We start from the raw sequence: 144,179 nt of genomic DNA, 5'->3' as shown, positions 1-144,179 counted from the left end.
GACATCTATATCATTCCATTTGACCTCATGGTTGATAAATGCAAATTTTAGTACATTCGCTTTGTTATCGGTACTGTTAAGTAAAAATATTATTTTAAAAGTAAGTGTCACAGGAACTCAGCAAGCATAGATAAACCATGGAGGTTATCACGGCCAATCAATAAAAAAATATATTTCTGATGATTAAACTTTCATATAAGGCAATTAATGTGCTTCGTTTCTATTACAACGTGAAACGGGACTGCGATAGTTTTTCGCGCGATAATAACGGCGTCGCACGTGCCATGCTCTGGGCTGCTAATTTCCCTTCCCGCGAGAATTTGAAATTTCTCTCAGTCAGGATATAAATGCAAGCTTCAACCATCATTATGTAGATATAGTTACAGGAATAGAAAAGGGTATGTTAAGATGGTTCGGTCATGTGGAGAGGATGAATGAAAGCAGGTTGACTAAGCAGATATACAAAGACAGTGTAGACGGAAAGGTCGGAGTGGGAAGACCTAGACGAACGTATCTTGATCAAATTAAGGACGTCCTGGTAAAGGGTCAGGTCAAAAGTACTCGAAACTGCCGAGCTTGCATTAAGAGAGTTATGAATGTGGATGAAGCGAAGGAAGTATGCATAGGTCGTGGCAAGTGGAAAGAGGTAGTCTCTGCCTACCCCTCCGGGAAAGAGGCGTGATTTTATGTATTATGTAGGATGAAAATTTTACCATGTTGCAAAATCATCACCACGTGGAGAACAACAATAGCATTACGTAACATCAAGCCAGCAGTATTAAATTTCGAGATATGTTCACATCTCCATTCCGTTTCCTTTGAGAAAATTGCCAAAATCAACGCGGTACATTGATAACATTTTTGTAATAGATTAAAATTAATTGTACACCATTTACAAATATGTTTTTTTAACATCTTTATCCCTTACAGACCTTACAGAGAGAGAGATTTCATGATATGTATTTGTAGAATAAATATAAATTTAGCGGACAAAATTAATACTATATGTATGTATTTTTTCGGGTGAAATTGATGTAGGTATCTATGTAGGTTCGGCGTATTGTTAATTTAATTTTCAATAAGCTTGTCAGTGGTTTTTCGTCGAAGTCGTTTTAAATTTTTTTTTTTTGTTTTTTTTTTTATTGAGAAGAGACTACGCATAGGAATCGCTGTTAAAAGCTAGTAAATGTGTAAATATATTTTGCTATCAAGTATTTACAGGAAATAAAAAATATGAAATCAAATCCTGTTGATAACTTTATGATTTGCCATCAGGTGATGTCATGACACAAAAAATGTGGAATTTACTCACCCAGGTGATCAAAGTGGTATGAACCATTTATTTTTTATCTATTAGTTATATAATCTGTGCAATACATATGTGCATTGTATGGTTGCAGTCTGTGCCTCTCAATTTGGCGGGCGGCCAGCGGCAGGTGTCGCGTATGGGCTTGATATGCCTTTGTCACGGGGTTTCATTAAAAAAAAAAGAAAAACGCAAATATGTATGTGCTTTGTGAAGCGAGAACTAAAAGCATCAAAAGGAATTCTAAATAGAAATAAATAATTGACAGTTTAAGTATATACCTAAAAGCACTATACATATATAATGTAACAACTAGTTAGAAAAATTCTGTACATACAACGTGCATATAATAAGTATGTATATTAAAAAAAAATGTAGGCGATTGTGCACTGAAATCTTTCTGAATTAAAACAAAAAACTGAGAAAAAAACAACCGTTTGTCATTAAAAACCTGGCTGTTTTTTAATTGATGACAGTTACATTATGATATATATATAATTCTCGTGTCACAATGTTTGGTCCCGTACTGCTCCGAAACGACAAGTCGTTCAAAATTTCATGAGAATCGGTCAAGCCGATTTTGGAGTGATAAGGGTGGTCCACCCTTAACATTTTTTTTCAACTCGAAATTACGTTAAAACTATTTATATGGCAAAACAACGTTTGCCGGGTCAGCTAGTTATGATATAAAACTATAAGCTAGCCAGCTTTTGCTCGAAGTTTCTCCTGCGCGAATTAAGCTACACCTGCACGCGCGAATTAAGCGCCACTTACAAAAGAATACAGGTTTTTCACAAATCTATACTATACTTACAATTTTCATCGGGATAAAATTACCTTTCCAGGTGAAAACATTGGTAACCTATTGCCTTTTCCAGAATTTTAATTATAAAGACGTGATATTTTAAGAAGATTAATGCAGTAGATAACCCGTGAAGAGGTAACAAACAAACAAACAAATAAACTTACTTTTGCATTTGTAATATTAGTTTGGAATTAATGTGATTAATTTACATTCCGAAATTAGTTCAGTCAAAACGACAATATGACGAGATAATCCGAATTAATTTCTACGAATATGAAAGTGATAGTGATGTAATACTGTCGATAACTATTGTTCAAAAGAATATGCCGGGATAAAATAAAATAACTACGTGTTGGTAAATCAAAATAAAACTATAATATAAAAAAATTAAAACATTAACATATCGTGAGTAATTCTGATTCATGACCGTCATTGTAAAAAATTAACAAAAATTAGATCACATATTTCTTCAATTAAATATTTACTTTTTTTTCTAAGTGGCCAGTGCGCTATACAATTATAAATAGCTATCAATAAAATTAATGTTAAATAAAATAACCTTAAATAATATAAACTACATGCCTCGGTCAATAATTGTATTCTGTGAAATAACTCAACATTGATGTTGTAATCAGGTTTTTGATTTTTTAAGAACCTTTCTTATGCCAAAAACGTAAAAATGTCGTTTAACACTTAAGAACTCATTTGGAAATTCATTTTTGTTTATACATACATGCATTTATAATAAAGTCACGTTAAAAGACTGAAAGGCCACGCCCAGCCGTTTTGCCCAACGATAGAATTGAGATTCAAACAGTGACAGGTTGCTAGCCCGTCGCCTAAAAAGAATCCCAAGTTTATAAGCCTATCCCTTAGTCGTCTTTTACGACATCCATGGGAAAGAGATGGAGTAGTACTATTGTTTTTTTTTTATAAATGCTGGAGTCGCCTTTAACGATATCCATGGGAAAAATATGGAGTAATACAATTGTTTTTTTATTGATACTGGAAACCATACAGCACAAAAAGCTATAAAACTAAATACCGGGCACCCAAACTTTTCAAGGACTTCCGCTATTAAATTATCGATAGAATTATCGACGGTTTGAACATCCCTAGTTTGCATGCAAAACGCGACATTAAACTTAGCATGAGTTACACTTGTGAAAGCCAGCGAGGCTAATTCTATTAGCGATTGGATGTTTGGACAATAGCTGCCTCTCATTGTATTAGTTACGTTCCAGTTATTTCTATTATTGTTATTTGACTTATTATTAGATACATACACACATATCGCCACGTCTATATCCCTTACGGGGTAGACAGAGCCAACAGTCTTGAAAAACTGAAAGGCCACGTTCAGTTGTTTGGCTTATTGATTTAAGAGATTCAAATAGTGACAGGTAGCTAGCCCATCGCCTAAATGAAGAATCCCAAGTTTTTAAGCCTATCCTCATAGAAGACGAAGCCCACGTGGAATGGCAAGAGAAAGAAAAACTGATGCTGTGCCGTGTGGTTCCCGGAACCAATAGAAAAAAGAATAGAACCACTCCATCTCTCTCCTACGGATGTCGTAAAAGCAACTAAGGGGTAAGGCTTATAAACTTGGGGTTCTTCTTTTAGGCGATATGGGCTAGCAACCTGTCACTATTTGAATCTCAATTCTATCTTAAAGCCAAATAGCTGAACGTGGCCTATCAGTCTTTACCAGACTGTTGGCTCTGTCTACCCCGCAAGAGATATAAACGTGATTATATGTATGTATGTCCCGTTTCGCTGTAATAATTTAACAACGATAGTTTATCGCGCGATAAAAACGGCGTCGCGCGTGTCACGCTACGGCGACAGAACACATTTGCCAAGCACAGATAATGAATTCGAACTACTCACTTCATGTTTAATACCCGTTAACCGCTACTTTGGTTTATGCGACATTTAGATCGTTATTTCAGATTATAGTAAAAAGGAAACATGTTTTATACGTCAATTAATAGCTTTTTATAAAGTTGTTTGTTATACCTAATGAATAAATAATAATGAAGATACATACATACATATGGTCACGACTTTATTTCTTACGGGGTAAACAGAGTTCACAGTCTTACTGATAGGCCACGTTCAGCTATTTGCTTTAAGATAGAATTAAGATTCAAATAGTGGCAGGTTGCTAGCCCATTGCCTAAAAGAAGAAACCCAAGTTTATAAGCCTATCCCTAAGTTGCCTTTTACGACATCCATGGGAAAGAGATGGCATGACGATGAACGGACGAAAGGCCATATAAAATTTGTTTGTAAAATATTTTACTATTGGCCATTATTAATTCACATACCGCTTTTTCATCTCCGTGTTTTTGCACTTTACTACAGTTACAATAGGCTATTACACTCTTTTTTGAAAACTGTTTTAAATCAATCCTGAGACTGTGTTATACCTATAGAATTTTTATTAAAATTTTTTGAAGCCGAAAAGTGCTCTAAAAACGATTTATTATTTATGATTTTGTATTTTCGCGCGAAAACGCCATCCGCCATGCTGTTTTGACTCGTGACGTCATACTTTTAGTAAACAATACGGCTCTACGTAAGACTAAAGTAAAAAGATTTTTGTAATAATGAATTACAATACATATTGTTGGTGTCTTGTTCCTGAATGCAAGAATACAAGTATAAAAACACCAGAAAAATTGTGGATTCCACTCCCAAGTGATATTAAAATGAGAAACACTTGGTTGAAATTAGCAAGAAGAGATCCAAAGGCATTGTCTACAAAATCAAGATTGTATTTCTGTGAAGACCACTTTGATGTAAGTTAGCATTCATTGTAAATAGTAAAGTAACCACAAGAGAGGGAATGTTTAATACAATAAATACTTACATCGCTGTTTTAACATTTCTTAACTCAGCAGAACAGAAATCGGGATTGGACGCAAAAAATTTCGCCACCATCAACGTATTAATCCTCGGTAGATTTATATTGTCTACTTTCACAAAACCGTCTTCCATGATTCTATTAAATTATTAAAGAGTAAAAACCCAAAAACGTGATAGAAATTTTAAAATTTCAAAATAAACAGAGCCTGACATCATCTATATGTTTTCGATTCGACATTTGTTTACTAAAAGTATGACGTCACGTCAGTACCCAACATGGCGGATAGCGTTTTCGACTTTTGAAGAACAGATTAAAAAAGAGGATTTTTTAAATTGAATTATAAAATCCATATTGCACTTTTATGAATAATAATCGATGTTTTTCTTTTATTTTTTACAAAATCTATAAGATACGTGCATTTTTATATTTTTTTTTACATGGTGTAAAATAGCCTATTTAGGATTCAGTCATTTCCTTCACATCACGTCACGTTTTCTATTTCTCGCCAGCCACATCTCCCTATTTCTTTGACCTCAAGTCTCAATAGCCTGGAGGCTTGCCAATTTGGCAGCGAGCTACGCATACGTACCACATGTGAGGTGTGGACACAGAGCACAGCACCGCGTCTGCTGTGCTCTGTGGAGTTACGTCACTATGTTGGGAAACATTACGTAACGACTTTGGTTCCGCACTCGGCGTTAGCTTTTGTCAAACACATTGTCAAATTAAGTCTTTTATTACGTCTGTTTGTTTTCAACTTTGACAATGTTTTCTAATGAGAAACCCAAAACTTCTACCTAAAATCATGTGCCGTGTAGCTCTTAGATTTGTAATAGAAATATTGAATAACAATAACAAATTTAATTGTTATGTTACAAGTACTTAGCATGTAGTCTATTTTATAAGGATGAAATAGATATACCTATGTTCCAATCAAAAAAATTTAAGCTATCGTGATTTTAAAGGCCCGAGTTTGACCCGGATATTAATTAAACAGAAGTAAAAAAAATTAAGAAAAATGTAGAAAAAAAAGTGAAAATCAAATATTGAAATGATAAAGAAAACTCTTTTAAAACCGGTTAATAGCCAACAAACCTAACCGACCGAAATATTTCTAAACACCAGTAAATTTAAGCGCTCATAGAATTTTTTGTTCGCAATTTTAGACCAGCTGGCGCGAGCATAGCTGAATGGAGAACAGGAACCGAAATATATTTGTTAGGATTCTGTACGGTATAAAAAGAAATCTTACCAAAGAGTTTTTAAGTTTTTTTTTATGGATTTAAACTTAAATAATAAGTAAAACTGGTTATATTAGACCCGCAACTAAAACCTTATTTTTTTTAATTCCATGAATTACGCTCGTAGGCACCGGGCTGTCTCTAATGAACTGATTTACCAACATAATAAATTAATCAACGCCAAACTTCGAATCTTATATTATAAATACGAAAATGCGAGGACGCCGAACTCCGCACCAAATGGAGAGAGAACAGTCGGATAGTGGACCCTGGGCCCCGAAACACGTCTGTGGAGGGTGCAAACGGGAACACGCAGAGATGAGAGAGAGATTATCAAAGCGGCAGTCTGCTACACTATACACGGCTTATGCACTGATGCAATAAAATAAATATATACGGGACACAAATTGAATTAGCCACGAAGTAAGTTCGAGACTTGTGTTACGAGATAATAACTCAACGATACTATATTTTATAATAAATACTTATATAGATAAACATAAAAAAGTAAAAAAGGCGATTAAGGGATAGGCTTACAAACTTGGGATTCTTTTTTAGGCGATGGGCTAGCAACCTGTTACTATTTGAATCTCAATTCTATCATTAGATAAGCCAAATAGCTGAACGTGGCCATTCAGTCTTTTCAAGGCTGTTTTCAAGAGTTTTCAAGGCTCTGTCTACCCCGTATGGGATATAGACGTGACTATATGGATGGATGAATGGATAAACATCCAAAACCCAGGCCAATCAGAAAAAGTTATTTTCTCATCATGCCTTGGCCAGGATACGAATCTAGGACCTCCGGTGTCACAGACAAGCGTACTACCGCTGCGCCACAGAGGCCGTACATACATAACTAAAAAATAATGTAAAAGTGTAAACGGAAAATGTCGAAAAAAAATATATACATATACGGAATCATAAAAATACTTAGAATTTCTATCACGTTTTTGGTATCGCAATCACACGACTGTTAGTTATTTCGATAGAATGGTACAAAGAACAAAGTGCTTCGAATATTTTTTGTCTATATTTTTTTTTAAGAAAAAAGAATTGCCAACTACAAAGCAAAGAACATTTAAACAATGGTGTTCTACAACTATTTTTATATTCCGATTCTACGTAGATAACTTATAAAATATGAAAAAAACATTAATTCCAATATACAATATTTCCAATATAAAATGAATAGGACCACTTCATCTCATTGCCATTGGATTGGCTTATAACCTTGGTATTCTTCCTTCAGGCGATGGGCTAGCAACCTGTCACTATTTGCTAGCCCATCGTCAAAAAGAAGAATCCCAAGTTTATAGGCCTAGCCCTTAGTCGCCTTTGACGACATCCATGGGAGAGAGATACTCCTATTCTTTTTTTCTATTGGTGCCGGGAACCACACGGCACAAAAGAAAAAAAGAATGAAATGAATAAAAGAAAATTGTCACAGGCAAGTTCATCATGACAATGTAACTCCCGTGGTATTACTCGTAAACCGCCAGAATATCATCGAACCCGGTACGTGAGTCGTTTCCTGCGTAAAATCCCTAAAGCAACATGTTAATACATAAAATGGCCGGTCAGAGGTTCCCAAAGGTTAACTTAAAATATAAATATTCACGTCTATATCGCTTGCGGGGTAGACAGGGCTAACAGTCTTAGAAACTATAAAAAATAAAACTCTGTCTGCCGTCTGTCGATGTCTGAAAATGTAGTTACAGGAATAGAAAAGGGTATGTTAAGATGGTTCGGTCACGTGGATAAAATAAAAGGATAAATGAAAGCAGGTTGACTAAGCAGATATACAAGGAGAGTGTGGAGGGAAAGGTCGGAGTGGGAAGACCTAGACGGACGTATCTTGATCAAATTAAGGACGTCCTGGCAAAGGGTCAGGTCAAGGGTACCCTAAACTTTGCATAAAGAGAGTTATGAATGTGGATGAAGCGAAGGAAGTATGCAGAGATCGCGGCAATTGGAAAGATGTAGTCTCTGCTTAGAGTTCGGAAAAGAGGCGTGATTTTGTGTATGTATGTATGTATCGTCTGTCGCGCGGTTCCCCAGACATAACACCTAGCCTAGCGGAAGATCTTGGCGATCGAGGCCGAACTATTGCTCTCACTACGAAAACTAGCGAAAAGTTTGAGAGCCGCTGTCTAGGAGTGAAGAATTCATGTTGAAACGTGCGCAGCGCGTGACCTGCATGATATCCTTCAGATGAGAGTTCTTATGTTCGCAGATGTAGGCTTTACTTACTATGCCAACACTGTAGTTATACCCTATTTTGACAAAAATAAATCACACAAATACTTATTTGGGTGTAAATTTTACAATATATTTGTGTTTTATTTTTACATACATATAATCACGGCTATATCCCTTGCGGGGAAGACAGAGCCAACAGTCTTGAAAAGACTGATAGGCCACGTTTGGCTGTGGAATTAAAATTTAAATAGTGACAGGTTGCTAGCCCATCGCCTAAAAGAAGAATACCAAGTTTATAAGCATATGTCTTAGTCACCTTTTAAGACATCCATGGAAACGAGATGGAGTGGTCTTTTTCTTTTTTTTTATTGATGCCGGGAACCACACGACGCGATATAACATAACAAATACCATTTTCTATATAAATTTAACACCACAAACTTCTTTCCCGCAATTATCTTTATCTTGACACATTAAAGTATCACGTCTCGTAATATATATATGTGTCATTTGTCTACAGAAATCTACGACGTTTAGATACACAATGAAACAGACGAACAAACATATTGCTTTTATTGCTCACGAAATGGGATCATAAAACCTTATCTCTTCCCGCGTATCATAATAGGGAAGGATGGTACAATTTTTTTAAGGGATTCGTACTTTAAAGGCAAAAACGGGACTCTATTACTAAGTCTGCTGTCTGTCTGTCCGTCTGACTGTGTCTAGGGTCTATCTCATAAACAGTGATAGATAGAAAACTGAAATTTACACAAATTACGCTTTTCCGTTACCGGTGTAACAATAAATACAAAATAACAATCAAACCATAAAACAAATGAGTTTTTATCGTATTTAATTGCACAATAATAAGTTTGTTTGTTTGAACGCGCTAATCTCAGGAACTACTGGTTCGAATTGAAAAATTCTTTTTGTGTCGAATAGACCATTTATCGGGGTAGGCTTAAGGCTATATAATATCACGCTGCAACTACAAGGCGCAAAGAAATAATGAAATATGTGAAAAAAACGGGGAAAATTATCATTGAGCTAGGCTTCAATGAAACAAACTTACAAATTTTATCAGCAAAATTTCATTTCACATCATGCCCTGGCCGGGATTCCAACCCGGGATCCTAATCTGTCCCAGACAAGTGCACTACTTACATTACCTAAACAGCCCATGAAAGCCCACGGCTGGACTAAGGCCTTCCCAGAAATAGGAGGATTTAACCCATAATCACCTAGGTAGCTTGATTGATGATCGCAATGTCTATTGATTCTGAAATGAAATGAAATATTCTTTATTTACTTGAAACATGGTACAAATGGGTGTTAGAAATATATGCGATGGAGTATGTTGTCATATCAGCGTGGAAGGCGCTGCTGCCCACCGCCCGTTTAATCCCTAAATCGCTTCTTACGATACCCACGGGAAGATATGTGTTACTGGACACTGCTTACTTACCGATACAATATCATCTAGATATACATACATACATACATATGGTCACGTCTATATCGCATGCGGGGTAGACACAGCCAACAGTCTTGAAGACTAAATGGCCACGTTCAGCTATTTGGCTTAATGATAGAATTGAGATTCAAATAGTGACAGGTTGCTAAAGAAGAATCCCAAGTTTATAAGCCTTATTCGCCTTTTACGACATCCATGGGAAAGAGATAGAGTGGGCCTATTATTTTTTGTACTGGTGCCGGGAACCACACGGCACAATCCATCATATCGTCTAGATATACTTTGCTTAAAACTGCGGTTGACTGTGACTTCGCTTAAGACTGTGCTTAAAACCACACTGGAATACCACCGTATTTTCATTGAACAAGTTCACAATCAAAGGAGTTGCTTTCAAATTATCTATTTTCGTAGATTTTCGTCTTAGATAATTACTCAAACCGTCAAAGTGCCAGAATTAATGCGCAGTAGATCATTAATCAATTGTAAAGCGGAAAAAATCAATTTACTCCTGCTACAAAAGATTTTCCGGTGAGTAGAAGAATTAAAGGGGCTTAATTGTTTAAAACTGTGTAGGTTTTACGCAAACCTATGTTAAACATACATACATAAAATCACGCCTCTTTCCCGGAGGGGTAGGCAGAGACTACCTCTTTCCACTTGCCACGACCTCTGCATACTTCCTTCGCTTCATTCACATTCATAACTCTCTTCATGCAAGCTCGGCGGTTTCGGGCACTTTTGACCTGACCCTTTACCAGGACGAACTTAATTTGATCAAGATACGTTCGTCTAGGTCTTCCCACTCCAACCTTTCCCTCCACACTCTCCTTGTATATCTGCTTAGTCAACCTGCTTTCATTCATCCTCTTCACATGACCGAACCATCTTAACATACCTATGTTCAAAGTTCTTGTGATTCCTCTTATATATAATTATATTATAAGTCTGGACTGGAGAAGGACATAGGGTTTTTTTTTATCCCGGTAAAAACTAAAGTTCTCGTGGGAATCGCAAAAAATCTTGATTTCTTTTGTATGTGGTGCTCATTTCGAAAATCTAAACAAATGACAATTACATTTTCAGACAATAAACAAACGACAAACAACAAACTTCACGTTGCTGCAAATGCCGATATTTCACCCCCTATATCCCTTGCGGGGTAGACAGAGCCAACTGAGACTGAGAGACTGATAGGCCACGTTGTTGAGCTGTTTGGCTTAATTATGGAATTGGGATTCATATAATGACAGGGTGCTAGCCCGTCACCTAAAAGATCTCAATTTTATAAGCCTATCCCTTAGTTGTCTTTTACGACATCCATGGGAAAGAGATAGAGTGGTCCTTTTTTTCTATTGGTGCCGGGAACCACACGGCACTGCTGTTTACATACTACCTATACGTTAATGGATTTCATCAGCGTCACAACAACGTCATCATTAAGATAATATCACAAACGGCGGGCAATGATCCGTACAATCGATGACGCCAAGCGAATCCTACATTAGAACTAATTAATCCCACAAATAATTTCAACTGGTAAATACCTAAATGATATTATTATTATCATAAATTCAAGTCAGATCGTTGGCTTTACCTTCCCCGTAAGAGATAAAAGACGTTGTGTACGCACACTAATAAAAAAAAGAAAATATTTGTATTTTGTAGGTTTGTTACGAATAAACTCAATAACTACCTAACTGATTTACATGAAATTTGTTTCACAGATAGAAAATACCTGTAGGAATAACTTAGGTTCCAGAAATTCCTACGGGAGCAAATACCGGGGCTTAAGTTAGTGTGTGTTATTATACTACTACTTGCATGCCAGATAAATGAGTATTTCATACATACATACATACATACACATACGTACATATGGTCACGTCTATATCCCTTGCGGGGTAGACAGAGCCACCAGTCTTGATAAGACTGAATGGCCACGTTCAGCTATTTGGCTTAATGATAGAATTGAGATTCAAATAGTAACAGGTTGCTAGCCCATCGCCTAAAAAGAATCCCAAGTTATACATACATATGTACATAAATCACGCCTCTTTCCCGGAGGGGTAGGCAGAGACCACATCTTTCGACTTGCAACGAACTGAGTATTTCAGCATTCTTTCAAATATACTTTTAATGCCGTAATATTTTATATCAACAATATGATTAAAGCAACATTAAATAGTCGGTTACCCTCACATTGGGGTTAACCGTAATAAACAGATATCGTTAATTATTTTAGTCCGGGAGCTAAGAATGCAATAGAATGTAAAAAAATATATAAATTTAATGTTCACGTTTCCTAGTCCTAGAACACCTACATTTTCAAAATAAACCCAAGATACACAGGCGAATTTTGATTGGTAAAAAAATTGTTTTCACCGCAAATGGACGATGAAACCGGTGGTACTGAGAAAAAATGAACGTGAAAGTATTTGAAGTCAATATTTTATTCTTTTATTCTTTTAAAAGTTATCAAGAATTAATTGCAGAAATTCATATTATATCAGCTGTGAAATAGTTATTTTAGGCATCATTGAAGCCCTCAAGGATGAATAAATTTCCCAGTTTTTTTTTCACATTTTTCATTATTTCTTTGCTCCTTATAGTTGCAGCGTGATGTTATATAGCCTAAAGCCTTCCTCGATAAATGGTGTATACAACGCAAAAAGAATTTGCAATTCGAACCAGTAGTTCCTGAGATTAGCGCGTTCAAACAAACAAACTCTTCAGCTTTATAATATTAGTATAGATTTGTTGCCAAACTTGTAATCTTCTATACATTCGATGTTTTATACCTATAACACTTGGTAGAGATGAAGCATGACGCCTCTCAATCAGCCAGCTGAGTGATTCCCTGTCATCGACACTCCGAGGATCTTTTGAGTTATATAGAAAAGATCATTTCCCGTGATGTGATTGATGCGAATGTGATTCTGAATGAATACTGTTTTGATTCACTGTTAATGACAGAAGATCAGGCCAGGTAAAATATACGCACGAATACGTTTGTAAACAAAATAGACTGATATAGGAATAGAAAAACTGCCATAGAATTTTTCTGCATTATTTTAATTATTTAAATTAAAATATTGCAGAAAAATTATATGGCGAACTTGGTTCTCTGCTCGCGGTCTAAGACAGAGTTCCAATTTTAAAATAAGCGCGAGCGTGCGCCGTCATAAACAAACAGTTTACTTATTTTTTTCAAACTATAAACAATTGTACGTGCCACGCTCCTAAAAAAATTAAAAATTAATAATTAATGAAGTCTTGAAAAGACTGAAAGGATGGAATTTAAATTCAAATAGTGACAAGTTGCTAGTCAATCGCCTATAAGAAGAATCTCAAGATAATTAAAACTTTACCAAATGTTATTCCATTACTTAAACTATTTATTAGCGAGACATGGCACAAAAAGAAACATTTATTTCATTAACAATTTATTAACATTATTTCATAAACAGACTCTAACACTTAAACTTTTTGATATGATTGGAGGGAGGTTACACAGAATAAATATATTATCCCGTATAAATTCCAAGCAGATAATTTGCTGAAGCTTAATATAATTACGGCGGGCTAGCCCGGCTGCCATCAATTTAATGTAATGTATGCACATTACTTCACCACGTGTAGGGTTACCATTATGTTTATTTGATAAAAGCTTTTTTGAACCTATATAGTCTACAACATACTTTATATTAAAATGATTCTTTAACAGTCGACCTTCAGAAAATCGTAAACAGATAAGGTAATAATATATTAGCCGAATTTTCGTAAGCAAGTTTAAGTCATATTACTTCGAAACAGATAGTAAAACATTTATAAGGTATGTCTATAGGTTTAAATTGAACTGCAGTCGTACAACTAAAAACTGAAGGTAAAGTTTTTTTAAGTTTTTTTAATTCACTTAATTTTATGACTATGACAAATTTTCAGTATTTATCTGCCAACAAACTTATTCACGGAAAAAGGGACAACTTTTTTGACTGACATCCCGATCAGCTGATCGACCTCCGCCATGTTTTTATCGTTTATAATTGAAACGAAACTAACGTTATCTGCAGGGTACAAGCAGGACAAAGATATACAATTCGGCTGTGATATTTCTACTTATTTTTAGTATTTTGCTAAAAAATATTAGACTGATATATAGGGCTGATGGCTAATGGGCGCAAAAAAGTCGTTGGAAAGCGCAGCGTAGGACGCAGATAGCCCATGATCTGGTGAAGTCCGCGGGGAAACGTTGGATGCAGGTCACTTACAACAGAGCGAGGTGGAGGTCTTTGGGGGAGGCCTAGGTTCAACAGTGGACATCCTACGTCTGAATAATGATGACGATAATAAAAGATTATTGTTAACGAAGTAACATACATACATACATAAAATCACGCCTCTTTCCCGGAGGGGTAGGGAGAGACTACATCTGTCCACTTGCCACGATCTCTGCACACTTCCTTCGCTTCATCCACATTCATAACTCTCTGCATGCAAGCTCGGCGGTTTCGGGTACGAAGTAACACATTGTACAAAATGTCTGAAGTCCCTGGTCACCCTATTTACCAGATATGTTGTTGCGACCGCGTCGCATTTGCTGCAACCGTATATTCAAATTAGCTTTAAATGTGATACTTACAAATTTTACTCGTGGTCAATGTGATAGTGTTGTATTTTGCGATAAACAAAACTAAAACTACTTATAAAAAGAAAATTACTTACTTAAATTAAATTTACAAATTGAACACTCCCTGCATAGCATCAACTTGCGGGAGTGTGCCCAGAAGGGTGGCAGCATTTCAGATTCTCTGAGCCGGATAATTTCCAACCCTCCGGTCACGGGATACCTCAATCAGCTTTTTCGACAATTGTCAATTGTTAACTTTGCGAATTTTTTTCTTGAGAGACTGATGCAAGTATTTTCAGAAGGGGAGATAAAGCGAAAAATTTAATAAAACTTGGTTGACTGGAAGAAATCCCGATTGGGATAAGTCCGCCATGGTACATATTCTTCTAAATCCAATAACTGTTTTCTAATTTTTGTTACATTTTTTTATGTGCAATAAAAAGTTTACAAACAAACAAATTAACAAAATCAGTCAAAAACTCCACCCCGAAGACTTCTTTCTCATAGACTCTGTCTTAACTCTCCGGGAAAAAGTCGTTACGAATGTACTCGTATGTACAAACACCAATAATTAATAATGAACAAAAATTGAGAATTCTGGAGAAACAAAACAACAAACCAATAAACGAACCTCCGAGACCGTGACCAGTGTCGGCCAATCAAAGTAGATTTTCAATTTTTCGCTTGCCTGCCTCTATTTCACCGCCAACAATAGGCTGAATCCACACAGAACTAGTATTTTTGTTATTTTCTTACATACATACATACATATGGTCACGTCTATATCCCTTGCGGGGTAGACAGAGCCAACAGTCTTGAAAAGACTAAATGGCCACGTTCAGCTATTTGGCTTAATGATAGAATTGAGATTCAAATAGTGACAGGTTGCTAGCCCATCGCCTAAAAAAGAATCCCAAGTTTGTAAGCCTATCCCTTAGTCGCCTTTTACGACATCCATGGGAGAGAGATGGAGTGGTCCTACTCTTTTTTGTATTGGTGCCGGGAACCACACGGCACATTATTTTCTTATTTAGAGCATTCAATGGCTCTGCCTACCCGGCAAGGGAAAAAGACGTCATTATATGTATAGGATTCAATTTACCGTGTGCGATTCCAGGCACTTTAGAATATGACCACTCCATATCTTACCAATGGATGTCGTTAAAGGCGACAAAGGGAGTAAACTTGGGATCCTTCTTGAAGGCGATGGGCTAACAGCCTGTCACTATTTAAATATCAGTTCTATCATTAAGCCATACATCTGAACGTGGCCTTTCATTATTTTCAAGACTGTCGGCTCCGTCTAGAATAACTCAATCGATTGTTTTTTTTGTCGATAATCAAGCTATGACTTTGACTTTGGTTATGTCATCGATTTGGTGATGAGATCCAATGGAAAGAAAATCGTTTGAATTGATTGAGATGGTTCATGATCATGAACTATGTATATCGAAATTATTATTATACGTAAGTAAAACGTTTTGGCGACTAACTACTAACGTTATACGTCATTTGTCAATCGTGGCGATGAAAATGACGCGCTCAGCCAATAGCAGCGAAGAGTCTAAATCGCGCAAACGAAGGTTTTAACTTGGGATTCTTTTTTTGGGCGATGAGCTAGCCTGTCACTATTTGAATCTCAATTCTATCAATTAACCAAACAGCTGAATGTGGCCTATCAGTCTTTTCAAGACTGTTGGCTCTATCTGACCCGCAGAGGATATAGACGTGACTATATGTTTGTATATATGTTAAGATTTTACTGATTGGAGTATAAATGAATACAACCTCCGACTCACCATCTTCGAGAAGCAGTTCCTTCAGGTACCTAGCCTGGCGGAAGATCTTCCCTTTTTGGCTGCCGAATCATAATTCCTGGACAAAGTCAACAGGCGTCGAAAGAATCTTTGACATTCAGATACTGGCAGATACTGGCACTATGGCCATCGTCTAAAAAAAATCATAAGTTTATAAGTCTGATAGCTTATAAGTTTTTTGGCTCGATTGCACAGTTTGGCGTGAGTTCGAATTCTTGTAAATATTCATTTTATTTTAATACATTTCAGTAACAATTGGACTTGAAGTAACAGACGAAGAGTACTGCGCATTAGCCAAAGGCAAGTTAATAATAAAACCTAAAAACTCAACACTTAAATATAACCAGAATCATTTGAAAACAAACATAACTATTTATAAAGAGAAAAATAAATTCAGAAATGTTACATCAAGATCAAATATATACAGAACAGTTAAACATTATGAAGATGTTGATAAAAAATTGAAATTTTTAATGTCTCCGATACATTACACAAGGGATGGGATGAGAATAACATTAAATTTAATAAATAGTGGGAAAACCCGAAAGAGATAAGTATTTTGAAAGAAAATATTTTTATCTTGGTAAACAAAAAAAAAATATAGGCACGTTTTTATACCTTTCGGGATAGACAAAGCCAACAGTCTTGCAAAGAGTGAAAGGCCACGTTCAGCTGTATGGCCGGAATTGAGATTCAAATGGTGACAGGTTGTTAGCCCATCGCCTACAAGAGAAATCCCGAGTTCCCGGCACCAATACAAAAAAGAATAGGACCACTCCATCTTTTTGCCATGGATGTCGTAAAAGGCGACTAAGGGATATTCTTACCAACTTGGGATTCTTTTTTAGGCGATGGGCTAGCAACCTGTCACTATTTGAATCTCAATTCTATCATTAGGCCAAATAGCTGAACGTGGCCATTCAGTCTTTTCAAGACTGTTGGCTCTGTCTACCCCGCAAGGGATATAGACGTGACCATAATATGTATGTATGTATGTATATGTAAAACTGAGTTTCAAATAGTGACAGGTTCCTAGCCCATCGCCTACACGAAAAATACCAAGTTTACGCCTATGACCACGATCTTAGAATAAGGATTTTATCATAATTTTGTCGTCCTTTATCACGTTAATACTAACTACTATCACTACTAAAGATTTAAAACGAAACCTTTTCTTTATGTACAATCAAAACGAAGTTGCGGGCTGGGTTGAAAAGGCGGAATTGGTTTAGACGACAGTTTGGTTCCCCGAACCCAAATGCGCGCGTTCCTGGCCAAGACGTTTCGAATAAATCACGAACAACGTATCGACGAACGATGGCTTTTACCTAGTATGTATTAAATTTAATCATTATAATATAACCTTAATGAAAATGACTGAAAGACCACGTTCAGCTTAATGATGGAATTGAGATTCAAATAGTGACAGGTTGTTAGCCCATCGTCTACAAGAAGAATACAAATTACCTTTTACCTTAGTCTATTACCTAAATAAATTAATATACCTCAGTCTAATAGTGCAGAAAAAGGCGAACAGACAGAATTTTTTATTCAAATTCTTTAATATAATGTATTGATTGATTCCAGCCCTGAATGGATACGGAAGGCCGAACGGTCTACACCTCCCCCAAAAGTGTCCTTGAAGCACCACTGCGATGTCCTTATTGATTACTGCATATTATCTTACAGGTAACATGGGATTCTTCTCGTAATCGATGGGCTAGCAACCTGTCACTATTTGAATCTCAATTCCATCAAATGAACTTGGGATTCCTCTTATAGGCGATGGGCTAGCAACCTGTCACTATTTGAATCTCAATTCCATCAAATGAACTTGGGATTCTTCTTACAGACGATGGGCTAGCAATCTGTCACTAGTTGATTCTTAATTCCATCAAATGAACTTGGGATTCCTCTTGTAGCCGTTGGGCTAGCAACCTGTCACTAGTTGAATCTCAATTCCATCAAATGAACTTGGGATTCCTCTTATAGGCGATGGGCTAGCAACCTGTCACTATTTGAATCTCAATTCCATCAAATGAACTTGGGATTCTTCTTACAGACGATGGGCTAGCAATCTGTCACTAGTTGATTCTTAATTCCATCAAATGAACTTGGGATTCCTCTTGTAGGCGATGGGCTAGCAACCTGTCACTATTTGAATCTCAATTCCATCAAATGAACTTGGGATTCCTCTTGTAGCCGTTGGGCTAGCAACCTGTCACTAGTTGAATCTCAATTCCATCAATTGAACTTGGGATTCCTCTTATAGGCGATGGGCTAGCAACCTGTCACTAGTTGAATCTCAATTCCATCAAATAAATCTTAATGATATTATTGCGCCATACAGCTGAACGTGGCCTTCAAGTTTTTTCAAAACTGTTGGCTCTGTTTACCCCGCAATGGTTTAAGACGTGATAATATATATGTATGTTATTTCAGGACGGGCGCCGTGTGCGGACGTACAGTGTACTATGCATATCACACTTTTGACAGTTGGTGTCTTTTGGACTACGTCAACTGTATGGAACGACATGACAGTAAGATATCCATCATACATATATAAATAACAGAATACCTTTTCCCGGAGGGATAGGCAGAGATTACATCTTTCGACTATCTATTATTATCCGTTTAATTTCAATTCTATCATTAAGCCATACAGCTGAACGTAGCCTTTCAGTCTTTTCAAGACTCTCGGCTCTGACTACCCAGTAAGTCACAAAGACGTGAATATAATTTATTACAATTACAATTACAATTAATACAGATTTTTCCAGAAATTTTTCCTATGTACAACGAAATATTCATATTGACATAATTAGTTCTACATTCATTCATGTTTTTTTAATGTAGACAATGTGCATTCGTAAACGATTTAGATTTAAGAGATCTATATTTGTAAATTGACTTCCGAAGAAAATGCTGCAGTGTAGTTTGTTCCGCCGCTTCTTCTACACATGCGCTTTGGAAGCGATAGTAGTTATAAGTGATGTGACGTCAATAAGTGATACCTTGTATCCAATTTTAAAAATAAATGTATTCTATTCTGTACATGTTTAATACTAACATTCCATAACTTTTTCAGTATGGCAAGGAATACATATGGGCCCTTGTATCAAAGTGGAACCTTACTCGGAATATGTCCGTCAGTATAAAATTGCTTATTTCGCTTATACCTTCTTTATTCATCAACTCCAATCATTACCGTCATCACTCCTGACTCTGCAAGCAAAAAAATATAATCGACTTCAACAAAATAGTATATAGATTGAAGCTATTACTCTTTTTTTTCAAAAGTTATGAAAAACCCCTACTTTATTTTTCAGATTATCCATACCAGGATGACTATTTCTTGGATCGTGCGAAAATACTTGATGATTTTTAGCCTTACGAAGATGTTAAAACTAGAAGCTATGTCATAATAAATTTAAAAAAAATTGAGAAATATATTTATTTATTGCACCAAATATAATTTTTAATCTAAGGCAAAAGCATTATCTTATAGATAATTGGGACTTAATTGGGCTTCGGTGAGTCGCTAAAATACACTGAGATTAGAAAATAATTTTCAAACTTTTTTTTACGTTTTTTTTTTTGTACAAAATTTATAAGTATTTTTGGAATTAGTACTACCTTTGTACGAGGGTTTTCTTTGGCTTAGGGTAGGTTTCTTTTATAATCTTGTTGAACATACGACGAAATCATACAAACAAATGCAGGTTTTTTGCAAATTCCACGGGAACTTTCGTTTTAGCGGGATGAAGAGTACCATATGTCCTTGTTCAGCCTCTTTATCTCAGGAACTATTGGTTCGAATTGAAAAATTATTTTTGTGTTGAATAGACCATTTATCGAGGAAGGCTTTAGGCTATATAGGTACTCGTAATATCACGCTGCAACTATAAGAAGCAAAGAAATAATGGAAAATGTTAAAAGAAAACGGGAAACATTATTCATCCTTGAGGGCTTCAATAAATGGTCTGTTCACCGCAAAAATTATTTTTCAATTCAAACCAGTAGTTCCTGAGATTAGCGTGTTCAAACAAACAAACTCTTCAGCTTTATAATATTAGTATAGATAGATTAGTGCTTCATTTTACCGTAAAGTAAAACTTCATCTGCCTTTTTTTACTTCAATGGTATATAGGTACGCAAAATTTCAAGAAGATTGGTTCTTTAGATATCGCGTGAAGACTTAACAAGTGTAACAAATTAACTAATTTCGCATATATAATATTAGTTGTGATTAATCATATAATGCACAAGAAAGAATTACAAAGAATCACTCATCTGAAAGGAGAAAAGTCAGCTGTTCTTACATTACCCATTATGTTACATTGTTACAATATTAACGACTACGGCTAGTGATTACAAAGAGTTTAGTCTCCTCTTGGTTCCGCACACAAACATGTCACGTTTTTATCCCTTACGGGGTAGACAAACCTAATAGTCAAGAGACTCGCCACACCAAACATGGTGAATTACTTAAAATTAATTAATAACTGAGAAAAATTGCTCACTAGTTCAACAGTTATAGTTAGTGAATAAAGTTGCTAACGAAATGAAATTAAATAAAAAAAAAGGATTTAAAATAATTTGTCCCGTGTATATTATTCACATATTTACTTCTATAAATTTTAAGGGATTTGAAATAAAAAGATGGTGATGCTGTTTGAGTAAAAAATTTATGTTATGACATATTTAAAAAACAGAAAAGCACGTTAATAAGTATAATTAAATACTCTTTACTTATGCCAAAGCGTTTCACAATCTTGACTATTTAGAAACTATATTATCAAGACGTTTAAGTGATATTATCATTTTACAATGTAGGTATTCTGATAGCCAACCGGCTAAAGGGTTGACGGAGAATTGTCATGTCATGTATAGCTGATTTGTCTTTTAGCGAAAATGTAATTCTGATAGACATTTAAAAATCAAAGACATTTAAAAAATACAATAAAAAAAAGACACTTTCTAAATGACTATGGGAATTTCCTAAAAAGAATTCAGCGGTAATGCATAGAATAAAAGCATCCGAGTAAACAGTACATATATACATATAATCACGTCTTTATCCCTTGCGGGGTAGACAGAGCCAACAGTCTCGAAAAGACTGATAGGCCACGTTCAGCTGTTTGGCTTCATAATAGAATTGAGATTCAAATAACGTCAGTTTGCTAGCCCATCGCCTAAAAAAAGAATCCTAAAATGAGCCTATCCCTTAGTCACATTTTAAGACATCCATGGGAAAGAGATGGAACGGTAGGACCATTCTTTTCCTATTAGTGCCGGGAACCACACGGTAAACAGTTATACAGATAAACCATAATGTATTTTTAGAAAGCAAAGGTTGTTCCAAAGGGATACGTCCTGTCAACTATATATCGAGAAGATATAACATCCCTGGTTTATCGAGGTTCTATCATTTCCCGACATATCCCTATAGCTACCCTCGTAAGGTAAGATTAAGGCCCTTCGTGCTGACTCAAGGTACTAAACGATAACATTAATAGCGTATGCAATGATCGCTCCATTATATTGTATTAGCTGTTGACCGCGGCATTGCCTGCAGTACCTACAAATTTTAATGAAAGTATCTTGTGTTGATTTTTATGGTTGTAGTAAATACGTATAATTACATCTTCTTTTTACGGGTATATCTACCTTGAACAAAATGGAATGGACGTCTCTTGAATACTCAGCTGGTTTACTTCCATACTGAAACCACAAACCGGGAACCACACGGGACTGGTGCCCAGTGGTTTCGGCACCATTACAAAATAGGATAGGACCACTCCATCTCTTTCCCATGGATGTCGTAAAAGGCGACTAAGGGATATGCTTATAAAATTGGGGTTCTTCTTTTAGGCGATGGGCTAGCAACCTGTCACTATTTGACCATATGTATGTACCTATGTAGTAAGTGGAAAAGCAAAGTTAGCCAAACTTGCATTACATAACACGAGTACCAATGATCCTAGGCTATAAATCAGGGAGACAAATAGCTTCAGGAATCCTCACCTGCCCCTTAATGACAACTGGACGATTAGTTCCAGCGTTACTTTCAACACTAGTTATTTCCTTAAACACACACAGTCACATCCATATCCCTTGCGGGGTAGACAGAGTCAAAAGTCTTGAGTAAACTAAAAGTTCACGTTCACCTTTTTGGATTGATAATAGAATTGAGATTCAAATAGTGAAACGTTGCTAGCCCATTGCCTAAAAGAGGAATCCCAAGCAGGCTTATAATTATTGTATACCTACCAGTTTTTAAGTTGGACCATTGAAATCGGAGCAATTGTTTTCGCATGATGCAAGTACAAACATACAGACAGAAATTGTAAAAATCGAATTTTTGGCAAAATCATTAATATGCAGGATTCATGGTCAGGACATGCCCCGGGCTTTTCTCCAGAGTGGTGAGGATGTAACCGGGACTATGGCTAAGAGGAAGAAAACCCTTGCATTGAAAATCTAGAAAAAAATCTAAACTCGGCAGTTTCTATCTTCTACGCTTGTCTTGGGGGCTGTTCATTCATTCATTCGTTCATTTACTTCGTCGATTGTAATGAGAGTTGGGCAACTTTTAAGATTAGCTACTAGTTGTTTCATGAGGTTTCCCGCTTCGGGGAAAGTGGGAAGAGTGATTGTTCTAACAACCTACTTATTTATTTATGGCTAGCTGATGTAACACTTAATCAGCTTAGTACTTAATAGTTATATAAGTACCTACGTATTAATATCAGAAAGAAATTTAAAGAAAAATTAATATTATTATCCAGAAAGTAACTGTGGACATGACGCATGAGGACATACACGAATAACGGTTTGTTTTTGCCATTTACCTATTAACAATTTTTTTTAATTTTTAGGGTTACCCTAAAAATTTAAAAAAATTGTTGATCATGTGTTTATTTTATATACTTACATACTTTATACTTTTTTAGCGTGGATGATCGATTCGATAAGGTGCCGGTTAAAATTCGTACATACATACATACATATGATCACGTCTATATCCCTAGCGGGGTAGACAGAGCCAACAGTCTTGAAAAGACTGATAGGCCACGTTCAGCTGTTTGGCTTTATGATCTAATTGAGATTCAAATAGTGACAGGTTGCTAGCCCATCGCCTAAAAGAAGAATTCCATGTTTATAAGCCTATCCCTTAGTCGCCTTTTACGACATCCATGGGAACGAGATGGAGTGGTCCTATTCTTTTTTTTATTGGTGCCGGGAACCACACGGCACCGTTAAAATTCGTGATGCGCATAAAGGCACAGGTTCGGATCCCACCTCGGCCATGTACCTACCAACTACCATTTTCGAAGTTATGTAGGTACATTAGTTTAAATACTAACTAATGCTCTTACGGTTGCTTAACGCTGCTAAAAATGTTGGTTTGGGCCAACAAGAAACCAAGAGGTTATTCATAAAATAACCGTATTTTCTGAGCCTACTGTTTAAATAATAGCAAAATATATTTACTACAATTTTTCAAAACAAAAACACAAGGCGTTATTTTGTTTAAAAAGTATTTACAAAACAGAATAAAAACTAAACGTGTATAAATACCTACCGACATAAGCCTATACATACGCTCAATTTAAATGTTCTAAGAAACACTGACTTCACAAGTAGGTATTAGAGTGGAAGGAACAGAAATTACCATAAGTAACGAGGAACGGCTATGTAGTCATTTGGAGTTGTATGGTTACTATGTAGACAAAACGCTGAATCCGAAGCGATATGCAAAATATCTCATGCCAGTGATTATAGTTGGCACCGTAGAATAGAGTACTTAGGTACTACTTACTTTAGACGAATCTATCTTTACAATAATGACTTATGCATTGATCATATAAAATATTAAAAAAAGCGAAAAGCTAAAAGGCATTTTTTCATTAAAACATATGTCAATATGACAAACATACCTAATATATACCTAACTAAAGATGATGTTTGCCGTTTGCCTAGTGGTTCCCGGCACCAATACACAAAAGAATAGGACCACTCCATTTCTTTCCCATGGATGTACTTAGTAAAAGGCTACTATAAAATATGCTTATTTGAATCTCAATTCTATCATTAAGCTAAACAGCTGAACGTGGCCTATCAGTCTTTTCAAGGCTGTTGGCTCTGACTACCCCACAGGTGATATAGACGTGACGATATGTATGTATGTAACTGAAGATGATTCCCGACACTAGAGTAGGTAAAAAACTTATTTTTAGAAGATTTTATACCTACTCATCACATCATGGACTAACCGATTATTATCGATTCGTAGCGTTGTGAAACGATACAACACTACGGACCACAGACAACATGTTTTGACTTTTGACAAACAAGACGAGTCAGTCAGTGCAACAAGTGGGATAAAATGACGATTATTATTTTTGTGATTTACAAGCAAAAATAAAAAGATATTTTCAGTGTTATAACAATGACGGTGTGGAAAAAGCTTGACGATGAGGAGTGTTACGCTGTCGGTAAGTTTTCTTTTATATTTCTCAATAATCCGTTATGAAAACGACGATTTCGTTCAAAGGATGCTTAGATAAGTTTTTGTCGAATTTGCCTCCCGCTGAGCGAAGATAAATATAAACATTCTATCATATCGACTTCTGCGCTCCTATCAGCGTTATCCTGTTGTGAATTGGTGACAATTTCATGTGATAAATAAACTTCTAACCTGTATATTTGACCACTCCCTATAGACCTTTATTAGTAGAACACTATGACTCCCGATATGTAATTGTTAAAGAATATTTGAATATAAATAATGAATACGGCTATGTTATGACCTCATAACGACTAACAGTTAATTGTATTGTTAAATGTTACTGTTGCGAAAATGTTAGTAATTTTGATTTATGATATACATATAATTAAAACTATTGTTTTATAATTCAAAATTACGCTGGTTTGCACTGTTTGTTTGAAAATCACAACACAATGAAAATAAAATTAATAGACAATATATAAAGCTTTATAATATTTATTCTGAAATTCTAGTTTCAATGGGAATTTATTTCTTATTTTTCAGTTCAAATTAGTAAGTACTTAATTAAATTTTGTAAATCCTAATTATGTAAATGTAAGTTGTTATGATGTTATCAGATAGATTTGATATTTAAAATTCAGTTGTTTTCAAATAAAATATTTTAGTGATTTAGCTTCTATTGTGAACAAGTCTTTAAATGACTAATATAAATTTTTAAATTCACTTAATGATTCTGATGGCAAATGACAGAAGAGGTGAAGCAAGCAAGGTCTACAAATTAATACAATACAAATTATCTTCATTACCAAAAAATGGAACAGCGGTAGTAAAAACATACATAATACATAATCTTTATCACATAAAAGTGAAAAACACTCACTCACTCATAACACAAGTCTCAAGTCTACTTTGAGGCTATCATAATCTGTGTTGTTTGTCCCATATATACATACATACATACATATGGTCACATCTATATCTTTTGCGGGGTAGACAGCCAACAGTCTTGAAAAGACTAAATGGCCATGTTTAGCTATTTGGCTTAATGATAGAATTGAAATTCAAATAGTGACAAGTCCCTTATATATTTATTTATTTATCACAATATCTCAAAAATACTAGATTGATCATGATGGAAGCAGCTGGCAGGAAGGTAGATCACAGTTAGGAGAAGTCCAATAAGAATATAAGGAATATTGTACATTCCTACCGGAGAAGGAGATTTTTCTTTTTACCCAGGAGGAGCTGCAGGTGCTCTCAAGTAAAACATATTGAGTAAAGGTGGAGAATCGCTAAGCAATCTCTTCCCCTCTTGGAGAAAACTAAATTATTTGTGTGTGTGTGTAAAAAAAATAGTATTACAATCATACATATATGATTGTAATACTATTTTTTTTGTACACATGTATGTTTCTTGGGAAGTGACTAGTAGCTCTAAGAAAGGACATCTTCGAATTTTCGTGAAAAATGAAATAAAGAAGTGTTTTAATTTTAGGTAACTTGAGCCGAGGATAAAATAACGGTGTATGATATTAGTTATATCACTCTGGTGAAGCTATGAAAAGTTCTGCCAATTTTTTTTACTGTAAATTTTTTGCATGTAGTCAATCTGCCTTAGTGATTACTTATGAAATAGTTAGTGACTTTTTCCTATTAGCCTAAAATTCTACATTCACTAGTTCTTTATCTCTGTCTTACTGCAAACTACAAATAACTGGCAATTTCTCACACAAGAATCTCAATATTTTATAAACATGAAGATCAGATGTCATAGTTTAATTTTCTATTGACTGTTTGATTAATTTGTATTTTAAAACAATGTAGGTATTATAATTTCTTAACAAAGAATAGAGTTTAAATAAATATATTGTAAAGCCCTTATTCAGATTATCATTAATCAATACAAGTATTTATTATAAAATATAGTATCCTTGAGATAGTATCTCGTAACACAAATATCGAACTTACTTTGAGGCTAACTCAATCTGTGTAATTTGTCCCGTATATATTTATTTTATTATTTATTATTATCATTACAATTCTTCAAACTTCATTCTTTAATTTGTGTTTTACGTATATTCTGATAATCTATTAACTTATATATAATACTTGTCTTCTGAAAATCTTGAGATTCTTCTTTAAGGCTATGGGGTAAATACTATTTGGATCTCAATTCTATCATTAAGAACAGCTAAATGTGGCCTTTCAGTCTTCTCCAAGACTATTGGCTCTGAATTAAGATTTAAATAGTTATATGTGTCCTGTGGATGTCGTAAAAGCCGACTAGAAAACGTTTCCTATTGTGTCTTCATAATCAGGTCTGTGTTTTATAAATTTTTATATCATTACAAAAAAATAATAATAATAAGCTCTTTTCTTTTAACGCAATTCCATGACTAACTTCGTAAATAACCAAGTTTCCTGGTTTGTTTGTAGGATATTAGAAGCAGAAAATATGTATTTCATGTTGTTAAAGTTGTACATTTACAGGAAACAATAGTTGTATTAAAATAGTATTATTTATCTCTTACGTTACTACTAACATGCTTAAATTATAAATCAAAGTTTCCTCTTTAACTGTAGAATTTTCTAACATAAAAGTTTCAATGACATCCGTACGTCTATATCCCTTGTGGGGTAGTGAGAGCTGATAGTCTTGAATAGTATGAAAGGCTACATTCAGCTGTATGGCTTTATGATAGAATTGAGATTGAGATTGTGTCGCCTACAGGAAGAATGCCATGTTTATCAGCCGTTAATTTAATCGCCTTTTAAGACATCCATGGGAAAGTGCCGGGAACCACACGGCACAAAATTGTTGTTATTTAAAAATATTCTCCTTATCTATATATCTAGTTGCATACTAAGTATTCACAAATTACCTTAATTGGCACCGCATTGCGATAAATCAATTTGTAGCCATCTTACCTCTTTAACTTAAAAAAAAACTTTCATTACTTATGTATCCATAATATAAAATAAAAATAACTGTTGTCCCATCCTAAAATTTCAAATTGTCTAAAAAAATTAAAGCTAAAAATATTGCCAGCAAGTGGCTTTAATAACGTTTTAACGACATGTTTTTCCTTCGAGCACTTTTGAGTTTGCGCGAATTAGTTGCGGTCTTAGAACGAGTGGAAAAGTTGAGACTGAGCGCCGTAAATCTTATTTATTCCACCACAAATTAATGTTTATGTCTTGGTGTTAGGGCCTCAAAATGCATTTGCCTTCAAAGTTTTTTTAGGTTTTCTCGGTGACATGACAAGCTCAAAATTTAAGGGTTTTATTCAGCATTATATAGTGCAAAGTCGGCTTTGTCGGCCTCAGTGGCGCAGCGGTAGTGGGCTTGGGCGTGGTCTGTGACACCGGAGGTCCCGGGTTCGACTCCCGGCCGGGGTATGATGAGAAACTAACTTTCTCTGATTAGCCTGGGTCTTGGATGTTTATCTATATAAGTATTTATAATAAAATATAGTATCGTTGAGTTAGTATCTCGTAACACAAGTTTTGAACTTATATTACGTATCATCCGTATACATTTATATTTATTATTTATGTACTCCACCTATTGAACATTTAACATGCATGTTAAATAGATTACTAAATTATCTTTCAAATTTTCTCATTTATAATATGAGTTAGAAGAGAGTGTAACTTGAGCGATAGTTTCGGGTTCGACTGCCACAAAGGAAAGATCTTCCGCAGGCTAGGTGTTATACCATGGGAAACACGGCTCCGACGGTGATAAGTCGGAGGTCAATTTCTTCGCTATGATTGAGAGATGGTGCGTGACGTTAGTGATGGTGCCACAGGAGCGGATAGATTGTATTGTTCGCTACGCGGCGTCTTTACTTTCGGTCAGAGGTTGCGGCCTACATCCGCGCCCTCGACTGCTGTGCTAATTAGTCGGTGTCTTGAGAGTAAACTCGCGCTCACAAACAAGTATTTTTATTTATTTAGGACGATTTGTTAACGACGACAAAAATGAGGGACTTTCTCTAATTGGAAATTTTTTGGTTTTTCGTGCGGTTTGAGATGTTTGTTTAGGCGGTTATTAATTTCTTTAAGCGTTTTTTATGATAGTCTCAAAGAAGAATCTTTAGTCATGATTTGATTTTGAATCTGCCGGGACTGAGAAGTAACCGGCGAAAAACTTGTATTCTTTTGTAGTTAGTGGTATTCTTAATTCGTCGATTTTTTGTAGATGGCGTTAAATTCGTCGCTTTGTGTGTTCGAAGCTGCGTGTTAAAGATAGTAATTATGTATTCGCCAATAACTAACCTAATAAAACCTTACTGTCAACCATTCAATGTCCCACTAGGGGCCGAAAGGGGGCGTCCCACAAGGAAGCCCCAATTATATTCAGTCGAAACGCGCCAATATTAATGTTTGCCAATCAGACGAGGGACCCTCAATTTGATTTGGCAGGTACAATTTGGTGCCGTGGGCTTGGGACTTGTGTTAGACTATTGACATTACTTATTATTATCAAGGTCAGATCAAATGGGCTATTGGTATTTCTTATATATTATTATCAAAAGTCAGGTGTAGGGTACCCTAAACCGACTTTGCATGAAGGAGTTATGAATGTGGATGAAAGCGGGAAGCAAGTGGATAGATCCTTGCCCATCCCTCCGGGAAAAAGAGTATTTATTTAATATATCCTAATCCTAACTAATATTTTAAATGCGAAAGTGAGTTTGTTTGTTTGTTGTCTCTTCGCGCGTTATCTACTGAACCAATCATTTTGGAATTTTGCGTAAGGTACTTTTCGACCAGTTAAAAACCATCCCGCGGGGTTTTCGAAAAACCATATTCCAAACCAAACCAATTATTCATCCTGCTTCAATGATGCCCAAAAAACTATTCCACGCGGACGAAGTCGCGGGCACAGCTAGTAATATTATAAATTTACTTTTCAGCGTCACATGTGTACCATTTGCGATAACTTTATCATATTTGGAACAGTCTAGCTTTCATATTATGTTTAATTAATTTCAATTTGTTACTACTGTAGATAGTTGGCAATTAATTACTTGTCGATAGTTTTAGTATAATAAAGATAATATTAAGGTAATTGTGTCACCTCATTTCTCATTATGTTCTACATACATACATATATATGATCACGTCTATATCGCTTGCAGGGTAGACAGAGCCAACAATCTGGAAAAGATTTAAAGGTCGCGTTCAGTTATACGTTTTACACATTCTATGCAGTAAAAAAATCATTAAAATTGATCCAGAGGTTTAGCCGTGAAAGCCACATAGACAAACTTTCGCATTTTTAATATTAAGTATCTTTCTTTCGTTCCCGGCACCAATACAAAAAAGAATAGGACCACTCCATCTCTTTCACATGGATGTCGTAAAAAGCGACTAAGGGATAGGCTTACAAACTTGGGATTCTTCTTTTAGGCGATGGGCTAGCAACCTGTCACTATTTGAATCTCGATTCTATCATTAAGCTAAATAGTTGAACGTAGCCATTCAGTCTTTTTCAAGACTGTTGGCTCTGTCTACCCCGCAAGGAATATAGACGTGACCATATGTATGTATGTATGTTCTTTATCCGGAGGCACGGTTGTGCTCCAGCCAAGACAATCCAAAATAACCCAAGGGCACTACCTATCTTTTCTCGAAACGTTTCGTCAATTTTAAACTCTCATAACTTTGTATTTTATTAGAATTTCAAAACCAAACAAATACACACATACATAATCGAAACGTCTTTATCCCTTGCGCCAACGGTCGTTGAAAGACTGGTAGGCCGCGTTCAGCTGTTCGAATAACAAAACCAAATATGGATTTATCAAAAACAATGATATATTATCATATCTACGACAGTGACATTGAGAAACATTAGATTAAATGATTCAAAGGTGATCAAACTGTTATCAGCAATAAAATGACCTGTATTTATTGTGTAACTAGAAGCCGCCCGCGACTTCGTCCGCATGGAAACCCTATCAATCCCGCGGGAACTCTGGGATAAAAAGTAGCCTATGTGTTATTCTGGGTCTTCAGCTACCTACATACCAAATTTCATGGTAATCGGTTCAGTAGTTTTTGCGTGAAAGAGTAACAAACATCCATACATCCATACAAACTTTCGCCTTTATAATAGTAGTAGGATTCATTAACTGATCACTAAATTGCCGTGTGGTGTCCGGCACTTTAGAATAGGACTATTTTATTTTTTATTTTATTTTATTAAAGAAACCAACAGCGTATACATTAAATATTAATACAATATTAATCTTATGCTATTATAAGGCCAATGACAGGTTTCTCTTACTATTACTGTAATAAAGTCAAAAGTTACTGATGAATAAAGTACTAATCGCTTAATCAAGACGCAAGTATGTTTTAAGTCTCTAAATTTAGATGTGAATAAAAAGGTTAAATTTAACCTAATTAGAATGGCAATCTGTGGAATGAGTGGTTTGAAGTGCTTAGATTAATAAATACTCATAAAAATTTAATGGAGTGGAATCGAGTAAATAATCCATATATACTAATATTATAAAGAGATATTAAAAAATAAAAATACAGTTATACATATATGTATGCTATATGTTATACATATATGTACACACACATAATTTTAACGTATTTATAATGATACTGTCACTTAATTGCCTCCAATATTTGTTTTTTAAATTTAGCTCTGGTGCCTGCAAATGGGTCGATATCATGAAATGTAGAATTATATGTTCTCACAATTCGCGCTGTAATCACATTTTTTGCGTATTTAGTTTTAAACGCCGGAGAATGGAAAAGGGTGGTCTGACGCGTCCGAGTCAATGGGGTTCGGTAAAAAATGTTGGCAATCAAATCAGGACAATCCAGTCGACCGTTTACTATGTCATATAAAATACACATATCGGCAATAGTACGTCGCTGGGCTAGGGTAAGCAAACCATGCGCGCGGCAACTGTCTTCGTATGATTCGTAGGGTCTGCGGGCACGATAATTAAGATGATTAACAAATGTTTTTTGGATACGTTCTAATTGATTAATGTAAATATTATAGAAGGGAGACCAAATAGGACATGCATATTCAAGTATGCTTCTGACATACGCAAAATAAATAACTTTTATGGAAGATAATTGAGAGAACGAATTACAAATGCGCAAAACAAAACCGAGATTTCTAAAAGCTTTGTTCTTAATATGATTTATATGATCGCAGAGAATCATTTTATTATCAAAAATTACTCCCAAATCTCGAGCAAGTTTAGTTTTGTCTATAACTACTCCGTTGAAGCTATAATTGAATATGAAAGGTTTACTTTTACGGGTAAAGCTGATGCATTGACATTTCTTTACATTGACAGTAAGTTTATTGTCTATATAATACTTTAGAAGATTGTCAAGATCTCTCTGCATCGATTGACAATCCAAAATATTGGTTACTTTACAATAAATTTTCGTATCGTCTGCGTACATCAGATATTTTGAATGTTTAAAGCATTCCCCAATGTCGTACAAATAGGCGTTGTACAGTAATGGACCTAAATGTGAGCCCTGAGGGACACCTGAAACTACTGTAATGAAATCTGAACGGTATCCTCCGATCACTACCGCCTGCGAGCGGTTTGCCAAATAAGATTCCACCCATCTTAGTAGACTACCATGGATACCCAGGCGTTGTAACTTTTCCAACAAGATGACATGATCCACACGGTCAAAGGCTTTTTCCATGTCCGTGTAGATAACGTCAACCTGCCCTCCGCCGTCCATGTTAGTCAACATAAAATTAGTAAAGCAAGCCAAGTTGGTGACCGTCGATCTTTTTTTTAAAAATCCATGCTGATTATTTGGCAACGATTGTGAAATAGTATTGTATAAAGAATTATAGACGATGAGCTCGACTATTCCATCTCTTTCTCATGGATGTCTTAATAGGTGACTGAACGAATAGGCACAATTTTATCTAGTGCTGCTTTTACCATGATCCAAAATGGGGTAGGGTTTCTCTGCAAAAGTTGCGGAGGTCAGACGGGAGTGGCTTCGTGTAAAAACCTGATCATCAATCCAGGATTATGGTGAAACGGAGTACCTACTGAACGAAGTATGGTGTAGTATTTTATTTATTGTACGTAGTCTGTGTAAGTCTATATTTATAGTTTACTAGCTGTGCCCGCGACTTCGTCCGCGTGGAATAGTTATTTTGGGCATCATTGAAGCCCTCAAGGATGAATAAATTTAACCCGTTTTTTTATCACATTTTCCGTTATTTCTTCGCTCCTAATAGTTGCAGGGTGATGTTATATTGCCTAAGGCCTTCCTCGATAAATGGTCTATTCAACACAAAAATAATTTTTCATTTCGAACCAGTAGTTCCTGAGATTAGCGCGTTCAAACAAACAAACAAAGTCTTCAGCTTTATAATATTAGTATAGATGTATGTATGTAGTTTATTTATTATACACTAACATCTGTTAAGTATGCCGCCCACCCGGTTCCAGGATTCTACCTTTCACTACCCAAAGGTTGGCTGGAAGAGATTGCTTAGCGATAAGTCCGCCTTCGCTCAACATATTCATAATGTATGTTTCTACTAAATATGTATTTTTTATGGGCAATAAATATTTATTGTATGGTGTTTTTCATTGACCTCTCACAGAAAATTACTCATTCTCTTGTTATCAACACACAGTTCATACCAGCCCGTGTGGTTTTTGGCAATTTGATTTTTTTTTAAATTGAATCTTGGTCTTCGAATCCCTTCCAGATGGTTGTCTAGCCCGTAAGGGGTGGAGACGTGAAATGTTTGACATTACTAATGCTACTTTTCTGAGAAATTACACTTATATTCTTAATTAAAATACCGGACAGATCCGATGTGTATCACTAGTATGTCGTTGTTATTATATTACTTGTATCAAATGGCAGGTGCAATATGGGGTCGGGTTTACTCAAGAGTTACGAGTCTCACAGACACGGCGATGCTTTTAAACGTGTAATATTAAAAGCGTCGTCAAAACAGTGACACAACAAAACTTTTGTGTTGTGGTTTATTATCAGTGTATTTTCGTGTTTAATGAAACAGGTGATAGAGTGATCGTCGCGTTTTATGTATTTCTTATTACGGTCATTATTGTGGAGCTGTAAATTTTCGTTTCAAAACATTTGTCGTTAGGTACCTTTGGTAGAGGTTTTCCTCGTAAAACAAGCCAGTCTTATCAAGCGTCACGTTTTTTTTTTTACTCTTAGAGTTTATCTGGTAAGCTGTTGTATGGTAATATCTTTAAACTTTCAAAAAACATGAATGAACTTGGGATTCTTTTTTAGGCGATGGGCTAGCAACCTGTCTCTATTTGAATCTCAATTCTATCATTAAGCCAAATAGCTAAATGTGGCCATTCAGTCTTTTCAAGACCGTTGGCTCTGCCTACCCCGCAAGGGATATAGACGTGACCATATGTATGTACGTATGTTTCAAAAAACATATTACAAAGTAGGTGTAGTAAGGTAGAAGTGTTCTTTTAAGAGCCAACTGTTATACCGTTGAATGTCGCTCATGTTCACCTTTTAATTATAATAATTTGATGACCTTTATGTATACATGTATGTAACTCAAGGTCAAATATTTAAAATGATGAGCTTTCATGAACAGAGTTAAAAATGTAGAAGCGAAAGACGTGTACCAATATCGTTACAAGAGTAACGATGTAGTGTTTTAAACTTTACCTACACCAACTTCTCTGGGAAAAAGAAGTGATTATTTGTACATATGCAATCAAGTGAATAAAATTGAAGACGTCAACAGCCTGAAAACATGAAGAAAGATAAGTTGAAAAGCGGACCCAAGGCCCCCGAAGCATTGCAGTGGAGAGTGCAATATTTAACACGCAATATAAGAGACATAATATTTTTTTACGTGGCACGTGTTTAATTACACATAATTATTGAATTAACAATTAACACTAAAAATAATAAAACAGTAAGGATACTTAATAAATAAAATAAAATGTCGTTTCTTAAACATTATTAGCTCTATCACCATCGTTCAGCATTCATCAAGCGCAGGTCATGATTTCGGTGCGCGTATGCGCAGTGACTCACGCGTGTGTTCACAATTGTTAGATGTGAGTACGTTACTATTTGAATTATTCGCGAAACGTTCTGATTGGCCGTTTAAACTGTCCAAACATTTGTGTTTTGTAAAGAGACGAGACTGGATATAACAATAGTAGGTATTTGTAGGTAAGGTAAGTGGTTGGCTGATGGCATATTATTGGTTGATTGAAAATTAATCTAAATTTAGATTAATTCAAATAGCATTTATGTAATAGCCGTGTGGTTCCCGGCATTTATGCTATTTGAATAGAATTCGTTTATTCTTGGGATATCAACCTGTTACAATCTAAATCTCAATTCCATCATTAAGGCATCCAGCTGAACTTGGCCTTCAAGACTTTTCGAAATTGTTCTCTTTGGTTCTGTCTACCTGTAGGCAGATGTGTTGTATATTCATGTATGTTTTGAAATAGTAATACTCTCTGATTTCCAACTTTTTGAATCTCATTTCCATCATAAAGCCATACTACAGGTGAACGTGGCATTTCAAGAATCTAGACTTTGTCTACCCCGCAAGGAATATGGGCGTGACTTTATACATACATACATATGGTCACGTCTATATCCCCTGCGGGGTAGACAGAGCCAACAGTCTTGAAAAGACTTATAGGCCACGTTCAGCTATTTGGCTTTAAGATAGAATTGAGACTCAAATAGTGATAGGTTGCTAGCCCATCGCCTAAAAGAAGAATCCTTTTACGACATTCATGGGAAAGAGAGGGAGTGGTCCTATTCTTTTTTATATTAGTGCCGGGAACCACACGGCACTATATGTAGGTATGTATAAGTTGTTCAGTCTCGCCAATGTGAACACCATCTTATTCACATGTCTTCGTTACAAATTTGGCGAGCCATTGTCCCAAAGAAAGGTACACTATTCGAAGCGCAGGATGTGCTAATCATTGTTGTCTAATACCACAATTAGCATCGTTAACGGTTCAGACGGATGTCAGTATGTTGGTGATTGATTGGTATGTATGTCTATGTACAGTACATAGGATTAGATATTATAATATGATAACCGGTACCAACAAAAAAAAAAAAAAAATAGGACTACTCGCTTCTCTTTCCCATGGAGATACAAGTTGTGACAGGTTGCTAGCCCATCGCCTAAAAGAAGAATCCCAAGTTTATACGCTCATCCCTTACTTATGAGAAAGAACCACACGACACGAAAAAAGGCCAATTATGGCAATTATTGATAGTTAGTTGCTAGCCCATCGCCGTTGATTGGTTGGTTCTCGGCACCAAAAGGAAAAAGAATAGGCAACTCTTTCCCATATACGTCGTAAAAGGCGACTAAGGGATAAGCTTATACACTTGGGATTCCTCTTGTAGACGTTAGGCTAGCAACCTATATCACTATTTGAATCTCATTTTCATCATTAAGCCATTACAGCTGGACGTGGCCTTTCAGTCTTTTTATGACTGTTGGCTCTGTCCACTCCGATAGGTATATAGACGTGACTATATGTATGTAAATTTTACAATAATTAGATACGTTTACCTCGTACCATCCCCAATCATGGTCGAAGACTTGCCAAATTATACCCATTGAAAATACAAGACGGACACACATTAGTTTGTTCATTCGCACGCGGCAAATTAACATACATTATGCCACACCTTATTTGATTTGCTTCCGGAGATATTTGTGCGAATTTGTATTGCGCAATTGACATTGCCGAGTGCTTTCTCTGTTTGCGTGAACGCAGTGGACCAGCGGTAAAAAAGGTGAGGTTTAGGTTCAAATCTCGCTACGGGCATAATTTTGATATATCGATCAGAATAATCAAAGAAGTGCGCTGCTAACGCATATGCAAAGCTGTGATCAACTAAATAAATTATGCCCTACGCGAGATTTGAACCTAAATCTCACCTTTTTCACCGCCGGTCCATTGTGTATGTTTTGGGTAAACACAGTTTTGTGATTCCAGTCTCAAAATCCGGAAAAAAAACTTCAGAACTTGATTGAGCAGATATATTTAAAATCATCAATTACTCGTATTGAAGTTATTTTTATTTCAAAAGCTGACTTTGGAGAAAATAGAGCATAAATCAATATTCACGGGGGTGAAATCCCTCAGCTACTAAATTCATATACATGAACATGTATAACGTTTTTATCTCTTGTGGGGTTGACAGAGCTAACAGCCTCGAAAAACTGAGAGGTCAAATTTTAACCCCACAATAAGTATAGTATGCAAAATTATGCCCTCGTGAATTTATTTCTTAAACTGCCCAGACATTATCCACATTGTTTCATTCCAGCTATATACAACTTCGTTGGGAGCAACCCGAACCAGTTGTCCCTGGACGTGGGCGAGCTGGTGCACCTCGAGGGGGAGACGGAGGAGTGGTACTGGGGCACCAGCGTCAGGAGGGAGGCGAGCGGCGCCTTCCCCAAGTCTTATGTGGAAGCGCGGGAGTGCACTGTTGAAAGGTTGGTTGGTGGGAGACTGGTTCAGTCTGAGGTTCTAGTGTCGGATGCATTGAAGACTGTTGGAGTGCTGGTTGACTAACCAGCATATTTAACCGGCTGGATGAGTAACCAAGTTTGGTTATGTTCTCTTGCAAGGTTGCGGAGTTCAGACAATAGTTGCTTTGTGTAGAAACTTGGTCATAAGCGCGCGAAAAACTATAGCATATACTACAGCAATGACTGTTTTGTATTTTGTTTTATTTCATTTTATGTGCAATAAAATGTTTACAAACATACAAACAAATTTTCGGTTGGTAGCGAAACATGCATTTAAAAGTTAACAAACAAACAAATTTTCGGTTGGTAGCAAAAAATTTAAGTATAATTTGTGTCTGTAATTTACTTCTATATTATTTGTAAATATAATTTTATCATCTCCCAGTAGCCACGAGCTGATAAAGTTTCAATTAAACGGTAGTGATTCATGCAGATTAAATGGTCGACGAACTCGTTCATACGCAATGATCACTTGACCATGATCTGATTTTAATCGAATGTTCCTATCGAGAGGATCGCTAGCCATGTGACCCTGCGCACCTTTGGGTTAACATTCTATGATGATATATGTATGATATTAACACAAGTACGTCTAAAGTGCAAAACGGAATTTTCTTTCTCTTGGTTTTTGGGTCAGGTCAAAAGTACCCGAAACCGCCGAGCTTGCATGAAGAGAGTTATGAATGTGGATGAAGCGAAGGAAGTATGCAGAGATCGTGGCAAGTGGAAAGAGGTAGTCTCTGCCTACCCCTCCGGGAAAGAGGCGTGATTTTATGTATGTATGTGGTTTTTAGTCCCGGTTGCATCCTCACAATTCTGGAGAGGAGCCCGGGGTATGCCTTTGATCATGGACCCTGAATTGGGTGAGATTCTTTTACACGAAACGACTCCCATCTGACCTCTGCAACCTTTGCAGGTAAACCTAACCCGTATTGGATCGATCATGGTTACACATCCAGTTTCCTGAATGTGCAGGTTTCCTCACGATGTTTTGTGTGATGATGTAAAACGAGTCAAGTGTAAAACTAAATATAATGAAAAAGTTCCCGCGGGAATTTCGGGAAGTCCTCACGTGTGCACTCCTAGATCAAATGACTACATAAAAAACAGCTACGTGCCTTGAACTTTGGGCTGTGTAAAATGAAATAATATAAAATGTTTATTTTTTTTAATAGATTTTGCTGGGGGCATTACCAGAACCTTTTCTTATTCTTCTTTTTAAATTTAAGAGCTATTTCTTGTCGGGCGGAGTTAAGTGGAGCGTCCTTCGTTCATACATACATACATATGATCACTCTATATCCCTTGCGGGGTAGACAGAGCCAACAGTCTTGAAAAGACTGAATGGCCACGTTCAGCTATTTGGCTTAACGATAGAATTGAGATTCAACTAGTGACAGGTTGCTAGCCCATCGCCTTAAAAGAATCCCAAGTTTGTAAGCCTATCCCTTAGTCGCCTTTTACGACATCCATGGGAAAGAGATGGAGTGGTCCTATTCTTTTTTGTATTGGTGCCGGGAACCACACGGCATCTCTGTCCTTCGTTCATCTCCGTAATTTTTTTTTATATTTGGTATGTATTAATGGTTCCTTTTTGCTTTATTCGATCAAAATATTTTTTTTTGCTTCTTAGAAATTAAGAGAAATAAACTAAATTAATCCAATTTTCAGATGCGGTGAAACAGTGGTGGCTTCGGCTGGCGGCAGCGGCGTCGCCCACGACATAGCGGTCACTTTGAGGGAGTGGCTTCAGTATCTGAAGAAACTGTATATTGTAAGGGTGAGTCATCGTGTAACTTGTACACAAATATCATTTTCATCTCCAATGGGATAGACCGAGCCATTAACTTTCTGGTGAAATGTCATTTCAAGGTTATCTACCTGAAACCGCCGTGCTTGAATTTGACATACATACATACATATAGTCACAGAAAAGCCGACAGACTTGAAAAGACTTATAGGCCACGTTTAGCATTGTGGTTTGATGATAGAATCGAGATTCAAATAGTGACAGGTTGCTAGCCCATCGCCTAAAAGACGAATCCCAAGTTCATTAGCCTATCCCTTAATCGCCTTTCACGACTTCCATGGGAAAGAGATGGAGTTGTCCTTTTTTTTTGTTTTAGGTGCCAGGAACCATACTGCAAAAAAAGTTCAAAAAATATATACATACATATAATCACGTCTATATCCCTTGCGGGGTAGACAGAGCCAACAGTCTTGTAAAGACTGATAGGCCACGTTCAGCATTTTGGCTTGATGATAGAATTGAGATTCAAATAGTGACAAGTTGCTAGCCCGTCGCCAAAAAGACGATCCTAAGTTCATAAGCCTATCCCTTAATCGCCTTTCACGACATCCATGGGAAAGAGAATGGAGTTGTCCTTTTCCATTTTTCTTTTAAGTGCCAGGAACCATACTGCAAAAAAAGTTCTAAAACTTATTTTTATAAACTTTTTAATGTTATTTTCTAGTCAAACGAAGAGAAGTTCAAGTTTATGGAAGTGAGTATGCTCGCGCTGCTCGAGCTGAGAGCGCAGGTGGTGAGCGGCGCTCTGCCCCAGGACCAGCTCAGGAGGGTCGCCAGGACGTCCGTCTTCACCATTGAAAGAGGGAACAGGTGACGTCACCACGACCATACATATATGGTTTTTTTCTTCTAGAAAGTCTTGACTTCTAAAGAAACACGAAAGTATTATTATTATGTTGGTACATGTAAATGTTGACGAGTCATTTGGGAGGCGTTCATGGGGCCGAAGCCAACATGAAGAAGCCCTTTGGTACCTTTTGTTTGGAGATTGCTGCAGCTGTGGAGATATGTCCCTTGGTGAACCATTGGGATACACCAACCGACAGCCCTCCACAGCTGCCAAACTATTGCCAGGCAAAAGTTTGTTTGTCGTGCGGATGGGATGATAGTGGATAGGATTGCTGGGCTATGGAGTGAGTAATGGACGACAGGACATTTCTATTAAAGTCAAGACTTTATTAGGTGCATTATTGTAATTATTATTTTTTTTATATAAGATTTGAGTGCGTTTGGCTATAATCAGCGTGGTGGTAAGCAAGGTGAGGCCTAAGGTGGTGCACGCAAGCTCAAATAATGCCTATTGACTCTTGCCTTGAAAATATCCTAGTTGTATGAATCGGGGAAGAGAGACGCGGAGACGAGGAAAAGGGGAGAGCAAGTGAGAAAGAGAGAGTAAACAGGAAATTTTATCATGAGCATGCAGAGTATAATTCATTAGTTAACAAATACATACATATGGTCACATCTATATCCCTTGCGGGGTAGACAGAGCCAACAGTCTTGAAAAGACTGAATGGCCACGTTCAGCTATTTGGCTTAACGATAGAATTGAGATTCAATTAGTGACAGGTTGCTAGCACATCGCCTAAAAAAGAATCCCAAGTTTTTAAGCCTATCCCTTAGTCGCCTTTTACGACATCCATGGGAAAAAGATGGAGTGGTCTTATTCTTTTTTGTATTGGTTCCGGGAACCACACGGCACAGTAGTAAACAAAACCATCTAATAGTGTCACCAAAAGTTCTCATGAAGGCGTGTCGTCATCGTCATCCGACGGTCAGAAAAATCGAATGCAGGTCTGCAATATATATACTTTAACGTTTCAGACAACTAGGCATGGAGCTAACAGTGAGGAACGCCGGCGGTAATCTTGTAGACCCGCTCTCGACGTCCACATACAAATTGAACGCGATGCATGACGAAGCTAATGCCCGGATTGAGAAGAATATGGTGAGTTTGTCAATTTATTCTGGTTATTCTCTCTCTCTCTCTCTTTCTCATCTCTGCGTGTTTCCAGTTGCAATCTCTGCTATTAAGCTCCAGGGCCTTGGGCCCGCTAGTTGTACAGTTGGGTTAAAATCATTAAATAGAATAGAATATATTTATTTTCAAAATTGGATTTAAGGTATCACTTATTGACGTCACATCACTTAAATCTAATTATAACTACTACCGCTTCCAAAGCGCATGTGTAGAAGAAGCGGCGGAACAAACTACACTGCAGCATTTTCATCGGACGTCAATAAAGTAAAAAAATAAATATATATGGGCCAAATTACACATATTGAGTCAGCCTCGAAGTAAGTTCGAGACTTGTGTTACGAGATACTAACCCAATATTATACTACATTGGAGTAAGCATTGAAAATAAGTAAGTTTTTGATTCGAAGTAAAAAAAGTTCTTATTTACACAAGGCGTTTTTTAGCTGTCCGATACCGAGTTGCCATCCGAAGTAAACTCTGCATTGACTACGCTTTTTCTTAACACTTACTCTTTTTAAAAAGGAAGGTTCTTAGTTTTTTTCTTATAAACAGATAGATATAAAAACGAAGCGAAAATTTTGATGAAATTTGCCCTGAAAATTTTTATATTTAAATGTTCATCACATTAAAATGTCTTCAATATCTCTTCCAGGAAACGACCCCGACGACTCCCCCACCTCCCACCATACCAGCTAACGCTCGAACATACACACTCGCTTTACGAGTGAACAACTTCGTGTGTCGGATGTCGGACTCGGCGGAACTATTGCTGTGTCTACACGACGCCCTCGGGAACAGGATCACAGAGAACCTGCTTATTAAATGGCCACAACAGAGTCTGGTGTCTCAACAATTAGTGTTTACAGTGAGCATCCAAAGTTGATATTATAAAGTTATACGAGTATATATGAGTTGCTATTATTAAGTAACACGGAAAAGTGAAGGCTCAAATTGTGACCCTTGAGGAACCCCGACAAAAAATTTACTGAAATATAGCCTATAGTTAACCGATGCAGTATGTAATGATGATATTGATTTTAAAATGGTGAATTAAAATGGCTAAACTACGCATAATTATTATAACAACAATGTGGAAAGTTGTCTCCGTTTATCGATATTTGATTAATCAGATCAAAAGCTTTCGTAAAAACTATTATAAATCTTATTTTGTTCCAGGATCTGCCTTCTGATATAAAGAAGGAAAAAGTGTTTCTAGTATGTCACGTGGTCCGAATAGGCTCCATGGAGCCACAAATAACTGATCACAGGTAAACATAATAATTTTTTTAAATTTGGTTCAGGTTACTCTGAATTTCTAATTGTTGCGCAAGGCCATTTAAAATTTGAATTGAAAATAGTTTGAACGTGGCAAGGCAAAAAAGTAAAGATTATTTATTTGTTTCTTGGCGTCTTTATTGAATATGGTTGAAATATTAAAAAAAAAAAAAAAAACAAAAGCGACATAAATTATTTAATTGCCTAAAGTTTGAAAACATTAATTCCATCGAGAATACACCTTCCACCTTCATTAACAAATTTCTCCTCTGTTTGGAATGGAATATTTAGAAATCAAGGTGTACAATTTTATCAATCATCTGTCTTGGCCCCATATTAAAAAATCATGCAGACTTCAAAAAACATTTATTCAATGTTATTCACAGAAGAAGTTCAGTAGCCCAGCCGCCTCAAGTCAGTACGTGCAGAATGAGACGACCATTCGGCGTGGCGTGTGCTGATATCACGAGAATCGTGGCTTCGGATGTAGCCAAGGAAATACAATTACCATTCCACGCGTGAGTATTGTCTTCATTTACTCATATCACGTTTTTATCCTTTGCATAGTACTCGGATTTCATATAAAAGAAGACTTTAAATGATAGGATTTTGTTGGAAGATAGATTATCGTCTAAAAGAAGATCCTTTAAGATGAGATTTATAAGCCTTTCTTTTTTATAAAATTTTACAGTGTACTTGGAAATAAAAGCAGCTGACACACACAATTTTTACTTCTTTGCAACAACACTAGCATAGAAATCCTTTATTTATTATACTTAGCAAGTGTTAAAGCAGATTAAGGTTAAATTTAATGTTAATTAAAAAAAAATACAGCTTGAATGTTTCCTCTGGTTCTGAGTTTCGATCAAACGATATTGCACTATTGTTAATGAGTGGAACATTTAAAGGCGTATTCAATCGGAATTTTTAATAAATGGGTTCCTATTTCAGCTGTGAGAAAGAAAACTTGGACTCTCTTCTGAAGAAGGTGATGGCGAATCGCGAACTGAAAGACACCAAAAATCATCAAGGACTCTGGGTGACGTTGCAATTGGTAGAAGGGGATCTTAAACAGGTAATTGTTTCCATTAATTTCTGGTTTTATTTTAAGGGCCTATGGACTAACTACCCAATTTTTTTTTTTTTCATTAAGCTGGAATATTAGGTGGCAGCGGTGGGATGTGTAAATGTTATCTCAGCTTATATTGTATATAAAAAAAAAATTGTCATAAGCTAAATGATTTGGCTATTAATGATCTTTGTGTATTAAATCAAATGACTTAATCATAAATACATCGTTAAAATATAATAGCTTTTATAATAATTTAAAAAAAATGTGAATTTTAACTAAAACAAATAAGACTTAGAGGAAAAAATAAGAAAAACCTTAGGATTCTTGTCAAATTTCTCTTATTGTATACCTATATGGACGATTTTAATTACCCAAAAACACTGTTTTTTTTTTCTCAGATCCGCGAAGAGAACGCCCACCTTGTTGTGGGCAACACGGTGATCGCTCGCAAGATGGGCTTCCCCGAGGTCATACTGCCCGGCCTGGCCCGCAACGAGCTGTACGTGACGCTGGTGGGCGGCTCCTTCTCCAAAGGCAGCAAGTCCTCGGACAGGAACATCGAGGTGGCCGCGCGCGTGGTGGATACGCACGGGGACACTCTGCAGGTCAGTGTCACGTGCAGTGTGAGAGACAGGAACATCGAGGTGGACACGCACGGGGACACTCTGCAGGTCAGTGTCACGTGCAGTGTGAGAGACAGGAACATCGAGGTGGACACGCACGGGGACACTCTGCAGGTCAGTGTCACGTGCAGTGTGAGAGACAGGAACATCGAGGTGGACACGCACGGGGACACTCTGCAGGTCAGTGTCACGTGCAGTGTGAGAGACAGGAACATCGAGGTGGACACGCACGGGGACACTCTGCAGGTCAGTGTCACGTGCAGTGTGAGAGACAGGAACATCGAGGTGGACACGCACGGGGACACTCTGCAGGTCAGTGTCACGTGCAGTATGAGATATTTAGACTCACGTGTAATTTTGCAGCAATTTGTATATAATGCTATTATACGAGTATTATAATGAAAAATTTTCTGTATATTCAAATTTAGTGTAACTCTTAGTTTTAAGTTTTAATGTTTAGTTTTTTTAGTATGGTACTCGCAGAAAACCACGCTGAGCGAGGGCCATTTTTGGTGCATGCATGTAATTTAAAATTCACTGATTCCAATTTATATTTTGTTAATGTACCAAATAAACGATTTTTCTTTCTTTCTTTCTTTCTTCTTTCTTTTCTTGTTTTGTATAATGAGAGATTTAGGAGATCAGCCGGGAGTCGCTTCGTGTAAAAACCTTGTGACGTTTGGGTAAAACGTCGCAGGCAAAGGTGACGAGAGACAATTCAAGAAATCCATAGAATAACTCCAACTTTCGTTAGGAATACATTTACAATGTTTAAGAGGTCGTGGGTTTAGCTATAGACACGAGATCCAGCAAGTAGCCGCTAGAAGCTATGCGAGCTACCTGGTGAGCGCTAAAGTAGACCAAAGGAGAAGGGCCGGGGCGCGGTATTGGGGGCCCCGGGCTCTAAAGAGGGCACAGAGGGAACCGCAGCGGCATGACGTCAATAAAGACTACTTTTATTAAGCTCTAAAAAATAACATTTGACGGCACGGCCTCTGTGGCGCAGCGGTAGTGCGCTTGTCTGTGACATCGGAGGTCCCTGGTTCGAATCCCGGCCAGGGCATGATGAGAAACGAACTTTCTCTGATTGGCCTGGGTCTTGGATGTTTATGTCTATAAGTATTTATTATAAAATATAGTATCGTTGAGTTAGTATCTCGTAACACAAGTTTCGAACTTACTTCGAGGCTAACTCAATCTGTGTTATTAGTCCCGTATATACTTATTCAATTATTGAACATGCTTTAGTCTACAAGATGTGAATAAGTAAAGTAAATGTACATATGTAAGTATATACACCTGTATCAGAAGAGTGTCTAATATATATGTATGTATGTTTGTCAACAGGGCGTGATATCAATAGGGGCAGGAGGTCCTCTAATGGACGAGTACACATCGCTTGTGTATTATCACGACGATAAGCCGAGATGGCAGGAAGTTTTAAAGGTAATTAATTACTTTTGTTTTTGCGATCAATGGAATCTAAGAAACAATTTAAGACTCACGTCGAGATTATGTATGTATTGGGGGGTTTTAAGTGTGTGGCGTTACTTTTTGTTTTTGCTATCAATGGAATCCGAGCTAAAATTTAAGACTCACGTCGAGTTAATTTATGTTTTGGGGGATTTTATGTGTGTGACGACATCACTAAATGTCACACAACTGTCAATCAATAGCAAAGAAAATGACGCGCTCAGCCAATAGTAGCGAAGAGTCTAAATCGCGATTACAAAGATTTCACGGATTGGAGCATAAATACAACCTCCGACTCTGACCATGGTAGGAAAAGCAGTTCCCCAGGCGTCACACCAGCCTGGCGGAAGATCTTCCCTTTAGTGGCGGTCGAGCCGAATCATCGCTCCTGCTACAATGAGCGAATGTCAATAGATTTTTTATTTTATTTTATTTTAATGCCTCAATGTGCATTTGCATGCCAACGAATGGTGGTTAAACGTTCGAATCCCGGCCAGGACATAATGAAAAACTAGCTTTTTGCTGATTGCTCTGGGTCTTGAACTTGAATGTTTATCTTTATACGTATTTATTATAAAATATAGTATCATTGTGTTTAGTATCTCGTAACAACAAGTTTCGAACTAACTTCGAGACTTAACTAACTGTGTAATAAGTTTATAAATATTTTTTTTATTTATTTATATTAATTTATTGATTAGCCGACTAAGGGATAGGCATATAAACTTGTGATTCTCCTTTTAGGCGATGAGCTAGCAACCTGTCACTATTTGAATCTCAATGCTATCTTAAAGCCAAACAGCTGAACGTAATCTTTCAATCTATTCAAGACTGTTGACTCTGTCCACCCCGCAAGGGATATAGACACGTCTATATCCCTTGCGGGGTGGACAGAGCCTGTATGTATGTATGTAATTTATTGATTTCCTGACAGGTGTGCCTCAATATAGAGCAGTTCAAAGAAGCTCACATAGTGTTCCTGTTCCGCCATAGAAGTTCGAACGAGGCCAAAGACAGGGCAGAGAGACATTTTGCCATGTCTTACCTGAGACTGATGCAAAAGGAAGGAACTACTATACCAGACAACATTCATGCTTTGGCCGTTTATAAGGTAAGTGTGTTAAATGTTTGTGGCGAAATCTATACGACACAAGTCACAAAATTAAAGTTACGCGACGCTATCAGTCAAAATCAGCGAAAAACCTAAATCGCGCAAGCAAAGTTTTCACGGATTGGAGCTATATAATCTCCGACACAAATTGCCGAAAATATGATAGAGAGGATAAGAGTGTGTGAGGGAGATGCCTTATCAAGACTGTTAGTTCTGTCTATCCCACAAGCGATGTAGACGTGATTATATGTATGTATGAGAGAGAAGGTAAGTTGGTAAGATCACACAGTGCATTCGTTTTAAAAGATGATATTAGAATTAACATACGTACATAAAATCACATGAAATATTTGGCGTTTAATTTCCTTTTGAAAGTGCTTTCATTTACTCCTTTATGTTTGTTTATCGCATATATAATTCATCATTATATATCATTCATTTATTGCATATGAAATGAAATATAAAACTCATTGGATATACAACGACGGACTTATCCCAATCGGGATTTATTCCAGTCAACCTTTATATTTACAACTTTTTTTTTTATATAAGCCAAAAAGCTGAACGTCGCCATTCAGCCTTTTCAAGACTGTTGGCTCTCTACCTTGCATGGGATATGGACGTGATTGTATGTATGTATGTTTATATGTCCAGATCGATCCGAAACGCTCGACGAACTCCGACATGCCCGCGGAGCGCGAGGCGGCGGCCGCGTGCCTCGCCATGCCCGCGCGCCGCGACGAGCTGCCCGCCGGCGCGGAGAGAGGGTGCGTGTTTTACTTACATACAGACATAACAAACATACAGACATATACATACATATGTACAAAGATATAGGTATACATATATACATACATACGTAGAGACATACATACGTATAAACATATAGGTATACATATATACATACGTACAAACATATATACATACATGCATACAAACGTACAGACATACATACATATATAGGTACATACGTACTTGGAGGGAAAGGTCGGAGTGGGAAGATCTAGACGAACGTATCTTGATCAAATTAAGGACGTCCTGGTAACAGGTCAGGTCAAAAGTACCCGAAACCGCCGAACTTGCATGAAGTGAGTTATGAATGTGGATGAAGCGAAGGAAGTCACGCCTCTTTCCCGGAGGGGTAGGCAGAGACTGCATCTTTCCACTTGCCACGATCTCTGCATACTTCCTTCGTTTCATCCACATTATTACGTATATAACTTTATGTATTAACTTTCGTCCGCCGGTCAGCCTTCAAGAATATAAATTTACTTGTTTTTAAGTTTGACGTTCTAAGCCTCCTTGTGTACGCTAGTATTTACACAAAAAACTGATTCATGCTTTGCAGATAACACTAAAAACAATAATTTACACATATTTCTTTTCTTAGATATGTCCAGTTTATATTTATAATTATTTATTAAAAAAAATGGTTTTTTTCTTTATAACAGGTTGACGCGAGGCGTACTGGCTTTGATACATCGTGACGTTCTCCATGTTGGAACGAAACTATGTTCTACAAAATTGACCCAAAGGGGTAAGTAAGGAATCTCGGCTTTAAGATAGTATATTATCTTAGAGATAGTATTATCTATTGTAGTTTTTATGTATGTATATTATAATTATTTTATTTTATATTTTGTGTAGGTAAAAATATATTTATTTAGTTTAACCCCACATAAAGTTCTCTGTCAGACCCAATGGTTGACTGGTAGATAATGCTTCTAGCATTAAGTCCGCCAATTGTGCTATACATTTGTATCTTGTGCAATGAAGTTTAAATAAATAAATAAAAAATAGAATTGAAATTCAAATAGTGACATACTGCTAGCCCATCGCCTAATAGAAGAATCCCAAGTTTATAAGCACATCACTTAAGTCTCCTTTTACAACATCCACGAGAGATAGTGTGGACCTATTATTTTCTATTTGCGCCGGGAACCACACGGCACGGCAAATTTCAGTTACCATAATTTTGCCATCAGAAAATTGACGTACTCACGTTTCAAATATTTGTTTTCTCTCACAGAGGAAATCCTAGGTGTACTGAAATGGAGCACCCAACACGCCGAAGGTGGTCTCCGAGCGGCTCTCAGGAGGCTGCTGAACGTCCCCGGACCAGAACTGGTCAAGTTCCTCCAGGATATACTGGACGCACTCTTCAGTATTCTCACTGAGGTATTTATATCATGGGGTCGACGTCATTTTCTTACATACATACATACATACATATAGTCACGTCTATATCCCTTGCGGGGTAGAATTTTCTTACATACATATAGTCACGGCTATATCCCTTGCGGGTTACACAGAGCCAACAGTCCTGAAGAGACTGACAGGCCACGTTCAGCTGTTTGGCTTTATGATAGAATTGAGATTCAAATAGTGACAGGTGGAGAAAGACCGTAAAATCTACTCCGACGACCAACTTCTAAAGAATGTTCTCACTTCCAGGTAGAGAAAGACCGTAAAATCTACTCCGATTACCAACTTCTAAAGAATCTTCTCACTTCCAGGTAGAGAAAGACCGTAAAATCTACTCCGATTACCAACTTCTAAAGAATCTTCTCACTTCCAGGTGGAGGAAGACCGTAAAAGCTACTCAGACGACAGCTACGGCGTTCTGGTGTTGGATTGTTTGCTCTGTGTCATATCGCTGGTGGCCGACCACAAGTACCAACACTTTCAGCCGGTTCTACACGTGTACATCGACAGGAGCTTCTGTGACGCAGCTGTTTACGAGTGAGTATTAGTATATAGTTCTGTGCCGTGTGGTTCCCGGCACCGATAAAAGAAAATAATAGGACTACTCCATCTCGTTTCGTTAAGGGATAGGATTATAAACTTGGGATTTTTTTCTTATAGGCGATGGACTAGCAACCTGTCACTATTTGAAGCTCAATTCAATGATAAAGCCATACTGCTGAACGTGGCTTTTCAGTCGTTTCAAGCCGAGTGGCTCTGTCTACCCTGCAAGGGATAAAGATGTGTGTGTGATATGTATATATCCAGGTTGCTAGCAGTTGGTCAAAACAGATCACTCATATCGATTTTGTGGCAATATCTTTAAAGTACAGACATTGGGTTAGTTTCAATTTTATTATTGTATAGATAAAGATGTAAGTTACATTGAAATTCATAAGACTTACATACATGTAATCACGTCTTTACCCCTTGCGGGGTAGACAGAGCCATTAGCCTTGAAAAGACTGATAGACCTGATTCAGCCGTTTGGACAGACATGATAGAATTGAGATTCAAATAGCGACAGGTTGCTATATATGCACCCTATTATCTAATGTAAGCAAAATGCACCCTATTAGTAATATGGATTTTATGTACGTATGTATTAGCTAATGTAATTTATACGGCAATATCACGGGACGACCAAAGGGATTACTTGATTCATTAAAGGATTACAAATATTTAATTCCCCGCCACTTCACGGATCAAGGATCTGTAAGGATCGTACATACATACATACATAAAATCACGCCTCTTTCCCGGAGGGGTAGGCAGAGACTACCTCTTTCCACTTGCCACGATCTCTGCATACTTCTTTCGCTTCGTCCACATTCATAACTCTCTTCATACAAGCTCGGCGGTTTCGGGTACTTTTGACCTGACCCTTTACCAGGACGTCCTTAATTTGATCAAGATACGTTCGTCTAGGTCTTCCCACTCCGACCTTTCCCTCCACACTCTCCTTGTATATCTGCTTAGTCAACCTGCTTTCATTCATCCTCTCCACATGACCGAACCATCTTAACATACCCTTTTCTATTCCTGTAACTACATCTTCTTTCACATCACAACATTCCCTTATCACGCTGTTCCTTATCCTGTCACTCAATTTCACACCCATCATACTCCTTAACGCTCTCATTTCCACTGCATTTATTCTGCTTTCATGCTTCTTTTGCCATACCCAACTTTCACTCCCATACATTAATGTCGGGACCAACACGCCCCTGTGCACAGCCAGTCGAGCCTTTTTGGATAGTTTCTGACTGCTCATAAAGGCATGCAAAGCTCCATTCACCATGTTCCCCGCGTTCACTCTCCTTTCAATATCACTATCATACTTGCCATCTGATGTAAACTTTGATCCTAGATATACAAACTCTTTCACTTGCTCCACTTTTTCTTCTCCAATCAAAATATTACATGCTGTCATTTCTTTCTCCATTTCAAAAACCAGTGTTTTAGTTTTACTTACGTTCACTTTCATTCCTTTCTCTTTTAAAGCTTCATGCATACAGTTTACCATCTCCTGTAACTCCTCCGCTGATGACGCCAGTATAACCTGATCGTCGGCATAGAGCAGACATTTGACGAGTAACTCATTCATCCTTAATCCACTTTTAGACTCTTTCAAATCTGTCAAACAGCTATCCATAAATAGGTTGAACAGCCACGGTGACGCAACACATCCTTGCCTAACGCCTTTCTCAATCTTAAACCACTCAGTGTGCGCTCCGTTTATCCTGACACAAGCACTCGAATCCTCATATAAGGATTTCAGTGCTCGTATTAAGAGACTGCTCACCCCATGCATAGAAAGTGCTGACCACAATTCATTCCTCTCAACTCTGTCATAGGCCTTTTCCAGATCTACGAATGTGCAATAGACTTTTTGACTCTTTTCCAAAAACTTTTCGGCTATGCACCGCAAGGAAAAGACCTGATCAGTACATCCCATTCCCTTTCGAAATCCCGCTTGAGCATCCCATATTTTGTCATCAGTTTCATTCCTGACTCTATTAATCAATACCTTAGCATACAATTTGCCGACGACGCTAAGCAGGCTTATACCACGATAATTTTTGCTGTCCAGCTGTGACCCTTTTCCCTTGTAAAGTGGCACGATAACAGCCTTACACCAATCTTTTGGTACTCGGCCGCTTCTCCAACACAAATTGAAAAGGCAGTACAACTGACTAGCTACTACGCCTTTTCCTGCTTTAAGCATCTCGACCGACACTCTATCACACCCAGCAGCCTTTCCCGCTTTCATACTCTTAAGTGCTTCCACAATTTCGAACACGTAAGGATAGTAGCAAGTAAAAATCCATAGTCTCTGCCTACTCCAATGGGAGACAGGCGTGACGGTGTGTATGTATGTATGTATGTATGTGCCACTTCACAGCAGCAATGCGCTTCGGAAGCGGTAGTAGTTATAATTAGATTTAAGTGATGTTACGTCCTTGTATCCAATTTTGAAAATAAATCTATTCCATTCTATTCAACCAATGTTGTGAAACCAAACGTTTTGACAATTATTAAGCGATATGAAGTATCCTATTATAATGAACTAGCTTTCCGCCCGCGGCTTCGCCCACGTGTAATTCGGTTATATATAGCGTTTTTTAATGATCTCGACAGGGCTTTTTCTTCCACAGGCTGAATGACGGTAACGAAACCATAGCGCGATCTATCTCGATGCCAACGCCATCTATCGAGCATCGAGACAACTCGTGATAGTTAATAGAAAATAAAATTCGGGTGTTTTATTTATGCATACCGATTACGCCGAGATTTATGGACCGATTTACGTGATTCTTTTTTTGTTCGGTAGAGTATACTTTCAAGTTGGTCCCGTTGTTACCTAGTCAGGATCTGATGATGGTATTCCAGGGAAATCAAGGGCAAACCTCAAATTTACAGGCAATTACGTTTTTGACAATTTCATAGATCTGTTTAAGTATTTGCGTCTGATAGTCATCATCCCATGTGAATGAGCTGATGATGGAAGGTACAACTCCTCAACGGTTAGGAGTTGAAAGAAATTCTTACGAAGTTATACGTACATGTGAGGGTATTAGGTTGACCTGATAATAAAAAGTAAATCTCATTAACGTTAAGAATTTAGGTGAAAATGGATGCGGACAAATTTCGTAGCTGTTTGTATGGGTAGTGTTAACACAAAATAGGGATTTAAAGGCGTGATGTTATTAATGTTATGCATGTATGTACATAATTATGTATGTTAAAGAGACGACTGAAAGTTGTCATACAAAGTCTTTTTTTTTAAGGATGGGAAATCATCAAATGACCTCTCCCGCTCTGGGTGGAACGGAAGGGAGTGTCAGACTTTTACTGACTAAAACCCACCTCGTTCCTTCAGTTGCCCTTTGCGTTCCGGTATCTCGTTAGAACTTTCCCGCAGCCCCGACTCAGTTTATCCCGTTTCCCCCCCCTTGGGGGTTGACATTTCAAAAATCCCTTCTTAGTGCTCACTTATGTTACTAAAGGAACCTCTGTTCAAAATCTCAGACTCCTATACCGAGCGGTTTCGGCTGTGCGTTAATAAATCAGTCACCCAATCGCACCCCCTAAATCACGATTGGAGGGTAGTTTGAAAAAACTTATAATGTCAAACATATTTACTTGCCTATGTACGTGTTTATGCCAAGTTTCAAGTTTATAAACCCAAGGAATAAGATTTTTCATAGAAACGTTTTTACCCTTTTTCCCCCCCTTGGGGGTTGAATTTCCAAAAATCCTTTCTTAGTGCTCCCCTACATATCCCAAGGAACCTACATTCCAAATTTCAGCTGTCTACGACCAGTAGTTTCGACTGTGCGTTGTCTGTCAGTCAGTCACTCAGTAACGGAAGAGTTTTATATATAAAGATAAAAAAATTTAATTTGAATTCATTCTATTCTATTCAATACCCATACTTTTGCCCCCTCAGAGGCGTGATGATTCAAAAATATAATCTTTTTTGTATTGGTGCCGGGAACCACACGGACACACAAAAAAGAATAGGACCACTCCATCTCTTTCCCGTGGATGTCGTAAAAGGCGACTAAGGGATATGCTTACAAACTTGGGATTCTTTTTTAGGCGATGGGCTAGCAACCTGTCACTATTTGAACCTCAATTCTATCATTAAGCCAAATAGCTGAACGTGGCCATTCAGTCTTTTCAAGACTATTGGCTCTGTCTACCCCGCAAGGGATATAGACGTGACCATGTGTATGTATGTATATAATCAAACTGTTTTTTATCTCTTTCACAGGAACTTAATATCAGTTATAATATGGGTGATACGTATGGCGGACAACGGCGAAGTGGCTCTGAAACGTCTGCTCACGTGTATGAAGTGTGTGGAGAGCTTAATGCGAATAATAGTGCGCAGTCGACAGCTGAGAAGTGTGCTGGGAGATGTCGCCACTGATCGATATTTTAAGTCGCATTTTGAGGTTAGTTTCTTTTCTTTACTTTCTCCTTCTCTTTTTTTGGCTTCTACGTTTTCACCCTTCTGAAGATATGTCCAGGGCGCGCCTTAGACCATTATCCTGGATTTGGTGAGTCAGGTTTTTAAACGAAGTGATTCCCGTCTGACCTCCACAATCTTTGAAGGGGAAACTAAACTATGTTGGATCATACGGAAAAATTGCACTAGGTCAATATTCGTTTATTCGCTTTTTACGAAATCGATGCGATAGAGATGGAGTGGTCATATAAAATGCCGAAAATTTTACGAACACTCTTTTATTCGCATATGTAATAGTGAGACGGCTGAGAAGTGTTTCGGTCTATCCCTTAGTCGCCTTTTACGACATCCATGAGACCACGAGATGGAATTATCCTATTCTTTTTTTTATCGGTGCCGGGAATAACCACACGGCACATATAAATGTATGTATTGAGGTACGTAGAATTCACAAAAAGTTCAAATATTATTGCTCCAATATATTGCCGTGTGGTTCCCGCCACCAATACAAAAAGAATAGGACCACTCCATCTCTTTCTCATGGATGTCGTAAAAGGCGACTAAGGGATAGGCTTACAAACTTGGGATTCTTAGTTAGGCGATGGGCTAGCAACCTGTCACTATTTGAATCTCAATTCTATCATTAAGCCAAACAGCTGAACGTGGCCGTTCAGTCTTTTCAAGACTGTTGGCTCTGTCTACCCCGCAAGGGATATAGACTTGACCATATGTATGTATGTATGTATATTGTTCCAGGACCTACTGGAAGCATTGGTGTGGCTGATGCGCTGCGGCGACTACGCCCTCACGTGCCAGGGCTCCGCGCTCAAGTACCTGCCGCACGCCGTGCCGCACATCGTCACCGTCTACCCCCACGCGGAGCTCAGGTCGGCTGCCTATCCCATTCCCTCTACAGGTTCTCTGCCCACCCCTCAGGGAAAGAGGCGTGATTTTATGTATGTATGTATGTTCTAGGGTCAGGTCAAAAGTACCCGAAACGGCCGAGCTTGTATGAAGAGAGTTAAGAATGTGGATGAAGCGAAGGAGGTATGCAGAGATCGTGGCAAGTGGAAAGAGGTAGTCTCTGCCTACTCCTCCGGGAAAGAGGCGTGATTTTATGCATGTATGTATGTGTGTATGTTCTAACCCCCTTTCAGTTCGATATAGCTGGACTTGTTATTATTACGACGGCCTCTGTGGCGCAGCGGTAGTGCGCTTGTCTGTGACCCGGGACGGGTTCGAATCCCGGCTAGGGCGTGATGAAAAAAGAACTTTCCATGATTGGCCTGGGTCTTGGATGTTTATCTATATAAGTATTTGTTGTAAAATACAGTATCGTTGAGTTAGTATCTCGTAACACAAGTCTCATCGAATTTGAAAGTAAATTCCGATTACTTTATTCCAGCGCGTTCTTCGTCCGAGCGTTAAGCGCCCTGTCAATGTGCAAGCTGAGCAAGCAGCGCATGCTCGCGCTGCTGGAGCTGCTGCGCGGCCCGCTGTGCGCCGGCGCAGCCGCGCGGGCCGCGCTGCTGCCGCACCTGGCGCACACGGTCAGGTCGCTGCTCAAGGACAAGGCGGAGGTGAGTTTGGGGGGAGGGGACTATATAGTACATGGGTAGGGATGGTAGGTTGATGAATTTTAGATTTGGTAGGTTAAGAAAAAAGGGGGTAGAGGATGGTGGGTTAAGATTTTGTGGACACGTTAGGTCCTTGTTTTCAGGAAGCAGTTTAATTCATGTCAAAGATATAAAATAACGATCAATTTCTTTTTTTTTTTTAATAAGCGACAGTTTTGTGTAATATCGATATGAAAGATTTCTCAAGTCAAGATTTCTTTAAATTTTAAAAACGTATATATTTTAATTTTTATGATGTGAGATAAGTAAAACAAAAGTTTTTTTATGCTTAAAATAATGTAATATCTCTACCCGTGTACTCATATTATACATAAAAAAAATACATATACGTCAGTAAATTTTATTAAAACACACTAACACACATTAAAACTTCATTCATACATAATTCTCACTTAAACCAATTACTTGACCCGACATTTTCGAATCAATATATTAAAAATTACAGAAACACAATTTAGTATCTTACGGCAATATATTTAAGACTGCCTTTAAGTACGCTCAAATTTTAGTACGAAGTAATTCCGTTTCTTAATGACATTTTGATATTATTATTAGTTTATTCAATAAAAAAACAAACTCAAACAAGTAGAAATAGCGTTTAGAAACTTTCTGATAACTTGTCTAATTGTTTGAATTATTCATTCATTCAGGACGATTAAATTAAGCCAAGTGGCATACGCGCTTGAACTTTGTAGGAGGTAAAGTAAGCGTTAAGTAGAAAAATAACATTTGCTCGTGTGAAACAATAAACAATGTATAAATCTCATCTTCATTTAACTCAGTCGCCTTCTTCACAGCACGGCGACACTGTCTCTTTTAAAAGCTGTACGTAAAAACTTTGTATGAAAATTTGAGCGTACTTAGGAATATTCTGGTATATTTTTTTTTTGTGGTAACCGACCCAGTGTTGTCCCGGAAAGGATTTGTATAAATAACATTATGTCCGTCTGTACGTCCACCTTTGAATGAGCACTGGCACACTGAAATTGGTATGTATGTTATGGATTCACGTCGTTTTGGGATGCTGGTTGGATCTTTTTTTTATGGTTCAATCATTTTGTGCAACACTTAAATATATATTTGGTAATTATATATGATAATACTGTTAAAATCTTTGAAATTTATTATCAAATTACGTAAAAACTAATGACAACTAACTCGAGGTAACGCTTTTTTGACGGAGAAACTTATTCTTGAATTTTTTCTTTTTTAATATTATTATATTTAAAAAATGGGTACCATTTTTATTATGAGCAATACTTCAAAGTTTCTACCCTTTTTACTCCGGATTCATTGTCATGAAGTATAATTAAATTTTATTTACGAATACGTAAAAGATAGATTACATAGTTAAGCACACAAATTCTGCCATCTGACCCGTAATCTGCACATCAATTTAAGTTTTCATTTATTTTCAAACTTAATTTTTTTTTACCTCTCATTCTCGGTTTCTATCTCATTAGAATCAAGTTTTAAACAATAAAATGCCGTGATTAAATTAAACTAAATTTATGATGCAATCGTGATGGATTAGTTAATATAATAAAGGTCCAACTGGAATCCCAAACGAGACCCTATCTCCGGAATGCGTCACACCAACCGCCAGCAGGTAAGCGCGCATGTTGATGCATGTGAGAAATAGCACTTATGTGTATAGTTGTCTAAGTGATAACAAGGGAATGTAGTTTACTTTGTCAAAAAATTACTACGTGAGCTTACAAAAAACGATTTAAGAAACTTAATAACTTGTGTGCTGTGTCATTAGGGTTCACTAAATAGTTGCTCTTGATTATTGTTTGAGCTTGACACTTGTAAAGCTACGCGATAATTAACTTCTTGTGTTTAGTTAATAACTACCTTAAAATCTTAAAATTTATGTAAGAAAACAATGCCAAGGATGATCGGTTTTGTTGAGAAACCTTGAGAAAATATCTTATACAATTATTTTAGCTGTCTTTCAGGAATATTCAGAAAACTCTTAGACATATTATTAGGAAAATAATACTAAAAAAGAACAATAAGGTTCGTAAGTACTTGGTATACTCCAATAACAAACGTCAACACTTAAAATGCTTTAAATTACTTTTTGTTTTCGAATAACATCAGGTTGTATAGTAAATTTATAAATTTGAATGTATGAAGTTTAGATTCACTGGAGTATTTCATCGTGGAATGAAAATAGATATTATTTAACAGCATAATAATGTAATTTTTTTTTTCCATTCCCATAAATTCTCCACCCTGATTGATGTTAAACTTTACTTGCTTACTTATATTCAATTGATCATTTGATAATTTCAATTTCAATAATAATATCTCGTTTAAGCATGCCTACTTAACAGCTGTTTGTCACTAACATACTAGAACTTAATTAGAATATAAAAAAAGCATTTATTCAACTTAAATTAATCTTGTTTTTGGTTATATATTTTTTTAATGAAATTTCTGCATGATTGTATTGAATTATGTTACTACAGTAACTATTACCTGTTCAAATTGTAGTAAAGCGGCAAATTCTGGCTCTGCCGTGGATGTTACTATTCTTTTTTGACTTTTAAATGGATTTTTTTTAAGTCATACCATTTTCAATTATAATGAATAAATGCTTTGTTAAGGTCTGAATGTATTGGAAATTGTATTGAACATCATTATAATTTGAAACAGTGGAATAATGCTTTGTAGCCGATTCGGAATTTACGGAGATTTGCATACTTTTTCTTCTCTAAGCAGATGAAGAACTTTACCACCAGCATATCAAAAGCAATGCCATTTCTTGTAATATAAGTGTTTCCACTCCAAAGGAAATTCTCAATAACTTTTATCATATAGAAGCAATACGTTCAGACCGACCACCATTTTAGTAATACGAAAACAAGATGGCGCCCGCGTCGCACCCGCATCTTGAGATGTGCACACCGCTAACTACAATCACCGACTCAAATAATGTACCGTCACTTCAATTTTAAGATTAGTATCATGAAATTCAAACAATATGTCATTATAGTATTTCCATCAGAATTGTCTAAAATTATTCTTTTATGACACCAATTTTCTTATTTTATGCATAGCAGGCTATACATACAATGTTTTGGCTAAGTATTTAAAATCGCCTGAAATCAGGTTTGGTAATTCTCAAAGTACTGAATCTGTCTTTCTCATTTATTATTTTTAAGACAGAGACAGCACGACAATTTAAAACCATGTGATGAAAAATAAACCTGCAATATTAAGAAGGATTTTGTCAAATTATTCTAAATAGTCATCATGGTTGACATATTATATAGTCGCATAATAATAGTTTATGTATTTTTATTGTCTACTAACATTATATGTGTGTATGTGTGCGTGTGTGAGCATGTAGTGTTTCACGTTTAAGTACTACACGTGTTTAGTGTAAGCGCAGAAGGTTTGCGTTTGACATTGGCTGTCATTTTTTAAATAGTACGTGCCTTAATCCATTTTGTTCATTCATTCATTAGTTATCCAAACGGATTTTTGAGAAAATTACTAAAAGCAATAGGTTCCGCTGTTAGTGGAAAGTAAGATTTTGTGGTAAAAAACAAATTATTGATTGCTTTACACAAAAAGCTTTTGGAACAATCTGATAAAGTATTCTCTAGTCCACGAATAGATATAATAATCATATCACAGTCGTCAGTGGTATATTTGTAATTTATAAAAACAAAGTATAATTACAAAATATGGGGCCATCTTTCAAATAACCATTAGATGCAGTTTTTCAAAGAAACCTAATATAACTTTGATTGTTACTGTTTGTGGCATAGTTAAATTACTTTGAATCAGTAGCTAGAAAACTATGTTTTGGTCTAAAGGTTTGTGTGTGTTTTATGTGTTTCACTTTTACTAATATCACTTCCTAACCTGTCACCCGTTATCAACTCTCTTCAATTCCATCCTCAATATCTTTCACACTCTTATACACACCATCACACATAAACTTTCATTTCTTCAGTATATTTATGTACATATATCGATTTTCAACTGTAATTACATTTTAAGATAACGGTGAATTTTTCCGAATAACATTGCAACATTTTTTTTGATGTTGTTTAAAAGAAATTAAACAATTAATTCAGTAACGAGCGAGCACTAGATGTCGCTTGAAAAGTTAATCGTGTGCAAACTCATGATGTGTCGCATGTTTTACGCACAAGAGCTGTCAAACTGACGTTTTGAGCTGTCATTTTTATAATTTAGACGTCTGTTAGACGACATTTAATCACCTACATGAAATATATAAAAAGTACGGTCAAATTGAGAACCTACCTCTTTTTGACTTCGGTTAAAAATGTTATTAGTGTTGTATGAATGTTAATTCGTTCTGTCTACTTGACATTTTACCGTTTAATACACTTAATTGACGTTCCATAAGAGACAAGTTGACAGCTTGCGTGCGCATCGACTGGTCATTACAAAGTTTATTAGTACCTAAACCGCGTCGATATGAAAGCTAGAGTGAGAAATTTATAGATGATCGATCCATCAATTAATGTACATGTCAGTTTTACGAAGTATTTAATAATTCTTTTTCATTCAATATAAAAAATAAATTATACCATAGTTGAGAAGCGTCCGAATTGAATCGACTTCGCTCGTTTCATAAATTCTTTGTCAATTAATGTAATGACCAGTCTTTAATTTGATGTGCTTTCGAAAGATGCCCGAAAACGTTACTCCGGCAAAGCATTTCTTTTTTTCAATGGGTGATTGCTTTTTGTTCGTTCGTCGATAATTCGTTCATTTCATGTCAGAAATATGCGCACATAAAAAAATATCACAAAATTTTCATTTTATAATAAATTGACTACCTAACATAAAATCGTATTTCCGATTTAATTTTAGTAAAAGTAATAAAATGAAACAATACATCTGTTCTTTCTTGTCTTTCACAACTACTTACAATAAAAACCACTGGCAGTTTTGCAAATAAAAAAAAAAAAAATGCTTTGCCCCCGTAAAACTCCTGTCGGACGTCAGTCGCAAGCGTGTTCGGTGTGACAGTGGGACCGCGACGCGGCGCACAAGTCCCGCTCGGTGGACAAGGCGGCCAGGCTGCTCGGCGCCGACACAGCAAGGTTGCAGGACCACACGCACCGCCAGCAGATCGTATGTATACCCGTGTTCATGTTCTGGAAGCTTCTGGAAGGTAACATAATACAAACGCAAAAAAAGGTCAAATAGTCTGAGATCAGGGGAATTACCGATTGGTTCAATCACAATCGCTTGGTCTAAAATGGTCACTCAAGTCTATAAAGAGATCCGTTTTCTTTGTCATAATATAAGCTGTAATGTATATATCGTACCGTAAAACTAGAGCTTAATATTTTAAATATAGTAAACGCCTTTTTAATGCTTGTATTCCTGTGCAGCCAAGTCGGGGGATCTAAGGTTGGTATTTTAGTCTGTCGATACTTATTTTTATGAATGTTACGTTACATTTTTTATTCTTCAAAATATATGTTTGTCCCTTCGCGATCCTTTGAACGAATGTATTAAGATTAAATATATATTAGTGAAAATAATAAAGTATTAATATATGTATGTATGTAGCAAGAAATGTCAAAAAATTATAATTTCAAAGTATGTAGAGAATCTGACATTAGAATTTTTAAACCTAAATACTTGCAGATACTTCACAAACTGGATTATAAAGTTTTATTTTGATTTAAATATTTCATAAACCGTATTGTAGAATGATCTTTATCAGGCTTTCACATTTCAAATAATGATCTGTCATATAATTAAACCGAATTAATTAACATTTGTTCAGCTGGAACTCTGCATAGAAGCCCTTGGCGAGGTAATGGCCCTGTTAGCTCGAGATGACGTGGGCCCAGTCGACGCGGACAGGGGCGAGCTGGCGCGGTGCCTGCTGCCTACCGTGCTACACACCGCCACCGCCATGATGAGGGAGCGGGGCGGGGAGAGCGGGGAGTTCAATGACGACCCGCTATTGGTGAGAATCTGCCATTTATTGTAGTAGTTGATTAGAGTTTAATGAGACTATGAAAGAAAAGCGAACTGGCCAGATATATGTCGACTGTACTACACACCGCTACTGCCATCTTGAAACTCCAATGGTGATCCTCTCTGGTGAGAAACGAGATTATATATCCGCTGAAGCCATGTTTCTATGTTTTAAATGAGAACCGCTACCGCTTTGTTGAGGGAACGGGGTGGGGAGAGCGGGGAGTTCAATGACGACCCGCTTTTGGTGAGAATCTGCCATTTATTGTAGTAGTTGCTTAGAGTTTAATGAGACTATGAAAGAAAAGCGAACTGGCCAGATATATGCTGCCGACTGTACTACACACAGCCACTGCCATGTTGAGGGAGAGCAGAGACTTCAAAGACGAGCCTGTTTGGTGAGAAACGAGATTATATTCCGCTGAAGCTTAGTAAAGAGTAGATGTCTGCTGCCTACAGTGAGAACCGCTACCGCTTTGTTGAGGGAACGGGGTGGGGAGAGCGGGGAGTTCAATGACGACCCGCTTTTGGTGAGAATCTGCCATTTATTCTAGTAGTTGCTTAAAGTTAAATGAGGCTAATGGTATGAAAGAACTACAGAAGAAGTACTACACATCACTATGTTAGGGGAGATCAGAGACTTCAATGACGATCCTCATTGGTGAGAAACGAGATTATATTCCGCTGAAGCCATGTTTCTATGATTTAAGAAGTAAAGAGTAGATGTCTGCTGCCTACAGTGAGAACCGCTACCGCTTTGTTGAGGGAACGGGGTGGGAAGAGCGGGGAGTTCAATGACGACCCGCTTTTGGTGAGAATTTGCCATTTGTTGTAGTAGTTGCTTCGAGTTTAATGAGGCTATTGGTATGAAAAACGAATTGGCTTGATATCTGCTTCCGACTGTACTACACACCACTATGTTGAGGGAGACCAGAGACTTCAATGACGATCCTCTTTGGTGAGAAACGAGATTATATTCCGCTGAAGCCCTGTTTCTTGGTTTAAAAAGTAAAGAGTAAATGTCTGCTGTCAACGGTGTAAAACGCTACCGCTTTGTTGAGAGAACGACATGGTGAGAGTGGAGAGTTCAATGTAGACCCACTATTGGTGAGAATTGAAAAAGAGTTAAATGAGGTTATTGATGGTGAAATTGGTACTACACACGACGGCGTCTGTGGCGCAGCGGTAGTACGCTTGTCTGTGACATCGAAGGTCCCGGGTTCGAATCCCGGCCAGGACATGATGAGAAAGGAACTTTTTCTGATTGGGCTTGGTCTTGGATGTTTATCTATATAAGTATTTATTATAAAATATAGTATCGTTGTGTTAGTATCTCGTAACACAAGTCTCGAACTTACTTCGAGGCTAACACAAGAAGTGTAATTTGTCCCGTGTATAATTATTTATTAATAATCCGCTATTGGAGAGAAAACTTCAAATTATAAGTGGAATACCACACCACCATGTTTTTGCAAGGAAAGGAGATGGTTAATATTTTAGTTATCATAAATAAATGAGTGCTATAATTACTCGAGCCGTCATACCAAGACAAAATGTAGACCTGCCCCCATAGCATGGCTATCGCGACATCCAGTTTTACGTCATAATAAAAAGCGAAACAGCGATAGTTTTTCGCCTGGTAAAAGAAGCGTCGCACGTCATTTATAGAAGCTCCAGCAAATTAAAACTACCAATTTTTTTTATAACATTTAGTGACCTGAAAATTTATACTGAAATGTATACTTTTATTTCAGCGCCGTATCGTCTGCGTACTCCTAGATATGGTCCGTCAGATGTCCGAAGATCAATACATAATCCTCGTTAAAGCTTTAGAAGCTGAGAAAGTCGGCGGTTCGAGATCATTGGTGTGGGACGCGTTGTCGTTTCTACACTCTCTGCTGCAAAGACCTGTGTTCAGGCCGTACTGGGCTGATATGCTGCATTTACAGCATTATGTCATGTTACATGCTCTAAGGTTAGTAGGGGTTTCTTAAGGATTCCAACAGTAATTGTTGTGCGTTCTTGTCAGGATGAACAGGGCGTAAACTTAGTGGTTCAATAGTGACAATAGTGTAAGACAAGGATGTCTTGCGTCACTGTTCAACCTATTGATTGATTGTTTATTTGATAGAAAACGAGTCTGATAGTATTAAAAAGTTGAATTAATTCCTCGTCAATTTACTTTTCTATGCTGGCTCGGGTTGTATGTATGAAGCTTTAAATTTAATTTAAAGAAAAGTAAGGCTTGCAATTATTCAAATTCCCTTTTAACATTTTGTTAATGCTTTAACGTTGGGCGATGGGCTAGCAGCCTGTCACTATTTGAATATCAATTCCTCCATACAGCTGACCGTGACCTTTAACTCTTTTCAAGACTGTCGTCTCTATACACCCAACAAGAGATATAGATGTGATTAAATGTATGGTATATATATGTAACAAATTTAATTCCAGACTGCTGTCTATAACTCTTCGAGACCGCCTCCAATCAGTCGATATTACCGATACCGAATCGATAACGAACATCCACTCGATACTGCGCGAGTGGTTCCTCGCCCTGTCCGCTTTGGCCACGTCCCAGTACCTTCAGCTGGAGACGTTGACCGTGCCCAGGAGGCATAGGATCGTGACTTTGTACGGCGACCTCAGAAGGGGTGCAGCGCAGTTGTTTCAAGAGATGTGGTTCAGTCTTGGTGAGTAAAGGTTTTATTAACACATTTCATTAATCCATTAATTTAGTCACGTCTATATCCCTTGCGGGGTAGACAGAGCCTTGAAAAGACTGATAGGCCACGTTCAGCTGTTTGGCTTAATGGTAGAATTGAGATTCAAATAGTGACAGGTTGCTAGCCCATCGCCCAAGAGGAGAATCCCAAGTTTATAAGCCTATCCCTTAGTCGCCTTTTACGACATCCATAGGAACGAGATGGTGTGGTGTGTGAATGGTCCTATTCTTTTTTTTGTCTGAATTTACAAGGGCTGCATTAATAATAATATGTTATAATTGATTATACACTATCTCATTGGATTTAGAATAATATGTTATAATTGATTATACACTATCGCATTGGATTTATTCTGCAATGGTAGATGTAAGAAAGTGAATAAATAAATAAATTTCCTCAATTTAATATCAGGTGAACACCGCCGCGCCTTCATACCGTGCCTGGTGGGTCCACTGCTGGAAGTCAGCTTGTTGCTGGACGAGGAGGTGTGGAACACAACTATACCATTGTTCTTCGATATGATGCAGACTGAATATACTCATAGTATACAGGCTGGGTTCACTGGTAAGTGGTGACGGCCTCTGTGGCGCAGCGGTAGTACGCTTGTCTGTGACACCAAAGGTCCCGGGTTCGAATCCCGGCCAGGGCATGATGAGAAACGAACTTTTCTGATTGGCCTGGGTCTTGGATGTTTATCTATATAAGTATTTATTATAAAATATAGTGTCGTTGAGTTGGTATCTCGTAACACAAGTCTCGAACTTGCTTCGAGGCTAACTCAATTTGGTAAGTCTATTTCTGTCAATGAAGCACTCCGTTAATAGTATCAATTGATCTATTGTATAAAATATTGGTATTATTTTCGGTATACATTACATAAGTATACATTTAAGAGCATTTTTTTTTTGTTAAACAAATAAGTGTTGTTTTTTTGTGTGTAGCAAATCAAATAAGTGATTTATCTATCTATAAGAGTGGAACACAACTCGTATAGTACCGAAGGTATTTTGCACGTTTTTCTTTAAAAAAAATTTTGACAGAAAATATGATGCAGTCTTAACCCTTTAAGTTTTAATAACCCTAATGGTGACCAAACGACTGACATTTTAAATCCGAATAAAGTCGTTACAAAATCGGTTTCCCAAACATATCAGCGAAGTGAAATATTTGTATATATTGTCTTTTGTTTTATCGTAATACTCATTAGCGTAACTGACCTTGTTTCTCGATTCTAAGCGTAAATTAAGTTTATTACATAGGTTTTGTTACAGTTATCGGTTTGTATTAAAATATTTGCATGCTACAATCAATGGTTGATAGAAGTAGTAACTAACACTGCAGCATTTTCATCGGACGTCAATTTACATATTATATAGATATCTTAAATCTAAATCGTGGTCGAATGCACGTTGTCTACATTAAAAAACATTTAATTAATGTAGAACTAATAATGTCAATACGAATATTTCGTCAAATAAAATATTCTACAGATGGCCACCTCCGAGACTTGGAGAGCGAGTTGATCGACAAGTTGGACGTGCTAGTGGAGAGGGGGCTGGGCTCGGGGGCGTGGCGCGCGCGCTTCGTTCAGCTGTGCGGCGCGCTGTGCGGCGCGGCGGGCGGGGTGCTGCGGGCCGCCGCCGGGGCCCTAGTAGCAGCCGCGGCCAGGCAGCTCGACACGCTGCTGCGGTACCGCGAGGCGGCCAGGAGGTCCGCGACCCCCCACAGGATGTTGCTCACCACGCAAGTGCTGGATTTCTACAGGCAGATCGATAGGCCGCATATGTATATTAGGTGAGTGTTCGTGTGTGTTCGTGTGTGTTTCTTGATAGTAGACACGCTGCTGCGGTACCGCGAGGCGGCCAGGCGGTCCGCGACCCCCCACAGGATGTTGCTCACCACGCAAGTGCTGGATTTCTACAGGCAGATCGATAGGCCGCACATGTATATTAGGTGAGTGTTCAGGATCGTATTACAGTATTCGGATCAGCAACCAGGTGGTACTGCGTACGTGTGGCGGCGGCGGCAACCTCCCCTGTTCGCAACTGCGCAAGCGCATACGGAATTGTTAAAACAAGCGCCGATTACAAGGGCAATAAAAGCTATGAACGGGGTCGCTAATAGCATAGACTTGTTCAACTGTACTTTGACTGAGTTCACAGTCTCGATAAGTACACAAATAATTTGCTTAATATAATTGTAATTTAATTAGCTACTCTATCGCATTGGGTAACACTGTAATGATAGGGTTGGTTATTGTCAATAAATAAATAAATATTGTTCGTGTGTGTTTCGTGAGTTTTTGAATGTATTGTCTTGTTGAGGGACGCAAATGTATCTTCAGTCTTTTCGACAGGGTGAATTTTTATTTGTTAAGGATAAATTAGTAATAAAACTGCAAAATAAAATAATTAATTGTGTTCAAAACGTTAAATTCTTAGGAGTACATATCGACTCAGACTTGAACTGGAAAACAGAACTTGAAGCTGTAGAAAAATCAATTAATTCTTCATGTTATGCAATCCGTAGTCTCAGAGACGAATTGACAACTCAACAGCTGAAGGTAGTGTACTATGCATTAGTCGAGTCAAAACTGCGTTATAGCATAGCATTTTGGGGGAACAGTTTTAAATGTAATCTGCAAAGAGCCTTTATAGCTCAAAAAAGGGCTATACGCGCCATGACGAGAATTCCACCTTGGGAGTCTTGTGTAAGTTTTTTTAAAAAATTAGAAATTTTAACTGTACCTAGTCTGTATATCCTGGTCCTTTTAAATAACTTTTATAAAGAAAGGCATCTCTACGAGTCTGAAGAAGAAATGATTGAGAGAGAAAACAGCCGTAGAAAGAACTTAAGGACAGGAATACATCCTACTCTAAGAGTGATAACGCAAGGTGTACGTTTCCAAACAGTGGTTTTTTTCAACAAGTTGCCTATAGAATTAAAGGCTATACGCAGTCGAAACATTTTTAATAAAAAGTTGAGGGCCCTTCTTGTTAAAAAATGTTGTTACTCCCTAAGTGAATTTTAATTTAATTTAATGTATGTAAGTAAGTAGTAACATTATATTTTATTTTTATAAGTACCTAGATTTAAGATTTTTTATAAATTCGAACACAATATTTTTTGTTTACCGAATAAATAAATAAAAAATAAAATAAATAAATGTTCACACCATGTTTTGAAGATGAAACTGAGGAGTTTTTCATGAAAAAATAAAGCGGAAAAAATTTTTAATAGTGGGGAGCTTTAGTAGCAGCCTCTGCGACATATGGAGACTCTGGCAGGAAATGAAACTAAAACAATCAAATGATTGACATAAGAAATTTCATCAGTCAGTTCAACTTTGGAAGCGGACATGACGAACAGACAGACTTTCCCATTTATAATATTAGCTAGCTTTTTGCGGGTAAAAGCTTCGTTCGCGCGAATTAAGATGATTTGTTTTTTCTCAATATTAGATGGAAGATTCTCAATAGTGAGAAACAAATTGAAACATAATTGTCAAATAATGTTCTTTTTCTAAAGGTATGTCCACAAACTGGCGAAGATGCATCACGATGCCCAACAGTGGGCCGAAGCTGGCCTCTCACTCAGACTCCACGCGAAGTTGCTGCTGTGGACTCACGAACCTTTGCCTCCACGCCTGAGGCATCCGACCTTGGAGCTACAACATTCCACTCAGAGGGAACTTAAAGTAAGACCTAGTTTTGTAGCTCAACATACACATACAAACATATGGTCACGACTATGTCCCTAGCGGAGTAGACAGAGCCAGTAGTCTTGAAAGGACTGAATGGCCACGTTCAGCTATTTGGCTTAATGATAGAATTGAGATTCAATTAGTGACAGGTTGCTAGCCCATCGCTTAAAAAAGAATCCCAAGCTCAAATTTCATGTATTTTATCTAGGAATGTCCGTAAACACGGCTTTCTTTTAGAATAATAGCTCAAGACACAGATGGCGCTGTCTTCAACAGTTATTCGCAAGTCACCATTTACTTCACATGAGTTTATTAGAAATTCCTCTTCCTACACTCTGTAAAATATATCTGGAACGAACAATAGGACGGAGTGAGTGAAAACATCGTCAGGAAACCTGCACATGTGACCGAATTGGGTTACCTTGCTCGTTGCTACCTTGTTGATGAGTCAGATGGGAGTCGCTTCGTGTAAAAACCTTACTCACCTAATCTAGGATCCATAGTCGTAAAAGACGGGCTCTAACTAAAGATGGGCTCCTCTCCAGAGAGGTGAGGATGTAACCGGTACAAACGCCAGGAAGAAGAAGGTGCGAAAATGTATGCATTTGACATCTGCACTGCAATAGATCATATTTTACGGAGTTAAGAAATCGTGCAACTGTTCTAGATAAATATTTCTAATTAAATCACATACACTAAGCTGTGTTTAACAGTAATTTTACCATTTCCCATTTTATTCTCATTAGCATTTTTCTACCGTAAAATAGCGCAACAGTTCTCAAGTAATATACTTGTTATTAGATTACTAATGAAAAACACAGATGGCGCTGTACTCATTAATCAATCGTTCCCCATTTTTCCTGCACAGGAATTCCTCTACCTAGAAATCGCTGAACTCCTAAACCGCGGCCGCCAATGGGAGCTCGCCGTGGAAATTGTCAAAGAGCTGGTATCGGTCTACGAAGAAGAGGCCCTGGGCTACGGACCCCTGGCAGAGCTGCACAGCCAGCTGGCCGGTTTGTACGAGGCCATGCTGAGGAAGCCCAGATACCACCCGAGTTACTTCAGGGTCATTTATTACGGGAACGGGTTCCCGCCCCACTTGAGGGAGGAGCATGTGAGTACATAAAGACATGTTGTCGCGTCTATATCACTTACGGGGTAGACAGAGCAGACACTTGAAAAAAAGCCTGAAAGGTCACGTTCAGCTGTATCCTCTTATATATTTATGTATTGTCAGACTAAAATGTGTTGCGTCACCTTGGCTGTAATAGTAAAAATCAAGGTCTTCGACTGATCTTTATAACATAATCATTTCCGTGGTGTACAGGGTAGACATCAAGATAAGTGAGAGCCTACAGCCTCAAAAAGACTGCGAAATTACTGATCCTAATGTTTTTTCTTCGCCGTGTGGTTCCCGGCACCAATAAAAAGAAGGAATAGGACCACTTCATCTCGTTCCCATGGATATCGTAAAAGGCGACTAAGGGATAAGCTTATAAACTTGGGATCCTTCTTTGTCTTTTCGGAACTGTTGGCTCTGTCTACCCCGTGGGGGATGGGGACGTGATCATATGTATGTATGTATGTATGTTTTTCCTCCAGGGTTTTGTCTACCGGGGCAACGAATTCGAACAGTTGCCCGATTTTAAGGAGCGTTTGCTGGACGAATGGCCCGACGCTGAAGTTTTGACGAAATTGGACGCGCCAGGGGAAGAGATAACGCAGTCCGATAAGCAGTGTATCCTTTTCAACACGTACATACATATGGTCACGTCTATATCCCTTGCGGGGTAGACAGAGCCAACAGTCTGGAAAATACTGATAGGCCACGTTCAACTATTTGGCTTAATGATAGAATTGAGATTCAAATAGTGACAGGTTGCTAGCCCATCGCCTAAAGAAGAATCCCAAGTTTGTAAGCCTATCCCTTAGTCGCCTTTTACGACATCCATGGGAAAGAGATGGAGTGGTCCTATTCTTTTTTTCAATGGTGCCGGGAACCACACGGCACTTTTACTCCACACTCCTTATTAAAAAAGGTTCTCGATCTGACCTATATGTATGTTTGTCCGCGATTTTCTCGCGTTTCGCCGAACCGATTTTGATGTGGTTTTCAGGAAAGTGTTTTTCTTATTATTATATACACGTTTGAGAAGGTTTCCAAAATTTGTCCGACTTCAAAACTCCTTAACAGACTATGATAGATTTACAAATCAACGCGGTGGAACCACTACTCAGTGACAAGTTGAAGCGGTTGTCAGACAAGCCGGTTTCCGAGCAAGTCCTCTCCTATTACAAGCACAACAGCGTGCACAAATTCGTGTTCTCAAGACCGTTCCATAAGCCGGGTGAGTGTTTCTCTCTCTCTCTCTGTTTCTATTGGGTCGTCTCTCTCTCACTCCTAGCTGAAAGTCCTAAATATCTTTTTGTATGTGTATGCAAAACTTTGTTTTACATACATACATATGGTCATGTCTATATCCCTTGCGGAGTAGAAGGAGCCAACAGTCTTGAAAAGACTGAATGGTCACGTTCAGCTATTTGGCTTAATGATAGAATTGAGATTCAAATAGTGACAGGTGGCTAGCCCATCGCCTAAAAAAGAATCCCAAGTTTGTAAGCCTATCCCTTACTACCTACTACCTACTTTGTTTTATTTTGTCCCTTTCTTATTATTTAGACACATGTCACGTCTGGAATAGTGAGAGCTATTGAGGTCGTTCCGTAAGGTAGGTATATCGACATATAAATCACGTCTTTATCCCTTGCGGGGTAGATAAAGTTCTCGTAGACTTTTCAAGTCAGGTAATCATAAAATCTCCTTTTCAAAGACACACATTGATGTCTATACCCTTTGATTTTGATAAAATTGTGCCAAAAAACTAAAATACATATGTAGTTGCAAAATAAAAAACTTTTGTAGTTTTCAAATTAATAAATTATTAAAAAAAAGTAGTTTTCCAAAATCTTCATTTGGCAGCATTGAATTATCAATGTTAGTATCTTTATAACAAAACACTGATTTTATATTATACACTAGCTGTGCCCGCGACTTCGTCTGCGTGGAATAGTTATTTTGGGTATCATTGGGCTTCAATGATCAATATGATTAATTTTCCTCGTTTTTTTTTTTACATTTTCCATTATTTCTTCGCTCCTAATAGTTGCAGCGTGATGATAAATAACCTAAAGCCCTCCTCGATAAATGGTCTATTCAACACAAAAAGATTTTTTTTCAATTCGAACCAGTAGTTCCTGAGATTAGCGCAACAAACAAACTCTTCAGCTTTATAATATTAGTATCGATTTATACTTTTTACAGATGAATCGATGAACGGGTCCAGTGATGATTTGAGCCAGAACGAATTTGCGACGAGATGGCTCGAGAGAACCGAGTTGGAAATCAGCGAGAAATTGCCAGGTATGATATGTTTTGTTCAGATACCGTCATATTTTTTATAATAATAAATGATTAGGTCTTCAGGTCAACGAAAAAAATTAACACTTATTGCAAGTAATTATGTACTAATGATTTTTTCTGTGTTATATACATTGCTTTGTTGTTAAAACATAATCACGTCTATGCGGGTATACACCCTTGCGGGGTAGACAGAGCCATTTGTTATCAAAAGACTGAAAGGCCACGTTCAGCCGTTTGGCGTAATGATAGAATTTAGATTCAAATAGCGACAGGTTACTAGCCCGTTGCCTAAAAGAGGAGTCTCAAGTATATACGCCTTTCCCTTGGGGAAAGATCGGGACTTAAGTAATGATTCAATACCGAAGTAAAGGGTCACCTTTTGTTTCGTCAGAAAATGGGAATCTGTCTGTGACACCTGAGGTCTCGGGTTCATATTCCAGCCAGGGCAAGATGAAAATTTCTCAGATCGGTCGAGGTTATGAATGTTTATCTTTATAAGTATTCATTATAAAATATAGAATCGTTGAGTTAGTATCTTGGAAAGTCGTCTCGAACTTACTTCAAGACTAACTCCCGTATATATTTATTTATCATAATTGAACTTCAACCCACTACCAGGCATCCTGAAGTGGTTCCGAGTGGTGGACCACCGCACGTACTGGGTGTCGCCGCTGGAGGCCGCCGTGGAGGCGCTGCGGGACTTCAACCGCGCGCTCCGGGCGCTCGTGCTCAGCGCGCGGGCGCCCGACGCTCCGCTGCAGCCGCTCACCATGAGGCTGAATGGTGAGAAACCATTGATATATATATATATATATAGTGACGTCTGTATCGCTCTATGATAGAAGAGGCCGCCGTGGAGGCGCTGCGGGACTTCAACCGCGCGCTCCGGGCGCTCGTGCTCAGCGCGCGGGCGCCCGACGCTCCGCTGCAGCCGCTCACCATGAGGCTGAATGGTGAGAAACCATTGATATATATATATATATATAGTGACGTCTGTATCGCTCTATGATAGAAGAGGCCGCCGTGGAGGCGCTGCGGGACTTCAACCGCGCGCTCCGGGCGCTCGTGCTCAGCGCGCGGGCGCCCGACGCTCCGCTGCAGCCGCTCACCATGAGGCTGAATGGTGAGAAACCATTGATATATATATATATATATAGTGACGTCTGTATCGCTCTATGATAGAAGAGGCCGCCGTGGAGGCGCTGCGGGACTTCAACCGCGCGCTCCGGGCGCTCGTGCTCAGCGCGCGGGCGCCCGACGCTCCGCTGCAGCCGCTCACCATGAGGCTGAATGGTGAGAAACCATTGATATATATATATATAGTGACGTCTGTATCGCTCTATGATAGAAGAGGCCGCCGTGGAGGCGCTGCGGGACTTCAACCGCGCGCTCCGGGCGCTCGTGCTCAGCGCGCGGGCGCCCGACGCTCCGCTGCAGCCGCTCACCATGAGGCTGAATGGTGAGAAACCATTGATATATATATATATAGTGACGTCTGTATCGCTCTATGATAGAAGAGGCCGCCGTGGAGGCGCTGCGGGACTTCAACCGCGCGCTCCGGGCGCTCGTGCTCAGCGCGCGGGCGCCCGACGCTCCGCTGCAGCCGCTCACCATGAGGCTGAATGGTGAGAAACCATTGATATATATATATATAGTGACGTCTGTATCGCTCTATGATAGAAGAGGCCGCCGTGGAGGCGCTGCGGGACTTCAACCGCGCGCTCCGGGCGCTCGTGCTCAGCGCGCGGGCGCCCGACGCTCCGCTGCAGCCGCTCACCATGAGGCTGAATGGTGAGAAACCATTGATATATATATATATATAGTGACGTCTGTATCGCTCTATGATAGAAGAGGCCGCCGTGGAGGCGCTGCGGGACTTCAACCGCGCGCTCCGGGCGCTCGTGCTCAGCGCGCGGGCGCCCGACGCTCCGCTGCAGCCGCTCACCATGAGGCTGAATGGTGAGAAACCATTGATATATATATATATAGTGACGTCTGTATCGCTCTATGATAGAAGAGGCCGCCGTGGAGGCGCTGCGGGACTTCAACCGCGCGCTCCGGGCGCTCGTGCTCAGCGCGCGGGCGCCCGACGCTCCGCTGCAGCCGCTCACCATGAGGCTGAATGGTGAGAAACCATTGATATATATATATATAGTGACGTCTGTATCGCTCTATGATAGAAGAGGCCGCCGTGGAGGCGCTGCGGGACTTCAACCGCGCGCTCCGGGCGCTCGTGCTCAGCGCGCGGGCGCCCGACGCCCCGCTGCAGCCGCTCACCATGAGGCTGAATGGTGAGAAACCAATGATATATATATGTATATATATATATATATATATATATAGTAACGTAATTAAGGACGTCCTGGTAAAGGGTCAGGTCAAAGTACCTGAAACCGCCGAGCTTGCATGAAGAGAGTTATGAATGTGGATGAAGGGAAAGAAGTATGCAGAGATCGTGGCAAGTGGAAAGAGGTAGTCTCTGCCTACCCCTCCGGGAATGAGGCGTGATTTTATTTATGTATGCATGTTGTAACGTGTTTATCGCTTGCGAGCTAGACAGAACGAACAATCTAGTCATTATAGTAAACTCTTGCGATTTGAACTAAGATTACTAACGAAAAATCACGTTCATTCACTCACTCCTTCATCAGTAATTTAGTCGTTTGTTCACTCATTAAAAAAACATAGTGATTCTCGCTACATTCGTTACAGAGCTTCAATGATGACATCAAATAGTCATGGAGTAATAGTCCATAACAATTTGATGTCATGATGATGATGATGATAGGTATGTATGTATTACACAAACACTGTTTGTCCCCAGGAATCCTCGACCCCGCTGTGCAGGGCGGGCTGGCCAACTACGAGAAGGCATTCCTGACTCCCGCATACGCCGAGAGACACCCAGACCACGGGCCGCTGCTGGACACGCTGAGAGACCTCATCGTCGATCAGATCCCCTTGCTCAAGTCTGGTGAGTAGTGTAGATGGCGCCACAATCCATATCTACTGATAATTCATTGTTAACAGAAGTTGCGCTCGCGTGAAACGAGAAATCCCGCTAACTTCAGTTCCCGCCGGAATTTCTTAAAATCCTCTCTTAGCGCACTTCTAAACCATTAGGAACCCATTTACAAAATTTCCAGACCATGACCCTAAGTCATTGGTACATGCCCGTAGTAGGATTCAAATCCTGTTTCTCCACGCGCATTACTAATACATTTTAGCCGGGCAATTTAACAATTCGACCGCCGCCGCTTTTGGACCCTTTAGAAAGACTAGGAGTCTGACATACAGACACGTGACACTATGCGTCGTGTAGATGGCGCCACAGTCCTCATTTATATTCAACTAACTACGAGAAGGCATTCCTGACTCCCGCATACGCTGAAAGACACTGCTGGACACGCTGAGAGACCTCGTCCTCGATCAGATCATCCCCTTGCTCAAGTCTGGTGAGTCGTGAAGATGGCGCCACAATCCACATTTATAAACAAGTACGTGCAAGAGTTCAATAACAACGAAGAAGAAATGTATAAAGCCTCAATCATCCTGGACCAGGTTGCAAATCTTCTTTTAAGAAGATAAGATAATAACTTAAGGCTATGACAGTGATCATGATAGAATTGAGATTCAAATAGTGACAGGTTGCTAGCCCATCACCTCAAAGAATCCCAAGTTTATAAGCATATCCCTTAGTCGCCTTTAACGACATCCACGGGAACAAGATGGAGTGGTTCTATTCTTTTTTTTATCGGTGCCGGGAACCGCACGGCACGGAAAGTTTACAAAAGAAAAATTATATCTTAACGCCTTAATTGAAATATCTCATGACATATGTTTTTCTTCGTAGGTTTGGACGTCCACGGCGCAAGAGCATCGTCGGAGTTGCAGAAACTGCACGAGCATATGGTGCACTGTTTCAAGAAGATGAAGCAACACGTGCAACAAAGATACGGATTGAAGGTAATTCATTCATTCATTCATACCCTGAAGAGTAACCAAACGTTCGCTCAGTTAAAATTAAAAGCTTTAATTCATTATTATGGTACATTTAAATATCAATTAATAATACATACATATAATCACGTCTATATCCCATGCGGGGTAGAGAGAGCCAACAGTCTTCAAAAGACTGATAGGCCTCGTTCAGCTGTTTGGCTTTATGATGGAATTAATAATTGTTATATATAAAGGCTCGTCAGAAGTTTCTCGTGTTTGTTTCATATTTTTCTTTTTTTATAAAAGAAATTACGAACTACCGTTAATTATTAATCACAAGTTAAATTACCTAAGGATTGGGTGAATAATGAAAGATCAAGACGTTCCACCGTACACGTGGGGCGCGTGCGCAACGTTATTATAACGTTAACGCTAAATATAGATCAATAATAAATAAATGTCCTCCCCCCTGCAGTCGCTGGAGGTGGAGGACCCCCCGGAGGTGCAGCTGCGCACGCGCACGCCGGCGCGCGGCGCCGCCTCCGACCCCGCCGCGCACCGCGTCTCCGACGTCTCCGCCGGGAACGAGTCAGTGTACATACAGACCCATAGTCACGGCTATATCTCTTGCGGGGTGGATAGAGACAACAGTCTTGAAAAGGCTGAATAGCCACGTGTATGGTTTAACGATGGAATTAATATTCAAATAGTGACAGGTTGATAGCCAATCGCCTAAAAGAAGAATCATAAGTTTATAAGCCTATCCCTTGGTCGTCCTTTAAGACATCCAGGGAAAAAGATGGAGTGGTACTATTCTTTTTCCATTGGTGCCGGGAATGACAAATTTTTTGTGTCTTTTCGTGGTTATAAAATTTTTCTAATTTCAAAACGTCACTAGATAGTTCAGTTCATCTGATTTCTCCCAAAAACAAAACTATATTTAAATTTTAAAGTGAAAGCTAAGCAAACATAATTGGTGCCGCCAAAAATTTCCAAATTATTCAAATTAAAACTATGTTTTCAGCACGTCGAGAACAAAATTCTTCAGTGCCATAAATCCACTAGTCAGGTAAGCGAAATTCAATTAAATTTACACTAGAAAAGTCAGAATTTAAATCATTCTTTAGGTTAATTGTTATATAGTAGTGTACGTATGGTTATGTTCAGTAATTAAGGGTTGCAATGTTCAAGAGAAACTAGGAGTGCGGTTCACGAAAGTTCGGGTTTATTCAATTTACACAGATTATACGGATGTATGGTACAACTCACAATATTACGTAAAATATATAACGCTAAACTAATTTAAAATCTATGCAATGTGCCTGCCCATATCTCAAGACGCACGGGGAACGACTGGCGCTACTGCCCGCACGTCGTCGGTAGGTTTGCAGCGTCAGCTTAAAGTCCCTACAGTAGTAACATCTTTACTCTCATGACTATATCCGTATTATGTACATTAGTTTGAATACTAACCGATGCTCTTAAGGTGAGGGGAGACATTGGGGGAACCTTCATATTCAGGCAACTGGATGTGTAACCATGATCAATCCAATACGGGTTAGGTTCCCCTGCATAGGTCGCGGAGCTCAGATGGGAGTCGCTTCGTGTAACTGACTCACCCAATCCAGGATCCATGGTCAAAGGCATACCCCGGGCTCCTCTCCAGAGTGGTGAGGATGCAACCGGGACTAAAGCCAGGGGGAAGAAAATGTAACATCTCAATTCAAAATTCACACTGAAAAACGTATTCTGAAAATTAATGTATTAATCTTGTATAATTCAATCTCTATCTTAAGTTCTGTCTCTCATGTACTAAACGTTCTTTAAAAATTTAATTATAAATTTATTTATTTAATAATAATTTTGTCCGGCAGCAGAAATAGCAGTAGCGGTGTTGCAAGCTATTTCGGCACACTGCAGAGCACGCCGCGGAAAAGAGACAAAAGACGAGGGAGAAAGGTGAGGAAGACTGTTCTTAGTGTTTAAATAACCAACTTAACAACTAAGTATATAAATGTGATATAACCGTTAGATAAGAACCTAACAAGTACATCTACATATAATCACGTCTATATTCCTTGCAGGGTAGACAGAGCGAACAGTCTTAAAAGATTGTTAGGCTTAATGATAGCGTTGAGATTCAAATAGTGACAGGTTGATAGCCCATCTATACTTATGTTATAAAGCTTAAGAGTTTGTTTTTTTGAACGCGCTAATCTGAGGAACTACTGTTTAGAATTGACAAATTCTTTTTGTGTTGAATAGATCATTTATAGAGGAAGGCTTAAGGCTATATAACATCACGCTGCAACTATAAGGAAGGCGAAGAAATAATGGAAAATGTGAAAAAAAAACGGGGGAAATTATTCATCCTTTTGGACTTCAATGATGCCCTAAATAACTATTCCACGCGGACTAAGTCGCGGACACAGCTAGTCGTATATAAACTGTAACGAAGTTATGTTATAAAGAGACCACTTATTAATTAGTTTCCTCTTTCGTACGAAATACGTATTTTAACATCAAAATTAATTCATGCCGTGTGGTTCCCGGCACCAATACAAAAAAGAATAGGACCACTCCATCTCTTTCCCATGGATGTCGTAAAAGGCGACTAAGGGATAGGCTTATAAACTTGGGATTCTTCTTTTAGGCGACGGGCTAGCAACCTGTCACTATTTGAATCTCAATTCAATCATTAAGCCAAATAGCTGAACGTGGCCATTTAGTCTTCAAGACTGTTGGCTCTGTCTTCCCCGCATGGGATATAGACGTGACCATATGTATGTATGTATGTAAATTGATTTTGATGTTAAAATACGTATACGTTCATCATGAATGTGGATGTAGCGAAGGAATGCATACTTCCTTCGAGATCGTGGCAAGTGGAAAGAGGTAATCTCTGCCTACCCCTCTGGGAAAGAGGCGTGATTTTATGTATGTATGTATGTAAATAAAATAAATTATTGTATATATCCAAATTAAATTATTTTAGAATTGTATTAGTAATTTATTGCATGGTTAATTTAGTAAAATGAAATGATAATAATTGGAGTGTAATAAATTTTATACTTTGTATTTAGAATTATTTGGAATGTAAGAGCGGAGTTCTCCTGGCACAAGCATATTTTTGCTTAAAAGGAGGCTCCAGTAACTAGCACTATTATTGTAATCTCTAGATACTGGATAAACAATTTTTTTTTTTTTTTTATTTTAACTTCATTATCTTTCTTAGAGTGAAATAGGCACCCCGGCCAGTGGCAGTCAGTGGTACACGTCTCACTCGACTCCCAACGGCGCGGTGACGTCATCGTTCAGCTACACTAGCGCCACGCCGCCGGAAACTCCCGCCTCCGCATCTCCGCTCAGGGAACTCAGACAAGAGGTAAGTTTGTATGTGTTTCTTACAAAATCCTTATATTATAGTGTATTTGTATTATAAAAGTGGATTATAAATAGTTTATTATAAATTGGCGATAAACATATTACAAGTACAAAATAACATTAGTGCACTTGTTCCCGCTGCGGCGTACATTTACAATTTCAACTTGAAATCAAGTTAACATAACTGAACGGGCCGAGGTTCTGCTAGGTCCTGTCTGAATTAAAACTGTTCAAGGTGCGTCTTATCGTCGTCTCATCTTAGTTTCGATTGTTCTTTTTTTATTAGTCCGTCAGTCAGTTTTGGTCATCTAAAAATTTCAAGTCAAAGAGTCTGTTTGTCCATGGAGGCTGAACGGCAGCTACAATAACCTAACTTATGTGTCGTGAGGTTCGCGGTCTATATCTACCCCAGGGATTTCGTAAAAGGCTACTAAGGGAAAGGCTAATAAACTTGGGACTCTTCTTGTAGGCGACGGGCTAGCAACCTGTCGTTATTTGAATCTCAATTCGATCATTAAGAGATACAACTGATCGTGGCCTTTCAATGCTGTCAAGACTGTTGGCTCTGCCTACCCCGCAAGGGATATAAACGTGATTATCCGTATACATGTACCTATGTAATTTACTACTGCTTTAGTCAGGGCGGTTAAGTATTTACAATGAGAAACACAAGTTTGTATGTCTAAAAGTAAATTATAATCTGTGCTTTCATCAAGGACCTTTAATAAAGATCTTTAGCTCGTGGTCCATTTCATGCAGATAATTGTATCGAATTCAGGCTTCTTCAAAATTTATTTATTTATTTATTTCAGAAGCTTAAATCTATCTTTACAGTTAGCACCAATGCGATAGAGAAGCAATACATTTTAGTTATTATTATTATTGTAGCATACAATATATAACACTGTTGTTATGAATTCGCTCAGAGAACATGCAAACAGGTCAATATTTTCGAAAATCCGATTGACATTACGAATCGCGCGCGCGAGCGGGGAAATTGCAAGTGTCATTATTATATTTGAGCTTAATAAAGTCAAATAATTTGCAGCTGGTCCCTGAGAGGACACCAAGAGTTGAAGCTGAGAGGGAAAGGAGGTTGTCTCAGCGGGCGAGTTTGCTAGCGTCCCAACCACCATCTAACAGGGATTCTATGGGTAAGTTAACTTTACTGAACGAGATTAAATTTTGGTTTCAAGAATTTACTCTCATAAAAGAATACATTACATCCACTTACATGAGAACAGAATTAACAAATATAGTTAAACTAAACTAGGATGCAGTCACCGTACACTTTAGACATGGGGCAAAGGCAAATTAAATAAAATTAAAAAACAACAGGTCGGAGTGGGCAGACCTAGACGAACGTATCTTGATCAAATTAAGGACGTCCTGGTAAAGGGTCAGGTCAAAAGTACCCGAAACCGCCGAGCTTGCATGAAGAGAGTTATGAATGTTGATGAAGCGAAGGAAGTATGCGGAGATCGTGGCAAGTGGAAAGAGGTAGTCTCTGCCTACCCCTCCGGGAAAAAGGCGTGATATTATGTATGTATGTAAAAACAAAAATATTCAAAGATTTATCGCGATTGGGCTTCTCTTACAGTAAACTATCCAATAATAGAAAGGTTGTAATAATACATTTTTGTTTGTTGAGGGGGTTATGATTTTCGAAGAAAAGTCATCACACCATGAATGAGTCATTGAACGAAGAGATTAGCGACCAAACATTATTTTCCAGTACGCCGTTTTTTAAATTGATTTTTTAAACTTAGATTCAAGAATAATTAGTTTTTAACTAACTCCTTTCGTCTTTCATAATTCAGACATTCATATATGTAGTGAACTTGATTACTAGCCCATTCAGTCAAAGCCTTACTTAATATCAGAACATGCAGCAAAACAAACGAAAATCTTGTTTTATTTGTAAATACCTTATTAATATACCTAATAGAATAAAAAAGTATGTCAAAATGTATCCTGTACAATTGCGGACATTTTTTTTTTGAAGCCCTTGTGTATCTATATATTATTTGAATTTCATACCAGGCACAACAGATTCCAACCAAGACGACGAGGAGCCTCCCCCACTCCCCGAGAAACTCTCCCATAGGAGCATGGACCTTGATGGGGACAATAATAACAACGGTGATATAACGCCTTTGCCGGCGAGAAACAACTACGATATGGTATTCCCGCCTACTAGAGGCTCTTTTCTGTATAACTCTTTAGCGACGAGACGACAGAACGTCATACCAAGCGAGAAACCGCCGACGCCGCCGCCTAAGAAGAAGAATTTGCAGAATAATAATGTTTGATTAACAGTTTTTAGATTTTTTGGCCAAAGTGACATTAGTAATATAACTATAGTAACTTCAAAAGGCTGAAGCGGTTTGTTTGAAAGATTTTCGTGTATATTTCGTGCCTTATGTGTTTATACGGAAGACCAATTTTGCAATGGTCGCCTAAGAGGAAGGTCTAAATAAAATATGGAATCGTTTTTTTTTTTTAAGTTGTCATGAAGTGAATATTGAAGTCATGATCCAAGGTGTTAGGTTTCCCAGGTAAACGAAGGTCAAAAAAGGGGGAGGTTGCTACGTGTATGACTCCCTCTTCCTTCTGGCTTTAGTCCCGATTGCATCCTCACCTCTCTGGAGAGAGGGTATGCCTTTGACAATGGATCCTGGATTGGGTGAGACTATTTTCGAAGCTACGTACATTAGTTTGATTACCAACCGATGTTCTTACGGTGAGGGTAAATATCGTGAGTTAACCTGCACATTCAGGTAACTGCATGTGTAACCATGGATCCAATATGGGTTTGGTTAACCTGCAAAGGTTGCGGAGGTCAGACGGGAGTCGCTTCGTGTAAAAACCCAACTCGCCCAATCTAGGATCTGTGGTTAAAGTTCATGATCAGCAGATCAACGTTCGTACGCACTCAAGTCATAAATAAAAGTGAAGTGTAAGCCATATTTAAACCCACCATAATATTAGTACTTACAAGTTACCAATGATTAAATGATTCATATGTTAAGTTTGATAATGTACCTTAACATTTTTGTCACTTACTAATATAGAAAAATGATATTCACCATTACGCAAATATGAGTCTTGTGTCTCTAGAAATTAAGAGTAATTTTGTATATTTATGCACCATATATTGTCTTCTGTTCAGAAATTAATTGCCAAATATCAAATGTAGCACTAGACCCAGCGATGTGCTGTAAAATGTCAGCTAATCCCTCAGTCAGTGTACGCGTTTTTATGTTTGTGTTGATTTATTTTATTCCATACCATAGTTTAGATACAAAATAGTATGGTATTGAATAAAATACTGAGTCGTTTGTATCTTAAGTGAGTTTTGAAAATGTTTTAATGGTTTAGCATTTATAAATAAATAATATAGGGGCACCAATAGAAAAAAGAATAGGACTACTCCAGCCCTTTGCCATGGATGTCGTAAAAAGCGACTAAGACGATATAAACTTGGGATTCTTCTTTGAGGCGATGGGATAGCAACAATAGCAGCCAAACAGTTGGAACCGTCTACCAATATGTTTGTATGTATGTATTAAGCATACATTGATCATGTTACCGTAGTATTTTTTTGCATTATTTATTTCCTTAGAACAAAGTTACATATAAAATATTATTACCGTGTTGCGGGATAGACAGAGCCAACAGTCTTGAAAAGACTAAATGGCCACTTTCAGTTGTATGGCTTAGTGATGAAATTGAGTTTCAAAAAGTGAAAGGTTGCTAGCCCATCGCCTGATAGAAATACCCCAAATTTATTAGCCATTCCTTTAGTCATCCTCTTACGAAAAGAACAAAGTTGATAACAAATATTTATTATTCAGGCGTTATTAAAAATATGGATTAGACTTTAAAAAAAATTATGTTCTTATGCTACACATGACGTAAAACTTTACTATAAAAAAAGAAGATGTATAAACTTTTAGTAAACAGAAATTACAATTTAATTTTATTGAAATATACTTTTAAAATTCTATGCTTATTAGACTTGATATCTTTATACGAGTTACGTCTGAACAAGAAACAAATATAATGTTTTAGACAAAAGAAATGATATTACAATGTAACAAGTGTGATTACAAATAGCTGTAAGTATAGATTGTATATAATTAATTATTCATAGATTGTTTTCCAGTATTTTTAAATATTTACGCATAGAATATGCGGTCGCGTGACTGATATTAAAAAAAATCTAGTATTTAAATTTTACATACTAAGTTTGACTTTCGTTTAGCAAAACAAAATCATGTTTTCAATAGATGTAGGTATATAATAAATAAATATATACAGGACAAATTACACTGATCAAGTTAGCCTCGAAGTAAGTTCGAGACTTGTGTTACGAGATACTAACTCAACGATACTATATTTTATAATAAATACTTATATAGATAAACATACAAGTCCCAGGCCAATCAGAAAAAGTTCATATACATATGCAAGGAATAAATTAATATCAATAAACATGTTTCGCCGCCAGCGATCGTAAAGAACCAGTCTTATGTGACCTAGGTCAATATGATGCGTTATAAAGTTTGACGACCTACAAGAGTGCCCGAAACCGCCGAGCTTGCATGTAGAGAGTTATGAATGTGGATGAAGCGAAGGAAGTATGCAGCGATCGTCGCAAGTGGAAAGATCTAGTCTGTGCCTACCTCTCCGGGAAAAAGGCGTGATTTTATGTAGGTATATATGTTTGACCTACAAATTTTTTGTGTAATAGATAAGAAATCATGGTAAAAATTATTCTTTTCCAAGAAGAACATGTGCTATATGATTCGGACCGGTTTAAAGATAATATGAAATTAAATTGCATTGAGATAAATCATTTTGTGAGTTCATCAGTTCTTTCAAATTATTGTTTATATAATACATGCAGTTGTTTTTGAGAAAAGCCTCTGTTACTCTTTTTTTAAAGTCTGTATCTTATATCGTTAAAATAGGTCCAGTGGTTTTTGTACTTTATCGCAACAAACATACAATTAATTTTTGGTAAATGTAGTAACTCTTAATACATTTCTTGAACTTATTTAGGCTAACTTGAACCTGTTATTTGTCTTGTATATATTTATTTATTATTACATTGTTTGTAAACCCAGACGACCTTACTAAGGTCACGTGGAAACGACCACCAAAAAACCAGTCAAAATAAAAGAGGCCAATGACCTATGATGGTCTTAAAAAATTTACTTTTTGTGACCAGCGTAATGACGGAAAGTTAAAAAGGTTAGTATTATAACAAAGAAACTTAATTTGTTTGACCATAGATTTCGGAAGAAAATTAGACTATAGAAGTGGTAAATGACTTCGCAACCAATTATTTAACGGTATAATAATGTATTTCAATTCTGACATAATTTGACACCGTACAACGGCGCTGAGAACTGTAAAAGACACATCATGTTAGGTCTATAGTTCTATTTTATTTCGATTTTAATGATTTTTAATTCAATTGTGTCGTAGAAAAAGTCTTTATTTTATGAGTTACAATTTGTTTTAAATCTTATCAAACGGCCGTAAGGATGAATTTTATATGACAACATTTATTTATGAGAACTTAGACTTGTCACAATATTGGTTGTTGTTACTTGATAAATATTTAGGTTTTAAAAGTAACAGTCGTTGATAAAAAAAAATTCACCTTGTCGGAGAAACGGTTATAAGAACAAATTACATATTCAATGAGTGGTTGAAACAATTATACGTTGAAAGTAAGAAGTGCTTTATTTTAAATAGTCATTTATTTTCAGCAATATTTTAGTTAAATTATGAAAGATTCATTACCAATAGATTATGATTACTCACACAGACAAGGAAAATAATGAACAATACTATAATACAGTGTAAATAACGCGATATTTTACGTAATTCCTAAAAAAAGCCCGTCTTATAAACCATTAGTGTCTTGACATAAATACCTACTATAGTTTTTGACACATATAAATATAAGATGCGATTAGTATCTTAATGTTTTACAAAATGTTTAATATACTCGATATCTTAATCTAAGCGAGAGGTAAATATTTATTATATTAAAATAATTTTAGATTTACGTTAGTAGTAAATATTATAAAGTTGTTGATTTTTTAATTCGCGGGACGATCTTTTGTTTGGCCATTACGAGAATTAGAACAAATTACATTCCGCGAGAACGAGGCTTCCAAATATATATATATTTATATATATAAAACAAATCTATGGACATTTTAATAGTCTTAATTTGAAAAATAGGTTTAACGAGGCTTCCAAATATATAAACATATAAAAACAAAATTTATGGACTTTTTAATAGCTTTACTTTGAAAAATATCTAGCAATATGCAAACACTAGCCAAGTTTTCTGATAAATTTTACTTATTGAGTCCAATCAACTTTTCAAACTATCTGAAGCCAATTAGTGAAAATATTTTATAATCCCTTTACAAATTGACAGATCAGCTTGTACTATGTGTGTGGAAAAAAAAAATATTGTCAAATTCTAAAGTGACAGTAATTTTTATCGGAATATTTGTGTTCCACGTACATTCGACTGCAGAGATACTCGACTTGTTTTGGTGTAATGAATAGTGGGTCTGTATCTCTGACGTTGACTGTACTGTACTGTTATTTTGAAAATTTTGTGTTTGTGTTTAAAACATCATTTCGTATATAAATAAAAAAATTAAGAAATTAAATTCGTCCCGCACGTGGCCATAAGCGCACCAAATAAATTGTTGATATGTATATTGTATAAATAGTTATTGTTTTATTTTTAATTTCACTTTACAAGATATGTACTCATGTTGTAAGTAATCTTTACAATAAATAGACTTTTTATAGTAGTTGCTTGTTTTATTAATATTTTCATATTAATATAAATTATAAGCCTATCCCTTATATTAGTCTCTTTTTACAACGTCCATGGGAACGAGATGGAGTGATCCTATTTTACTATTGGTGCCGGGAACCACACGGCACTTTATTTATAAACGCTCTGCTTTTGGTCTCTTTCAGTGCTGTGGAAAAAACTTCGCTTTGAATTGTGAGACTCCCGTCTTCCATAATAAGTAGAATCTTTAAGATAATCTTCTGCAAACATTTACAAAGTCGACCTACAAAATAAATTATGTTTATTTACACTTTATTTCTTAATATGCATTCTAATTTTACATTCTAGTTTACTGACTTAAATTTATGACCGTTTATTTAATGAAATAATCTTAATATCACATGCCTACACTCATTTCGACGACCTCTGTGGCGCAGCGGTAGTACGTCTGTCTGCGACACAGAAGGTCCCGGTTTCAGATCCCGGCCAGAGCATGATGAGGAACGAACTTTTCTGATTGGCCTGAGTCTTAGTTGTTTATCTATATGAGTATTTATTATAAACTATCGTTGAGTTAGTATCAACATACACACAAGTTTCGAACTTTCAATATAAGTATTTATTTCAATACGACCTACTTAATCTCTTAGCAGTAACGCAGCTAGTTATTCAAAATGTAAGTCCATATCTTTCCCAACGGTGTCGTAAAAGGAGACTAAGGCAAAGGCTGATAAACAAGGCATTGTTGTAGGCGATGGGCTAGCAACCTGTCACTATTTTAATCTTAATTCTATCATTAAGCCATCAAGCTAAACGTTGCCATCCAGTTTTTTTCAAGACTGTTGGGTCTGTCTACCTCATAAGGGATAAAGACGTGATTATATGTATGTATGATTTTAAGATTCATATTTTTTTTTACTCATATCATTAAGTAGATGCGCTGAACTACGCTGTAGGTAATATTTCTATAGTTATGCTGAGTACTAGTAAAACATATGCCGGAAACTATGGTTGAAATTTAATCCTTTTGTGCGCCGAGTAAGTATAAACAGTAATGAGTAAATATACCTTTAAAACCCTTGTTTTTATTCAATGAAGCCCTTAACCCACTTAGATAAGACGCAATGATTTGTTCTGCTTTAATTTTAAAAGAAAACGCGACTTAGTATCTGAATTAGCTAAAATTTTTTTATTTTAGTTTCTTATATGGTAGGCATAGATACAGCATACTTCCTAATGCCTTAAAATATAGAAATAGACATTGTTACGAGATACTAACTCAACGATACTGTATTTTATAATTAATTCATATATGTATAGATAAACATTCAAAACCCAGGCCAATCAGATAATGTTCGTTCATCATCCCCTAGCCGGGATTCGAACCCGGGACCTACTGTGTCACAGACAAGTAAGCACTACTGCGCCACATACATAGATAGGCCGTTCTTTACCGAAAACTATGGTTTTTGACTACATCGTTGCAAATGCCGTGTGGTTCCCAGCACCAATACAAAAAAGAATAGGACCACTCCATCTCTTTCCCATGGATGTCGTAAAAGGCGACTAAGGGATAGGCTTACAAACTTGGGATTCTTTTTTAGGCGATGGGCTAGCAACCTTTAACTAGTTGAATCTCAATTCTATCGTTAAGCCAAATAGCTGAACGTGGCCATTCAGTCTTTTCAAGACTATTGGCTCTGTCTACCCCGCAAGGGATATAGACGTGACCATATGTATATGTACATATGTAGCGTTGCAAAAACTTATTATTCACTGATAACACAGGTTGTCCTTGCACGGTTTTCCTCACCGTAAGAGCATTAATCCGCGTCTTCAGAACGAGTCATAGAAAAAAAAATCACGAACGTACCTACGTAATTTTTGTTTAAAACCAAAATTTGTATGAATAAGCTTAGTTCATTATTACCGTTTTCCTTCAACTGGGGTAATTCTTGTATTACAAATGATTTGGTGACATATGACATTCTGGGATTCACGGTGGAATTGAAATTCTGAGTGTGTAACTTATTACATACCTACGTATCATCACGTCTATATCCCTTGCGGGGTAGACAGAGCCAACAGTCTTGAAAAAACTGAAAGGCCACGTTCAGCTGTTTGGCTTATTGATAGAATTGAGATTCAAATACTGACAGGTTGCTAGCCCATCGCCTAAAAGAAGAATCCCAAGTTTATAAACAAATCCCTTAGTCGTCTTTTACGACATCCGTGGGAAAGAGATGGAATAGTCCTATTCTTTTTTTTTCTATTGGTGCCGGGAACCACACGGCACTAACAATAAGGTAGGTATTTTAAAAATTCGACTTCAGTATTCTTTGTATCATTTCCCTTAATACGAGTATCTAGATATCTTCCTGGCGTTAGTCCTAACTGACCCAGTCAGCTCAGTCTGACAGTCTACCCCGCAAGGGATACACGAGTTACCATCATTAGAGCACCAGTTAGCGATCAAACCAATGTAGGTATACCTGTATCAAATAGCAGGTACCCATCGACGCATCTCTCCCTACAATAACATCTAGTACTTATACCTAATCATGGTAATTTTTGCCAACTAAAAAAACTTAGTCTTAAAAAAAACTAATGTAAGTACCTACATAACAAAAAGTCATTGATAGGTACATGGTTGCGATATGCATTTTTATCATTCGTCCTTACCTTTATATATTTATTTTAGTAAGCTAATAAAGCAACACATAGTATTATTTCTAAAAATAATCGTATGACTATATAATGTCAATTTATCATTCATTTATAAATAGCTTAAACAAAGTATCTAACAAACACAATTAATAAAATACTCGACAAAACTGGAGCGTAAGCAAATAAAAATGATATCAAAAAGCATAATTTTCCATTCTGTTTCGGAGCAATCCACGTACAAACAAACAGACAGTTTATAAGCCGGTGTATGTTGTTGTATCATGCGAATGGTTCGTGATTTATTGAAATGATATCTTCCAGTTTAAAAAAGGAAATGAACTTTATTCTTATCTACTATTAGATAACAAAAAAAAAATTACAAAATGTGGTTCTCGGCACCAATAAAAAAAAAAAGAATAGGACCACTCCTATTTGCCATGGATGTCATAAAAGGCGATTAAGGGATAGGCTTATAAAGTTGGGATTCTCTTTTAAAGCGATGGGCTAGCAACCTGTCACTATTTGAATCTCAATTCTATCATCAAGCTAAAAAGTTGAACATGTCCTATCAGTCTTTTCTTTTCTGTCTACCCTGCAAGGTATATACAGACGTGACTATATGTATGTAGTAGGCAGAGACATATATTTCCACTTGCCACGATCTCTGCACACGTCTTTCGCTTCATCCACATTCATAACTCTCTTCACGCAAGCTCGGCGGTTTGAGGAATTCATGACCTGACTTATCGTGCGTATTATTATTATATCGTCCGCGATTTATCGCGGATTAAAGGTTATTTTTTATTCTCTATGCAATTGACAAAAAGTGGAATACCTTTGAATGAATAAAAATCTTCTCTCATTCTATAAGTCTATTCTTTTTATGTTATCTGAAAGCGAAGTAACACATAGTGTATGTCAGCTGGTGAACGTAGCATTGCAATCTTTTCAAGATTTTTGGCTCTATCAAACCCGTTAGTGAGACGGATATGTATGTAAGTAAAACATACATACATACATATGGTCACGTCTATATCCCTTGCGGGGTAGACAGAGCCAACAGTCTTGAAAAGACTGAATGGCCACGTTCAGCTATTTGGCTTAGTGATAGAATTGAGATTCAAATAGTGACAGGTTGCTAGCCCATCGCCTAAAAAAGAATTCCTAGCCTATCCCTTAGTCGCCTTTTACTATGGGAAAAAGATGGAGTGGTCCTATTCTTTTTTGTATTGGTGCCGGGAACCACACGGCACAAAAGTAAAAGTAAAGTAAGTAAAACATATACATATATTCTTTTTATATTTGTGCCGGGAACCACACATTTTGAATTTTGCACTAAATAAAGACTGTCTTAAAGATAAAAGTCCCTTACTTAAATAAAGATTTAAAAAAAAAAGATTGTTGGCTCTGTCTACCCCGCAATGGATAAAGATGTGACTATATGTGTGTAAAAATCTACTTAAGTACCTGCCTACCTTATTTTATCCCGATACCAATATTTATCTTGTCATTTGTGAATAGCAATGAATCATCAAATCATATCTATCTTAACGATCACTCAATTACAGAGCATAAAATTATCTTTAATTCCGACCAAAACTGGAAAATATGTTTGGAAAAACACTTATTCTCAAACGATAATTGCAATTTTATTACTCCTAAACGAGTAACCTAGTTCTCATATTGCAGAGTTAAAAATAACTTATATGTATAGTAAATAGAACATTGATGTCGCTAATGATTATTATAGTAACGTATTGTAATATTCTTAGAAATGGCTCGTAGTTACTAAAAACATATTTTGATCAACATACATACATATCATCACATCTATATCCCTTGCGGGGTAGACAGAGCCAACAGTCTGGAAAAGACTAATTGCCACGCTCAGCTGTTTGGCTTGATGGTAAAATTGAGATTCAAATAGCGACAGGTTGCTAGCCCATCGGCCATAAGAAGAAACCCAAGGTTATTGGCCTTTCTTCAATCTTTACGACATGCATGGAAAAGATATGGAAATATAATCTCGCAGACCGAAAGGCCACGCTCAGCTGTAAGGCTTTGTGGCGCCATCTCTACGCCACTCGTCAACAACATCAAATCACACAACAACTGTCAATCATCTCGAAGAAATCGACGCGCTCAGCCAATAGCAGCGAAGAACCCAAATCGCGATTTCAGAGATTTCACGGATTGGAGCTATATAAACAACCTCCGACACAACATCGTTGGAGCCGCGGTTCCCCAGTCATAACACCTAGCCTGGCGGAAGATCTTCCCTTTGGTGGCGGTCGAGCCGAATCATTGCTCCCGCTACAGCAAGAGTTGAGATTCAAAAAGTGACAGCTATCTAACCCATCGCTTACAAGAACTATATTCTTAAAGAAAACATTATTGGTGCCGTGTGGGTACCGGCACCAATAAAAAAATAATAGCATCACTCCATCTCTTTCCCGTGGATGTTGTAAAAAGCGACTAAGGGATAGGCTTATAAACTTGGGATCCTTTTTTTAGGCGACGGGCTAGCAACCTGTCACTTTATACGATCTGTAAGCCAAACAGCTGAACGTAGCCTATCAGTATTTTCAAGACTGTTGGCTCTATCTACCTTGCAAGGGAAATAGACGTGATATGTATTGTTGTATGTAAGTATGTAAAACATTATCTTCCGCAGTCGTACAATATTTTTAAACTGTTCAATTCCACAATACAATGGCTTAGACTTTAACAATAACAGACAAGAATAAGCAATTGTTACAATTAATTGTGAAGGCTCAGTAAATCATTTTATTACTCCTGTCGTATTGTTCAATATTTAACTGGAGTTATTTAGTATTACACTGTTGTTGACTGTTGGGTCTGTCTACCCCGCAAGGGATATAGACGTGATTATATGTATGTATGTATTCTTGAAGAAACAAATTAAATTTGTTGAAATTTCTTTAGGAAAAAAAAGACAATGATGCCTTTAAATATTTATGAAACAACTTAACATTGTTCCTTTTTTTCCTGTTATAATTGCACTTCGACGAACGTATCTTGATCAAATTAAGGACGTCCTGGTAAAGGGTCAGGTCAAGAGTACCTGAAACCGCTGAGCTTGCATGAAGAGAGTTATGAATGTGGATGAAGCGAAGGAAGTATGCAGAGATCGTGGCAAGTGGAAAGAGGTAGTCTCTGCCTACCCTTCCAAGGAAGAGGCGTGATTTTATATATGTATGTTTGTAATTGCTATTCGTACGAAGCGGCGTGTCGCTACAGACAAACTTGCAGTTACAATTTTATTATATGTATACATTGTTTTATATAAGAACATCACCCTTACGCGTGCTTTATGAGGAAAACTTTACAAAAAACCTTTCCGACATTTCGCCAAAGGTGATTAAACATTGTTTAGCCACGTGACTAGTTAATGAAGAGTTATGATGACAATGTATTAGTCGACAAACTCAATGTTAAGATGTGTTTGATCATATTAATGTAATTACATATTTAATGTAACGCAATCACTTTCCAATGTAATAACAGGAAAATATAATTATTTATTATGTCACCTGTAACTAAGCTAGAGATTATAAAAATCTATAATTTCTCTGTGGTATAGACGTAACTATATGTATGTATGTTCATTTAAATTATTAAAAGTTATAAGTTAAATGCATAAAGTTACACTATTAGACACAATTCCGTGTGGTTCCCGTCACCAATAGAAAATGAATAGGACCACTCCATCTCTTTCCCATGGATGTCGTAAAAGGCGCCTAAGGGATAGGCTTATGGACTTGAGATTCTTCTTTTAGGCAACGGGCTAGCAACCTGTCACTTTATATGAATCTCAATTCTATCAGTAAGCCAAACAGCTGAACGTGGTCTATTAGTATTTTCAAGGCTGTTGGCTCTGTCTACCCCGCAAGGCATATAGACGTGATTATATGTATGTATCAAACACAGGTCGCGAAAAACTTTAGAACGTTGAATTTTCTCAGACTTTCGAAAATATAGCTGTTTGTATTCTACCGATTTCAATTGTATGAAATTCTATTGAATGAAAACAAGAGCGAAGCCTCGGGCAAAAATCTGTATTCTATTCTTGTCTCTTTGCTATATAACATTACATACATATATACATACAAATAATCACGTCTACATCCCCTGCGAGGCAAACAGAGCCAACGGTCTCGAAGAGACAGGCTACGTTTAACTGTTTGGCTTAATTATAGAGTTGAGATTCAAAGAGTGACAGGTTGCTAGCTCATCGTCATGTAACATTCATTACGCATGCGCGAAATCAAATACAGTTCTTTGGCTTTATTAACACATTCTTTTTATTCGCTAAATTTTATAAATTGACTTCAAGAAGAGTGTGCGGTTCTGCGGCGAGAAAATTATGTTGTTGTTTAAAATTCTTTATTATTTGTATAAAGAGATAATGTGCCGTATGGTTCCCGGCCCCAATAAAAATAATAGGACCATATCTACTCTTTTCCATAGATGGGCTAAACATGGGATTTTTTTTAGGCGATGAGCTAGCAAACTGTCACTTTTTGAAACTTAATCCTATCATTAAGCCAAACAGCTGAACGTGGCCTATCAGTCATACATATTTTGAAATTTAAGAGGCGTGAATCCAAATGCTAATCTTCTATTTATTAATAAGGGACACTTCAACATCACTTAATAAATGTCATATCTTTTGGTTTCACAACATTGGTTGACGTCAAATAAATTACTTAAAACTAAGTTTACTGCCGCTCCCAAAGCGTCAGTGCAGAAGAAGCGGTAATAAACTGCACTGCAGCATTTTCATCAACAACGTCAACTTTACAATAACCCTAATTTAGAATGAATTATGTGGATAATCAAAATTTATCAAATCAATATTTATGTGGATGGATGGAATACCATTATAAGAAAATTTTTGTTATTTTGTGAGAAAGGTGAATGTTCTTCAACTTGTTTGTTTCTTCTTCTTGTTGTAAGTAACTTCTTTGTTTCTTACCCATATTATACTTATTATTTGTCCTTTTTATTTGAAATTAAGACTGTCAAGATTTTATTTTGTTATATAAGAATTCCTTGCCAAATATTTAAAGAGGACGAAAGACGACGAGAAAGGAGACTACTACCGTTGTATTATTGGCGTAAATAAATAAATGAATGGTTTCCGCCATTGAAACAGACACAAGTCTTGGTACTAATTTGTACCTTACAAAATTGGAAATTTTCGTCAAAATGTACGCAAAAGTTTGGTTCAATATGGTATTGTATGTAAATATTAACATTCCTTAATGAATATAATGCATAATACAAATATTATATTATGACAATTTAGTTAGGTAAGTATCATGGATAAGTTATTATGTCTATGTAAAGAAGTTATATATGAGCAAAACCATGAAATAAATTTCAAATCAAATCTCTTTCCCGGAGGAGTAGGCAGAGGATAAATGTTTTCTTTTACCACGATCCCTGAATACTTCTGTATTTACAATTATTGATAAATGTAGAAAGTTAAAAGAAAAGTACATAGATCGTGGCAAATAAAATAAACGATAAATAAATAAATAATTAACAAATATATTTAGTATAATGAATGACGTGTGGTTCAAACTCAAGAATAGGATCACTGCATCTCATTCCCATGGATGTCGTCAAGCGTGACTAAGGTATAGGCTTATATACTGTCACTATTTGAATCTCAATTATATCATTTAGCTAAACAGCTGAACGTGACCTCCAACTTTTCAAGACCGTTGGATCTGTCCACCCCGCAAGGGATATAGACGTGATTATATATACAAATGTATGTAGTATAACGAATCTATTATGAACTGATTTAAATGTATCGCACAAAAACAATGATACAATACCTAATAATTAAAATTAAACAAATAAATTAATACTTCTGTAAACCATGAAAGCACACATGTTTGACATTGCCAAAAATCTTCAGTAAATATACATAATAAGGAACGTTATTGTAGTGTCTGTGTGTTTGTTTTACGTGACACTTACGTGTTTATGACGCGACGATGGTGTGACGTCATTCTTGAATTGTGACGTCACGAAGTTGGGACATGATGGCTTGATATTCTGGATAGTGTATAATTTTTCTTGACACAGAATTTTATTGCCGTGCCGTGCTGTGTGGTTCCCGGCACCAATACAAAAAAGAATAGGACCATTATAAGGCGACTAAGGGAGATTCTTCCAAACTTGGGATTCTTTTTTAGGCGATGGGCTAGCAACCTGTCACTATTTGAATCTCAATTCTATCATTAAGCCAAATAGCTGAACGTGGCCATTCAGTCTTTTTAAGACTGTTGGCTCTGTCTACCCCGCAAGGGATATACGTGATATAGACGATATAGACGTGACCATATGTATGTATGTAGAATTTTTTTGCACATAATTATGATAGGAAAAGGTGAAGCTTTTGCTTAAAGCAGTTATGAAAGGCAACAGGCTATAAACACTTTAATTAGATCGTTACGAAGGAAACTAATGTAAGAGCGTCAGTGGTCGAATCCGTAAGGTGACCGGTTAAATGTGTGACGCGCAGAAAGGCACAGGTTCAAATCCCACATCGGTCATGTACCCATGACTATTTTCAAAGCTATGCACATTAGTTTGAATACTACCCGATGACTCTTACGGTGATGGAAGACATCGTGAGGAAACCTGCACATTCAGGCGACTGGATGTGTCACCATGATTGTTACCTCTGTCGTTAGAAAGTAAGTAAGTAATTTAATGCTTTACCGTTCACTAAAGGAGTACATAACAAATATAAAACAGTACAGTACAAAGGCGGGCTTATCCCATCCAGCCAACCTGAAATGTAAAAACTCATATTCTCCTCTTTATTATAATCATCAACCGTCTGGCATTAGTCCGGGTTGCATTCTCACTCCTAGCGGGGTAGACAGAGCCAACAGTCTTGACAATACTAAAAAGCCACGTCCAGCTGCGTGCATGTTGAAATTGAGATTCAAATAGTGACAGGTTGCTAGCCCATCGCCTACAAAAAGAATCCCAATTTGATTAGCCTTTTACGACATCCATTGGAGAGATTGGAAGCGGTAGTAGTTATAATTAGATTTAAGTGATGTGACGTCAATAAGTGATACCTTGTATCCAATTTTGAAAATAAATCTATTCTATTCTATTCTAGATATGGAGTACCTAGTCTTTGTTGGTTTCTGAAGGAACGTCATCTTACGCACACCATAACGCTTATGACTATGATACTTATTTGGGGGTAAGACAAGTTATTACCCGAAGCGACTCCCGTCTGATCTCCGCAACCCTTGCAGAGAATTCTAACCTAAAATTGTATAATGATAAAAACTGCACTATTAGAAGTGCCAAATAAGGATTCCTTTATGAAATATGTGACCCTAATTATATGATACTGAACAACTAATCATCTTAAATGATTTCTCATACTTTTTACTGTAACACGAGTGTGCGCATGACGAACAAACAATATCATCCCATCGGCTAATGGTCGTGTTATGTGAGGTAGGCTTATGAGTTATTATATATAAGGCAAATTAAATACATACATATATTAGCATTGTGTCTGGGTGAAAATTGAGGAAAATTGGAAAAAGAAATGTGTCATGTACCGCATTTTGACTAGTGGCTGCCCGCGAGTTCGCATCTAGATTTATTGAACCAGGACATACAGACGCGGTATCTGCTATCTATCTACTTTCTTTCCAAAAGATAATCACCTTGATCGGTTTTTTTATTTTAATGATCTACGTATGTGTAATCCCGGCGCTAAAGAATAGGACCACCCCATCGCTTTCCCATGAATATCGTAAAAGGAGACTAAGGGAATGAGTAATAAGCTTGGGTTTCCTCTTGCAGGCGATGTGCTAGCAACCTATCACTATTTGAATCCCAAATACATCTTTAAGCCATACAGCTGATCACGGCCTTTCAATCTTTTAAGGCTTTTGGCTCTGTGTTGCCCCGCAAGATACAGACGTAATTATGTGTATGTATGTATAATAAAATAGAATTTTGCCAAAATTATGTAATAACTTATTAAAACTATAACTAAACTAAGTATACTTAAATATTAATTAATTAATTAAAAATTTGTTTATTTTCTCTCCACATAGGTGAATATAGGTAAGTACAGACTTCTGTTGTAAAACTTATAGTGGAGAGAACTGGTGCCTGAGCTAGGTAGGATTAAACCTCCTGTATTACAAGTCACCAGGCTCTCTCACACCTAACGATACATAACTAAGTAAAATTTGACATGGCAAAGAAAAGAAACATCGAAGAAATGAAATTAATAGGAAGAATAATTTTGTTTTAACACAAATAACTACTTCTAATAAACTATAACTAGGCGTAGAAAAAAAAGTTCAGTATAAGATTGTGAGATGGTATGAATGGATGATAGGGTGTGTTAGTGGATGTAAGTCATTGTCAGTGTTATGTCAGTGAAATAGTTCGGTACATTAGGATAAGATTTGGAGAATTTCTTCAGTGGAGTCATAGTCAAGGGATAAAAGCCATTTTGTCAGAGATCTTTTACACGAGTTTCTTGGCATTGAGTAAATATTATTAACTTTGTTGGCTTTGTTATAAAGAAGGGCTCCCAAGAAACAGAAGAATCTTCGCGCAAAACAGGTGTTAAATTTTTCAATAGAGCAAACCGTGGTTTTTCTTCTTTTATTTAAAAAGAGATTCGGATTGAAGCCAATTTGTGAGTGCATTCTCCGAAGAATGGAGAGGATGAACATTTGCCTGACCGTAAGAACCTCCCACCTCTGATACAGATCATAAGTCGGGTGTCGAAAACTCAAAAATGCAGCCACCTTTAAAATTGCTCGTTGGGCGACTTCGACCTCTTTTAGGTGTGTTTTAGCAGCTCCACCCCAAGTGCCTATGCAATATCCAATAATAGATTGGCACAGAGATTGGTAAACTAGTCTCAAAATTTTGCGGTCCACTACATGGCGAAGATTTTTAAAAATATAGATGAGTTTACGCAATTTCGCTGCTAGGTTATGCAAGTGAGGTTTAAAAGAGAGAGCTGTGTCAATGGTTACACCAAGATGTTTGATGGAATCTACACGTTCCAGAACCGGGCAAGAACAAGGAGAAAGGCTATTATCATATATATGAGCAGTAATGGAGCCACCAGTAGGATATTGGGTTTTGTTTATAGCAAAGAACATATATTTAGTTTTTGATATATTTAATGTAAGTTTGCTATCGCTAACCCAGGAAGAGACAATATCAAAACCGATCTGGGCACTGCAATAAACCTCACTCCAATTCCTCCCAGTGAAAATAAGAGCGGTGTCATCCGCAAAGGTAGGTATATATTACAGTTGGGTATACTCAGTTTGCACAGATCGTTTATGAAGAGGAGAAAAAGAGTAGGACCCAGAATACTCCCCTGGGGAACCCCAATAGTCACAGGAAGTTCGTCGCTAACTAGATGATCAATTTTTTCCCTCTGAAAACGGTCACTTAGATAATCTATAAATAGTGTCAATGGAAGTCCTCTTATCCCATTAGCTTCAAGTTTTTTGATAAGCAGGGGGACAGAAACCGTGTCGAATGCCTTTGCAAAGTCTAGAAATATACCAACACTAAATAATATCGATAGAATAGAACAGAATAGATTTATTTTCAAAATTGGATGCAGGGTATCACTTATTGACGTCACATCACTTAGATCTAATTATAACTACTACATAGCTAGATCGACTCAACAATCTCGATATCATTTGTAGAAAATATCGTTTACCATAAAAATATCAGCATTTTAGGGAAGTTTTTAAAAAAACTGAATCTTATCAGCTGATGATCTTTTTTGTCATTTAAAAGATATTCAGATAGGGATTTGAGGATTCGGATTGGTTTTACTTTTGGTGATGTATTTAGGATAATGCACATATGTATACTTAAATTGATACGAGTAATTTTATTTATATTTGCATCATAGAATTGAGAATGTGACAGGTTGCAAGTCCATCGCCTAAAAGAAGAATACCAAGTTTATAAGCCTATCCCTTAGTCTGGTACCAATTCATATACACATATAACATAAACTCAGTAATGATAAATACTAATGTTCTGCTTATTTCTAAAGAAATCTCTTCCAGCAGGCTCGAAATAGGAGACATCACATGATTATGGTGTTCATTCCTGTTTCCTTCATTCCTGTTTTCAATGAAAAATTCCTGAAAAACTATAGAGATTTCTATAAAGTTTCAGATTTTTCCTTATAATCATCATCATGTTACCTGCTGACACGAAAATAAATCTAGATCTGATAACTTTATGACTTTAAACCAGTCTTAATTCGGTTACCGTAAACATAATTACGGTTTGCAAATATTAAATAAAGAATTAAAATATTACATGACTGAATGTGATAGGGCTTTAATTAGATTTCTTTTTTACAACTTTTTCAAGTTATCTTCTTAATCATGCCTCTTTCCCGGCGGGGTAGACAAAGACTACATCTTTCCACTTGCCACGATACCTGTACCATACATCCACATTCATGACATATAATGTTCATCTCAACTCAACTCAATTCTATCATTAAGCCAAAAGAGCTGAACGTGGCCATTCAGTCTTTTCGAGACTGATGGCTCTGTCTACCCCGAAAGGGATATAGATGAGACGATATACATATATGTTTACTCTCTACCGATTCGACCACAAACGCTCAATTTAAGTAAAACGACACTGATATGCCAAATAAACAAATTGTAACAGTTAACTTCATTAACCACAATATCACATGACTCACATTTGACAAATCTATTTTATTATGTTTTTATCAGTGTTCTAATAGCTTATGTAATTTAATTGTTATGTCATATATTTATTAATTATGTCATAATAATCTTTAATCCACATGTCAATTAAGAAAAATAAATAAAATAGACAACTTATAAGTCGTTTATATTTTATTTATGTCATTATTAATAGGTTCCAAGGTCTAACATGTATCCGGTGAAAATGCTGCAGTGTAGTTTGTTCCACTGCTTCTTTTACACATCCGCTTTGGAAGTGGCAGTAGTTAAAATTAGATTTAAGTGATGTGACGTCAATAAGTGATACCTTGTATCCAATTTTGGAAATAAATCTATTCTATTCTAACAAGATTGTACCTTTCCTGTCCTTAGGGACAATAAGTCAACTGTTTATATTGTTTTGAGTAATTAATGTAAATTTTAATCTTCTACATACATGCATAATTTTTTTTCGCGGAGATATTGAATGAATGAATGAATGAGAGATTTATTTGAAATAACTCAACGTACACAAGCTTCTTAAATACATAACATAAAATAAATAAAATAGAACTCAACTCTAAGCAGGTTTGCGCTCAACAATTCAAAAAGGTCATAAGCTCAGCGGATTTCTTTGCTCGGGATAAGCAAAGCACTGGTAAGCAGAGACTATAGGTACACAATTCAACTTGCCACGACCCTTGCATACTTCTTTCGCTTCATTTTAATTCATAACTCCTTCATGCAAGCTCGTCGGTTTCGGGTACTCTTGACCTGACCTTTCGTCAGAACGTCCACTATTTGATCAAGGTCATTCATAATTCATCGTCGTCAGCTGTTTTCATTCAGTCACCTTAACAGTTCGATTACAAATATTTTTTTAAAATAAATATGCACATACATTTAGTCACGTCTATATCCCTTGCGGGTTAGACAGAGCCAACGATCTTGAAAAGACTAAAAGGCCACGTTCAGCTCTTGGCTTAATGATAGAATTGAGATTAAAATAGTGACAGGTTGCTAGCCCATTGCCTAAAAGAAGAATCCTAAGTTTATAAGCCTATCCCTTAGTCGCCTCTTACGACATCCACGGGAAATGAGATGGAGTGCCCCTTTTCTTTATTATATTGGTGCCGGGAACCACACGGCACAGAAATATCTATACTGTAATTATTCCAACGGCATTGCCACCGCTAATTGAAAGCTTATTAAATCTACATAGATCACAACTAAACACTAGATACGTCATCGCATTGTTTGTTTACAAGCTGTCTTTCCGTATATAACGCTACTACGCTACGCCACTACGCCATCTATTTCAAAACCATTCCGAGTCGATAGGTCGTAGTGTACGCACGCATGCGACTGTCGTGCGACTAAAATAAATCGCGAGTGTCTTGTGCCAATTTTTATTTTTGGAATTGCACATTTAATGTGTGTGTTTGGTATTGTGTTAGTCTAACACTATATCGGGATTCAGATATTTGGTTGCGGACATTTGTTTTTTTTTTTCGTAAGTATTGCATTTCTTTTTTTTTATCGATTCATTTCTCATAGTTACTTGTTGAATTAGAAATTAACGTTGAAAAATGCAATTTTGATTACTAAATTTTATAAGTGTCTTAAAGCATTATAATGTCAATTTTATTTTCAAAAATTTTTAGCCTTTATAAAACCAAATGACAAACAGTTGTAAAATAAAAAAATTAAACCTTTGTTATTTAGTATATTTGGTAGTATTTTCCATACATAGTAATATAACCCTAAATAGCAAAAACTATATCATGAGGTCTCTATTGATACCATATCGACATAGTTACTATAGGTTTAATTTTTTAGACTATTCTATAGTGCCCAAAACCACACGATACCATCATTTTATCTTATGATTTTTATCATCAACATTTTGGCATTAGTCCCGTCTCACCTCTCTGGAAAGGAGTCCGGGTTTGACCCTATGACCACGAGACTGAATTGGGCAAGTCAGGTTTTAACACGAAATCTCACTTTGAATAAACTCCCATTAAAAAAAAAAACGGAAGAATTACATTATTGGAATTCAAAATCTTTATAGCATATCATAAAGTACCTACTTACATCAGTTGAATTACAGTCACTGCTTATACCTAAATAGGTACAATGTGAACCCTGATGGGCATCGCAATTTTATTAGAATAGAATAGGTTTATTTTCAAAATTGGATACAAGGTATCACTTATTATTAGTTACAATTAGTTTTTGGGAATTCCCATGGGACCGTCGCCCCAGACAACATTCAGTCATTAATCTAATCACAAACATACTTATTTATTACGTTAAGGTTTAATAAGACCGGTTTGCAAAAAAACGTTTCGTCAAAAAAAAAAAATACACGAGTTAGGACGCAGACGCTGAGGTCACTGGACTTTTAACAACCCTTTGGCTTTGAGTTCGCTGATAACAAAAGTTTGATAACATTCAATTCAATGTTAAATGTTACGTTTAAATTTTATGAGCTTATAAATTAGCTGGTGGCAAACTCAATCGATACCTAAAAATATTTCATAGTAAGGAAAAGATTACTACTTTTGGTTATTTTGTAATAAAACATATATAAATATAAAATCGGAAATAAACATGACTATTTATTTACAAAGTTGATAACATTTTGTTAATTACTATTCCACTGGAAATTTCAGGAATATCTCTCCTAGCTACCCTTATATGTGACATTAAAAAGTTCCATGCCAATTTTAAAATCTTTAGACATATTCGGTTGGACTATGCGTTGACATGTCAATCAATCAGTCAGTGATATATATGTATATGTGTATACATATATACTACTCTCTACCCCGCGAGGGATATTATCTACTAATATATATATTTCCCTCGCGGGGTAGACAGAGCCTACAGTCTCGAAAAGACAGATAAGCCACGTTCACACTACTATCTGCACTTAATAGTAGTTCCAGCTTAATAGAATTGAGATTCAAATAGTGACAGATTACTAGCCCATCGCCTAAAAGTAGAATCCCAAGTTTATGCGCCCTATATCGAGGTCACAAAACTCACAATTTTTCACTACCAAAGTCTGAATACTCTTTCACAACTCAAACTAAGTACTCTAAGGCTACGGTAACCGCTTACTATCAGCAGTTTTATATGGCTTTGTTTTATATAGAAACAGTTTCGTAACAATCATGAACTCCATTCATTTTTATCGCATTCAAAGAAATAATATATGTAGTTCTTTTTATAGACGTGTGCCTAATGCAATAAACAATTAAGTGCAATTAAGTGTATGCGATCCTCTTATTGTCAGGTTGGCTGGAAGAGATCCCACTTAGGGATAAGCCCGCCTTTGTACTGTACTGTTTTATATTTGTAACTAGCGACCCGCCCCGGCTTCGCACGGGTGCAAAATTCGGAAAAAATTATACATAAAAACCTTCCTCTTGAATCACTCTACCTGTTACAAAAAACCGCATCAAAATCCGTTGCGTAATTTTGAAGATTTAAGCATACAGACAAACAGACTAAAATAGCGACTTTGTTTTATACTATGTAGTGATAGTGATGTACTCCTTTAGTGAACAACAAAGCATTTACTTACTAACTAAAGTCCATCTATATATCATGCTTCTGTACTGGTCGGGAAGCGAAGCACATAGTGTGTGTCTCTTTCCATGCGCATTGTAAAAGTCTATCAGGGGAGAGACTAATAAACTTTGGTTTCTTTAGGCGATGGGCTGTCGTGTGGTTCCCGGCACCAATAAAAAAAGAATAGGACCACTCCATTTCTTTCCTAGGGATGTCGTAAAAAGCGACATTTACGACATCCATGGGAAAATTATTTAGGCGATGGGCTAGCAACCTGTCACTATTTGAATCTCAATTCTATCATTAAGCCAAACAGTTGAACGTATCCGTCTTTACAAGACTGTTGGTTCTGTCTAACCCGCAAGGGATCTAGACGTGATCATATGTACGTATGATTTTATTATCTTTTGTATAAATTTAAATATATATGTTTTTTGCTCATAGTCATAAAATCTATACCGATAAGTGCATGTAATTGAATTGCATCATTTTTGGCAAACTGCCATACGTTATATTATACACTTTTGTTATATTATAGAATCTGGATTTCCTATAGTAAATATTATTACCGCAAAATAACCAAGTTATTTTTTTTTTGTTATAAGGAAAAAATAAATAAATATATACGGGACAAATTACACTGATTGAGTTAGCGTCGAAGTAAGTTCGAAACTTGTGTTACGAGATACTAACTCAACGATACTATATTTTATACTAAATACTTATATAGATAAACATCCAAGACCCAGGCCAATCAGAAAAAGTTCTTTTCTCATCATGCCCTGGCCGGGATAAAAGTTCATTTTTAATCCTGACAGGGAATCGAACCCGGAACAATGTGAGTCAGGTGGAAAGCTACTGATCTGTGTGAGGGAGACAAAATATGGGAAATGATGCTGTAACCTCGTAATTTTATCTTGACAATATGCCAATAGATAGTAGTCTGTTAGACTCATAGAAATTAATACATAAGCATATTTTTACTGAGCAGTAAATGTTTACAGTCAGAAGGTTATCTAAAGTGATCATTTCGAGGCGCATAGAGGGTGTGTTGGTACCAACACTAATGTATGGAAATTAAACTTGAGTGTGGCAGAAGGAACAGGAAAGCACAATACACTGGATAAAACTTAAAGCGTTAAGTGTAAAACTGAGTGACAGGATAAGAAACAGCATGATAAGGGAATGATGTGAAAGAAGATGTAGTTCTTTACAGGAATAGAAAAGGGAATGTTAAGATGGTATGGGAATCGTGGAGTGGAAGGCCTAGACAGACGTACATTAATTAAATCGGGACGTCCTGGAAAAAGGTCAGAGAGAACATTAAACCGACGAGCATGCATGAAGAGAGTTACGAATGTGGATGAAGCGAAAGAAGTATGCGGGGATCGTTGTATGTGTTACAAGAATTATCACTGTCCACACCTTCAGGAGACAGGTGTGATTCTAACGTATGTAAGCATATAGCCGTGTGGTTCCCGACACCAATAGAAATAAAATAGGACCACTCCATCTCTTTCCCATGGATGTCGTAAAATGCGACTAAGGGATAGGCTTATAAACTTGGAATTCTTCTTTTAGGCGATGGGCTAGCAACCTGACACTATTGGAATCTCAATTCTATCAAAAAGCCAAACAGTTGAACGTGGCCTTTCAGTCTTCACAGGTTCAAATCATCCTAGGCCTTGAACCAATGACTCTTTTCTAACTTATGTCATTACCCTGGGCTCTTCCCTAGGGAAAACCCGACCGGGAAAATGTTAGGAAAATTCTAGAATTTCCTTTTTAAAATAGTTCGTTAACAACTGTTCAATTTACACAATACCTTACCTACTGTTTTTGCTAATCGTGTTAATTTCTTTATGACTGTTGTGTATGAACGATATTTTTTTTATCGTGTCATTACATTCTGACGGGGTAGACAGAGTTTTAGGATTTATAAATCAATATAACACTTTCTTTATGTACTCATGTACATATATATAATTTATTTCGATGAAATGTTTGTAGAAGTAGTGTTTATACAAATTTAATATAAAATAGTTTTCTATAGTAAATAATATCTCTGACATACGGACATACATATTTGACCACGGAACCCACTAACTTTGAAACTGTCTGTTCTTTTTAAAAATCCATTTAATTAGGTACATTTTTTGTGGAATTTAACCTATGAGTGAATATAGTATTAATCGTGCTAATGAAATACTGAAAAAAATAACATACCAATACCTTCATGGGATAAGTTTACGTTTATATCCCTTGTGGGGTAGACAGGGTCTTGAAAAGACTGATAGGCCACGTTCACTTGTTTGGCTTAATGATACGAGTAGCATTGAGATTCAAATAGTGACAGGTTGCTAGCCCATCGCCTAAAAGTAGAATACCAAGTTTATACATATCCCTTAGTCGCCTTTTACGACATCCATGCGAAAGAGATGGAGTGGTCCTATTCTTTTTTTTATTGGTGCCGGGAACCACACGGCACCAATAAGCGATTTTCAGTTATAATTTAGGACGCAAGTGGTCTGTTCATTACGCAATAGTTCACGAGTATTGATCCGAAACACTTGTTTTGTGAACTTGGCTTATATTCAAGTTACTGTTCTTAGAGAAGTTATTGTTTTTAACATAACACATACATACATACATACATACATAAAATCACGCCTCTTTCCCGGAGGGGTAGGCAGAGACTACCTCTTTCCACTTGCCACGATCTCTGCATACTTCCTTCGCTTCATCCACATTCATAACTCTCTTCATACAAGCTCGGCGGTTATATATAGTAGTAACATATAGTAATTATGTTTATATACCTGGCGAGGTAGGCAGAGCCAGCAGTCATCAAAAGACTGAAAGGCCACGTTGAACTGTTTGGATTATTGATAGAATTGAGTTTGAAATAGTTAATAAATTTTTGTTTTTTTTTTGTATATTTTTCTTTTTCCCCCTTTTTGTCGTAGGTACTGTCCGGACAGTGTCTTTTCTGTGTAGAAAGTTTATAATCAAGATCTATAGTTATTAGTGAGGCTTACTCTTATTCTATGAACCATTCCATCTCTTTCCCATGGATGTCATAAAAGGCGACTTAGGGATAGGCTTATAAACTTGGGATTCCTCTTTTAGGCGATAGTCTAGCAACCATTTGAATCTCAATTCTATCATTAAGCCTAACAGCTGAACGTGGCCAATCTATCTTTTAAGACTGCTGGCTCTGTGTTCCCCGCGAGGGATAGAGACGTGACTAAATGTATGTATGTTAATATATATTTCTTTAAAAAGCCCAAAAAATATTTTTTAAGGTTATAAGCCTGTATACCTTAGTCGCCTTTTACGACATCCACGGGAAAGAGATTGAGTCGTCCTATTATTTTTTTTATTGGTGCCGGGAACCACGCAATTATTATCTATTAATAAAATTAAAAAACTTTCTTCGTACATTAAATTTTTTTCGAGTGATCGGTAATAAATATTGCCTCTCAGGAGCAATAAATTATTTTTCTTAGAAATCCTGTGGGAACATATCGTGAATTCCTGTGGGAAGAGACAGTACATAGCGGGATTGTTCGTTTCACGCGAACGAAGCTGCCGTCAGTCAATATTTGGTAAAGAATTAATGAATGAAAGTGTTGTTTATAAATTTAGATTTCTTATCACTAAAATATACATATGTGTATATTATTGCTCATGCTCATATTATATGCTTAGACTGTTTTCTTTGTGAATCAAATGCAGACATAGGTAAACACGACAGACAGACATATAAGATAAATACTTATTTAGGGTTCTTTAAAGAATTTTCTTCTAAATTTTAAAGGTAATTAAAGTTGTGTACATGACAATAATATTGATTTATAATTTTATTCAATCAATAAATAAAATTCACGTACTCTCAAAGAATGTTTTCCAAAAAATTTTTTAGTTTGTGTAGACTGAAAAAGAAAATCTGTATCATCTCTTTTGGACAGTAACACGAACGGTATCTTGTAACATTGTTCATACATATACACATACACAATCACGTCTACATCTCTGGCGGGGTGGACAGAGCCAACAGCGTCAAAAAGACTGATAGGCCATATTCAGCTGTTTGGCTTAATGATAGAATTGGGTTTCAAATTGTGACAGGTTGCTAGCCCATCTCAAGCTCAAGTTTACAAACCTATCCCTTAGTAGCCTTTTACGACATCCATGAGAATCAAATGGAGTGGTCGTGTTCTTTTTCTATTGGTGCCGGGAACCACACGGCACATAGTAAATACCTAGAAATATAGACGTTAATATGACAATCAACTTACATAATATATTTCAGTCCACACGCTTGTGTAAACAAACATTATTATAGAAAAAACTTCCCGTATAAAAACCTACACTATTTGAGTGCCGTGTGGTTCCCGGCACCAATAGAAAAAAGAATAGGACCACTCCATCTCTCTCCCATGGATGTCGTAAAAGGCGTCTGAGTGGTAGGCTTATAAACTTGGAATTCTTCTTTTAGGCGATGGGCTAGCAACCTGTCACTATTTGAATCTCAATTCTATCTTAAAGCCAAATAGCTGAACGTGGCCTATCAGTCTTTTCAAGACTGTTGGCTCTGTCTACTCCGCAAGGGATATAGTCAAGATTATATGTACGTATGTACTCGTACTATGTGCGATATAGTAAAACTAGTGTGAACAATCCTAATTTATTTCCACATTATATCTTACTTTCTTTAGAATGTTAATTGCCTACAGCCAACATCATATTAACCTACCCATATTCACTGCAAATTCGCCTCTATTACTGCGTCATAGAGGTATACAGGGTTGACTTGCGACCGATTGTACCACGTCAATCTTCAACATTGTCGATATTTCTATTTGTATGTATGTCCATTCATTCGTTTCTCAAGAAGTAGGAAGGCGATATAAAGCCTTTTGATACTTCCAGGTCATCTATTCAGATTCATAGCACAAATGATTACTCGTGACTTCAGTAAAATGATTTCGCCTTCATTTTACCCGATTTCATAAAAGGTAGGGTATACTTATTAAAGATTTGCTAACATACATACATATAATCACGTCTATATCCCTTGCGGGGTAGACAGAGATAACGTCTTGAAAAGACTGATAAGCCACGTTCAGCTGTTTGGCTTAGTGATAGAATTGAGATTCGTAGTGATATAATTTGTTCTACATTCTTTCATGTTTTTTAATATAGACAATTAGCATTCTTGTATGATTTAGATTTGAGAGATCTATATTTGTATATTGACGTCCGATGAAAATGCTGTAGTATGATGAAAATGCTGCAGTTTAGTTTGTTCCGCCTCTTCTTCTTCACATGCGCTTCGGAAGCGGTAGTAGTTATAATTAGATTTAAGTGATGTGACGTCAATAATTGATATCTTGTATCAAATTTTGAAAACAAATCTAATGTATTCTATTCAAATAGTGACAGGTTGCTAGCCTGTCGCTTAAAAGAAGTAATTTAAAAAAATATATTACTAGTCTCTTAGCTCTGTGCAAGGGATATAGACGTGACTATATATATTATATATTATATTATATATCCGAACTTGCATGAAGAGAGTTATGAATGTGGATGAAGCGAAGGAAGTATATGCAGAGATCGTGGCAAGTGGAAAGATGTAGTCTCTGCCTACCCCCCCGGGAATGAGGCGTGATTTTATGTTATGTTATCTATTATTATTAGTAATTACCCTCTTAACTCTATACCCCGCAAGGTACAGACCTACATATATTAGACGTGACTATATGTATTGTTTCTCCCTTCACAGATCAAAGATGAAGTCTGGCTGGCTGGCGTGGGAATGCATAGTGTTTGCCATATTCATCTGCGCCACGTCCTGCCTCCCGTTGTGGAGACGACGTAAAGACGCCAAAGAGCCTGGAGTTAGCGCCAAAACCGCATATATTTTTGCCGGCGGCGGCGTGTCAGTTCTAGCCATGATATTGTCTGTGGCGAGAGGAACGCTGGGTGTCAGATCTTTTTTGGGTGAGTTTGTCAAGAGTTTGTGTAAAATGTAGAACAGTTGGACTTAATGTCAGTAGGCATTCTCTGCCAGTCGAAATTATGGACCGATTTGAATTATATAATATTAAGTTATCTGTATATATTTTGTCGTGTGGTTCCCGGCACCAATAGAAAAAATAATAGGACCAATCCATCTCTTTCCCATGGATGCCGTAAAAGGCGACTAAGGGGTAGGCTTATAAACTTGGGATTGATTTTTTAGGCGATGGGCTAGCAACCTGTCACTATTTGAATCTCAATTCTAGCTTAAAGCCAAATAGCTGAGCGTGGCCTATAAGTCTTTTCAAGACTGTTGGCTCTGTCTACCCCGCAAGGGATATAGACGTGATTATATGTATATATGTATGCTATATATACTTATAAACAGTTCTTAGTTTATGTAAATATATTTATATATAGTTTATTTAGTTGCCTGAATATAAACGATGTTTTCCTCTTACTGCAAAAAGTTGGTATTTGCTTATACAACATACATACGTATAATAATTCATTTTTTTGTTATTTATTTATTATCACACATAACAGAATATTATGTAATAAAAAAATTGTAGAAACAGATCTGTTATACCACAGGATATTTTTTACACAAAAAATAAACGAAGAAAGTTTTAAAATCAGATCCTACATATTTGTCAAACGCGTTCGTAACTTACTTTTATTTTATCTCGAACCATATTACAATGATCCGTGGTGTATAGGTATTTGGAAAACAAATATATTAAAATTAAAATAATTTAATAAAATTTAGTAATATGAATTTAATTTTATTGTTGGCTCTGTCTACCCCTTCGAGAGAGATGCGTGATTTTATATATGTATGTACAATCAAATTTTCCATAAAAGTAATGATTCCCGAGGAATGCGGGCCCGGCTAAACTTATCAATAACAGTTTCTAGAAGTCTAGACTATTTATAGAATAACCAGAATTACAGGACTAAGTCGGTAGGTATGTTGAGTAACTTATTTACGGTTCATTCATTGGTTTTCCTATTTTTAACCAACAATAAAAAGGAGGTTATGAGATACGTATTGTTCAATTTACTCGAACGAAATAGAATGTTCGCGTTTTTCTTAAAAGAAAATAATGAAAACATACATATAATTTCTCGGTGATTCACACGGGATCTACGCTCCACGCCAAATATACAGATAAAAAAACATCTCACGTCTTTATCCCCTACGGGGTAGACAGAGTGAACAGTATTAAGATGAGTGAAAGGTTCAGCTGCATGGCTTAATGATGGAATTGAGATTCAAATAGTAACAGTTATGTAAGCCCATCGCTTAAAGGCAGAATTCCATGTATACATAACTCTCCTCTTTCCCCGGGGCGGTAGGCAGAGACTTTCCACACATTCCGATCCCTGCATCTGTGCATAGCCATAGTAAATTTCTAACCTAGACTAATGAGATTAAATACCTTTACTAATTATAATTAGATTATGCAAACCTTTCATTACCGTGTTTTATTACTTGCCTATTGTTATGAAATGCTATATAGCACGCTTAGTTAAAAGATAAGGGATTAGGTATAAAAATAGTTAAATTTTTATCAAAGTTAAAAAATTTGACGTGACCATTTTTTTTTCAAGTAGATTTAAGTGCGTTTGACCTCAGTCTACATATATATAGTCACGTCTATATCCCTTGCGGGGTAGACGGATCCAACAGTCTTGAAAAGACTGATAGGCCACGTTCAGCTTTTTTGCTCGATGACAGAATTGAGATGCAAATAATGGCAAGTTGCTAGCCCATCGTTTAAAAGAAAAATCTGAAGTTTATTAGCCCATCCCCCTATCGCCTTTTACGACATCGAGGTACTCATGGGAAAGAGACGGAGTGGTCCTTTTTTTTATTAGTGCCGGGATCCACACGGCATGCGTGATAAAAGATTTGGCAAATCACAAGTTGCAAAGGGTGGAGATATCGACTGTTTTATTTCTTAAAGATTTTTTTTTTGTACTTGTTAAAGTCAACGTGTGTTTGTATCATATAATAATTTCAGCCATTTATCATAAGCTGAACGTGGCCTTTCGCTTTATTCAAGATTGTCTCTGTCTACCCCTCAGGGGTTATAGACGTGACTATATGTATGTATGTGTTAGCATAAACTTAACATTGACACGACACGTGAAAAATTAGCTCTACTTATGTAGTCATTACCACAGTTCCGTACACGTGATTATGGGTCAGATTACCTCGTTATTACAAGCAATATTGCGTTACTATAATTTGTTATCTATAATTTTTTTAAAACGTCATTAAATTTTAATTGAGTGCGTTAAAAATCTGTGTAAAATTGAGTGAAACCATAAGGAATACCGCGATAAAGGAATGGATGTGATGTGCCGTGTGGTTCACGGCACCAAATTGTCACGTCAATAAGTGATAACTTGTATTCAGTTTTGAAAATAAATTTCGTATTCTATTCAATAGAAAAAAGAATAGGAGCACTCTATCTCTTTCCCATGTATATCGTTAAAGACGACTAAGAGGTAGGCTTATATACATGGGAATCTTCTTTTAGACGATGGGCGAGCAACCTGTCATTATTTGAATATTAATTCTATTATAATGTCGAATCTGAATGTGATTCTTGAAAGACCCACGTTCAGATAGTAGACAGTGCCAATAGTCTTCAGAAGTCTGAAGTCGTCGTTGAACACGTCTATATCCCTTGCGTGGTAAACAGAACCAACAGCCTTGAACATACTGATAGGCCGCGTTCAGTTTGGCTTACTGATAGAATTGAGATTCATGTAAAGTGGCAGGTTGCTAGCCCATCGCCTTAAAGAAGAATCCCAAGGTTATAAGCCTATACTTTAGTCGCTTTTTACGACATCCATGGGAAAGAGATGGAGTGGTGCTATTCTTTTTTTTTTAGTATGTTAATAATAATGACAATACTATGTTTTGTTTCCAGGATTTCCCTCTGAGCTGGTGTACCGAGGGTCTGCGATGTGGGAGACGCTTTACGGCATCATACTAGCCTTTCCCTTAGTCTGCTTTCTTTTTGTGCCAGTGTACTACCGACTTCACACCAATTCTGTTTATGAGTATTTACATGTAAGTACAATCTTTTTCATACCTTACGGGGAAGACAGAGTCCACAGTCCCGAAAAGACTGGAAGGGCATGTTCACCTGTATGGCTTAATGATGGTATTGAGATTTGAATTGTTACATGTTGGTATCCCATCGCCTACAAGAGGAATCCTAAGTTTACAAGCCTATCCCTTAGTCGCCACTGTGACAGGTTGCTAGCCCATCGCCTAAAAGAAGAATGTCAAGTTTGAAAAGCCTTCAATTGGTTTTGAATCAAGAATGGTTTCAACGCATATCCTGTAGTTATGCAGACATAATTATGCAATATCTAAACGTGACAAAATGCAAAATGGCGGATGTGAATCATTTTTTTGTTATTGTAGCCGTATATGTATATACATACCTATATAAATATCTTATCTCAATTATTTACGAAGGTGTGAATCTTTAGTGCATTACGGCAGTGCCGTGTGGTTCCCGGCACCAATACAAAAAAGTTTAGGACCACTCCACTCCATCTCTTTCCCATGGATGTCGTAAAAGGCGACTAAGGGATAGGCTTGTAAACAAGGGATTCCAGTTGTAGGCGATTAGCTTGCAACCTGTTACAAGCCTATCCCTTAGTAGCATTTTAAGACATCCATGGGAAAGAGATGGAGTGGTCCTATTCTTTTTTATATTGGTGCCGGGAACCACACGGCACAATTCACCTATCAAATTTTGTGACGCATAATGTCAAACAATGCATACTATTTCAATGTTCAATGGCAAGCTGTGACGTATGAGATACGGATTCGGATGGGTCACCACGTCTTTATCTAAATGCAGGTGAATTTTAGTTTCAACAATGTGTTCACGGATACTCTTATGAAACTTGAATATATCACGTTTATATCCCTTACGGACTAGTCAAATCTAATAGTCACATAAGCCGAATGATGGAATTGAGATTCTGGCAGTTAAAGGTTGCTAGCCCATCGTCTCAAAGAGTAAACTCTTTATAAGATAGATAAAGCTCTTTATTGCACCATAAGAGTAAAACATACAAAACAGTACAATACAGACAGAGATGGTACAAAGGCGGACTTATCGCTAATGCAATCTCTTCCAGTAAACCTTTGGGTGGAAGGAAACCAAACAGGATATTGGCGTTGGCGCAGAGCGAGATAAATATATAAGTAGTTGAAAGGGGTACCAGCTTTCTTAATTTCTTAAACTTGGGATTATTTTTTAGGCTATGGGCTAGCAACCTGTCAATATTTGAATCTCAATTCTGTCATGAAGCCAAACAGCTGAACGTGGTCTATCAGTCTTTTCAAGTCTGTTTTCTCCGTCTACTCAGCAAAGGAAATAGACGTAATTGTATGTATGTGCCGTGTGGTTCCCGGCACCAATACAAAAAAAGAATAGGACCACTCCATCTCGTTCCCATGGATGTCGTAAAAGGCGACTAAGGGATAGGCTTATAAACTTGGGATTCTTCTTTTAGGCGATGGGCTAGCAAACCGTCACTATTTGAATTTCAATTCTATCATTAAGCCAAACAGCTGAACGTGGCATCAGTCTTTTCAAGACTGTTGGCTCTGTCTACCCCGTAAGGGATAAAGACGTGATCATATGTATGTATGTATGGGATTCTTGTGAACAAATATAGTCAAGGGAGTTCAGGCTATCTGGTAGGCGACACGAAGTGGTCTCATCAACAACTTTGATAACAAAATTGTCTTCTTCTTCAGCTGAAAACTAATAAGAATTCAGAAGGCTTATAATTTGGGATTCTTCTTTTGGGCGATGGGCTAGCAACCTGTCACTATTTGAATCTCAATTCTACCATAAAGCGAAAAAACAGCTGAACGTGGCCTATCAGTCTTCTCAAGACTGTTAGCCCTATCTTCCCTGCAAGGGATACGATTATATGTATGTTATTATTCAGATGTGTATGTTTGTTCTTCAGATGCGCTTCGGCTCTCAGACAGTAAGACGACTAGCCGCCGCCACCTTCCTGGTCCGCCAGCTGCTGAACCTGGCGGTGACTGTGTACACCCCGACAGTGGCTTTACATGCCGTCTTGCATGTGCCACATTGGGCGTCGGCAGCCGTGCTCACAGTGGTCACAATAGCCTTCAATCTGCTTGGCGGGCTGGCAGCGGCAATCAGGTAAACATTAATTTAATTAATGTAAATTAACATCTACATCTAGTAAGGGTCAGGTCAAAAGTACACGAAACCGCCGAGCTTGCATGTAGAGAGTTATGAATGTGGATGAAGCGAAGGAAGTATGCAGAGATCGTGGCAAGTGGAAAGAGGTAGTCGCAGCCAACCCCTCCGGGAAAGAGGCGTGATTTTATGTATGTATGTATGAACATCTATACTAATATTATAAAGCTGAAGAGTTTGTTTGTTTGTTTGAACGCGTTTATCTCAGGTACTACTAGTTCGAATTGAAAAATTATTTTTGTGTTAAATAGACCATATATCGAGGAAGGCTTTAGGCTATATAACATCACGCTGTAACTTTAAGAGAGCGAAGGGATAATGGAAAATATGAAAAAAAAAACGAGGAAAATTATTCATCCTTGAGGGCTCCAATGATGCCCAAAGTAACTATTCCACGCGGATGAAGTCGCGGGCACAGCTAGTCTTATATATAAAATTCTCGTGTCACAATGTTCGTTCCCGTACTCCTCCGAAACGGCTTAACCGATTCTCATGAAATTTTGTAAGCATATTGAGTAGGTCTGAGAATCGGCCATCTATTTTTCATAACCACAAAATGCAAAACAACGTTTGCCGGGACAGCTAGTTTATTTTTATAATTTTCTGTGTAAAAATTAGATTAATTAGGTTAGATGAACTTGGCTTTAAAGATATTATAAACAGTCAATCATACATTCATATAATCACGGCTATATCCCTTGCGTAACTAAGTTCATTGCCGCTTCCAAAGCTGAAGAAGCGGCAAAAGACTGCACTGCAGCATTTTCTTCAATAACGTTAACTTCACAATTATCAAACTTAGAATTAAAATAGAAATGTGGACGCGAGAATACATTGTTATGATTTATCAATTTAATTGATAATCAAATAATGACTTTAAATTCACCTGCATAAATTTAACTGTTAAGTGTACTCATCTAAAGGATATTTAAAAACGTTGAAAGAAAAATATCGGTTCATATTTCAGAAAGTACGAAAAAAATAAACGTATCAAAATCCACGACCCTAAATACGTCATATCACCCCGGCCGGCGGAAAAGCGACGCGTAAGATTCAGAGGTCAACGACACAATTTTTTCAGCTGAGCGATCTCGACAACTCTGTACTTTACTTGATCTTGATACTTACTAGAAAAATAATTAATTTTTCAGACATTTATTTACATGTTTAGTTTTAAATTTTTTTTTGTAGTATCTTATTTACATGTTTAGTTTTAAATTTTTTTTTGTAGGTCTTTAATAAAGCGTGTGACGTAGTTTTTGAGTTTTTTTTAAATGCGAAAATAATGACGTTTAATTAAAATAAAAATAGGCTCAAACGGCTTAGAAGCATGGGTATAGTCTATGTTTAAAAGGATGCAGTTATTTTAAATGTCAACCTGTATAATCATTTTGTTACATTTTAACTCACGTTTCGTTCTTTTAATATTTTCAGAGCAGATGTGATCCAAACCTTGACAATGGTGCTGGTCAGCGCAGCGTTCATAATCCAGGGTACAGTGAAAGCTGGAGGCCCTCAGAAGGTGATGGAAGATAACATCGATGGAGGAAGACTCCAGTTCTTCAAGTGAGCTATTATTGCATAAATACGAGTGCACCGTGAGTGCCGTGTGGTTCCGGACACAAATAGGAAAAGAATAGGACCACTCCATACCTTTCCTATGGAAGACGTAAAAGGCGACTAGGGGATAGGCTCATAACTTGGGATTCTACTTGTAAGCGCTGTAAGTGATGTAAGCTGTCAGTGTTTCAATCTCAATTCCGTCATGAGTGAAATGGTGAACGTGGTCTTTCACTCTTTTCAAGACTGTTTGCTCTGTTTACCCCGCAAGGGATATAGACGTGACTATATGTTTGTATTCCTTTTAATTCTACATTCAGTCATGTTTTTTAATGTAGACAATGTGCATTCGTCCACGATTTAGATTTAAGAGATCTACATACATATTTGTAAATTGACGTCCGATGAAAATGCTGTAGTTTGTTCCGCCGCTTCTTCTACACATGCGCTTTGGAAGCTGTAGTAGTTATAATTAGATTTAAGTTTTGTGACGTCAATAAGTGATACCTTGTAATCAATTTTGAAAATAAATCTATTCTATTCTATTCTATTCCTTTAATTTCAGATTTACCGGCGACACGACAGTCCGCGTCGACACCACCTCCGCCTTGATCGGCCAACTTTTCATGTCAGTCTCCATCTACGGCTGCCAACAGACCTTCGTCCAACGATACTGCTCCATGTCCAGTGAATCCCGGGTCAGGAGGACCTTGCTCGCCAACGTCCCGGCTGTGGGAGTACTCTTCAGCCTATCCTGGGTCGTGGGGATGGCCATATACGCCGTGTACCGACACTGTGACCCGTTGATGGCGAAAGCCATATCAGCGCCTGACGAAGTGCTGGCGTATTATGTTCAAGATCAGTTCGCGTTTCTGCCGGGAATGCTTGGGTTGTTCCTTGGGAGCCTGTTCAATGGTGCTTTGAGGTTTGTTTATTTGTCAAACGGCTAGATCTTGGCTGTGCGATGGCTCTCCCGCATACATATATACATACATAAAATCACGCCTCTTTCCCGGAGGGGTAGGGAGAGACTACCACTTTCCACTTGCCACGATCTCTGCATACTTCCTTCGCTTCATCCACATTCATAACTCTCTTCATACAAGATGAATTGCTGAAATAGATACCTAACAAACGACATACAGCAAAAGCAGTAAACCTGTCAGCATACCTGAAATATATACCTTTCAATTATCTCCCGCATCTTGATCAGGTAATGTCTATGCCTGGAATAACTTGTGTTATTTTTCTGATTTCTATAATCCGATAAATAAAAATTATAGTTTTTAAGTTCCAAGAAGTTGTACACATTGCGTCAGATTTAAGAGCGTCTGTGGTTGAATCGGTAATGAGCCCGGTTAAAATGCGTGATGCGCAGAAAAGCACAGATTCGAATCCCAACTCGGCCATGTACCAATTCTTTTGTTCTATTCTATTCAGGCAACTGGATTTGTAACCATGGATTCAATACTGGTTAGGTTTACCTGCAAATGCTGCGGAGGTCAGACGGGAGTCGCTTCGTTGTAAACCTGACTCACCCAATCCAGGATCCATGGTCAAAGGCATACCCCGGGCTCCTCTCCAGAGAGGTGAGGATGCAACCGGGACTAAAGCCAGAAGGAAAAAGACGTTTGCGTTGCGACATTGCTTCAATTTAATTAAGAAGTTTTTGCGTAATGCATGAACAGACAACTTCCACCCCAACCAATTGAAAGCGGCCTGCAACAAGCATCTTCGTTAAACCTTACTAATGTCTCTGGACCACCAAGTGGGCAGCTAGGTCTAATTCACGCTATGATTTCACTTGCTTAGGCTTAGGCTATAAGTCTAAGAGCTTGGGATTCTTTTTTAGGCGATGGGCTAGCAACCTGTCACTATTTGAATCTCAATTCTATCATTAAGCCAAATAGCTGAACGTGGCCATTCAGTCTATTCGAGACTGTTGGCCCTGTCTACCCCGCAAGGGATATAGACGTGACCATATGTATGTATGTATGTATTTCAGTTGCTTAGTAGCTTTTCTTGACCTATTCTACCACATAGGTTATTCAGCATTATGACAACGAGGAATAAACATGTGATTTATTACCAGTGGCGTAACTACAGGGTGGCAAGTCGGCAAAATGCCACGGGCCCCCAGCCGGAAGGGGCCCCCGGTCAGAGGAGAATCCCAACTCCCAACATTTGTTATTTATCATACATGTATAGTAAAAAAAGTTTTAGTCTTCGATTTATTTTTGTTACCTACTCAGTTTCCTACACAAGTAAAAAAAAATATTAAAAATTCAAAGCTTTTGTAAAAAAAAGGGTTGTAACCCAGTTTTAGAACGTACCTGTCCGATGAATTTGCCACGGGCCACGAATGGTATAGTTACGCCACTGTTTATTACAATTTTCCAGCTTTCTGGTCTCAAACGTGAACTCGCTGGCGACTGTGACGTGGGAGGATTTCGTGTCAGCGGCACCACCGTTCAAGGGCATCGCTGATAATCAGCAATTGACGGTCATCAAAATTATTGGCATTATTTATGGTACGTATTTGAAACGAATAGTAAATGAAGGGTGTTTAAGCCTACATACATATATTTACGTTTCATTCATGTTTTTTAATGTAGACAATGTGCATTCGTCCATGATTTAGATTTAAGAGATCTATATTTGTATATTGACGTCCGATGAAAATGCTGCAGTGTAGTTTGTTCCGCCGCTTCTTCTATACATGCGCTTTGGAAGCGCTAGTAGTTATAATTAGATTTAAGTGATGTGACGTCAATAAGTGATACCTTGTATCCAATTTTGAAAATAAATCTATTCTATTCTATACCCTTCCGCCTTCTTCACATCCCGGGAGCCCTATATCCCGGCCCGGGCCTTCTCCTTTGGTCTACTTCAGCGCTCACCAAGTTGAGTAGCTCGCTCTTCTCAGGCAGCTACTTGCTGGATCTCGTGTCTATGGCTAAACCCACGCCCTCTTTAACATTGTAAAACTAGTCCTAATAAAGATCTTCTTAATTCTATCAATATTTAAATTATCTCTCATCTGCGATGTCTAAAACGCCATAATCCGAACGTGGAAGTTTTCTTTTTATTTCGTCAATATTATTAATTTATTTTTGTTCCTCTTTCTCCATAAATCTCTCTACCATTGCAGCTATCATCATCATGTGTTTATCACTCTGCGTTGGAGCGATAGGCGGCGTGGTCGAAGGCTCCCTACTCGTCACATCAGCGACCTCCGGAGCCCTACTTGGTGTGTTCGTTCTCGCAGCCCTCTGCCCCATGGCCAACGGGAAAGGGGCGATGTGGGGCATGCTCGCGGCTCATGGTATCACCACCTGGATGGCAGCTGGGAGGCTGTTGTATGTGGACAGAAGTGTTGCTACCCTACCTTTGTCTATTGATGTAAGTTTTTGTTTCAGAGATAAGTATTAACCTTGGGTATTATGATCCATCAGAGTTCGACATATACATATGGTCACGTCTATATCCCTTGCGGGGTAGACAGAGCCAACAGTCTTGAAAAGACTGAATGGCCACGTTCAGCTATTTCGCTTTAAGATAGGATTGAGATTCAAATAGTGACAGGTTGCTAGCCCATCGTAGCCTTTTACGACATCCATGGGAAAGAGATGGAGTGGTCCTATTCTTTTTTGTATTGGTGCCGGGAACCACACGGCACATATTTTGTTTATATATATATATATAGATAAGTATAAACCTTGGTTATTATGATCCTAAGTTCGACTTTATCTAGCGTATTAAAGTTAATGTATATAACTTCAAAAATAGTCATTCGAAAATGACCGAGGTGGGATTCGAACCTGTGCCTCTTTGCGCCACACGCATTTTAACCGGGCACTTTACCGATTCGACCACCGACGCCCTTAACAACAGTAATGAAATAACGTAACTCAATCGTTTGAACTCTTTACAGGAATGCCCACTAAACGCAACTGCTACAGTCTTCAGTCCACGAGCGCTCTTGGTTAACGAGACATTGAAACAGCTCCAAGCTTTGAACCTGAATGTGCCTGTCAACAAACCTGAACCCATTATGTGAGTAAGCTATTATAGTTCCTGAATACATACATATATATATACATATAATCACGTCTTTATCCCTTGCGGGGTAGACAGAGCAAACAGTCTTTAAAGACTGATAGGCCACATTCAGCTATTTGGCTTTAAGATAGATTTGAGATTCAAATAGTGACAGGTTGCTAGCCCATCGCCTTAAAGAAGAATCCCAAGTTTAGTAGCATATCCCTTACGGGGTAGACAGAGCCAACAGTCTTGAAAAGACTGAAAGACCACGTTCAGCTATTTGGCATTTCAGCAAATAGTGACAGGTTGCTAGCCTGTCGCCTAAAAAAGAATCCCAAGTTTGTACGCGCTAATCTCGGGATCTATGGTTCGAATTGAAAAATTATGTTTGCGTTGAATAGACCATTTATCAAGGAAGGCTTTAGGCTATATAACATCACGCTGCAACTATTAGGAGCGAAGAAATAATGGAAATAGTGCCGTGTGGTTCCCGTCACCAATTAAAAGAAGAATAGGACCACTCCATCTCTTTCCCATGGATGTCGTAAAAGGCGACTACGGGATAGGCTTACAAACTTGGGATTCTTTTTTAGGCGACAGGCTAGCAACCTGTCACTATTTGAATCTCAATTCTATCATTAAGCCAAATAGCTGAACGTGATCTTTCAGTCTTTTCAAGACTGTTGGCTCTGTCTACCCCGTAAGGGATATAGACGTGATGATATGTATGTATGTAAATAATGGAAAATGTGAAAAAAAAAACCGTTAAAAATTATTCATCCTTGAGGGCTTCCATGATGCCCAATATACGTATTTCACGCGGACAAAGTTGCGGACACAGCTAGATAATGATATAATAAATAGAATAATTGTTTAACCAAAAGAGTCTGTTTTCGAACTAAGTAGCAAGTGGTTAGTACTATTTTCTGTACTGTGCCACGTTCACTGTAAATAAAATGACACACACACATGGTCACGTCTATATCCCTTGCGGGGTAGACAGAGCTACCAGTCTTGAAAAGAATGGCCACGTTCAGCTATTTGGCTTAATGATAGAAAATAAATAAAATTAAGCGGATAAAAAGACCAATGTTTGAAATATTTCTTCAATTAGTATAGTAATTGAAGAAATAACAGTAAAAACATTCGTAGGACAAGTTTAATTGGAATTAAGCTACTTACTTAAATTACCTTTAACATGTGATGCGTGCCTTGGTTCCCGTTACCAATAGAAAAAAGAATAAACCACTCGTCTCTTGCCCATGGATGTCGTAAAAGACGAATGAGGGATAGGTTTATATACTTGGGATTCCTCTTTTAGGCGATGAGCTAGCAACCTGTCAATATTTAAATCTCAATTCTATTATTAAGCTAAGCAACTGAGCGTGGCGTTTCAGTCTTTAAGACTGTTGACTCTGTCTACCCCGTAGTGGATATAGACGTGATTATATGTAATGTTACCTTTCACATGATATAGATAATTCTTAATTGTTCATTGTATTTTCTCTTTCAGATCAGCGGGCCTGCACAAAATGTACTCCATATCATACATGTGGTATTCAGTAATTGGTACCTTAACTTGTGTCGTTCTTGGCATCATAATCGGTCTAATCACTGGCAACGAATCCGATGCGTACGATGAAAACCTTTTGCATCCACTAGTTGCAAAGATCGCTCGAAAAATGCCCGGACCAAAACGAAAATTCACCAATGAAAAACCACAGAAGATGCAAGAATTGAAAGAATCTTCTGATAAGACTGAAGCGTCTGACAAAACTGAGGTGACTGTAGTCGATGAAGCTAAACCTGAGGTGTTTAGTCCAAATAGTAGTAGGCATTTTGATGTTTATGAGATAAGTAGATCGCCTTCACCGTTCCCGGAAAGGACTAGGTTGTGATTTTGTATGTTCGTAATTAGGAATTTGTTTAATATGGATTACAAACTTGTTATAATGAAATGATATTATATACAAATGAGTGGAGTATCATGCTAAGTAGAATACCAATTTGGGGGGAACCTGAAATGCAACACTAAATATTAAGGAAATAGTATTGTTTTGGGAACAATATAAGAATGGAATGGACTCTTATAGATGCTCCACTTGTATGGTCTTGGTCGAATAAAAAAGTCTAGAACCAAAAATTGTGCCGTATGGTTCCCGGCACCAATATAAATAAGAATAGGACCACTCAATCTCTTTCCCATGATTGTCGTTAAGGACGACTAAGGGATTTACTTATAAACTTGGAATACCTACTTCTTTCAGCAACTTGTCACTATTTCTATTCTATCAATAAGCCAAACAGCTCAACGTGACCCATCTCACACCTTTCGCGACTGCTGGCCCTGTATACCTCGCAAGGGACATAGACGTGACTATATGTATGTATGTATGTAAAAAGATACCTAATGATCGCGTATTGATTAACATTATTCTTGTTGCCAGTGAGGTTTAAATGTTGTACAGTGACCTTCAGAAAAACATGACCTACTTATTATACAAACCAAAACTATAATTTTCTCAAGTTTCATTGGAGGTGATTGTACATCATTTTGCGGCTGTAAGTAAATAATTTTTGGGCAATTATAATAACTATTTTCCTATCTTTACGTGCCATCTTTTTTCTAGTAATACGATGGTCTATTTTTAAATAACATGTGTATTGATCGAATGTGGTTTGTTTGAAAAGACTTTCTAGTAATGTCAGTGTCAGACTTAAAAAAGAATTGTCGAATGAATTGGTTGCATAATCGATTATGCATGTCTATAATATTACATTAATTTGTCATATTTTGATTGGTTTTATTAAACAACCATTATTTTTTTTTATTTAGAGGTTATTTTAAACAACTTTTTGCCAAATCTGTATTTGATTTATGTTTTTTTGATTAATGGACGGTTTCAGAAAAGATAATTTCCAAATTAGGTTTAGAATTTTAAGCCCTAAGACTAAGGACCATTTTGGTGCTTACCTATTAATAAGATATTCTAAATTTTTACAATAATTCATGTGATAATTAATATCTGTATGATAAAATTAATAAGTAATGAATTTTTATAATTATTACTTAACTATTGCTATAAATGTGTTAATTATCAATAATTTATTTAAGTTTTTCTAATAATTGTAAGTATTTAAAATAGAATAGTTACATAATTATAGTTTAAGAGCAGTTGCGTTAGAGGTTGTATTTATGCTCCAATCCGGGAAATCTTTGCTTGCGCGATTTAGACTCCTCGCTGTTATTGGCTGGCAGCGCAGTGTTATTGGCTTTGTGACATGTGGCGTAGAGATGTATAATGTATAATTATTTAAAGTAAGAAAAAGAGCGTATAGAAAAGTGTGTAAATTATAGGCATATAATTATAGGCATTCATGCCTTTCACTACTAAAGGTGCGTACACATTATGTTACAATGTTGTATAACTTTGTTTTATGATACGTCCACATTATCTGTAATTGTAACATAACTACCTACACATTGGAATAACAATCCTACTAATATTATAAATGCGAAAGTTTGTGAGTATGTCAGGATGTCAGTATGTTTGTTACTCTTTCACGCAAAAACTATTGAACCGATTACGATGAAATTTGGTGTGAAGGTAGCTGAAGACCCAGAATAAAATATAGGCTTCCCACAGCATTGATTGTTACGTTATGATAGGGTTTTAAAGCGGACGAAGTCGCGCAAAGAGATTTTCGGAATCATGTTTTGTACTAAATTTGCTAATTCTGGTTAGGAATAGGTATTTTCTTGATGCGATGTGATTATATTAAAGACATTATGTTTTCAAATAATATTATGCAGTTTATTGGCCGAGGTTATTTCAAATCGAATGCGTCTAGTCTACTTTTTTTTTACTAAATTAGACCAATTTTGACTTACTTTTCAGCTTCACCAATAGCGTGTGTATAATATAAAATTTATTCCTGCCTTGAAATACAGAACAACATACCTGTATCATGTCATTATCCCTTACGGGGTAGACAGGGCAGATAATCTCGGGAATAATTGGACGTTACCTTCACCTGTATGATGGAATTGAGATTCAAATAGTGACAGGTTGCCAGCCCATCGCCTTCAAGAAGAATCTCAAGTTTGTCAGCTTTTTTCTTAATTGTATAAATAAATATAGTGAATTTAGTTTCGTAAGCAATACATGTACATATTATGTGATGTAAAACCAGATTAAATATTTTTATATGTTTGTTTGTAAGAGAGAAAGTATGAAGTGTACTTAATTAATTTGAAGTGTTATACATATTTTTGAATAAGATTATTACGAAATAAAACCTATTTATTGTATTTTTTTAATTTATTTATACATATACATACATGTAATCACGTCTTTTGGTCATGTGGAGAGGATGAATGAAAGCAGGTTGACTAAGCAGATATACAAGGAGAGTGTGGAGGGAAAGGTCGGAGTGGGAAGACCTAGACGAACGTATCTTGATAAAATTAAGGACGTCCTGGTAAAGGGTCAGGTCAAAAGTACCCGAAACCGCCGAAAAAAGGCTGTTGGCTCAGACTACCCCGTAAGGAACTTAGACGTGATTATACATACATACATACATAAAATCACGCCTCTTACCCGGAGGGATAGGCAGAAACTACATCTTTCCACTTGCCATGATAACTGCATACTTCTGTCGCTTCATCCACATTCGTAACATTCTTCATGCAAGTTCATGGATTTCGGGTACTAAAGTTACATTTTATGAATATCTTAAAAGTATTGAACTCGGAAACATCTACATTCTAAGACGTGGGTAATATGAGATTTGCATACCTAATCGGTGTCGCAGGTAGAAAGAAGGTCTATTCTGAATATATCATTCTAGGAAAATCGTACATTTTTGTATTTATTTATTATTAAACTTAGATATTTTTACATTACATACATTTAACTGCTACAGTGTAACGAAAACCATAATATGTAGGTTTGAACGTACACTGGCACTCATCGTTGAACATCCATAAAATGTAGGTAGTTTTACAAATGCAATGCTACGCATCGCACCCAGTAAAATACAAGTGAAGAATGTCTCGGTACCACACGGGGAGTAAATGTAATGAGATTTCGTTTTTTGTATATATATATATGTAGGTACATAAAAGTGCAGGGTATCCCACTATTGTATGTAAGATACAGACTATATAACAATGTTGTAAAATTCTATCATCAAGCTGAACGTGACCTATATTTCAAGATTGTTGGCTCTGTCTACCCCACAAGGGATATAGACGTGACTATTTGTATGTATGTATGTAAATATGTCATACAATCTGTACCAACGCGCCGTTTGATAATTTTTTTACGTTTATTTACGTTTTTAATGAAACTTAAAAAGAAAAAACTTCCTTCGCAAAATATACTATCTATTAACCCGCCAGTAGTCGCGCATGGGTCGAAAAGACCCAGAGCAACAGAATTTGATCCGTAATTTCTATAATATTATTAGTTTTAGTTTGCCGCGCTAGGTACCTTCAAGTGACTTCATAGTGAACTCGTACCCCCCACCTCGGCCATTTCGCCTGCGGCGTTTGAACAGGACGGACGTGTCAAGTGAGTATGGGTCATTTAGACCCTTACGCGACGGTTCATGTAAGTGTTTTTTATTACTATTAAAAATATAAATCATTATTATTATTGTTTACAGAATGTCTCGAATGCGATTAGATGCCGCGACTATTGAAAAAATATTGTATGAAGATGAAATCGAAGGGGAAGAATGTTCGGAAATAGAAGATTACCTAGAAATGGACGAACATGATTCTAATTCTTGTCAAAGTTCGGAAGAGGAATCTACTGAGTTTGTATCTTCAAATCCAGTACCTACATCAGATAATTTATTTCAAAGAAGAACTGATCTAAATGATGTACCATTGAGCTACATTCGTCAAGGACACTACTTCTCTAAAAATGGAGTTGTTAAATGGAATATTGAAGAACCTCCCAGATCAGTACGGACGCGAAGCCACAACATTATCAGAGAGCGTCCTGGTCCGATCAATGAGGCTAAAAATGCCCAAACACCTTTCTCAAAGATTTAGCTTTAAGTTTGGTGATGCCACAAATTCAAAAAAGGTCTTTTATCACTACTTTACCTATGCATATCACAGAAAGATCTCTACCATCAGGGGTAGTAAGTAATATTCGTGGTCGATGTTCGCTCTGTCCCCCTAAAAAGGATAGGAAGACCAAGACTCAGTGCCATTACTGTCAGGCAAGATCATACAATATTTGTGTGTGAAAATTGCAAACAAAAAGATTAATTAGAGTCTAAAAAACATACCAAAAAATTTGTTTAATTCTAAGATTGATAATTTTATAGGACTTTTTTTGTGATAGATTTTGAGGCTGATTATTATAAAACTAAGATTGTCTTATTGTTTAAAAGTTTTTTTTTTATTCGAAGATACTCAGATACTATAATGAAAACATAATTATAGTTGTTGATTATTAATAAAAATAAATAATTATCTAAGTTTTTTGAAGTGAAATGTTAAAAGTAACTTTTTTCTAGCACATTTTTATTATTATAGATAAAGTTGATTGTTCCAGTAAAATAAATTAAAATGTCAAATTACATTACTTGTTTTATTGTTAAATTTGTAACAAATACATTACTTCATTAAAAATTATATGTCTTGTGATTTAAATCATCTAAATAATATATGGGTCTTATCGACCCGGACGCGACTGTTGGTGTCCCAAAATGAAGCGCGAGTACTGGCGGGTTAATTACATATAACGAGACACCAGATTGTCGTAAAATTTTTGGGGGAACAAATATTCTTAGTATTTTTTTTATTTACCCGTTGATAATTTCACTGATCAATTTTCATGGTTTTGACAAAAAAAAATCAAACAAACGTTAAAAAATCATTACACCCCTCTTATATACCGGGAGTTAAAACCAGAATAAGACCTCGGCGCATCACATTGAAACGCAAATGTGATCTGTCGCGAGAGCGGCTCTCGTTTCTAGGGTCAGCGGACATTAAACATGAAGAACTAAATTTTACATACATACATATAGTCACGTCTATATCCCTTGCGGGGTAGACAGAGCTAACATTCTTGAAGAGACGGATAGGCCACGTTCAGCTGTTAGGCTTAATGATAGAATTGAGATTCAAAAAGCTATAGGTTGTTAGCCCATAGCCTAAAAGAAGAATCCCTAATGTATAAGCTTATCCCTTAGTCGCCTTTTACGACATCCATGGGAAAGATGGATGGATGTATGGATTGATCCTATTCTTTTTTGGTACATTTGGCACCAATAGACTACATAGACATGATTATATGTTTTTTTGTACTTCATCTTTATTGTACGCTGACCTTTACAGAGTTCACCCTTTCTTCCGTTGAGATAGGTTTGCGAGATAAAACGGTTATTTAGAGCCCTTCTATTCTTGTTAGGAGTAACACGGTCTATCTTTAGAGCCCTTTAGGGTATCACCTGGACGAGATAAGTTCTTGTCCGAAAAATATACCTTTGTAGCGATAGATTTAAAGCTTACTTAATCGAAGGTGAAGCGCAGTCAGAGTAAGAGAAGAGGGAAATGGATATAAGATGAAATGAAAGATTTAAATTAATATTCAAGCGTATAGCAACAAACGGGCCAAGAAATACAATTAAATTGACTCTTGTCAAACTGACATTTTTTCATTTTCTTGTCCGTCGAATTTATGGCGGGACGAAGGAGTTCGGCATACGGTTATCCGTTTGTTACTAACTTATTATTTTATTTATTATTTTATTTATTCACATTAATATTATTTACAATTATTAAAATGTGAAAATCCCTACACCTTGATCATCCGTTTGGATTGGGTAAGTCTGGTCTTTTCACGAAGCACAATTCCAGTTGCAAATTATCACACTGTTTCTTTCAGGAATCGGTAAGAAATGATACTAATATAATGTAACTAAATAAGTGTCATTGGTCGATATACAATATAGCCTTCTATCTACATACATATAATCACGTCTAGCCCTTACGGGATAGACAGCGCCAACGGTCTCATAAAGACTGAAAGGCCCCGTTCAGTTGTATGGCTTAAAGATGGAATTGAGATGCAAATAGTGACACGTTGCTAGCCCATCGCCTAGAAGAACCCAATTTTTTTAGGCTATCCCTTAGTCGCCCTTTACGACATCCATGGGAAAAAGATGTAGTGATTCAATCCTAAACTGCGGGAAACCATCCTTAAATGCTGGGAACCACACGGCCTTTTTCCTCCTGACTTTATCAGGTTATATCCTCACTTCACTGGATAAAAGTCCGGTGGTCCATCGCCTAAAAGAACAATTCTTTTAGGGTTCCCTTAGTCGCCCTTTACGATTTCCATGGGAAAAAGATATAGTGATTCTATCCTAAACAGCCAGAAACCATTCTTAAATGCTGGGAACCACACGGCCTTTTTCCTCCTGGCTTTATCAGGTTATATCCTCACTTTTTTTTTTTTTTTTTTTCTCTTTATTTGTTTACAAACAGTTTTACATTATATTTATCATGTACAGTTTACATCTATAACACGTATGTGTAAATGCAAATCCAATAACGTAAACACAGATTACTGTATTATCTAACATTGAGTGTGCTGCAAATACATAACAAAACTGTTGTCACAATGTAATAATACTTGGTATAATAAAAATTTTAATAGAGTGATGAAAAAGGGTACTAAAAAAAAATATGACAGTATCTAAACACGTATCAGTATTATTGGTGTTGACGGCTACTTAAGGATACCCCGTAAGGTAGTCCGTGGTTTAAATGATGTAAGAAGTAGGTAAAAGTCAGAAAGATTTTTATAGATTCACGACCTACGACGATAATCACGGTTACCGACGAACTCATCACAGCGACACCAGGATCAATACAAAAATCATGCATATAATAAAATGGTAACTGACACTGACACTACAACATAATGATTAAAATCAGAAACTCCAGGAACTTGGCCACTTCCTCCAACATTATCTACCCACCGACATTCCAACAAAAACCTAATCACTAAACATAACATACATACCATCATGTCCACATCCTCAAGGGGGGTAGACAGAGCCAACAGTCCCACAAAGATCGATAGGCCATATTCAATAGCTGTGCTAAATGATTTAATCGAAAATCAAGAAGTGACAGATTGCCAGCCCGACGCCCAAAGCGATTAATCCAAGTTTACAAGCCCATCCATCAGTCGTCTTTTACGATATTGTATAAACATATTAATTATTAAAGTCAAGTATTTATATATCGTCTCAGAACACAATACACGACATAGATAAACAAAGTCAAGTGGGTAGTTGAGAAACGATATCACTAACTTTCTGAGCGTAAAATATTTCTACTTCACTACGTATTACTAAACTAGCTGTGCCCGCGACTTCGTCCGCGTGGAATAGTTATTTTGGGCATCATTGAAGCCCTCAAGGATGAATAACTTTCCCCGTTCCTTTTCACATATTCCATTATTGCTCCTTATAGCTTAAGTCTTCCTCGATAAATGGTTTATTCAACGCAAAATTAAATTTTCAACGAATTTTTCAGTAGTTCCTGAGATGAGCGCATTCAAACAAACAAACTCTTCAGCTTTATAATATTATGGATGTTATCAGGTATAATGCTGTCGTACAATGATAAATTTAATATGAATTTTAAATTTCGTCACTTATATTGGTTATGGTTGGTTATAATTTTAAGTAAATCGGTTCAGTACTTTCGTAGGTAAGCGTGATCATACAGACAGACAGTCAGACATAAAAAAAATTAAAAATAGAAAAAAAAAGAGGAAAAAAAATTGCTTTCTATTATTATTTGCTTTCTATTATTCATTCCAAATGTCCCTCTATCTCACTTCATCGGATAGAAGTTCGGGAGGCATCTTTTAATCTTAATCCTGGTCTGGGTAAGTCAGATTTTATCCCGAAGACACTCCAATCTGACCTCCGTAACCTTTCGCAACGGAACCAAGCTCTTAATATGCAGGTTTCCTTTTGATGTGTGCCGTGTGGTTCCCGGCACCAGTATAAAAAAGAATAGGACCACTCCATCTCTTTCCCATGGATGTCGTAAAATGCGACTAAGGGATAGGCTTACCAACTTGGGATTCTATTAAAGGCGATGGGCTAGCAACCTGTCACTATTTGAATCTCAATTCTATCATTAAGCTAAATAGCTCAACGTGGTCTTTTCAAGACTGTTGACTCCGTCTACCCCACAAGGGATACAGACGTGACCATATGTAGTATGTATGTATTCCTTTTGATGCTTCCTTCACAGTAAGTGAATCGGTTGGCAATCAAACTAGTGTATGTAAGGGTCATATTGCGTCAGTAGGATTTATCACCCGGTGCACCATGCTTTTGTTAATCGGACGCAAACGATTGGAGTGCCGTGTGGTTCCCGGCACCAGTACAAAAAGAATAGGACCACTCAATCTCTTTCCCATGGTTGTCGTAAAAGGCGACTAAGGCTCACAAAATTTGGATTATTTTTTAGGCGATAGGCTGGCAACCTGTCACTATTTGAATCTCAATTTTATCACTAAGCCAAACAGCTGAACGTGGCCGATCAGTCGTTTCGAGACTGTTAGCTCTGTCTAACCCACAAGGGATATAGAAGTGACCATATGTATGTAACGATTGGACAACAGATGCTCAGACTGTTGATTACGAAATCGGTTAAGCCGGTCAAAGATCATTGAGGGTTGAAACTCGGCAATTTCTTAATTTATCTATCAAAGGTTAAAGTAGAATATTTGAAACATTCTGCCAATACTTTACAAGCTTATCAAAGTTAAGCTGATTTAATTCAAAGTTCATGATCTTTCAAAAGTTTAGCAGAATGTTTGGGGCGTTGAAATTTACTTTCCTACCTACTACCTCATCATCCTGAATCACTCGATCCAAGATTATCTATTATCAAAAAGGCGCACCCCGGGCTCCTCTCCAGAGACTTGAGCGTGTAACCGGGAAGGCCAGGAGGAGTGCCGTGTGGTTCCCGGCACCAATACAAAAAAGAATCATGGATGTCCTAAAAGGCGACTAAGAGATAGGCTTACAAACTTGGGATTATTTTTAAAGGCGATGGGCTAGCAACCTGTCACTATTTAAATATTATTAGTTATACCAACTAATTCAGTTTTTCTTTAGAACTTTACTTACACATAAAGTACAGTTTATTTAAACGTGAAACACATTTTACATTTTCATTCTAAACGGGGCTGACAGAGCCGAAAGTCACAAAACTCGAAGGACACGTTTATCTGGCAATCCTTTTGTTATGTTACAAAATGGAGTTACGAAATAGCGTTGTCAGGTTTATTCCGAGTAAGGGCATGGGTCCAACGTTCCCTTGGGAATTGTCAGGTTGTGTTTTTAAACTCAACAAACATCCCTTTGTATCCTCATTTTCTTTTATTACAAACATATATTCACGTCTATATCCCTTGCGGGGAAGACAGAGCCAACAGTCTTGGAAAGACTGATAGGCCACGTTCAGCTTTTTGGCTTGATGATGGAATTGAGATTCTATCATCAAGCCAAAAAGATTCATGGTATTGATTGAAAGGAATTATGTCGTCGGTCGCTCAATCTTGACATTGGGAAAATAGTCTGTGTTTTAATTATCTAACTATAGAAACTCGAATTCCAAGTGAATCTATACTAATATTATAAAGCTAAAGAGTTTGTTTCTTTGTTTGAACGCGCTAAACTCAGGAACTGATTCGAATTGAAGAATTCTTTTTGTGTTGAATAGACCATTTATCGAGGAAGGCTTTAGGCTATATTATATCACGCTGCAACTATTAGGAGCGAAAAAATAATGGAAAATGTGAAAAAAAAAAAACGGTGAAAATTATTTACTCTTGAGGGCTTCAATGATGCCCAAAATAACTATTCCACGCGGACGGAGTCGCAGGCAGAGCTAATTTAATTATAAGCGTGAAAGTTTTTAGAAACTGAACTGGATGTTTAAAGAATTTAATTTGTTACAATCACAAATTTTGTGACTTGAGGATAAATATAAAATGCGTAAAAGAAACGGCGGAACAAACTACAATCAAAATATTTTCACCGGACGTAAATCTATACTAATATTATAAAGCTGAAGACTTTGTTTGTTTGAAGGCGCTAATCTCAGCAACTACTGGTTCGCATTGAAAAAATGATGGAACGGTCTTATAAAGAATAAGACCGTTTCATCAATTTTTTTCTAATAGAACCACACGGCACAAACATATAGATCTCTTAAATCTAAATCGTGGACGAATGGACATTGTATACATTAAAAATAATAATAAAAACATTGTATTGAATCGAGAACGCTTAGTAGGTACTCCCTCGCTCTTAACTTTGATAATGGGACCTGATTAATTCCTTTCATTATTTACGGACCAAAATCCATTGGAGCCAGACGGTTGCAAGAGATTAAGACTATAGTTACAAAAGATAAAGATGAAAGCCTTAACTCGGCTTGACAGATTTTGAGGCTTTGTTTCTTGTGAGAGCTTTTTATTTACTAAATAACTTTTACCCTCAGTTTAGCACGCGAATTTAGCGCCAGGATACATGTATTCGCAATTCATATGATAACAACAGTATTTACCGGGATGACTTTTTTTATAACAGAGTTCGTTTGACCTCATCTGGTGGCAAGCAAGCAAGACGAGCTCAAATAGTGCCTATATACTGTTACCTTGATAATCCCCAAGTTATAAGAATCGGCCTCTGTGGCGCAGCGGTAGTACGCTTGTCTGTGACATCGGAGGTCCCGGGTTCGAATCTTGGCCAGGGCATGAGAAAGGAACTGTTTCTGTTTGGCCTGGGTCTTGGATGTCTATCTATATAAGTATTTATTATAAAATATAGTATAGTTGAGTTAGTACCTGGTAACACAAGTCTCGAACTTACTTATTGTGTGGATGAAGTGAAAGAAGTTTGCAGTGATCGTGACAAATGGAAAGATGTTGTCTCTGCCTACCCCTCCGAGGCATGATTTTATTGAATGTGTAAATATACAATTCCAAAATAAATCAAATTTATATCATCCAGGATCAGAATACTCGAGAATCAAATGCAATATAGCTTTAATATTCCACATTGAAAATGAGATTACGAAGAACATTTTCACAGAATTTGGATATGGCATTATTTATTTTTCAACACGTGCCGTGACCAAATTAGGGATATTTGGTGAAAGGTCAAGTCAAGATAACTTTTAAGCAATGGGACATTATGAAAAGAATAACACCTATTCCTCTTTTTTTCTCCTGACGTTAGTGCCAGTTACATCCTCACCTCTCTGGAGAGGAGCCCGGGGCGTGCCTGTTTGACCATGATCCAGGTTAAGGTGATTCAGGTTTTTATACAAAGCCATCTGGCCTCCGCAACTTTTGCAGACGAACCTAACCTTAAGATCATGGTAATTCAGTTGTCTGAATGAGCAGGTTTCCTTAGTTTGTTCTCCTCAGATTTCCATCGGTTAACACTGAAACTAATGTTTATAACTCAGAGAAAGAGTCAAAGGTACATCACCAAGGTCGGGTAACCTATGAAGGGAATAATAAAATGCTGCAGTGCAGTTTGTTACCGTTTTTTCTGCACTGACGCCTTGGAAGCTGTAGTAAACTTAGGTTTAAGTTATTTATTTAACGTCAACCAATGTTGGGAAACCAAAAGATTTGACTATTATTAAGCGATATGTAGTATCCTATAATAATGAATAAAATTTTTTGAATTTTTGAGTTAAATTTTTGTGCATTATTAAATTTGGTACCTTATCGATTCGACCACCGACGCTCTTATGGTCCCATATTATGCCTTATCCATTTGAAATTATATCAAAATTACATCAAGGTTTTCCTTCAGGTTTCTTCACTGCAAGAGCATCTGTTGGCACTCAAACTAATGTTCATAACTCAGAAAGAGAGTCATACATACATATCCGCGGTGGCATTTGAACCTGTGCCTTCATATCTGTATTAATCATTATTAAATCGTATACTTTATCGATTTGACCATCGACGCTCTTTGAAGACCTACATGTATTATGCCTCATCCATTTGAAATGACAATAAACTTACATCAAGGTAAGTACCCTCGTTATCGTCCAGCCATGTGCCTAATGACCCGAGTTCGAGTAAAAAAAGTCGATGACGACTCACTGAGTCCGTCCCTGAGCAGGGCTGTCGCCTCATTATAATAAAAACTATTTTTTTTTGCTAAGCTTTCTGTATTGTGAAAGAAAAATAATGTGAAAGGTGAAATTTTGTAAAGAATCTTAAATAGTTTAGGTGAATTGTAAAGAAAACTGACATATTATCGTGCAGTGTTGCTCAAACCACTAAGTCTAGAAATTAACTTAGGCTACTAATAAAAATGTAGTGATACCGTACGCCCATCAGCTTATCGGCTCTCAAACACATGCTCACTGTACTTTTTATCATTAACTGCTGACCAAATTGTGTCATGATGGCATGTGTGCTGGAGACGACATAATACTTCCTTCTCCTTTACTCTTATAAATATGCACAAACACTATTCGTCACTATTGTTGGCTATATAATCGTCACTGCATACATACATATAACCCGCCAAGGTTACAAACGTAATTATATGAATTGAAAAAAAAATACATGTATACATACATACATTTTACACCCTTGCGGGGTAGACAGAGTCAACAGTCTTGAAAAGACTGATAGGCCACGATCAGCCGTTTGGCTTTATGATGGAATTCAAATAGTGTCAGGTTGCTAGCCCATCGCCTAAATAAAGAATCCCAAGTTTATAAGCCTATCCCTTAGTCGCCTTTTACGACATCCATGGAAACGGGATGGAGTGGTCCAATTCTTTTTTTATTGGTGCCGGGAACCACACGGCATAAAAAATAACAAAATAACGAAATGAAATGCCTTCTAACAAAATGTAACAAAAAATAGTGACAACCCTAGGTATGCAGGGTCAATGAGATCGAATTTTTAAAATAATTTAGACAAATTTTCAGATCCCGAAATATACGGGTTGATCCCTAATGTATTTGCTAAATATAAACTGGCGATTTGCAAGGATTTAAAGTTAGCTTATATAGTGTTTTTTTTTTAAACTTGGCTGTGGTGTATATACATACAAATACTCACGTCTATATCACTTGCGGGGTAGACAGAGCCAACAAAAAGTCTTTAAAAGACTGTTAGGCCACCTTCAGCTGTTTGGTTTAATGATAGATTGAGATTCAAATAGTATAAAACCCTATCTCTTAGTCGCCTTTTACGACATTCGTGGGAAAAAGATGGAGTGGTCCTGTTCTTTTTAGGTATTGGTGTAGGGAACCAAACGGCACTTTATCTCAATTCTATCTTAAAACCATACAGCTGAACGCATTTCAGTTTTTCCGAGACTGTAGGTTCTATCAATACCGCAAGCGATTAAGACGTGTGTGCTATTCATATGTTGAGCTCCAAAACCGTCACATTTTGTGGACGGGACAGTACAAATTAAAATTTCACACAAACCAAATGAACATACAATGAAAATACCACAATCAACCTCAAATGGTCACCGCACACAATAATTCATTTTTATCGCTCTTATAACGACGCCACAAAGGTTATAATTGCTTGCGACAATATCCATTTATGACCTCGCCAAGGCCGCGTAAGATTTTCGTTTTGTCAGCAAATATAATTCTTTTTTTCAGCTTTTATTTCAAAGGATTAAGGTTTACATTTTGGTATTTTTTTTAATTGAATTTATTATTGTGTCCAGGGGTGTATTCGGGTTTCGAGATAAAAAAGTGTGAGCTTGACGATTGAATAATGATATAGTACCTTATTCGGGTACGTGACTTTTTACGTATGTTTAATCTATACTAATATTATAAAGCTGAAGAGTTTGTTTGTTTGAACGCGCTAATCTCAGGAACTACTTACTGGTCCGAATTGAAAATTTTGAAATTTTATTTTTGCGTCGAATAGACCATTTATCGAGGAAGGCTTTAGGCTATATAACATCACGCTGCAACTATAAGGAGCAAATAAATAATGGAAAATGTAAAAAAAAGGGAAATTTATTCATCCTTGAGGGCTATAATGATGGCCCAAATAACTATCCACGCGGACGAAGTCGCGGGCACATCTAGTTTAAAATATAAGTATAAATATTAATGGCTAATCGATAACTTAATTTCTATGAAAGCTTTTAATTCGGAATTGCTTTTATTCGAAAACACTCGAATCGGCCCAATTCGATTCAAATAAAAGGTATCGATGAATAATTAACGTCACCAAGTGCTATTTGACCAAAGCTGATTGAACTTTCAATCATTCTATCTCTCTTCATAATCAATCATTCGGCTAAATTGGTTGGTATGTTTGCGCAGACAATACTTTTTATATCAAACTACTAGCTGTGCAAACAAAAACAAAATAACTATTCCGCCCGGACGAAGTCGCGGGACTTCGTCTAAAAAAGAATCCCAAGTTTGTAAACCTATCCCTTAGTCGCCTTTTACAACATCCATGGGAAAAAGATGATGAAGAGTGATCATATTCTTGTTTATATTGGTGCCGGGAACCACTCGGCATAGAATAGATTTCACAATCAATTATGGTTTTGAATTAAAATACATACGACATGATATGTTAACTATATGGTGTTACTTTACCTGCATAGACCCTGCAATTTTGGCACGGCTAGGACCAATTTCGTGAGGGATCTTGAACATATTAATTGAGGTACAGTCGGCAAAAACAAAGTGTATTAAAAAAATAATAGTGGTAGTATAGTGGTTTACAGCTATTTGGCTTAATGATAGAATTGAGATTCAAATAGTGACAGGTTGCTAGCCCATCGCCTAGAAATGAATCCCAAGTTTGTAAGCCTATCCGTTAGTCGCCTATAACGACATCCATGGAAAAGAGATGGAGTGGAACCACACGGCACGGCTGCGTAACGTTATTGATAAGGACATAAAAGGATTATAAACAGCTACAAATCGTATTAAAATAAATACTTTTACATTCCTTCATATTTTTTAATGTAGACAATGTGCTTTCGTCCACGATTTAAATTAAAGAGATCTAAATTTGTAAATTGACATCCGGTGAAAATGCTGCAGTGTGGTTTGTTCCTCCGCTTCTTCTACACTCATGTGCTTTGGAAGCGATAGTAGTTATAATTAGATTTAAGTGATGTGACGTCAATAAGTGATACCGTGTACATCCCATTATGAAAATAAATCTATTATACTCAATGTCATTCTCATGAAATTTTGCTAGACAAAGTAATTTAATTTAAAATTTGTTGTGCTGTCTTTACATTGTAGCAAACGGTTAGTCTAGTTTTAGATTGCGTGGTTACAACGTCTACCCTGTATAGTCTAGGAGGCTAGTGTCGGAAACTGTCATTATATTGTTGGAGCTGTCAATTGTTTAATGAGGAATTTGTAAGGTTTCTCTTCGGCATTCGTGAATATTCTTCTTCCTGTTCTTTATTAGTTCTAGTTATACTTTTAGGCATTGATCTTGTCTACGTGGTATGGATCGCGCGACGCTGTCTTTATCGCGTGAAAAACTATAGCTGTTCCGTTTCACACCCTCATTATATAAGGGGCATACCCCTTATACAATGACATTATACATGTGTATATACACTCGTATATACTCGTACTTAAATTAAAAATAGATACAGCTTGTAACTTTATTTGTAAAAGGTAATCTTCGGAAATACTGAACGAAATTTGAAAATCCGTTCACCGTCTTGATACATTCTCTGCGGTTATTATAACATAACATATAATCACGTCTATATCTCTTGCGGGATAAACAGAGCCAACAGTCATCAAAATACTGAAAGTACAGGTTCAGCTGTTTGGTTAAATGAAAAGTTGTTATAGTAACTATGAATTAAAAATTAATCGTTTTAAAAGACAATGTCTAGAAGAGGCAGCGGTAAAAACTATTGATAAGATTAGATTAAAAACACAAATTGTACACTAGCCACCGGACTACATCTTCACCGACTCCAAATTACCAGCAAGTTGGTTCCAAAATAGTTTGCCTGTTACAAAAGGAGCAAGTATTTAAACGAACATACTTGCACATACATACATGAAACAAAATTAAGTTTTGTGATGACGTAGTGTGAAAGAGAGAAAAAGAGAGAGAGATAGAAAAGTGTAAAAGTATTAACGTGGTCAAATAATTATGGTAATCTAGGAAATATAGAGAGAAATAAAAAGATTATTATTTGCCGTTTGATTCCCGGGTGCTGTGTGGTTCCCGGCACCAATAAAAAAAAAGAATAGGACCACTCCATCTCTTTCCCATAGATGTCGTTAAAGGCGATTAAAGAATAGGCTTATTTACTTGGGATTTTTATTTTAGTCATTATTTCAGTCTCAATAGGGTACCGGACAGTAATCGAAAAAAAATCTAAGTTGTGTTTTAAAATAAAGTTTGTTATACAAGAACATCACTTAATAAAGATTTTTAAGAAATAACAATGATTTATAATTTTAAATCAATAAATAAAGTTGCAAAAATCCAATATTTTTTATCTGTGCGGCGTAAGAACCCAAACACCAATCACAGTGGGTGACGTCATACGTCATAAGTGATAAGTAAACAACACTGCTTTGTATGTTATTTCGAGTTATTCTACGATTTATTTGCATTTTTCTAAAAATATTTAATCGTAATTAGTTACGAATTGAAGGACTTTACTCATAACAGAAGTTGTCGCAAGTGCTTGAAGCCGCCTATCAAGCTTTAAATCATGGAACAAGGTTACAAACCGACAATAGAAATCTCCCAAAACATTGATATTTTCATGGTCGGCAGTTCCTTTGCCACTTTTATTTTGCTGAATTTAGCAACGTGAAAACATTTGTATATGTATTTCAACCTCTTTTTGTTTATCTTAACAACAGAAATGATTGAAGAAATTACAAACGAAAACATAACCTAAAACTAGTTTCATTGTTTACAAAGTTATTTTCACATATGTTTTTTTTCTATGATTTTAAAGGTAAAATATTTATGGGTTTTGCATGTTTCTAGATCTGCGAGAAAATACTTAAATTATCCAAGCACTGATCACTTGTAATATGGCTTGTAGTTTGTTTTTCAAACATTTGACGTCACGCGATCTGAATTGACGTAAAGTGCTGTTTTCGCGGCAATTTTAAATAAATTACGTTTTTGACGTTTTTAAATACTCCAAAAGATTTATTTATTTAAAATAATATTTTTTAAATAAATAAAGATTATTTTTAAACACAATCTGAAAAATTGTCCGGTACCCTATTCTATCATTAAGCCAAACAGCTGAACGAAGCCTTTCAGTCTTTTGAAAACTGTGTTGGCTGTGTCTACCCCGCAAGAGATATATACCTGATTATATGTATATTTATATGCAGTCTATATAATATACTGTTGATCGAAAATATTGGTCCAATAAAAACTATGTTTCTTTCCAAGCTTTGCTCACTGCGTCGAAAACTTATAATGAGTTTGAAATTGTTACTCAACTTCTCAAAGGGAGGTGTTTTATTATAAAATTACTGTGTAATTGAGAAGGGTCGGGATAAAATGATTTATTAGGTGTGAAAATGTTATTTAAGTTATTTCCGAGGCGCTGCCCCTGGTACTAATAAATCTTTGAAGTGGCTGGATATGAAAAACTAGCTGTGCCCGCGACTTCGTCCGCGTGGAATAGTTATTTTGGGCATCATTGAAGCCCTCAAGGATGAATAATTTACCCCGTTTTTTTCACATTTTTCATTATTCCTTTGCTCCCAATAGTTGCACAGAGAAATGGTCCATTTAACACAAAAATAATAGTATAGATAATTCCAATAATTTTTGTAGTACGTACCCTTAAAGAGACTGATAGACCAGGTTCAGCTGTTTGGCTTAATGATAGAATTGAGGTTCAAATAGTGACAGGTTGCTAGCCCATCGCCTAAAATAAGAATCCCAGGTATCCATTAGTCGCCTTTTTCGACATCCATGCGAAAGCCACGGAGTGGCCCTATTCTTTACTGTAGTGGTGCCGGGAACCACACGGCACAATTTTCGTTTGAGGTTTTTTTATACAAACAGGCAGACGGTCTTGTCGAAACTATAAGAGGTTTGGGAAACCTTAACTTGGAATAAGGTATCTATGGAAATAAGACGGCCTCTGTGGCGCAGCGGTAGTGCGCTTGTCTGTGACACCAGAGGTCCCGCGTTCGAATCCCGGTCAGGGCATGATAAGAAAAGAACTTTTTCTGATTGGCCTGGGTCTTGAATGTTTATCTATATAAGTATTTATTATAAAATACAGTATCTTTGAGTTAGTATCTCGTAACACAACTCTCGAACTTAGAACGAGGCTAACTCAATCTGTGTAATTTGTCACGTATTTATTTATTTATTTATCTATGAAAATACATACATACATACAAAAAATCACGCGTCTTTCCCGGAGGGATAGGCAGAGACTACCTCTTTCCACTTGCCACGATCTCTGCATACTTCCTTCGCTTCATCCACATTCATAACTCTCTTCATCTATGAAAATCATCTCTCCTAACAAAATTAGAGGTATGAATATTTAACTATAAGTTGTATAATGACACCCGTTTCGAGTTAAGGGTCCCTAGGGACTTTTAAGTGGTTTTAATTGAAAGAGGTCATTTAAAGGGTTTCAGTTAAGGGTTAACCATTAAACCTTTTTTGTATTAGTGCCGTGTGGTTTCCGGCACCAATACAACAAAGAATAGGACCACTCCATCTCTTTCCCATGGATGTCGTAAAAAGCGACTAAGGGATAGGCTTACAAACTTGGGTTCTTGTTTAAGCGATGGGCTAGCAACCTGTCACTATTTGAATCTCAATTCTATCGTTAAGCCAAATAGCTGAACGTGGCCATTCAGTCTTTTCAAGACTGTTGGCTCTGTCTGCCCCGCAAGGGATATAGACGTGATATTATGTATGTATGTATATTAACCATTACATATTGACTTTGAAGCGGCGTCACTTTAACGGATATACGTTAAAGTGACGCCGCTTCAAATTTGAAATCAACACTATACGTCTTCCTCCTGGCTTTGGTCCCGGTTGCATCCTCACCACTCTGGAGAGGAGCCCGGGGTATGCCTTTGACCATGGACCCTGGATTGGGTGAGTCAGGTTTTTACATGAAGTGACTCCAGCCTGATATTCGCAACCTTTGCAGGGGAATATAACCCGTATTGGATCGATCATGGTTACACATCCAGTTGCCTGAATGTGCAGGTTTCCTCACGATGTTTTCCCTCACCGTAAGAGCATCGCTTAGTATTCAAACATACATGACCGAGGTGGAATTCGAACCTGTGCCTTTCTGCGTATCACGATTCGTCCACCGACGCTCTGTAAAACTTCCACAATACACATAAAATCATGCCTCTTTCCCGGAGGGGTAGGTAGATATGACATTTTTTCTTTCATGTACAAAACGATATGCAAAAACAAATTGAAATCTGCATCCTTTTTTCCATATATCCCCATTTTATTATTTCTACTTGAGGCCGCCGGCGAATTCGTCCGCGTGGAATCATTCCCGCGGGGACTCCGGAAAAAAAAGGAGTTATTCTGAACCTATATGTTATTCTGGGTCTTCAGCTACCTTCATACCAAATTTCACCGTAATCGGTTCAGTAGTTTTTGCGTGAAAGAGTAACAAACATCCATACTAACATCCTGACATACTCACAAATTTTCTCATTTATAATATTAGTAGGATTCAATACAGTTATGGTTGACGGTTGATTGCCTAAAAGAAGAATCCTATGTAAAACTTACTACAGATTGACATTTATCCCTTAAACTTTCATAAATTCATGAGGCTTTTACGTATAAAGAGGTAGGTAATTTAGTTTATGACCGCCGTTATGGGGTAATGTTATAAAATTTAATTATAATAATGGAGTATTAAAAGGGATTGTTATTTTTGCTGGACTTTTAATAGTCGTAAAGTAAATGCGGATTTTTTTTACCGCAGTGGTAGCTTTCTATGCTATCAAGAGTAACAAGTTCTGGGTTCGATCCTCGGTCAGGTTTATTTGGAAAATGATTTCTTTTTTCGATGTATTCCTACAAACAAACAAAATACACGAGTTGTTTATCTTTAACTGTGTATATATATGTATATAGATATAATGTAATTAAAATTTATTGTTGATACATATTAATTTATATCTCTTCCAAAAATAAAAAAATATGATATTATGTTGAGTTGATTATGAGAAATAGGTTTTCAAAAAAGTGGGTTACAAATATGAAGCGTGATAAAGTTTAAAAGTATTACAATAGTGATTTTTTTAAATAAACCTGTGCGTGAAAATAAAGCGCCGTGTGGTTCACGGCACCAATACAGAAAAAAGAATAGGACCACTCCATCTCACTCCCATGGATGTCGTAAAAGGCGACTAAGGGGTAGACTTATAATCTTGAGATTCTTCTTTTAGTCGATGGGCTAGCAACCTGTCACTATTTGAATCTCAATTCTATCTTAAAGCCAAATAGCTGAACGTGGCCTGTCAGTCTTTTCAAGACTGTTGGCCCTGTCTACGATATAGACGTGATTATATGTATGTATGTAAAAAAAAATTGGATTTAAAACGTTATTACTGTTTCTAAGTGGGGATTACTATTTTCTATGTAGGTATAGAGTGTCATCCTTAAATACAGGGTCTCCCGTTTACGAGGTCCCAATAAATCTATTTAACGCCGGCCCCGGGGCCTGAAACACTCAAATGAAATTTTTTATCACTTTGCCCCGTGACTCTAACAGCACCGTAAAAGAACCCTTGAAAATGTAAGCAATTTTCTTTGTCCTTGATTTACTTTTTGAACCGACTTCAAGAAAGGAAGGTTCTCAATGTTACTCATATAATACTCTCATAGATAATTCCAGTTGTCTTCATCACTCTAGAGTGACCAGGGTATGCTTAAATCCAGGATCCATACCCTGGATTGGGTAAGTCAGGTTTACACACGTACTTGGAGACTGCCGTCTGACCTCCGCAACCTTTGCAGGAGAACTTAATCCATATTGGATCATGGTAACATATACAGTTGCCTGAATGTTTTGGTTTCCTTACGAGTTTCTTCACCATAAGAGTTAGCAGTAATAAACAAAAAAATTAAACTTACTTACATATGGTCACGTCTATGTCCCTTGCGGGGTAGCCAGAGCGAACAGTCTTGAAAAGACTGAATGGCCACGTTCAGCTATTTGACTTAACGATAGAATTGAGATTCAACAAGTGACAGGTTGCTAGCCAATCGCTTAAAAAAGAATCCCAAATTTGTAAGCCTATCCCTTAGTCGCCTTTTACGACATCCATGGGAAAGAGATGGAGTGGCCCTATTCTTTTATGTATTGGTGCCGGGAACCACACGGTACATAAAAAATGACACTCCAAAATAATAATTCTTTCAATGCCGTAGAAGACTAATGTGTACCTAATGCCCATACAGGCATAGGTTCGAGTCCCACTTCAGCCATGTACTAAATGACTATTTTCGAAATTATGTACATTAGTTTGAATACTAACCGATGCTCTTACGATGAGGGAAAACATCGTGAGGAAACCTGCCAATCAGGCAACTGGATGTGTAATCATGATCGATCCAATACGGGTCAGGTTTAACTGCAAAGGTTGCGGAGGTCAGAGCGGAGTCGCAATGCGTAAAAACTTGACTAATCCAATTCAGGATCCATGGTCAAAGGCATACCCAAGGCTCCTCTCCAGATTGGTGAGGATGGGACTAAAGCCAGGAGGAAGATTGTACTTATTTGTATTGTATTATGTTTAAGCATTTAATTTATCTTGCTCTGCGCCAACGCCAATCTCCTGTTTGGTTTCCTTCCACCCAAAGGTTGACTGGAAGAGATTGCATGAGCGATAAGTCCGCCTTTGTACCGTCTCTGTCTGTTTTGAGCTGGTTTGTATGTTTTACTCTTTTGGGGCAATACAGAGTTTATACATTTACAATACATACATAAATCATGCCGCCTTTTCGGAGGGTAGGCAGAGACCACATCTTTCCACTTGCTACGATCCCTGCACACTTCTTTCGCTTCATCCACATTCACAACTCTCTTCATGCAAGCTTGTCGGTTTCGGATACTCTTGACCATACCTTTTGGTAGAACGTCTCCGATTTGACCAAGATACTTTCGTCTAGGCCTTCCCACTCCAACAGTCCCATTCACACTTCCTTTGTATATGTGCTTAGTCAACCTGTGTTCATTCATCCTCTCCACATGACCAAACCATCTTAACATTCCCTTTTCTATTCCTGTCACTATATCTTCGTTCACATCACAACATTACCTTATCATTTTTAAATTTATCTAGTTTCTTCGTATTGACCACTTAAAGAGGATTTCCCGAAATTCACACGGGAATGGGAATTTCGAATTTCGTTCTTTGGTTTGTACGAGGAAAATAAATTTTAGTTTTTCCTTAACACCATTCCAAGAGGTTTGCAATGGAATTAATAGCGTCTATTAGTTCCTTTTCATTTGAACCAC

General features: G+C 37.2%; 2 protein-coding genes across 2 annotated transcripts; both read left to right on the top strand.

The window, feature by feature from the left end:
- Positions 1-24,705: 24,705 nt before the first annotated feature.
- On the top strand, positions 24,706-85,652 carry LOC106129286 (dedicator of cytokinesis protein 1). Its single transcript, XM_060950917.1, has 39 exons — positions 24,706-24,845; positions 37,220-37,391; positions 39,099-39,207; positions 39,902-40,047; positions 41,062-41,185; positions 41,871-42,083; positions 42,395-42,486; positions 42,880-43,011; positions 43,445-43,568; positions 43,964-44,170; positions 45,536-45,634; positions 46,596-46,772; positions 47,427-47,539; positions 48,224-48,309; positions 48,802-48,950; positions 49,351-49,514; positions 53,797-53,980; positions 54,751-54,881; positions 55,400-55,574; positions 60,654-60,758; positions 61,423-61,608; positions 63,374-63,594; positions 64,074-64,312; positions 64,757-64,909; positions 65,836-66,139; positions 67,874-68,042; positions 68,917-69,165; positions 69,654-69,789; positions 70,256-70,399; positions 71,374-71,472; positions 72,091-72,255; positions 74,297-74,446; positions 75,326-75,438; positions 75,890-76,002; positions 76,439-76,483; positions 77,289-77,373; positions 78,650-78,799; positions 79,847-79,952; positions 80,842-85,652. The coding sequence occupies exons 1-39, from the start codon at positions 24,800-24,802 to the stop codon at positions 81,108-81,110; spliced, it is 5,844 nt and encodes a 1,947-aa protein (XP_060806900.1). The 5' UTR covers positions 24,706-24,799; the 3' UTR covers positions 81,111-85,652.
- A 14,763-nt stretch (positions 85,653-100,415) lies between these two features.
- On the top strand, positions 100,416-123,839 carry LOC106129287 (sodium-coupled monocarboxylate transporter 2). Its single transcript, XM_060951081.1, has 10 exons — positions 100,416-100,603; positions 108,461-108,678; positions 111,642-111,784; positions 113,716-113,918; positions 115,413-115,544; positions 116,104-116,463; positions 117,939-118,069; positions 118,690-118,940; positions 119,473-119,594; positions 121,096-123,839. Exons 2-10 carry the CDS (start codon positions 108,468-108,470, stop codon positions 121,478-121,480), a joined length of 1,938 nt encoding a protein of 645 aa, XP_060807064.1. The 5' UTR covers positions 100,416-100,603; positions 108,461-108,467; the 3' UTR covers positions 121,481-123,839.
- Positions 123,840-144,179: the final 20,340 nt, after the last annotated feature.

Source organism: Amyelois transitella, chromosome 23, assembly GCF_032362555.1.
Source record: "Amyelois transitella isolate CPQ chromosome 23, ilAmyTran1.1, whole genome shotgun sequence".
NCBI classification, from domain to species: domain Eukaryota; kingdom Metazoa; phylum Arthropoda; class Insecta; order Lepidoptera; family Pyralidae; genus Amyelois; species Amyelois transitella.
The sequence above is the reverse complement of the archived record's forward strand: the minus strand, read 5'-3'. Positions and strand labels throughout refer to the sequence as shown.

What these genes read in the sequence shown, in the direction of transcription:
- LOC106129287 (XM_060951081.1), top strand. Translation starts at nt 108,468, where the DNA reads ATGAAGTCTGGCTGGCTGGCGTGGGAATGCATAGTGTTTGCCATATTC. An exon ending in CTGTTTATGAGTATTTACAT is followed by an intron (nt 111,785 to 113,715) that starts GTAAGTACAATC and finishes TTTGTTCTTCAG; the next exon opens with ATGCGCTTCGGCTCTCAGAC. An exon ending in AATTATTGGCATTATTTATG is followed by an intron (nt 118,070 to 118,689) that starts GTACGTATTTGA and finishes CTACCATTGCAG; the next exon opens with CTATCATCATCATGTGTTTA.
- LOC106129286 (XM_060950917.1), top strand. Translation starts at nt 24,800, where the DNA reads ATGACGGTGTGGAAAAAGCTTGACGATGAGGAGTGTTACGCTGTCG. An exon ending in TGTGACGCAGCTGTTTACGA is followed by an intron (nt 49,515 to 53,796) that starts GTGAGTATTAGT and finishes TCTCTTTCACAG; the next exon opens with GAACTTAATATCAGTTATAA. An exon ending in GCTCACCATGAGGCTGAATG is followed by an intron (nt 72,256 to 74,296) that starts GTGAGAAACCAT and finishes GTTTGTCCCCAG; the next exon opens with GAATCCTCGACCCCGCTGTG.